At 40.8% G+C, this 133,185-nt stretch overlaps 1 protein-coding gene across 1 annotated transcript; it reads right to left on the bottom strand.

Annotated features, from left to right (window-relative positions):
- Positions 1–14,584: 14,584 nt before the first annotated feature.
- Positions 14,585–73,972, bottom strand: SNX9 (sorting nexin 9). The gene is made up of 18 exons (XM_014951118.1): positions 73,874–73,972; positions 71,449–71,523; positions 69,988–70,110; positions 56,898–57,081; positions 55,888–56,038; positions 54,043–54,127; positions 52,885–53,010; positions 52,469–52,586; positions 49,541–49,671; positions 48,070–48,173; positions 45,421–45,524; positions 33,020–33,097; positions 24,594–24,670; positions 23,170–23,259; positions 22,052–22,166; positions 19,687–19,778; positions 18,838–19,026; positions 14,585–16,503 (listed from the first exon to the last, which is right to left on the bottom strand). Exons 1-17 carry the CDS (start codon positions 73,949–73,951, stop codon positions 18,979–18,981), a joined length of 1,779 nt encoding a protein of 592 aa, XP_014806604.1. The 5' UTR covers positions 73,952–73,972; the 3' UTR covers positions 14,585–16,503; positions 18,838–18,978.
- Positions 73,973–133,185: the final 59,213 nt, after the last annotated feature.

Here is a 133,185-nt window from a genome sequence, read left to right as displayed (position 1 = left end):
AAAACTCAGATGAAGGTGGAAAACTGGGAACCTTTAGCAGTGTGTGTGACAAAGCACTGCTTCCACAGGTGACTCTGAGAGAGTCCTTTTTTAATCTGTTATGAAGAGATCTTTTCAGAGGGTTCTGGTTGCAAAACATCCACAGCATGGAAAGATGCATCTTTAAAATTGTGATGTTGAGATTAGTGAAAAGGCAGTCAATTAGTTAATTTGATTTGGTATCACGGGTCAGTCATGGTGAAGGAGTGATGAGTAAAGCCATACAATTGACAAACCTCCTTCACACAGAATGACGTCCAAAGTGAGGGTTCAGATAGGAATCTCACTTGGTATATTAGAGGGGTATGCTAAGGTTTCCCTTGCCTTCTTTTATAGCAGTCAAGATCTTTTAATCTAACCAGACTGATTATGATTTAACATATGAAAGTCCACTTTAAAGGGAAAATGTTGAAATCAACAGATCACCTTTCAGCTGACATTTGGAGTTGAGTCATCTCTTGCTCTTCAGCATTTTTCCATTTCATCCTCCTTTCTCCGTGGATTTTTTCCTTTCCTTTACTCTTCTGCCTTGCTAGTTTTATCATATCAGGTTTTTTTGCCTCTTTTCACACTCCCATCTTTGGTCCTTTGTCACTCTTTCTACACCTGAGCAGTCACAGATATTTCACATTGCTTTCTGAATGTTCCCACAGCTAAAGAGTGGGAGGTGATCTTCCGATGTCCCTGCTGCCTTCAGCTGAGAGAAGCAACAGGTTGGAGGGCTACCTCTAGAATTCTGCATCCAGAGAAAAGTGGGAGTATTTTGGAGGGTGGAATATCTCTTGTCAGCAAGTAAATGCCCCTTTGCTTTCCTTTTCTCCTTCCAACTCCTTTTCCAGTTCCTTTCTTTAGGGGATGGAGAAGGAGATCCTTCTCCCTTCCTATCAGAAGGGGAGGAATCCTTAAGATCTCGTGTTTGCTGACTGCAGAACTATGTGAAGTACAGTTCAAACAAAATTGTGGCACTGGTATGTTAGAGGGGCAGCCTCCATGGTAAAAGGATACAGCCTTCAGCTGTTTGGCTCCTGTTAACTCACCTGTGGCATATCTTGTGTTGAAGAGAATGTCCATTCTGTGTTTATACATATTTTTAAGCACAGTTCTTTGGCTATCATTAGAAATTCAGCTGCTACGTCAGCTGTAGAAATCACCTCAGTGTAACTTCCAAACACTTTTATCTTCTTCCAAGTCATTATCCAGTTTGGTTCACATTTCCAATCCCCTTCCCTCCCCAGTCTCTGAAACATGCTATGCATTATAATGACTCCTGCTCCTCACTCTTGATGGTAATGGATGTTTACCGAGTCTGAATAACTGCCTTAATGAAAAAGAGTCCTGCATGCTGATCTTAGCAGGTGGCTTGTATGTTTGTCAGGAGCCACATCAGAAGAGGAACAACAGGGGTGTTAGAAAACAGAGTTTAGGAGCACTGGGGAGGGCAGGGTGTAGGGCTGCCTGCTGTCTGTCTGTCTGTCTGGGCTGTGTGATCCCCATATCCTAGACTTTGGGGCATAGAACGGGTGAATGTTCCTGTAGCATTCCTTGCCTGTCTTGATGTGCTATTTATTGAGTGATATTTGCAGTCTGGGACTTCTGTAGAAAAACCTTTGGTGATACACAGTAGAAACAAACAAAAAATACCTGCCTGTGTCCAGTATTATGCTACTGGAAGCAATGGTAATTTTTTTTAAGCTCTGAGACTAAATATAAAAGATTACTTATGACGGCATTTCCTCGAGATTTCTGGCCACTTGCACATAGCCTCAGTGGTCACAAATTCCTCAGGAAATGTGTGTGTCATTGAAAACAGTTTGGGTTTTGCCTTTTATGAGCAGCTTTTGACTTCAATAAGTAAAGAAGAAATAAGGGGAAATACCTCAGCATAGCTTTTCCTGCACATGACATTCAAAACAATTACGAACTGATGCTCACATGCAAAACCTTTTATTGTTTTCGCATGTTCTAGTTAATATTAGAATGACTTTTGTTTAAAGCTGAATTTGCCACAGAGAAGCATTTGCAACATTTGGAGGCTAAAGTGCTCAAAATGTTGCTCTGAAAGTAGCTGTGGGGTCACCTCTTACACTCTCGGTGAAATTGAGAGAACTTTCTGTTCTGGTTGGTTACGCTTTATCTCGACTGTGTAAAGAACTTTGTGTGCAAAAGACATCTGGTACTTCGTAACAGAGACACTATGAGCTACTTTGAGTCAGGTCACAGGTTTCTCAACAAAGTCAACAGCATCCCCTTAAAAATAACTCCGAAGAGCGTGAAAAGCACAAGTGGTAAATTAGTAGGCTTTATTTGTGTGTTTAGAGTTTGACAAAGAATGTTTGACCTCACTATGAGTGTAAGAGGAGTGATGCAGAGACACCTTCTTTACTTTAGCCAGTGACAATATTTTCAACTTTCCACAACCTTTCCTGATGAGCTCCCCTTAGTCCTTGCCTCTAGGCTCTGTGAAGAGAAGGAATAAGACACTTTTAATACTAATATTTCTGTGTCAGTATTACCCAATTATTTGTAAGGGAGAGGCGTGGGTTAATAAAGCAGACATGAGCTTCCAGCACTAAAACCTATGCCTAAATTTAAGTGTATTTCTCACAGCTCCTTGCTTGGGCGAGACTTCTCCAGTGAATAACCAGTGCAGGTGCAGCTGCTAAAGGTGGTCAGACTGGAAGCCACCCAGCTTTAGGTTCAGGGTTGAGTCAGGGCCTGTCTGGCTGCAGGCTGTAGCTCCAGATTGGTAGGAGACTGGGCTGGGAATCCAAGCCCTGAACGTGCACCAGAAGTGGCTGAGAGATGCTCCGGTGAAGTGCTGACTGTTTTGTAAAGGCAATTAATGAAAAATTGCATTTGAAGTGTTGTTGGGAGGTCAGTGGAATTTCTCACCTCCTCTTCCACTTATATTTTAACTGTGAGCGTGCTAAATGAAAGGGCTCTGTAGAGAGGCAGATTGACTGCACTCACAGATACTAGCCTTTTCTTATTAAGAGACTATTTTCAGTAACAGCAGCTGTTTTAAAGCTTAACTTCCTTCATCCCAAAACTATGTGCAGATGAGCAGCATTAGCCAGACGGCGTTTATTTAGGCAGTAATAATGATCAGACAACCAGATAAAATTTTTATTCTTTCTTCCAGACTGACGTGGTTATGATTAGTTGTAGGTATTGCGCTCTCATGTTCAAAGGACGAGGAAGCCACAGAGCTTTCCACTGGTTCTTGCCTGTTTTTCTGGAACTCCTGATAGGAAAACCAAAATGCTTAATAGAATAGAAAGTTCAAATTTAAAGTGAACTGCTTAATACCTACAGAGAGAGAGATGCGGCGTGTAAGTTGGCAGTTTTTCTAAGTGAGCATATGCCTTTTCTTACCACCTGATGAATTCTGCACCCCTTGTTGAACATCAACAGTGAAAGCAGTTTCATGATTACCCCATTAAGGGATATGGTTTTGATGAGGTGAAAGAGACCTTCCTCTTGTCCATGAGTCAGCTATGAAGAAAACTCCAGAAAGAGATGATCCCAGATTGCCTGTTGTGGCATTTCCCTCATATGTAGTAACTACCATTTTCACAGACAGGGTACTGGAGGAGACTGCCTCGTGCAGCAAAATCAGTCCTAACTTAATTCTTAAATAAGAATCGAACTATTGCTGTTGATACTCCCTATTGGTAAGAATCCTTCCAATGGAGTTTTCCTGGTTGTTCAGAATCTGAGAGTCTCATTGCCTGTTGAGAGCCAGACACAACCAGGTGAATACAAGGGAGGAAAATGCAGGAATACAACAGAAAGACTGATTATGATACAGAAGATGAACCCGAAAGCTAAATAATTAAAACAAATGAAAAAAGATCTTGTATTTTTTAGACTAGCCAAGTCACCCAAAAATTAGAGAAGTTGGGGAGAAAAATGCAGTCAGTCAAGTCACAGCAGGGCTCCATATCTATCTGGATAATTTTCATGGTGCAGTACACTTTATTTCTTGAGGAAAATGTTAGTTTCTGATCCTTCTTACTATAATAAATTTCTAAATGAATTCTGATAACACAAGAATCTTTAGTTATTTTGTCCTATTAGGTAATACAGACTATGCATCAGAAAAAAAAAGGAGCATACAGAGCAGATGAGACCTATAATGAGGCATTTAAAAATGAGGAGTGGGAAGAGAGGGCAAGGAGATTGGAGTTTACATGCTCAATATGTAACTCCAATTAACATTAAGTTATTTAAAGCTTATTGAACTAGAGTCTGCCCTCAGTGTGATCAGGCATTTGAAGGAGAATATCTTCTATGGTTTTAGCATGTAAGCATTGGTGGGAGTTGTTTGAACACTCATAAGGATAGTAGACTGTGTTAACTGAATTTATTTTCAGTGCTGGCCATTTACAATTGTAGCATTTTCTAATTGCATTTTGTTAGTTAGATGAGCACATGTTCTGTGTTCACAGAAATGCATATATAAAAGTAAAGGAGACTGATATTTTAAAGTAGTCTCACATTCCAATTCTGTTTTTTATTGCACGCATGACACAAGACTAAAGCAAAACTAAAGACTTTTTTTTTTCTGAACAGAAGTGAATGTTGGGCACAACCTGTCCGTGTAAAATTTTCATATTTACTCAAGTATTTGAATTAAAAAAGGGGTAAAAAGAGTGTTCTATTTGAAAACATCACTTTAATAAAATCAAGTCATGACATCAATAGATTTTTAGAAGGAAAGTGCTTACCTTCAGAAACATGAATTCATAACAAAAGTACATCAAATCACTGCTTTCAAAAAGAAAAAAGTAACTAACTTTGGAGAAAACAATTGGCAAAAGTCTATTGCTACTCTTTGACCCTTATTTCCTCCTGTGTAGATGAATATATTATCAGCATTTTACTTTTTCATACTTTTCTTCAGAAAGATCTCATAGGTCTTTAAAACTGCATTAAACACGGCACGTGGCAGCAGTGATCTGTGCCATTAGTCTGGTGGAACCCAACATCTAACAGCCAGTACCACCACCCTACAACTCCTGAGAGAAGGGGCCTTACATCTCTGTGACAAGTAGGCTAATTTCTCCCAAATCTTAAATAATCCTGAACCCCAGTTCTCCTACGTAAGTTCCATGGGAAACATCCCCTAAGTGTAAGGTTCAGGATTTATTTGCTGCATCTTCCTTACAACACAGATTTTCTAGCTAGTGCCTTTGTCAATGGGCCACTGGTTGTATGCCAGATACTAACCCAACAGAAAAAAGCCACATATTCAGTCACCCTCTCAAAGCAACCAAAACCATCTTGAAAACATGGATTTTGCTCTTCTATTATCACACATCAACATTTTTTCCGTTTCAGTTGTTTCTAGTACAACATATGTGCTGCTTTTAAATTGGAAGTTAGGCCTCTTCCTCTCATTTCATTTTATAAACAGATGCTTTGTGGTATTGTCTCTCCTCATGCTTTAGAAAGCCCTGTCCATTAATTTTCAGATTTAGGCAGGGGTTCAGGCCTTGAGCAACCTGCTCTAGTGGGAGGTGTCCTTGCCCATGGCAGGGGGGTTGGAACTTGATGATCTTTGAGGTCCCTTCCAACCCAAACCATTCTATGATTCAGACCAAAAACCAAGGGGGGCATGAGGCAGTGTAATAACACATTCATAGGAAAGAAGGAGAACATATTCGTTTACTTGGAAAACTGAAGGTTTGGGGTATTTAAATTGGGGTGGTTTTTTTGCAAATTTTGAAAGGTCTTGTAAAAATGACATTGGGTGATAAATCCCAGGTGTTCCTCTTCTTGTCAGCAGCTTTATGACAAGGTGACTTAGACTGAATAGTTTGAAAAAGCAGTGAATGTGTACTAGTTCAGATCAGAATAGTTGATGGAGTTCCTTAGTACAACACCAGCCACGAACTGGAGAAGGGTAAAGAAAAACTAAAACAGTAAAATAGAGCAAAGCGTAGGAGGAGCCAAGCTATTTCACAGCCCCATAATTTATGTGAGTCTTTATGGTTAACACGGAGTGAATAACATATGTTTTTCTGGAAAGGAAAGGACTATAGAATGAGGTGTTCAGTTTCTCTGTCAGCACTGCTGTAAAGGGGGAGCTGACAAAATAGCACACAGAGTGTGTGAACGAGGAGAACAGACCAGAAAAGAGGAGGACTGAGGAAATACCATGGTTTGAAGTGTATTTGAACAACTGTTGTGGTATGTTACATTATTCTAAGTGCACCAATTAAATCCACAGACTATGTGTACGTACAAGTAAGCATGGGTAGGCTTTCATTCTGCTCGCTAGTCAGTATTTGTTTTTTGACAATTTGCCTGTTTATTTAGGTGTGCCGTTCTGCTTCACTGAAAACAAGATTTTGGCATGGCTTTTCCAAAAAGAATTGCCTGCACTTGTGAGACTTGTCCACTATTAACATACAAACCACGATGGGAGTTTGAGGCTGATGAAGAATGATCCATTCCAGCCCCAGGGTGGAGGTGGTTTAGATTTTACTGTCTGTAGCCCTCATGCAATCCCTGCCAGCCTGAGGCTTGGCGATGGCACACATACCAAAAAATGACTAGTCCCCATAGGTAAGTAGGGTAGTTTAGGGCTCACTGGCCCTGATGGTTATTGGAAATAGGAAAAATTTTGACACTGAAAGGGTTATCCAGCATTGGAATGGGCTGCCCAGGGAAGTGGTTGAGGCACCATCCCTGGAGGTGTTCAAAAGACAGGTTGACATGGTCCTCAAGAATATGGTTTAGTGTTTGGGTTTTTTTTTAATTGCTTATTTCTTATTTATTTTTTTGCCCGAGTTAGGTTGATGGTTGGACTAGATGATCTTTAAGATCTCTTCCAACCTACACAATGCTATGATTCTATGGAAGTTGCAGGAATTGAGTTAAAGTCATTTGCAAGCTACTACCTTTTTCTTTTTTTTTTTTCTCCAAATGTGTGTGTGGGACCCAAACGGTGGAAGGATGGGGGGGAAACCATCTTTCCCTGTAATCTGCACTCTATTCCTAGGACATTTCCTCACTTTTGGTACCCCAGTAGTACCAGTGACCTGGGCAGGCTGGTGTGGGAAGGGGTGAGCAGAGAGCACGGGCAGGCCAGAATTATCTCAGCAGTTTGGTAAAGCAGGGGTGTGGCTGGAAAAATCTGTGGATTTGGGGGGAAGCCAGCTCTTGGGGTGTGGGAATTACAGTGCCATGTAAAACTAGCTTTGGAGGGCAGGGGAAGCTGGAATAAGGGCACCAGTGCTCACATTTCCCCCCTCTGAAGCCAAAGTAACAGCCCTCCTTCTGTCACACGCCTTCACCTCATGCAATCTTTGCTGCCCTCATCACCAACTTTATTTTCTCTTCCTTATGCTCCCATTACTCTTCCTGTTCTTCATCCCTCCCCCTCCCTTCTCTCTGCTCTGTTCTCTGATGATTTTTGCCCAATTAGTCCGCTGATGGTTGGCTTCTGTTACCAGTATTGGTAACAGAGGGAGAGTCACTGCTTCCTTATCCCTGCAATGGCTTCCTGTGTCTTTTAAAAAGACGGGTGTAATGACAGCTTTCCTGTGCTCTTCTTACAGAGTACTGATCTTGAATAATATTCTCTGCATATTTTGGTAGAAGTTCAGCTGAATTCTCTCTTTACTCCTTCCAGAAATTTGAAATAGACTTTGTCTGGTCCTGGAGATTTATTGCAAACTACATGGAAGGAGCCAGAACTGGTGCAGATCTTTTTCCACATGGAAACAGTGGTGCAGAGAGATCACAGCATGCCTGAATAAAAACAGAGATGCTCTCTGAGCTTAAAAATGCCTTTTAAAAGACACAGTAAGTAAAGCTAGTGAGCTGCCACTCAGAAGGCTGCCCCGATACAGGAACAGAAGTTCTGGATGGGCCAGGATGCAATATATTGCAGAGAAACCATTTCAAAATGACTGCTTTTAAGCAACCCGCTGCCTTAAGAGACAGATCTATGCGTGCGGACTAGAATTATTACATAAAGATACATTTTTTTATGCTCATCTGCACTTGAACTGTTGCCCAGCGCTGGCTGTTTAGTTTTAAACTTAGTGGTGGCTGGAGTCCCATAGGAGAACACTAAGGTCTCCTGGGACAGATTTCTGGGGCTGTTTGCTCACTGTGCCAGAAGCCATCTACAATCACACCCTCTCTCTGCCTTCAGGGCCAGCAGGTCTCTGGTACAGCCTCTTTGGCAAGGCACCCAGCAGAACCAATATGCTTTGGAGGAGCTTAGCTGGCTCCACACAGGGGCCAGCTGAGGTGTCCCTGCATCTTCGGGTTGAGGGGGAACTGGATGGTGAGGATGCTTCTCTGCCTCATCTTTCTGTGTGCTGCAGAAGGGTTTGTCACCAGAGCTGTGTGGTGCCACACGTACACCTGGAGCCAGCCAGGGTTCAGCAGTGGCCCTGAGCTGGGTGCTGCTCCCTGGGCTCCACAGCAGCACATGGTCTCTGGGCTGTTTCTCACTGCTGAGATGGTTCCTTTGCAACCACCCAATACTACGTTTACTTGTTGGCTGGGTTTGGGTTTTTTACAATCCCCTTCAGGAAGGGCTGTTTTATTTTACTGTTAAAATATGACTTAAGTTATTTTTATTACATACTAATACTGGATAATTTCAATATAAAGCTAGCAGCTCACTCAGAGGGGAGTTGTGTCAGGCAGCCCTTACACACACAGCTTGTCTGAACTCAACTCTTGTTCTAGGAGCAGGCCCTCAATCCCCTCTGAAGCCACCACAGTCCCTCCCTGCAAGTCACCCTTTTCTCATGCTGATTTTACACCTGGTTCAAATAGATCCCAACTCCTGCAGCCATCCTGGAGACTTACTTTACAATATAGCAGTCTTTGGGTAGCAACCTCCTCTTACTGATGGCAAATTCGAGGTGGCTGGAGTCCCATAGGAGAACACTAAGCTTTCCTGGGACAGATTTCTGGGGCTGTTTACTCACTGTGGCAAATTTGGGCTAAATTTTGAAAGATTTTCATAAACACTTGCAGTGTGGCTTTGTTTGTTTGGGTTGGTTTTTTTTTTGTTATCGTTTCCTTTCTGCCAAGCATTAAGACTGTATTTATAAGCAGCAGACAGACTGGCACTAGGTTCTTATCCCAGTAAAATTTATCTATTGCCAAGTAAGCATAAACGTGCTCATAGTAGGGAAGAAGTGTTCTATACCTATCTCCTTCCCAAAGATTTTTCTTGGGAGGGGAAAAAACTGAAAAAAAAAAAAAAAGAAAGAGTCCCAGCAGTGAGTTTGGGAGGTGCCAGAAAGGTGTCACTACTTAAGGAGGGAAGACAAATGAGAAGTTTTCTTACTTATCAACTTTCCTTGCAGGCATCCCGAGTCCAGAGTGGTGCAGTCCTGGTGAGTGCAATCAGGTAGGAACCTTCTGGGGCAGCATCAAGCTGAGCAGCTCCGTCCTAGCAGCAAGCAAGGAGCCTGGTTTATATTTTTCTACTATATTGCAACAGATGCTACGTTTAACTTTTCACTTATCCTCCAGCTGTACCTATCTCCTTCCCAAAGATTTTTCTTGGAAGGGGAAAGAAAAAAAAAAAAAGAAAAAGTCCCAGCGGTGAGTTTGGGAGGTGCCAGAAAGGTGTCACTACTTAAGGAGGGAAGACAAATGAGAAGTTTTCTTACTTATCAGCTTTCCTTGCAGGCATCCCGAGTCCAGAGCGGTGCAGTCCTGGTGAGTGCAATCAGGCAGGAACCTTCTGGGGCAGCATCAAGCTGAGCAGCTCCGTCCTAGCAGCAAGCAAGGAGCCTGGTTTATATTTTTCTACTATATTGCAACAGATGCTACGTTTAACTTTTCACTTATCCTCCAGCTGTTGAGTTTTTAAACAAAATTTTTACTGAGCTTAAAAATACTAGACAGGCAGTCAGGAATTAGTCAACAATTAGAAAACTGTCCCTCATCCCTGTATGGTCCTCATTTTTGGGCACCTTTCCCTTTGGCAGTAGTTTAACTTGGTGAATCATTATATTATTGGACGCACCAAACTTGACAAGATCCTGTGTCTGGCTTGGAAAGAATTTGATTACAAAGAATAAAATAAGCATAAATAGATGCACATTGGATAAACAGTGGCACACTCTTATTTTGGGCTTCTGAAGGTCTGTGTTTCTAGCATGTCATTAGACATTAAAGTGGCAGGTTTAAGAAAAAAAAGAAAAAAAAAAGATGGAATTCTCACACAAACATTTTAAGGGGCTTTAAGAAATGCCAGTAGATATCTCAGATTGCTAGTACAGTTGTGACTGCTGGTAGTATTGTAGGGGGGTGACATCTTAGCCAAAGCCCTCCAGACAGTCATACAGAACGTCAAGAACATACTAGCGATGATGTCCTCCTGCCCTGGCAGGGGACACACAGCCTCAGAGATGCCAACAAAGTGCATACAGTGCAATCTACCTTGGGAGTGCCATAAATTTTGATGGGTCCAGAAAGATCTAGATGAGCAGACAAATACACATGGATCACATGTAGCAGAATCTTCCCTCAAAATATAAAGTAGAGAAAGAAGCATCATGAAGGGATGCATTTAATCTTTTCTTTTTGTAGGATTAAGAGATAAACTTCTGTCTAGATTTACATATATTACAAAGAGTTTATGTTTTGTTGAGCTGCATTTGAAACAGCAATATTATATGCTTATTATTTTAACATGATTATTCTTCTAAGATAATTCATAGGTCTAGAAACTGCTACCACTCCTGAATACCAAGGGCTATAGAGCACAACAGGTAGTAACCTGACTAATCAAACCAGTTATCTTGATGTAATTACAGATCTGAAAGAAGCCTGCTATTTAGCTTCTGCATTGGAAGTACCATTATGTTTAGCCTCCAGTTTCATCCACAACCATCACTTCTTTTTAACAGACTGATTTTCTTCAGATATTCTACTCTAAATGGTCACCAAAAAAAAATCTTGCCTTTCAATTTATCAGTGTCCTGTTTTCAGTCCCTTTATCCTCTCCTTTTGCACTGAAAGGACGAGAGAGAGCACCCATCATGGTCCCCATTCTGTAAACTCCAGCCTGCTGCCCCACTGTTTTTGAGTTTCCCACAGGAGACCAAATTCATTAGTCATTGAGGCACCATGTAATTGCAGCTGGGTGTGGGTGGAGGCTATAATAAACTATTTAATAGGTACTTCTTGCATCTACCAGAAACTTTACCACTGCAAACCATCAGGAGCTCTGGAGTTAGGCATGAGCTGAAGGGGCTGGGGGAGGCCCAAGGGAGGAGAAGGAAGCTGGGTAGGGGTTGGGGGTGGCAGTTTTTAATTTAGGTGAATTTCAGCATCCAACTCCTTTCTCAGAATCAGCAGTTGGGTTCCATTCTCAGCCCTCCTACCTTCTTGGCATGTGACCATTCATTTGTCCCTCAGTTTCCCTGTCAGTGAGGCACAGGGAGAACACTCCCGTGTTCTGATACAGCTGTTTGACAGCAAAAGGTAAAAATAGTTGTTTGTCCATCCCCACACTAACATATCCTGGGAGGAAGCACATGGGAAGAATATCACGTACATTCAGAGCTGGTTAATTCAATGAAACCAGTAACTGGAGATCTCACCTGGTGCTTGGCTTTCAGATTGCTCCGGTCTTTCCTAGTTCAGGCAGATGGTGGTGGTGGGCAGGAAGAGGTCTGAAGAAACCCAGTGAGACACTGAAACATCAGAAGGCACCACAACCCCTTGGCCAGACCCCTCTCCAGGCAGCTGTGCTTCACTCCCAGGGCACCAGACCTGCTTTGGTTCAGGTAACCCACAGTGATGACCTTCCTCCCCCGAGCCCAGTGCCCCCTTTACAGGCACAGCCTTTCTATCAGTCACCCCCTCAGGCAAACGGGGCTGCACAGCCCACCCGCTCCTCGCTGCCAGCATCAGGGGCAACCTGTCACTGACCCTAACAGCTTCAGCTCATCCATTCCAGCACCCATTCCAGCGTGGGGGCGTCTTCCTGAGAGATGTGTTAGGGTTGAAAGTGCGTTAAGGGCTCCAAAGCGTAGCTATTTCTGGCAGGGACCCAACAGCTAAACAAAACTCACTCGATTGCTGTCCCTTCTCTCATTGCTCCTAACCCTTGGGCAAATCATAGAATCATAGAATTGCCCAGGCTGGAAGGGACCTCCAAAGGTCATCTACTCTGACCCCCCCCGCAGTCACCAGGGAAACCCCCAACGAGAGCAGGTTGCCCAGTGCCTCGTTGAGCCTCACCTTGAATATCTCCAGGGATGGGGCCTCAACCACCTCCCTGGGCAACCTGTTCCAGTGCTCCACCACCCTCACAGTGAAGAATCACTTTCCAGGAAGCCCTGAAAAAGAATTCAAAACCCTAAAAGAGACCTTTGCCTGGTTTGTTTCCACCCCCCCCTCCAGAGTCACAGACTTTCTCTGCCTTTCTGACCTCTTCAGGCCGTGCTCCTCCACTGCCCCAGCCGAGCCTCTTCTGAGCTGGGCAACCACAAATGCTCTCTTCCGTAGCCCTCGCTCCTCCCTTCCCTTGTTGGATGGTCAATGAGCCCACCTGGCTACCAACCAACCCACCTGGCACATCAGTTTTCTCAGTTCCACACCTTTCTTTGCAGACCTGTCAGCCCACAGGGTCTGGCTCAGCAACCGTAACTAGTGAAACCACCACAAATTCCATATACACACATACACATATATCACTTATTCCCTATTCCTCACTCTTGGCGAGTGTCCTTGGGGGCAGGCTCATAATTAAGATGAAATAATTAACATACAATTCCAAAGAAACCAAACCACTGAATACTTTTTTTTTTTTTAAGTCTCCACAATCTTTCTGTATTTTCTGTAATTTTTATACTCTTTCCATTTGTCATTGTTCTGCTGGGATTTTCCATAACAGACCTTTTGGAGTTAGCAACTTAATTGCATCTTTAAAATTCTACTCTATTATATATTTTTTAGCAAACTGTCTCTTGGAATAATCATAGGATGGTTTGGGTTGGAAAGGACCTTAAAGACGACCAGTTCCAACCCCCCTGCCCCAGGGAGGGACACCTCCCACCAGACCAGGTTGCTCAGTAACAGTTCATCAATTTAGTTATTTGTTTGGGGAAAGACAGGCCAGAAGAGAAGAGATACCAGCGAAGAGTAACAATTTCAGATTTGGATCTACTAAGATTTAATTGCAACAGGAGGCAACGCAAATTCAAAGTGACCTTGTATTGATCAATGTGCGCCAAGACAAAATAAGATTATTGGCAAATATTTTTTAAAGAGTGAATAGTCTTTCAAGATGCTACATCTAAGAGGAAAACTAAGGGAAGCAGAAGTCTCCTGTTAAAAGGAAATAATAAATGTGATACACCTTCTTGCTTCTGCCCTGACAGAAGCTTTGCTGGCTGCTGATGGCTGCACCCCACGAGGCCATGGAGTACTTTTGGCCAGTCCAGGCTGGCAGAGGGTACGGTGGACGTCAAACTAAGCCACAGCACAAGAGATGCTTCTCCTTTTTTTACAAGGCTGTTAGTCTGAATCATCCTGCAGCACTCAACAAGCCTGATTTTGGCAGCAGTGAAAAGGATGTATACTATTTAATCAGTATATACGGAATAAAGCATATGTTATAGTAATGCTTTCTCAACTGCTTTGTCACAGAAAACAGAAATTGCTCAGTAATGTAAGAATTTCAGTACTTGTGCATTATAGCAGTAAAGAATACTCTAATTGCAGGAGACAGTACTCTTCCAAAAACACACCACAGGTTGCAACAACAGTGTCTGCTGCTGGAGTCTGATCCCATGCGGGATTAACTGCAGACAAGAAATACAGGTAGCATCCCCCTTTGGATAGCTACATTTTTACTGTTAAAAAATGAATCTACTATTTTACCTGTCGTGGAAATAAGCAATTAAAATACCAAGTTAAACCCAACAGCTAGGGCATGTGTTGCCTTTTCCAAAGTCACTGGGGTAATGCCAGCGTTTGGCTCGCCTTCGAAGAAAAGCATAAGCCAGGAAACAGTATTGAGGCTTTTTGATGCTCCAGAGACTCAGCTCTGACCAAGGAAATTCAGGAGGTTCTGCTCAGCTCTCACTCTAACTTGTTATTCTGGTGTTATAACTGCATCTTCACCGTGAAGATCTTCTGTTGCTCCCAACTCAACTATGCCACCGTTCACCTCTAATTTAAAATACAAATACCAAAGACAATCTGATTTTTATTCTGGGTCAACACCGCGCCGGGAATACACAGCAGCACTGTGCTCTACTACTTATTTGCAGTCAGGAGGGTTCCATCAGCCAGGAGCTGGACTGACCTGAATAAAGAAAGCTCACAACATACAGCGTAGCCCTCGCCGGTTCGCAGTCGCTGCCGTAGCCTCCCGCTGCGACGCCTGCTTTACGGGGGACACGTGGATGCTCTCTCCTTCCTCAGCTGGCTGGTGTCTGCACACTGATGAAAAGCTAGGAGGAGGATTTGCCCCACACTGCATCACCCTGTTTAAAAAGCAACGTGGTGATTTCAAAGAAAAAAATAAAATAAAATAGCCTGGTGGATATACATAAATATTTATTATCAGTTTAACTTCATTTTACTAGAAGTCTTTAAACAGTTTGTCTTTTTTTTTTTTTTTTTGCCAAATGTTGCATCTCTGACACAGTTGCTACTGTCATAGCTTCCCTGCACTGGGAATGCACAGCTTACACTGGGATTCCAAAACAATCTATTCACCAGAAAGACCCTTCACAACTTCAGTGCATACGGAGCTATTTAAAGATTGGTAAAAAGAACACCCTCTCCCCCCCCTTCCCCCTCCCAAATTAAGAGGCTGTTACAAAGAGATTTCATTACCAAAAAGTGAATATACAAATGCTAAAAAAAAAAAATAATAATAAAATGCTGGCTTGAAAAAGTGATTTCAGAATTTACTGTACACATTGTAACAATTTATTATATAAGCTGCTTCTACATGCAAGCAGATCTTACATTTGGTGTAAAACATTTATACACATTCTTTACAATTTGTACATATTTAAATGGCTGTATCAAACAACACTGCGCTAGGGAATTTTGGAAGCAAACAACTAAAATTGGGAGGAGAAAAAGACAAGGTTTTTATAAAATGTGAACAAAACCCGTGACACTGAGAAGCATCTAGGCTTAGGCTTAGTCTGGTTTGGTTTGGTTTCGGGTTATTCAGGCAGACCCAGATTTTCCTTCTAGCACACAAAAGTAACACCAACGCAGAACAGAATAAGGCAACGATTCAACCAGCAGACTGTACCCGTCACTCAGAATGGCTTATTGGTAAAATGCCTTTTAAAAAATTGTTACTTTTTTGCCAAAATGTTTATTTTCTAGGCACGTTTTAGCGAAAACCGCATTTTGGCTTTCCTGCTTGCTTATGGCATGAAATGAATTACTGTAGCTGGTGCCCACTGCGAACAGGGGTGGTGGTAGATGTTTTGTTCTGAAAAGTCCTGGCCTCAAACGATCTTTCAGTATGAAAGAAGCCACGGGGCCACTTGATAAGAGGTGATGATCAAAGCATAGACTTTGTGTGATAATTAATGATGATATTCAGTACTTTTGCCACCTTTTAGTTTGCATGAGAAGGTAACAAAAAGGAAACCCGAGCCAAGAGCATACCGTGCTACTGCACAAAGACCTGAGCTGAGTTGGAATTTGGGGACTTGTACTAGTTTGGGTTAGACATGGCAGTGTCCCCTCTGCTGAAACACCTACACCTCTCAGAGGGGTGAAAGGGAAGCTGCCCCAGTGGGGCACTGAGGACACCAGTGCCTTATGGCAAGAACATCCTGGGGGAGGGTGTCAAAGTGCCGCTACGGAAAACTGTTTTTCACACCTTCCTGAATGGCTCTTTTCCTTGTTTGTCTTTTTTATACAGTGCATAGCGAGAAAGAAAGAGCCTGACACAAGCTCTGAGGTGTTGCACCACAAGTACAAGATTTACTTAGAAGGGAAAAAAAATAAAATAAAAATAAAAAAAAAGAAAGGGAAGAGCGAATGATATTTGCTCGAAGTCAGAATGGGAGCAGAACGCCGTGGCTGCGTACGGGAGGCAAAACTTTAGAACAAAGTGTTCATTCAGGAGATTATCATGAACAGTCCCAGAAACAGACAGGAATAGAATTCCTCCTGGCTACTGAATGGCAAGAGCTGAATTGAATACAATGAGTATTAAAGTCTCAAGCTTGTCTGCTTTCCCACTTAAAAAAAAGATACGAATTTGTAACGCTGATGTTGATTAAGGGTTTTTTGGAAGAACATCTGACAGATGCAAGTTTGCATAAAGTCCATGGCAACACAACAGTCTGATAATTTACATCCCTATAACTGACAGCATTATCTAGCTGTTTTTATTTAAATAATGATAGAAATGGGAGAGCATTCAAGATAAGAGAACCTTATCTTACGATTTAGGCTGGCAGAGTAAAATTTTAAATAATTCTTTTTTTTTTTTTTTTCTACAACTGATTTTTGTTGTTGGGTATTTTTGGCTGGCGAAGGCTAACAAGTTTTTATTGGCATTGCCCCCAGATGAGAAAAGCACTTGGGAGTTGTTCTTTATTGCTGGCTGCTACTTCTTCTCTACATCACCGGGAAGCGGCTGAGTGCCTGCCTCAGCTTCTGTGCAATCTGAAACAAAGAAACAGAGCATATTAAATACACAGCCACTTCACACCACGCAGAAATAAGGTGGCAGGCTAAGAAATTAAACAAATTTTTCCCTCATTTTCTGAAAAGCTGCATTTTTTACTGCAGATTTTGTGTACGTAGGACTCTCAAAGCACTCCGTTATAAAGACTTTTCTTCTTGTATATACTTTTTCCCCCTTGTTCATTTTGTGCTTTTATATAGTTTTATACCTCAGGCTTTAAAATCACAGAAGCTTCCCTTCGTCCTCCCATCCTATGGGAGGGAAGTTTTGTTCAAATTGTTTATTGTTGTATTCAGTGCAGCAGGTCTTTATACCTCAGGCTTTAAAATCACAGAAGCTTCCCTTCGTCCTCCCATCCTATGGGAGGGAAGTTTTGTTCAAATTGTTTATTGTTGTATTCAGTGCAGCAGGTCTTACTGCACATCACAGAACTGAAATTCTTCACAACCTTAGTACAGGCATTGAAAAAAATATAAATAAATCAAGCTGTCACAATAACGCTTCTCAACACTGCTTTTTAGGCTGAATATGAGTCATATACATAGGGATATTATCTACAGGAATTAGTACTGGCATTGAAAAAAAAATATAAATCAAGCTGTCACAATAACGCTTCTCAACACTGCTTTTTAGGCTGAACATGAGTCATGTACATAGGAATATTATCTACAGGAAAAATATTATTTTAACTCATTCCTTGTTCTATTATTTTTTTGAAAAATATTATTTTAACTCATTCCTTGTTCTTTTATTATTTTTTTTATATGTGCAATTCTTCAAATATCTGCTCTCTGGGAGGGGCTCGGATAAAAAGAGGATTAAGTATTGTGAGTATTTTTTTTTTAAAAAGTAGCAGCCCAGTATGTGCCAGGAAAATGGCCCTGAAATCCTACACTTACCGTTTCATAGAACTGTGCCTGCTGCTCCAGATACAGACGAATGACACTGTTGTAGTCATAAATCCGGTTACTGTGGAAGTGATTCATCTCAGCTGCAATTAGAGCCAGGAGGCAAATTATTTAAGAGAAGCTTTCGTAATTAGGAATTAGGTTTCACTCCGTTGAGATGAGCTGGTGTGCAGCACACACGGTGTCCAGCCCTGCCAGCAGAGTTCATCTTCTCACGCTTCCCCAAATCTGCTCGACTTACGATGGAACCATTAGTGAAACTGGGAAAGAGTCAATTATTCTCTGCTAAAATACAGACACATCCCAGATAAAGTCAGGTTCTTGTTACAATACTCAGGTGTATGAAGATTTGATAGAGGATCCAAGCAGGATTTTCTCCTGCTGAGGTAACTGCTCTTTCCTGAAGTGTTTCCAACTGAAATTGGCCATTGGGACATTGGACATTGAGATTTCCAAGGGTATAGATAACAAGTTGTAAGCCACAGCTACAAATATTTAGCTCACAAAAAAAGGTACAGCCAGGAGTGTTTGACCCATTCTTGACTGAGGCTGTTTCAGTAGGATCTGCTGCTGTCAGATGGGGTTCACCTTTCTGAAAGGGGCAAGAGGGTCTTTGCTCAACTTTAAACTAGACTTGAGGGCAAGTAGCGTAGCCCTGCTGAGAAGAACTTGGGGATATTGGTGGATGAAAAGCCAGACATAAGCCAATAATGTGTGCTGACAGCCCAGAAAGCCAACCACATCTTGGGCTACATCACAAGTGTGGCCAGCAGGGCAAGGGAGGTGATTCTACCCCTCTACTCCACTCCCATGAGACCTCTCCTAGAGTACCGTGACTAGATTTGGAGTCCTCAGCTCATGAAGGACATGGACCTGTTGGAGCGGGTCCAGAGGAGGGCCACAAAGATGATCAGAGGGCTGGAGCACCTCTGCTATGAGGACAGGCTGAGAGAGTTAGGGTTGTTCAGCCTGGAGAAGAGAAGGCTCTGGGGAGACCTCACTGCAGCCTTCCAGTACTTAAAGGGGGCCTCCAAGAGAGATGGGGACAAAGTTTTGGTCAGGGCCTGTTGCAATAGCACAAGGGGGAATGACTTTAAACTAAATGGGGAAAGATTTAGACTAGACACAAGGAAGAAACATACAATGAGGGTGGTAAAACACGGGAACAGGTTGCCCAGAGAGGTGGCAGATGCCCCATCCCTGGAGACATTCAACTTTTTTTTTTTTTTTTTCTACAACTGATTTTTGTTGTTGGGTATTTTTGGCTGGCGAAGGCTAACAAGTTTTTATTGGCATTGCCCCCAGATGAGAAAAGCACTTGGGAGTTGTTCTTTATTGCTGGCTGCTACTTCTTCTCTACATCACCGGGAAGCGGCTGAGTGCCTGCCTCAGCTTCTGTGCAATCTGAAACAAAGAAACAGAGCATATTAAATACACAGCCACTTCACACCACGCAGAAATAAGGTGGCAGGCTAAGAAATTAAACAAATTTTTCCCTCATTTTCTGAAAAGCTGCATTTTTTACTGCAGATTTTGTGTACGTAGGACTCTCAAAGCACTCCGTTATAAAGACTTTTCTTCTTGTATATACTTTTTCCCCCTTGTTCATTTTGTGCTTTTATATAGTTTTATACCTCAGGCTTTAAAATCACAGAAGCTTCCCTTCGTCCTCCCATCCTATGGGAGGGAAGTTTTGTTCAAATTGTTTATTGTTGTATTCAGTGCAGCAGGTCTTACTGCACATCACAGAACTGAAATTCTTCACAACCTTAGTACAGGCATTGAAAAAAATATAAATAAATCAAGCTGTCACAATAACGCTTCTCAACACTGCTTTTTAGGCTGAATATGAGTCATATACATAGGGATATTATCTACAGGAAAAATATTATTTTAACTCATTCCTTGTTCTTTTATTATTTTTTTTATATGTGCAATTCTTCAAATATCTGCTCTCTGGGAGGGGCTCGGATAAAAAGAGGATTAAGTATTGTGAGTATTTTTTTTTTAAAAAGTAGCAGCCCAGTATGTGCCAGGAAAATGGCCCTGAAATCCTACACTTACCGTTTCATAGAACTGTGCCTGCTGCTCCAGATACAGACGAATGACACTGTTGTAGTCATAAATCCGGTTACTGTGGAAGTGATTCATCTCAGCTGCAATTAGAGCCAGGAGGCAAATTATTTAAGAGAAGCTTTCGTAATTAGGAATTAGGTTTCACTCCGTTGAGATGAGCTGGTGTGCAGCACACACGGTGTCCAGCCCTGCCAGCAGAGTTCATCTTCTCACGCTTCCCCAAATCTGCTCGACTTACGATGGAACCATTAGTGAAACTGGGAAAGAGTCAATTATTCTCTGCTAAAATACAGACACATCCCAGATAAAGTCAGGTTCTTGTTACAATACTCAGGTGTATGAAGATTTGATAGAGGATCCAAGCAGGATTTTCTCCTGCTGAGGTAACTGCTCTTTCCTGAAGTGTTTCCAACTGAAATTGGCCATTGGGACATTGGACATTGAGATTTCCAAGGGTATAGATAACAAGTTGTAAGCCACAGCTACAAATATTTAGCTCACAAAAAAAGGTACAGCCAGGAGTGTTTGACCCATTCTTGACTGAGGCTGTTTCAGTAGGATCTGCTGCTGTCAGATGGGGTTCACCTTTCTGAAAGGGGCAAGAGGGTCTTTGCTCAACTTTAAACTAGACTTGAGGGCAAGTAGCGTAGCCCTGCTGAGAAGAACTTGGGGATATTGGTGGATGAAAAGCCAGACATAAGCCAATAATGTGTGCTGACAGCCCAGAAAGCCAACCACATCTTGGGCTACATCACAAGTGTGGCCAGCAGGGCAAGGGAGGTGATTCTACCCCTCTACTCCACTCCCATGAGACCTCTCCTAGAGTACCGTGACTAGATTTGGAGTCCTCAGCTCATGAAGGACATGGACCTGTTGGAGCGGGTCCAGAGGAGGGCCACAAAGATGATCAGAGGGCTGGAGCACCTCTGCTATGAGGACAGGCTGAGAGAGTTAGGGTTGTTCAGCCTGGAGAAGAGAAGGCTCTGGGGAGACCTCACTGCAGCCTTCCAGTACTTAAAGGGGGCCTCCAAGAGAGATGGGGACAAAGTTTTGGTCAGGGCCTGTTGCAATAGCACAAGGGGGAATGACTTTAAACTAAATGGGGAAAGATTTAGACTAGACACAAGGAAGAAACATACAATGAGGGTGGTAAAACACGGGAACAGGTTGCCCAGAGAGGTGGCAGATGCCCCATCCCTGGAGACATTCAACATCAGGTTGGATGGGGCTCTGAGCAACCTGATCTTATTGAAGATGTTCCTGCTCATTGCAGAGGAAGTTGGATTAGGTGACCTTTAAGGGTTCCTTCCAACCCAAAATATTCTGTGATTCTATGAACCTGAGAAACAGCATTACTGAATCCATAACACCTTTCAACACTTTCCACATCTTTTGTCAGAACACAGCTTACAGCCAAAATAAAGAGATAAATATAATCGAGACACCAACAGAGGGTCAGAACACAGCTTACAGCCAAAATAAAGAGTTAAATATAACTGAGATACCAATAGAGGGGAAAAAAAATATTCTAGCTTGTAAAAGTTATTGCAGAGATCTCTTCTGTGGTTACCACTTATACAGCACAGTCCTCTTGCATCATTGTGACCAGAAGGTGGGTGCACGTGCACGTTTTCTTTGTTTTTAAAATCAACTTTGTTTGCTGGTCTTTCCTGGAAACTACTGAGTGCTCTTGGCTTTAAATCAGCTGAAAAAGGTGCAACTCCCTCAGCAATGAGCAGCCCCAGTGAAGTCAGTAACAGGCTGCACGTCAGGGCTTGTTATCCTGCAGGACTGAGCCCTGAACTCCTCACACTTCCCCATTTTTTCAAGTGCAGGCTACTACAAGTCCTATTCACAACACTCCTAACCTAAAGGGGAAGAGTTCATTCAAAGAACATCCAGGAAATAAAATCTTATCCACAACAACATTAAATCTCAAGTGGATCACGTCTGACTAAACCGTGAGTCAGAAAAACACTTCTACATGTGCCAAACTGCTTCCTGCACCAGGGGCCAGGCTTTTTGTTCGAGACATTGTCATTTCAAAATGAAAGAATCATTCTGGGGTGGTTGGGTTTTGTTTGGATTTTTTTGGGTAGGTTTGTTTTTGGTTTTTTTTGCTTTTAAACTGCATTTCTGAAACACGTATCTTTTGCAATAGCTCAATTTGAAACAAAACAATAGGCAAAATAACTGCAATTTTAGGAAAATCTAAGCAGGTCACAAAAAACATAAAGCCCTATGCTCTTATTGTCATTTCTGGTAGAACAAAGATTCTCTTTTGAAATTTGTTACTTAAGAGATGTCCTTCAGAGGTCTACAACTCTGTCATTTAGCCCAGAATTTGGTTTACCTTGTAGTGCATAAGCCATGGTGCTCACACGTTTCACCATGTTCTGTTTGTCTTGCGGCGTTATTTTACTGGTTGCAACTAATTTATCACTTTCCTTCACTCTTTCTATTGCTCCCTGTAGAAACCAAAAGCAGAAAGATCAGAAGATTAGATTAAAAGAGCAGTTCAACTTTAAAGGTCTTTATAGTCATCTAAAATGCTACTGGCCACATTTTAAGCTTGCAGGCTATATACATACACACACACACAATGATGAATTCTGCTTTCCCACATTTTCACCCAAAGCTTGGTATTTCACTCTTTGCTTTCAGGATTCCTAACAGCTTGCAAAAAGTGACTTCAAACACAGGCATTCCTAGAACACAGTCACCAGTAAAGGCAGTAATACACAGGATATACACAGAAAGGACAAAAGGACCAAGTTTCAAAATACAGCCAACCAACACAATAAACATCCCAAACCCTCTAACTATCAAATCCCTGTAGAACCTTATTTGCACATTATACAAGATGAGACAAACATAAACTATCTTTCAAGAGACTAAAACTCATTGTAATTTATAACTTTCGATTCAGGAAAATCCTTGTGTCACAAACAAGCAGCATAAAAAGAAATGCCTCCCCCTTCACAATGTATTTGTGCCAAACAACATTGAAGAAAATCTATTTACACATCTCTTGGCAGTAGGCTTATGTTTCAAGCCTTAAAAAACATTTCTTCTCTTTTTATGGCATTTTTCCCCATGGTATAACGTGGGATGAGGGACCGTAAGTGTCCTGAATTAAAAAACCCACAAATCTGATATGCTCTTATCTTCACTGCTCTCAGAAGTATGTTCTTCTTTTACACATTTAACACTTCAAGTGGTAAAAAAAAACCTACTTGTGTACTTGTTTAATACTTCAAAATTTTTAGTTTCCTGAAATATGTTACAGCAGGTACATGAGCATAAGGAAAACTCTAGGACCAAAAAAAAAAAGCTAAAAAACTAAACACAATGGCTAAAATTATTGTTTTATTATTTGACAGCTTTCATATTACAGAGAACAAGGCAGTTGTTCTCCACTTTTGTTGCTGTAGATCTTCCAACCCTGGGAAGGAAAGGCCCCTCACATACCTTATGAGCTGCAATGATGTCAGGGAAGCAACCAAGAAATCCCTTATATTCGTGATTTGTTTCCATCAAAAAGTGAAGATCTTTCTTCGGCTAATAAAGAAAGTGTAGGCATTAGTAAGAATATTTGTGGCATATTAACATCACAGAAAAGAAACTATGATGCCAAAAAAGTTTGAGGAAAATAAAGAGAAGGAAAGAATAGAAAAAACCCAACCCAAAATCTTGTTTGTGGCAAACTTTTCATATTTAAAAAGGTCCTTATTAAAATACAAGCTCCTTGGAGTAAGGCACTGAGCACCAGTGAGCAGATGCCTGTTCTTTGTTTAACTCAACGCCAGCTTATGAAGTGAAGGGTTTTGCCTCAATTTTTCACTGAAGAGGCATTGCCAGTCCTAGCAATAGCACTATTAAGCCACAACCTTATTACATACCCAGATATGTACAATCACAGGGGCATCTCCTTAGTCACTGACTTGGAAAGCTGTTTTAATAACTTCCAGACTCAACCTTGAGATAAAGTCTCCAAAATGCAGATCCTCTTGAAGTTTAATATACTAAACATCACTTAATGACTTGAATGCTGGCACCAATCAGGATTTATTTAAGCTAGATTGTTGCTGAACCATGAAAATGCACATAGAAACAATCTAATACAGCAAGATTGGGATCCTGTAGATGTTTGGGGAATGCAGGGAGAAGGCAGAAAACCCTGTCCTTGATTAAATCTCATTCTTTGGTATCAGTAATAAAGACAGGTCACTGACATCAGAAAACAAACACATTTAAAGAGGAAGTAATCATTTTAGAGTTGAGGTTGTTCAGCCTGGAGAAGAGAAGGCTGCGGGGAGACCTTATAGCAGGCTTCCAGTACCTGAAGGGGCTACAGGAGAGATGGGGAGGGACTTTCTATCAGGAAACGTAGTGATAGGATGAGGCGTAAGGATTTTAAACTGAAAGAGGGGAGATTTAGATTAGATACCAGAAAGAAATTCTTTCCTGTGAGGGTGGTGAGACACTGGAAGAGGTTGCCCAGAGAAGCTGTGGCTGCCCCATCCCTGGAGGGGTTCAAGGCCAGGCTGGATGGGGCTTGGAGCAACCTGGTCTGGTGGGAGGTGTCCCTGCCCAGGGCAGGGGGGTTGGAACTCAATGATCTTTAAGGTCCCTTCCAACTCGAACCATTCTATGATTTTATGGTTTCTGATCCAAGAGAAATACCATCCTATCACATCCCTCTAAGCTCTAACCTGCAGACAGTAGAAAAGAAAATGAAAAGGCATTTAAAAAATAAGTATTAATAGTAATTTCATTTAACTGGTCTGCAGCACTAGCAGTTATGTTTTAACAGAAAAGAAGAAAAACCAGAAGTGATCCAAATAGGTGATATGTTTGTACAAGCTACATCAATGCATTTGTAATACTCCTACCTGATCTGCTACAAGGGTGGCGATTTCTTCATAGGTTTTTCCTGCCTCTGTTATTGCTCCGTTGAGATCAGACTCTCCTAAAAGTAAACAGCGGCATTCAAATTACAGTAAGTCGATTACAATATAAAATAGCTTGTTTTACAATAATAAATGCCTACTCATCATTTCATAACCAGCAGTAATAAAGACATTCGAAAAATATTTTAATTTTTATACCATTCATTAGAGTATAAAAACTCTGAAGACCCTGTAGAAAGTTAATGTTAAATGGACCACATAAACACTGTGCTACCATAGTACTAGCACTATTCACTTCCACATTTCATCATTATATGTAGTTTAATCACATAGGTAATGTAATTACCTACCCCCCATGGGGCAACAGGAAGCCTACCAGAATGGGAAGGGCAAATGAGGAGGGTGACACTAGAAGATGGACTAAAAGCAGAAGAGACAGCTGCCGTTGTGATTTTTAACATACTATTTTCATACCTGATAAGCAGTAAATTCTCCATGATGCCCTATGTGATGCAGTGATGCAAGCCCTAAGCTCTCCAACAGTCCTGGACTGAAATTGTTTGAAGGTCAGAGAAACAGAAGAAGACCCAACTAACTTATTTCTTTGCCAACAAGATTCCTGAGCCTTTAGGGAACTCTTGGAGAGTATTTTCAAGCTCTGTAAGAATATCTGCTTTTGAGAGCGACTCTCTAACATTCATTATCATAAGAAATACATCAAAAGGCTGCACAAACTACACTTAAAAATAGAGACACCACCACAAATGCTAAGCTAGACACCACCACAAGTGCTCATAACACTGTACTACTAACAGGACATAGCTACGCAGGACAGAGATGGAATCAAGCCTTACATTCTTGGGATTTTCATGCCACTTCACCTTCCCAAAACACCACAGGTTTTTTCCATCCTTGTTAGCTTGTCCAAAGCACATAGTCAACAGTATGAAAAGCAAATTGAGGTAGAGAAAGGGGAAGGTATAATTTACAGGTATTCAATATTAGTTTAAGAAAGAATGATTTTTCTCATTCTTTCAGACATATTTGGTGGCCACTAGTCTTTTATGAACATTTTGGTTTTATTCTGCAGACATTAATCAGTGACATAATTGAAAATTACCAAACATGGATTTCATTAGTGATTAAAGTAACTTATTTTACTACAACATATGGACTAACCTATGCTAGAAATTTATTAAATAGGATTCCTTCATTTTAGCACATCCTAAAGGAATGTTCCTTTGGTTTTATCAATCAATTCTTACTTTCCAAATTAAAGTAACTTATTTTACTACAACATATGGACTAACCTATGCTAGAAATTTATTAAATAGGATTCCTTCATTTTAGCACATCCTAAAGGAAACAAGGTAATGACTGAATGTTCCTTCGGTTCTATCAATCGATTCTTGCTTTCTATTAGATTGATTTCATAAAGCCAAAAGCTATGAGGGAAGGCTACTGATCCTAAGAACTAGCGAGTCCAGCAACACAAACATTGCTAAAGAAATAGTTATTTTTCTCCTATTTGAACCTGTCTTGATAAAATAAAATTAACAATATGAAACCCCATTGAGAGATCCAAGAGGTACATAATTCAGAAGATATCTTCACATTATTGTAAAACAGAAAAGGTTCAGGGAGATCAATTTCATTATTTCAGGCAGAATTAAATAATTTCATTATTATTTCAGAATTCACCACGTCTGCTCAGAAGTAGCCTTGAAATAACTGCTGCTTTGGCAACTGAGTCTTAGATTTTGGGATAAAACATGGTGTTGCTTTAGAGTCAGAAGCCAGGTTGGTCTAGATGTCACTGCTCATTTCATAATGCCATAAGAGACAATGACTGTTCCTATCTAGGCAAAAAGAAAAGGAAGACTATGTATACTTGAGTAGAAAGAGAAAGTCCTCCCCTACTGTGCAGAACTCAAAGGATCTTCACAGATTGGAGCTTCAAAGAATCTAGACAAACCCTCCCAATACTGACCCTCTTTCATTTGGGGCAGCAGGGCAGAAAGCCAACTTGTAGAAGGCAAAGGGTGCATTAAGAGTTTCTACTCCTAGCAGAGGCATTCACACTCCTCCAGAAGTAGGGCTGAGGGACAGTATATTCAACAGTTGTTCCAGACAGTGGATCCAGACAACAGGCAGGCACGCAAGTGGTAGAAGAATATCTGCAGTTCCTCACGCTGCATCCTTTTCTTCCACAATCTCTTTTTCAGGTAGCACCAGGGCAGCCTTAAAGAGTCAGATTTCATCTCTCATCTGCTGCACCCTCCAAGTTCTAATACAGGTTATCAGCAGTGTCAGGCCATTGGTCACTCCCTATCTTGTCAGAGATACCACACACAACCCACAGGCTCACCCATCAAAGTAACCTGAATTCCAGCAGCAGATAGTTCCCCATCACTGTTGTCAGCACAGGTTTTGGTCAGAGTTTTGTTACTTGGGCAGGGACAAGTTTCTATCTAATGGACCACATAAACACTGTGCTACCATAGTACTAGCACTATTCACTTCCACATTTCATCATTATATGTAGTTTAATCACATAGGTAATGTAATTACCTACCCCCCATGGGGCAACAGGAAGCCTACCAGAATGGGAAGGGCAAATGAGGAGGGTGACACTAGAAGATGGACTAAAAGCAGAAGAGACAGCTGCCGTTGTGATTTTTAACATATTATTTTCATACCTGATAAGCAGTAAATTCTCCATGATGCCCTATGGATCAGTGATGCAAGCCCTAAGCTCTCCAACAGTCCTGGACTGAAATTGTTTGAAGGTCAGAGAAACAGAAGGAGACCCAACTAACTTATTTCTTTGCCAACAAGATTCCTGAGCCTTTAGGGAATTCTTGGAGAGTATTTTCAAGCTCTGTAAGAATATCTGCTTTTGAGAGCGACTCTCTAACATTCATTATCATAAGAAATACATCAAAAGGCTGCACAAACTACACTTAAAAATAGAGACACCACCACAAATGCTAAGCTAGACACCACCACAAGTGCTCATAACACTGTACTACTAACAGGACATAGCTACGCAGGACAGAGATGGAATCAAGCCTTACATTCTTGGGATTTTCATGCCACTTCACCTTCCCAAAACACCACAGGTTTTTTCCATCCTTGTTAGCTTGTCCAAAGCACATAGTCAACAGTATGAAAAGCAAATTGAGGTAGAGAAAGGGGAAGGTATAATTTACAGGTATTCAATATTAGTTTAAGAAAGAATGATTTTTCTCATTCTTTCAGACATATTTGGTGGCCACTAGTCTTTTATGAACATTTTGGTTTTATTCTGCAGACATTAATCAGTGACATAATTGAAAATTACCAAACATGGATTTCATTAGTGATTAAAGTAACTTATTTTACTACAACATATGGACTAACCTATGCTAGAAATTTATTAAATAGGATTCCTTCATTTTAGCACATCCTAAAGGAATGTTCCTTTGGTTTTATCAATCAATTCTTACTTTCCATTAGATTGATTTCATAAAGCCAAAAGCTATGAGGGAAGGCTACTGATCCTAAGAACTAGCGAGTCCAGCAACACAAACATTGCTAAAGAAATAGTTATTTTTCTCCTATTTGAACCTGTCTTGATAAAATAAAATTAACAATATGAAACCCCATTGAGAGATCCAAGAGGTACATAATTCAGAAGATATCTTCACATTATTGTAAAACAGAAAAGGTTCAGGGAGATCAATTTCATTATTTCAGGCAGAATTAAATAATTTCATTATTATTTCAGAATTCACCACGTCTGCTCAGAAGTAGCCTTGAAATAACTGCTGCTTTGGCAACTGAGTCTTAGATTTTGGGATAAAACATGGTGTTGCTTTAGAGTCAGAAGCCAGGTTGGTCTAGATGTCGCTGCTCATTTCATAATGCCGTAAGAGACAATGACCGTTCCTATTTAGGCAAAAAGAAAAGGAAGACTATGTATACTTGAGTAGAAAGAGAAAGTCCTCCCCTACTGTGCAGAACTCAAAGGACCTTCACAGATTGGAGCTTCAAAGAATCTAGACAAACCCTCCCAATACTGACCCTCTTTCATTTGGGGCAGCAGGGCAGAAAGCCAACTTGTAGAAGGCAAAGGGTGCATTAAGAGTTTCTACTCCTAGCAGAGGCATTCACACTCCTCCAGAAGTAGGGCTGAGGGACAGTATATTCAACAGTTGTTCCAGACACTGGATCCAGACAACAGGCAGGCACGCAAGTGGTAGAAGAATATCTGCAGTTCCTCACGCTGCATCCTTTTCTTCCACAATCTCTTTTTCAGGTAGCACCAGGGCAGCCTTAAAGAGTCAGATTTCATCTCTCATCTGCTGCACCCTCCAAGTTCTAATACAGGTTATCAGCAGTGTCATGCCATTGGTCACTCCCTATCTTGTCAGAGATACCACACACAACCCACAGGCTCACCCATCAAAGTAACCTGAATTCCAGCAGCAGATAGTTCCCCATCACTGTTGTCAGCACAGGTTTTGGTCAGAGTTTTGTTACTTGGGCAGGGACAAGTTTCTATCTAACATTCGCAGCTTCTGAACTGATATGAAACCAGGAATGGGCTGCTTAACTCAAGCTGTGAAGGCTGAGCTGGGTCTCGCTCCCCATCACTGTTGTCAGCACAGGTTTTGGTCAGAGTTTTGTTACTTGGGCAGGGACAAGTTTCTATCTAACATTCGCAGCTTCTGAACTGATATGAAACTGGGAATGGGCTGCTTAACTTAAGCTGTGAAGGCTGAGCTGGGTCCCAGTGCAAGGATACACCAGGATGTCAGGGGTTCTTTAATCAGTGGAAAAGCAAAAAAGCCCCACATGCTGCTGACAATAAAATCAGGGCAGGGTGCATTACATGTGTCCCCCCGAGAAACAGAGAGTGCTGAAAAGCATTGACTAAAGGTAGTTGTAAAAAGACCAGTTCAAATGGCAAGTAATATTCTACAGATATTTTAACCCAACCATGAGAAGAAACTTCATCGATTTACAGGCCTGCATGCTGTCACAGGGAGATGAAGGAAGATGTAAAACTATGAGGAGCCTTTTGGAGATGTTTAGCAGTGCATCTCTTAGCAGCTTAACTGCTTGCCAAATGCCAGCAATTATCACCTCAGAGGAAACACACTGGGCATATTGAGAGAACTAATATTCTGTAAGGCTTGATTAGGAAAGCAGATTTTTATATTTTTTTTGGTCAAGAAGTGTTTTTATTTTCTTTTCTTTCAAAGCATGTTTTAACAGAATCCAGGAGTAGGAAAAAGATCAAGTTTGATGTACTAGGGAACTACCTGTAGCAAGATTTTTCTTGACAAGTACATCCTCAGACCGATAATGTTCATCCCACCAGCAGCTGGGGAAGGCAAGATGTGCCTGGTGCTAGCTGGCAGGACAGGGAAACTTGCGTGTAACTGCCTAACAAAATTTCTGAGGGGTGATGTAGAATTAGGAGATCTTACTACAGTTAAATGGCATACCACAGCCATTCACATTTGCTTAATATAGGAGAAAGACTCGCCCAGATTTGGCGCCGCAAAAGAGCAGCCATGCTATTTAAGGCTGCGTTAACCTAAGAGCATCGTGTGATGCAATAGGATAGGCAACACAGTGCCAGGCTGCAAGATGCTTCCAGGCATATTCTGGAACTGCCCAATATGCATTTTTGGACCAGGATCATACTTTCAAAGCATGTGTTCTTAAAACTGATCGGACAGTCCATAGGCCCATGGCCAAGTTAAATGAGAACCTCTCAGTGCGTCCTTAATAATTCTAAAGGTACCCTTGCCCTCTGCAAATACTGGGGAAAGATTCCTCATATGCATTATGGCTGGGCTGCTAATTGATAAGGCTCATTCTGCAGCATAAGAAAGAGCTTCAGTGAGACATGTATCTTGCCTGGTGCAACCTTAAACCTTTTAGGCTGGGAATCAGGAGAGAAGGCAGTAGACATTCACCACACGTAATACAGCTCTGCAGAGGAAGCAGGCAGCACTGATGAAAGTGGCAAGGACAGCAGATACATCCCGTCCTAATTGGGCAAGTGAACCCACTAACAGTGTGTTCAGTATGTCAGAAGTCAGCTACCAGCAGCTGGAAACGCTCATGTCATCAAATTGTCATGTTCATGTCAGCCATTGCAATCTTCAGTGGCCTATATGCTTTAACTTCCAGAACTCAAGTATTTTAAAAAAAGAAAAAATTAAAAAAGAAAAAGAGGATGAGGAGATTCAGCTCCTAACAGAAACTGAACTGAGTGCCTTTAAGTATGGCTGAAGGAGCCATTCCTCTTCACTGATGGTACAGTTTGCTAAAGAAATAGTTATTTTTCTCCTATTTGAACCTGTCTTGATAAAATAAAATTAACAATATGAAACCCCATTGAGAGATCCAAGAGGTACATAATTCAGAAGATATCTTCACATTATTGTAAAACAGAAAAGGTTCAGGGAGATCAATTTCATTATTTCAGGTAGAATTAAATAATTTCATTATTATTTCAGAATTCACCACGTCTGCTCAGAAGTAGCCTTGAAATAACTGCTGCTTTGGCAACTGAGTCTTAGATTTTGGGATAAAACATGGTGTTGCTTTAAGATGATCTCTGGAGGTCCCTTCCAACCCCACGTGATTCTGTGTGCGTGACACAGAAAAATCATAATCCATACTCAGCCTCGATAGTACTTCTTCATTGGAAGGAATAAGTTAAGTGCCTTCTTTTAAATACTGAGATCAGGAAAGCCACCTCCTATCAGTTTAAATCCAGGTGCTCCCATCTCTTGCATAGAGTCTGCTTAATCCACAGACCTGCACCTGAGCAGCAACCATGAAGTGAAATCATACATGAGCAGCAGGCAGGAAAGAGCGAGGGCAGCAACAACAAAGATATTTCAAGTGGACTGCACTTACTCTCTCTGCTGGGGAACTCAAATTAAAAAGCAAAGAATCCCATATATCAATTCTGAAAAAACACACTGGTGTAGCAGTTATTAAGAAGAGCAAAATATATGGAACCAGGACAAAGGTGTCTGTGGGAAGGGCATTTTCCTCAGCAAGATACTAGGGTGCAACTGGACAAACAACAAAGAGAAACCTTCTTGCCTTCTCCCAAGCATCATGGGACCTATTTTTTCATACCATTCAAAGATGCTGGAAAACAAATTGAAGCTTTCCTTCGTAAAAAGAATGTGTTACAGTTCAAGCAATTTTCAGTCCTTTCCCAAGAACTCTTGCCACAGATTGTACCTGGCTAGGATTTACAGTTTTCTAACCAACGCTAAGAGTACATGACTATGCAAATCCCCATGTTGGTTCTCACATGCAAAAGTAACATTTTAGGTAATATGCTACGCTCCAATTCTAACTACACAGTCATCCCATTGAAGGACAGGACAAAGATGAGAACAAGGTACAGGGAGTATGCCTATTTCCAAAGTTTCCAGCAGCAGAGAATCTGAAGTGGTTGCATTTTAATATATGGTTTATGGAGCAAAAAGCTGTAAGAGTACAAAGGAAGAGATCGATGAGCAGAGTAAGCACTGGTCAACTAAAATTCCTAAGATGGAAAGGTTTCGGGAAGCCTCTGTGCTATAATGTTTAAGGTTTTAGAACAGAGCAATTTTGCTATTAAGTCTAGGGAAAAAAAAAAACCACAACAGAATAAAAAAAGAAAAAAGATAAATTTGACAAGATAACCCCAGAGAAAAATGGACTCCATTAGCTCCCTCTGGGATACAAGAAAATATTTTCCAGTTATATGGAAAACATCAGCAGAACTTAATATATCAAAGCAGGATTTTAAGTTTGGCCTAAAGACTATATTTTAGGAGAACTTTGAGCAATTGTTGCCCTCCTTTTACCTCCCACAACTTTCATACCCAACACGACAGGGTCTATTTTTAGGGCTCCTGAAGGAAAAGGAAAGGTGAAGGACAAGAAAAGGCTACAGCAGCCAACATAAAGGTATACAAAAATCTTGCAATAAGTTTTCCACCCCCATGTCGACTTGTATCACGAAATAAGTCACACAATTCCATGACAGATATTTTCAAGGCTGCATCTTCTCCCCTTTCTTTTGATATCACCAAAAAATGGTACAGCATGTTTTGTCGGTCGGGTCAGTGACCAGATTATATACTGATGAGATCAAGCTTAACTCCACCACCCCCCAGCCCATCTCATGATTACACACTGAGACAAAACAAGATTGCAGACTAGAATATAAAAACCCCATAATACACACAGGGAAACAAGCTTTTAAAATTTTTTCCAGAATCATGTTTGACATCTGAAGTTCAAAAAGGAAAACATGAAGATCTTTGTCAAAAAAATATATCATGATGTAATTAAATTATCTTTTGTTAAGTAAAGTACAAATAAAGCTATAGAAGTACCTTGGTATCCACTAGTGCTGAAGACCAGTGCCAGGCTCTGCAACGCTTTTCCTATCTTCTGGTATTCCTTGGGTAGTGCTGCAAGGGGAGAAAGGATGGGGAAAGGAGGGAAACGGAAGCAAAAACTGGGCTTAGTGAGACTAAATCTGCAGCATTTCCAAAACTTGACAGAAGCAGATGTCAAAACCTACTAGGTTTTACATTTACATTTCCTCTAGTGAAGCATTTACAATCACATTTTTACCCCCTCCCCTGCTACAGACGTTCCAAAACTGGATAAAGCAATTGCAATCTGGATTCTTGAAGGCACAAACAGTTGGGGAAAACAGTGTGTGACTGCTATATTAAAGAAAAAAGAAAAAAAGTCTCACTGCACTCCTAGCTCAGTCCTATGTATACAGGAAGAATTTTTTTCCTCCCCCTCACGAGCAGACTTTGGGGTAGGGTGGGGGCAGAAGCACTGCAGTGATACACAGAATAAATCTCATTAATATTTTAAGAGGGGTTTATTAAACAGATGTATAATACCTAAACTCCCCTCAAAGCATGGATTTTGTATTTAAAGGCTCCAGAAAACAAGATTATCTAGGGATAAAAATTGATGCAAGTATCAGAATAATAAAATTGGTTTTTATAATCCATTGAAACTATCTATTGAAAACTTATGCATAAATTGCTTCCTCACAATGAAGTCGATAAGCTGTGATTTATGAGTGCATTCATTATTAACACTCTGAATACCACCACGCCAGAGGCCTAAAAAGCAATCTGAAAAGCAATAGCAATTTTTTATAAGTTACTTATTCTAGCAGGAAAAAAAAAAACAAGTAGATGTGCTTTTTGTTGTCAACAATTTGTATTCAGAGGGCACACTATCAAGGTAAATAGAAGTTTTTTAGTTGCACCAGCACCCTACACAATCAGATTTCTGAAGAGGAACCACTTTGTGTGGTAAAAAAAAACCCACACAAAACACCACAAAAAACAGAAGCCCCCCAGACCGCATAATTCTACTGATTATCTTTGATCAAGTTCTTGCCCAGAAGTTAGATTATTTGGGACAACTGGTATTTCTTATTCAACAGGTACCATTCAGAGTACTAGACTTCTGTTACCAGCCATTAACTTGTTACTGAATCCCCAATGGAAACTTCAATGAAGAACGTTTGGTTTCTTTTCACTTGCATTTTAAAGAGTTTCTGCTGTCGGTCATTTTAAATATCATAGAACAGAACACCCATGTAACCACTGCTCAGGAAGCGCCCAAAATACTTCTGACTAAGAGCTGGGACTAAAGCTGACAGAGAACTTAAAACCTAAGAGACTACTGAAATTCTTCAGTTTTTTTATGTCCTGATTTACCAGTCTCCTTTTTCTATTCAGTATGAAAGTCTGGAAAGTTAAGTTTTCAATGCAATCACATCTGCCTTACTGTGTTTATGTTAACTACTTAATAGAATCATAGAATTGCCCAGGCCGGAAGGGACCTCCAAAGGTCATCTACTCCGACCTCCCCACAGTCAGCAGGGACACCCCCAACTAGACCAGGTTGCCCAGGGCCTCATCGAGCCTCACCTTGAATATCTCCAGGGATGGGGCCTCAACCACCTCCCTGGGCAACCTGTTCCAGTGCTCCACCACCCTCACAGTAAAGAACTGTCTCCTAATCTCCAGTCTAAATCTGTTCCCCTCCAGCTTAAAGCCATTGCCCCTCGTCCTGTCACTGCAGGCCTTTGTAAACAGGCTCTCCCCAGCCTTCCTGTAGGCCCCCTTCAGGTACTGGAAGGCTTCTCTAAGGTCTCCCCGGAGCCTCCTCTTCTCCAGGCTGAACAACCCCAACTCCCTCAGCCTGTCCTCGTAGCAGAGGTGCTCCAACCCCCTGATCATCCTTGTGGCCCTCCTCTAGACCTGCTCCATCAGGTCCGTATCTTTCCTATACTGAGGGCTCCAGACCTGCACACAATACTCCAGGTGAGGTCTCACCAGAGCAGAGTAAAGCTTTATGTATTAGAAGTCATTTCATATCTAAAGCTCTAGTGTCATAAGTTTAGGGAGGTTTTAGCAGTGAGCAAAATACTGAATTCCTGCTGTAAGCACAAGTCACAGCCAGGCCTTAAATATGGTGGTTTTGATCACTGCTTCTGTAACTGCAAAGCAACACTATTTTTCTAGGCTCATTTGAAAGACCTTATTCCTTCCCCTGCCTTCTGCTTCCCCCTCAGTATCACTTCCTAGTGAAGCAAGATCTCTACAATGTTGGATCTGTGTCCTGTGTTAGACTATTATTGCTCAGCAGGAGGGTCAATGATGGGTAGAAGAAAACCCTCTTATTCAAAGTGGAGAAACATGAATTAAAGTTCACATCCTACAGCTACCAAGGTCCAATGTAACCGTTACCAGAAGAGACTGGGCTTCTGTACTTCCCATTCCCTCCAGTCAGCTGCAGTGTTAGGTTAGAAAGCAGCAATAAAGTAACTCAGAAGATATACTTACTCCCAAGTCTGGGGATAATGTGTTTATTGGGGGGATTTAAAAAAAAAAAAAAAAGAAGAAAAAAAAAAAAGGAAAGGAAAAAAATGGAGGTGATTTGAGGAGATTTATGTGATAGGTCTTTGGTTGCCAGACACTACAGCCTGCCCTGAGTGTTTCTTATTATGATCCTCAGCTGTAGTACCTGCTTCCTTTCAATAGCTGCCTTGTGGTGGCCACAAACACTGAACACTGCTGTGGACTAGGAAATTAGAGCCCAGGCAGAGTCATAGGGACTTGGTGTGAAGTTCTGCAACCCTAAATATCTGTGGGAAGGAAGAGACAAGATAGGAGAAAAAAAGAATTGGGCTAAAGATTAAGTCAGAATCAAGTTGTTTTTTTTCTTTTTTAAACTCATTTCATCTTTAAATCACTCCTCCTGGCATGCAAGAATCCTAAATAAGGGGTTAATAAAATGCAATCATTTATGATTTCATCAAATAGACAGGTCTACTTCGCCCACATCACTAAAATGTAGATAAATGACAAACATATGAGAACAGGTCCAACAAGGTCTTTAGATGGATTACTAGAAGTATTCAGCTTTTAATATTTTTAAACCTATGGGCAGGGACCAGATATTTCTGTTATGAGAGAAAGAAAAAAGAACACACACACAAAAAAATACCCCACAAACAAAAATTTTGCACAGTTTATGCTCTCAGACACCGAGAGCAGCCAGAGCGCCATACAATCCTCATGATAATTTAAGATTTCCTTTAGTTTTAAGATATGCCTGGAATTATAAACAACAAAAACAACAACAAAAAAACCCACCCCAGTACAGACACCAGAGAAAAGCAGCACAGAAATGACTGCTGAATTCAGAAAGGACACTTACGCCCCGTACACCTCTTCCAGTGCTCGTGTCCCACTGTCAGCAGCTCTCTAACTCCATCATCCATTGCTTTGGTGAACCTACCCACTGCATCGCATTTCTGTTCTCTGTGGCATTTGGAAAAAGCAAAAACAAAAAGCAGTTTAAACAGATGCATTACGCTAATTTTAAACACAATACTGAAATGTTTAGTAGCATCAACTAGGTCTTCAAAAAAAAAAGTAAATCAGAGAAATAAATGAATTCCTTGAAATCTCTGTCATTTCACTGAACTTCCTGCTTTAGATACAAGCATTTTTCATTCTGTTTTTCTCTCCCTGTTAAACACATGGTACTGGACTATCATTCTTACTACAGTTAGTTACCTTCAAAATAAAAGTTAAATACCCTCCCCAGTGAGATCAAATAATAACAGAACAGCAAAATCAGATTTGAGGAAAATGCATCCCTAGAGCACCTAAAACAAATAGACCCTCCCCAGTGAGATCAGATAATAACAGAACAGCAAAATCGGATTTGAGGAAAATGCATCCCTTGAGCACCTAAAACAAATAGAAGGACCCCACATTGACAGGAAATCAGACAGAGTAAGAGAAATAGCAAAATTCATACAACAATGAAAAAATAAAAATAAAATAATTCTTCCAGATATTTTAATAAGAGCCTAAAACAGGTGAATAAAAATTAATATACCAGTTCTTCTAGGGAAATAAATCTATGTGTAACTTTATATTATATTGATAATACCATTGTGTTCAGTTGTGCTATGGAGAGGAAAAAAATAAATCAGTGATGCTCAGAAGTGAATTCTGCATCAGTATGTGCCTTTTTACCCCTCTGTAAGCATGTCTGCACATTATATTGATAATACCATTGTGTTCAGTTGTGCTATGGAGAGGAAAAAAATAAATCAGTGATGCTCAGAAGTGAATTCTGCATCTGCATGCAGCTATCAAAGCCTTCCATTAACATAGCCTGCATACACAGCAATGCTCTCTGAATTCCACAAAAGAAAACTAGACATATGAATTGAAAATTAGAAAAACTGCATCAGATCTTACAAATGCTCTCAGCCAAAGCCTGTATGAGAAAGCTCTTACAGAAAGGCAACTCGAGGGGACTCCCCAGAGCCAGGGCAGCAGCTCCAGCTGTGGACCAACCACAGACTCCCACATCCCCACCGGAACCTTCCTCAGCTGGAAATCCTACCTGAAGAGTTACTTGCACAGAACCACAACCTGGACTTTCCACGAGGCCCTTGTTTTACTCCAGTTTTCCCAATAGCAAAGCATACTTTTAATTTTCTGTACTTCATACTTTACAGTACGAAGATCACAGAAAAAATTCACGAACCAGAACAGGATTATCATCCTTTGATCAAAACCAGGATCACACAGAACTGCCAAAAGTACTGGCAAAATTGTTTCACTAAAGAGCATTTTTTCACTGAAGAACCTAAGAACTACTGAACAAGGTTGTTTGTCTACTTACAGGAGTGATGGCTTTCCAGACTATTTTCATACACACTTTTAACAGCACCCTGAGATGTTCACAGGCACCAGAACATGGTCGGGATATCTGAGCTGTTACAGACAGCCCTGCAATGCTTGGAGATATGTCCCCAGAATCACCTCAGGCTGCCAGCCCCACCCCAGGAGCCAATACTGGGGAGCGTTCCCCCAGGCTGCGAAGAACCTAAGAACTACTGAACAAGGTTGTTTGTCTACTTACAGGAGTGATGGCTTTCCAGACTATTTTCATACACACTTTTAACAGCACCCTGAGATGTTCCCAGGCACCAGAACATGGTGTGGATCTCTGAGCTGTTACAGCCAGCCCTGCAATGCTTGGAGGTATGTCCCCAGAATCACCTCAGGCTGCCAGCCCCAGCCCAGGAGCCAATACTGGGGAGCATTCCCCCAAGATGTTTTCCTGCCCTCACCCTGTTTGAGGACAAACCGCATTTTTTCACTGAAGAACCTAAGAACTACTGAACAAGGTTGTCTGTCTACTTACAGGAGTGATGGCTTTCAAGACTATTTTCATACATGCTTTTAACAGCACCCTGAGATGTTCCCAGGCACCAGAACATGGTGTGGATCTCTGAGCTGTTACAGCCAGCCCTGCAATGCTTGGAGGTATGTCCCCAGAATCACCTCAGGCTGCCAGCCCCACCCCAGGAGCCAATACTGGGGAGCGTTCCCCCAGGCTGCTTTCCTGCCCTCACCCTGTTTGAGGACAAACCACATGCTGGTTGTTCCCTGCCAGGGTTCTGTATATTGTACAGACTCACTCTCTCCTGCACCCTGGGTACAAAATCCTCCCTCTGGTTCACCCTTTCAGCTTTTATACCACTGGGATATATTTAAAACACATCCTTTAAGAAAAGCAGTCAAGTTTGAAATCCTCATGTTCGAAGTGGAAGTGACCTAAAAATGTCCATCTTTTTTACTAGTACACAACTGCTACCACACAGCTATTACATACATCTTAATATGCACTGCATCACTTGGATAAAGCCTATGCTGGGATATATTTCCAGGTGTAGGTACACTACTACTGTGCTACTATGAACACTTCTATTTAGTTTATCCAGTTTCAGACACAAAAACATTATCCAAATTTCTGTGTTCTACAACAGCAAGCAAAGCCTGTCATGCACACCTATGTATCCTGTAAGAAAAATGTTTAAGTCTAGAGGACTGAAATAAAGGTTGCAGAGTAAATCCAGTCTTTCACTTTATGAAACCCAAGGGTCTACCACCAAAAGGACTACACAAAAAAAATTGTATGTATATATAACATATACATATATAAGATAAATATATGCATTTGCACTTCCAGAAAGATACACCAAAAATGTAGTAACCAAACCAAAATTTGATAATTTATGTCACTTTATACTTTTAACATCTTTCCATGGATGCCAGATATTGGAATCACACTGTGTGTGCATTATATACAAGTATCTTGCAGAAATGCTGTTTTCCTCGATGGTCCACCTACAGGAACCTAAGCTATTTTTAAGCCTAGCACACTTTGGAACTGTTCACAATTGAAGGATTAAAGATCAAAATTTACTTCCACAGCAATATAAAACATAACTCCGCAGGAACTGCCAGTACTCTATCTCATCAACTGGTTCTGCATAAATCTTTTTAGGATCAGTATTCAGCCACTGACGTGAGAGACACCACATGGAGTTCCACCAAGTTTTGGAGGAGCTGATATGAAAATCTCTTATTCAAACAATTTTTCAGCTCTGCCCTGATGAATACCCCTTCAAATCCATGAATATATGTGCATGCTTAATATTCTAGTTTTATATTAGCTCAGTAGCTGTTGTATATTCAGATGCATAATGTCCATGCAAAATGAAGCCACCTTACATTTCTACCATGTCCAAGTCAGGAGCTTCTGGTTCCATTGTAGAAAAGATCAGAACTCCTACAGTTTCATCTTTTTCTGCCTTCCGCTTTCCAGTTTTCCACTCCTTGAGAAAAGGGAAAAAAAAGTTTGAAGTTTAACCACCACTGTTCATGCATCTTTAAGGGCACGTATTTAAGTGGTGCATGAAATATTTAAGAGAACAGTTAGCCAATAGACCACACATTAAAACCTTTTAGCTGAAAGTTTCAGTGGGGCCAAGGTTTCTTAAAGTTTCCCCCCATCCTCCTTGTGCACTTTATTTTCTAGATTCTGGGGTAAACAGACCCTTCTTGTTTATTACTGAAATACAGTGTAAGAGCAATTATATTCAGCTGTCTCTGCACATGTGATAGTGCTGATACCAGAAGCTACTCAAGAAGATCATGAGACTGTTACGCAATTGCCATACTGAGTTTAGTAGGAACAGATAAAAAAGTTAAAAATTCTACATGTATTGCAACATCTGTTCTGTTTCTACCAGTCCATAGGTTAGATACTAAGAACTGCTGCCCAGCTAGCACAATTCTATGTTTCTCCACTGGCTATCCAAATACCACCCCCCTAGGACTGCTGCTTACTATGTTATCAAGCCTCTACTTACAGGATCCCAGAGTAATTCTGGTTGGAAGTGATCTCAGGAGGTTTGTAGTCCAACCTCCTACTCATAAAGGGTCAGCTGTGACCTTAGTTACTGAGGGCTTTATCCAATCTGGTCTTAAAAACCTCCAAGGTTCATTTACTTTTTCAAAGTCTGTGTGTATTTACCAGTATGACTGTTTAGAGGAGAAAGCAGCAGAGCTTTCCTGTTTATTTCCTCATCGGTAGTTATCCAAATTAGTAACAGAGCTGGAGCTCAGTCATAAAGAATTATTTACTGAAGGTGAAGATACTAAAACCTATTTAAAACCTATTTAAAAAGGGGGGTGGGTGGGAACAAAAAAAAGGGCTACATCAGGTAAGACTGCAGCATAACGCTATTACAACCCATTTCAGACAAAATTTTGGTTTTGAGGGAAGGGGGGTTGTTTTTAAATGTAATACAGGATCAGACACATCCTAGACCTGCTACAAAATGGCTCCTGATAGCAAAGCAGCACCAGAGGACCACAGTAATTAGCAATTCCAACAGAGACAGATCAGAGCAACAGCCGAAACAATCGTTATATATGTTGCTCTGCTGCTGGAGAACAACAAACTGCCCTTAAAAGTCTGGGAAGAAAGCTACTCTAAAGAGCCCACCCCTGTTGGAACAGCACATCGCATTTCACACAAGCAACTTTATGCCTCATTTTGATCAATCAGCTGAGTTCGTTAGTAAACCCAGCAGCTTTCGGGCTCCTCACGACTGCCCACAGGGGGGCAGACAAACGAGGAGGCTACAAAGCTGAGCAATTTCTCAGCCTCAGTCTGCCTGTGAACTTTATTTCCTACCTTCTCATCTCGGAAATTGAGAAACTGCTGGAAAACTTCACTTTCTGAGACAACAGGATGGCGACACATCCTCGTCATCCAAGCCTGCAGTCTCTCCATCCGCATTTTGATAAATTCTTCTTCAAAGCGACCTGTTATACATTGAACATTAATTGTTACAGTTCCACTCTAATACCCTCAGCTTTTCATTCTTCTTTTTGATTAAAATAGAATCTGTAATTCAGCTGGTGAGTTATTAACCTTTTAATGACTCAGAACTTACAAAGAGGAAACATTATGCTGATATATCAGAACTACCTTAATTACAGTATATTGGTTACTGACCAAGAGTACTCCTTTTAAAACACAGTCAGGAAATATTAAAAAAACATAATACCTACCCATCATTCAAATAATTTTTTTTGGGGAAAAAAAAAGGATTAATAAACTTTCAGATGGAAAAATTAAGTATTCATATGACCCAAGAGAGAAGTTAAGCACAAACTTGGAATGAGGACATTTTTCTGATACAGTCTTGTATCAATGTAAGGCTCAAAAATGCTGGAGAAAAAGGAACTACTTAAGTTCCAAGTTGTCATGTCCTAGCTAACAAAGCATTTGAAACTGAACTGCTCAGATACAAATAGCAGATTTTAAAAAAGCAGTACCTCCCATAAATATATTTCTATATAGGTAAATGAATGTGTTGGGGAAAAAAAACCTCAAAAAATCTCAATAAATCATATGTATAAAAGTAGTTAGAATACACACAAGACTGATTTTTTTGGTAGTCAAAGAGATTTTAACACAACCTATTTAAACAACGGATTTTTATCATCTATTTTTTAAACCAGTAGTGCATCATCACTGTATTTACAAGAATCTTTTAGTTTTACCACAAACTGTGTGTCCTTGAGAGAATCTTTTCCAATTAAAAAAAATGCATGACATCAGACTTATCAAGGGTACAGTGAATAGGCTGCATTTCAAAGGAACGAGAGGTTCCTCCAGCACCCAACTCTTCTGATTTCCATAGCAGCGCAGATGACAAACCTTGAATGCATGTAGTCTTTCAATATAGTTCTACTGTATAGTTACTATGGCAGCAGCTCCACCAAGTTGATGGGGGTTTTTTGGTAGGTTGTGTTTTTTTTTTTAACTGCAAATATGGAATATAAATATATGGAATATTCAAATACCTGCAAGACTAGCAGGTAAAGAACACAACCAGTGATAAATGAAAATGAAGTTTGGGTATGGGTACACTTCCTGTAAATTAATCAGCTAGGAAGTAAATAATCAACTACTATAGAACAGACAATATATAACTTGCAGTAATACCTTGTTCCACCCTTAATCTATACTGAAATCTCTGCAGCATTCCTGTCATCACAAGGAATGCAAGGAAACAGGAACAGTAACATTTGGAAGTTATGTACTAGTCATCAGGCACATCATCACCAGCAAATCATGATCCTAAGCAAAGTCAGTCTATTTGTAAAGAGTCTTGTTTTTCCAAAAATCAGCAGTTTTTCAGAGTTTCCCATAACGTTTCAAAAAAGAAACTTGTTTTTTGGGTTTTGGTTTCCTTTTTTTCCCCTCCTTTTTTCATGAGACAAGTTATCCTCTCCCACAGACTCCAGAAGACTGAAATCCACAGCCAAGCTTTAACTGTGATGCCAAACATACAGTTACAATAAAATCTAGAGACCCCATCAGGTCTTGTGGTTTCCTTTTAGTCCACACGCACACATTTAAGCAAAAAATACTGGTGAATTCTAAACATGGCATTAAGGGGATGGGAGGGAAGGAAGTCGCTTCCTCACTTTTCAGTTTCCTCGGCATTTATCCCAGCACCTGCATCAATGCTCAGCTTTCTTCAAACCCAGCAGAGCTGCTGCGTTTTCACTGATGCCCACAGCCACATAGTTGGCAACATGCCAGCTTCTCTAGGTTTGGTTTTGGCTGGTTGTCTTAAAAGCTGTATAAAAATCTTACCAGAAGACACACAAGTGGAAATAGGCAAAAGCAATGCATTTTCCTCCCATACAGGTGTCTTAATTCTTTTCATCACATGCACTCTTTGTAGAAAGGAAGCCAGAGATTACTGAAAATGCACAGGCATTGCTGTATTCCATTACAATGACTGAACTCATGAACATTTAAAGGGTCCAATCCCCCTTTTCTTGAAGTCAGAACAAAAGACTACCATAAGCTTCAGAGTCTGGTCAAGCTGAGCTGACATCAAACCAGCGCAGAAAGCTACACAAGTGAAAGATGCCTTCTAAATCAAGTGTGAAATCAAGCAACAGGAGAAACAGCTGCAACATTTTATTTGTGAGCAAAAAATCCCAGTTTGTCAAGGGATGCTCCCTTTCCTCCAGGAGCTTTGAAGCAAAGCTCCTACAACATAACACATTTATAACCAAATACAAAAGCAAAAAAACCAACCATCACCTCTCCATAGACACAACCCCCCCCTCAAAACCCATTTCTCCAGACAATCAAAAAACATGGAACATAAGTAGTTATCTCTTCTCTCCAGTAATTAATACTCTCTTCTGTAGTAACTAGGGTGGATTTTTTTGTTTGGTTTTAATTACTTAATTATTTTTTTAAATCACTTGACTAGATAAGTAAATGTGAGTTCTGAAATGATGCTTAGTACTGATATTTTAGTATTGACAGGCCATGACAACTCATTATAAGTTTTGAATGGTGAAAGGCTGGGGTTTGGGTTGGTTTTTTTTTGATACCTTTTCAAAACTAGCGGGAAAAGCAAACCAGCAAGAAATAACTGAATTGTAAAAAAAGTGATCTCCTTATTTCCCATCCCATGAATTCACAACTGGGAATAGTTACCTGTTACTTGCTTGTCTGGAAGAGATGGGATTGGAATGGCTAATCCAAATTTAACCAGGAGACGCTCATACAACCAGTCAAAGTGCTTGTATCTGTGGTTGACAGACCGATTAGTGTTCTGTAAGAAAAATACAGCTCTGAATTTTGACAGGCATCTACAGACAGGGACATGAAACAAGTGTGACCAGAACAGTAACTATGCAGAATGCAAATAAAACTTATAATTTAGAGCCTAGAATCTGTAATTACAGAAGAACCTGAAATGGTAGAACAAAGTAACTCCTTGGAGAAAAAAAAAGTGTGACAACTACCACTTACTCTTCCAACCCTGTTACCAAGTCACACAAACTGTGTTATTTATATGTACAAATGACCCATATTTGCGAGAGAGAAGATCCTGTTCCAGGTACACTTACAGTGCAGGTCAGCTGATATTCAATGTAGCTCTTGAGACCATACATTTTAGAACCTTTTTTGGGATCTGCCACCACACAGTCAAATGTAGAGGTAGGATAAACCCACATCGGGCCATAATCACCAATCTGTAAGAAAATGCAAATATTATCTTTAAATACATCATGTTGTACCAGCTGCACCTGCCCTGAGTGTTTCTTATTATGATCCTCAGCTGTAGTACCTGCTTCCTTTCAATAGCTGCCTTGTGGTGGCCACAAACACTGAACACTGCTGTGGACTAGGAAATTAGAGCCCAGGCAGAGTCATAGGGACTTGGTGTGAAGTTCTGCAACCCTAAATATCTGTGGGAAGGAAGAGACAAGATAGGAGAAAAAAAGAATTGGGCTAAAGATTAAGTCAGAATCAAGTTGTTTTTTTTCTTTTTTAAACTCATTTCATCTTTAAATCACTCCTCCTGGCATGCAAGAATCCTAAATAAGGGGTTAATAAAATGCAATCATTTATGATTTCATCAAATAGACAGGTCTACTTCGCCCACATCACTAAAATGTAGATAAATGACAAACATATGAGAACAGGTCCAACAAGGTCTTTAGATGGATTACTAGAAGTATTCAGCTTTTAATATTTTTAAACCTATGGGCAGGGACCAGATATTTCTGTTATGAGAGAAAGAAAAAAGAACACACACACAAAAAAATACCCCACAAACAAAAATTTTGCACAATTTATGCTCTCAGACACTGAGAGCAGCCAGAGCGCCATACAATCCTCATGATAATTTAGGATTTCCTTTAGTTTTAAGATATGCCTGGAATTATAAACAACAAAAACAACAACAAAAAAACCCACCCCAGTACAGACACCAGAGAAAAGCAGCACAGAAATGACTGCTGAATTCAGAAAGGACACTTACGCCCCGTACACCTCTTCCAGTGCTCGTGTCCCACTGTCAGCAGCTCTCTAACTCCATCATCCATTGCTTTGGTGAACCTACCCACTGCATCGCATTTCTGTTCTCTGTGGCATTTGGAAAAAGCAAAAACAAAAAGCAGTTTAAACAGATGCATTACACTAATTTTAAACACAATACTGAAATGTTTAGTAGCATCAACTAAGTCTTAAAAAAAAAAATAAATCAGAGAAATAAATGAATTCCTTGAAATCTCTGTCATTTCACTGAACTTCCTGCTTTAGATACAAGCATTTTTCATTCTGTTTTTCTCTCCCTGTTAAACACATGGTACTGGACTATCATTCTTACTACAGTTAGTTACCTTCAAAATAAAAGTTAAATACCCTCCCCAGTGAGATCAGATAATAACAGAACAGCAAAATCGGATTTGAGGAAAATGCATCCCTTGAGCACCTAAAACAAATAGAAGGACCCCACATTGACAGGAAATCAGACAGAGTAAGAGAAATAGCAAAATTCATACAACAATGAAAAAATAAAAATAAAATAATTCTTCCAGATATTTTAATAAGAGCCTAAAACAGGTGAATAAAAATTAATATACCAGTTCTTCTAGGGAAATAAATCTATGTGTAACTTTATATTATATTGATAATACCATTGTGTTCAGTTGTGCTATGGAGAGGAAAAAAATAAATCAGTGATGCTCAGAAGTGAATTCTGCATCTGCATGCAGCTATCAAAGCCTTCCATTAACATAGCCTGCATACACAGCAATGCTCTCTGAACTCCACAAAAGAAAACTAGACATATATTGAATAATTCTCATTGAAAATTAGAAAAACTGCATCAGATCTTACAAATGCTCTCAGCCAAAGCCTGTATGAGAAAGCTCTTACAGAAAGGCAACTCGAGGGGACTCCCCAGAGCCAGGGCAGCAGCTCCAGCTGTGGACCAACCACAGACTCCCACATCCCCACCGGAACCTTCCTCAGCTGGAAATCCTACCTGAAGAGTTACTTGCACAGAACCACAACCTGGACTTTCCACGAGGCCCTTGTTTTACTCCAGTTTTCCCAATAGCAAAACATCCTTTTAATTTTCTGTACTTCATACTTTACGATATGAAGATCACAGAAAAAATTCACAAGCCAGAACAGGATTATCATCCTTTGATCAAAACCAGGATGACACAGAACTGCCAAAAGTACTGGCAAAATTGTTTCACTAAAGAGCATTTTTTCACTGAAGAACCTAAGAACTACTGAACAAGGTTGTCTGTCTACTTACAGGAGTGATGGCTTTCAAGACTATTTTCATACATGCTTTTAACAGCACCCTGAGATGTTCCCAGGCACCAGAACATGGTGTGGATCTCTGAGCTGTTACAGCCAGCCCTGCAATGCTTGGAGATATGTCCCCAGAATCACCTCAGGCTGCCAGCCCCACCCCAGGAGCCAATACTGGGGAGCGTTCCCCCAGGCTGCTTTCCTGCCCTCACCCTGTTTGAGGACAAACCACATGCTGGTTGTTCCCTGCCAGGGTTCTCTCACTCTCTCCTGCACCTTGGGTACAAAATCCTCCCTCTGGTTCACCCTTTCAGCTTTTATACCACTGGGATATATTTAAAACACATCCCTTAAGAAAAGCAGTCAAGTTTGAAATCCTCATGTTCGAAGTGGAAGTGACCTAAAAATGTCCATCTTTTTTACTAGTACACAACTGCTACCACACAGCTATTACATACATCTTAATATGCACTGCATCACTTGGATAAAGCCTATGCTGGGATATATTTCCAGGTGTAGGTACACTACTACTGTGCTACTATGAACACTTCTATTTAGTTTATCCAGTTTCAGACACAAAAACATTATCCAAATTTCTGTGTTCTACAACAGCAAGCAAAGCCTGTCATGCACACCTATGTATCCTGTAAGAAAAATGTTTAAGTCTAGAGGACTGAAATAAAGGTTGCAGAGTAAATCCAGTCTTTCACTTTATGAAACCCAAGGGTCTACCACCAAAAGGACTACACAAAAAAAATTGTATGTATATATAACATATACATATCTAAAATAAATATATGCATTTGCACTTCCAGAAAGATACACCAAAAATGTAGTAACCAAACCAAAATTTGATAATTTATGTCACTTTATACTTTTAACATCTTTCCATGGATGCCAGATATTGGAATCACACTGTGTGTGCATTATATACAAGTATCTTGCAGAAATGCTGTTTTCCTCGATGGTCCACCTACAGGAACCTAAGCTATTTTTAAGCCTAGCACACTTTGGAACTGTTCACAATTGAAGGATTAAAGATCAAAATTTACTTCCACAGCAATATAAAACATAACTCCGCAGGAACTGTCAGTACTCTATCTCATCAACTGGTTCTGCATAAATCTTTTTAGGATCAGTATTCAGCCACTGACGTGAGAGACACCACATGGAGTTCCACCAAGTTTTGGAGGAGCTGATATGAAAATCTCTTATTCAAACAATTTTTCAGCTCTGCCCTGATGAATACCCCTTCAAATCCATGAATATATGTGCATGCTTAATATTCTAGTTTTATATTAGCTCAGTAGCTGTTGTATATTCAGATGCATAATGTCCATGCAAAATGAAGCCACCTTACATTTCTACCATGTCCAAGTCAGGAGCTTCTGGTTCCATTGTAGAAAAGATCAGAACTCCTACAGTTTCATCTTTTTCTGCCTTCCGCTTTCCAGTTTTCCACTCCTTGAGAAAAGGGAAAAAAAAGTTTGAAGTTTAACCACCACTGTTCATGCACCTTTAAGGGCACGTATTTAAGTGGTGCATGAAATATTTAAGAGAACAGTTAGCCAATAGACCACACATTAAAACCTTTTAGCTGAAAGTTTCAGTGGGGCCAAGGTTTCTTAAAGTTTCCCCCCGTCCTCCTTGTGCACTTTATTTTCTAGATTCTGGGGTAAACAGACCCTTCTTGTTTATTACTGAAATACAGTGTAAGAGCAATTATATTCAGCTGTCTCTGCACATGTGATAGTGCTGATACCAGAAGCTACTCAAGAAGATCATGAGACTGTTACGCAATTGCCATACTGAGTTTAGTAGGAACAGATAAAAAAGTTAAAAATTCTACATGTATTGCAACATCTGTTCTGTTTCTACCAGTCCATAGGTTAGATACTAAGAACTGCTGCCCAGCTAGCACAATTCTATGTTTCTCCACTGGCTATCCAAATACCACCCCCCTAGGACTGCTGCTTACTATGTTATCAAGCCTCTACTTACAGGATCCCAGAGTAATTCTGGTTGGAAGTGATCTCAGGAGGTTTGTAGTCCAACCTCCTACTCATAAAGGGTCAGCTGTGACCTTAGTTACTGAGGGCTTTATCCAATCTGGTCTTAAAAACCTCCAAGGTTCATTTACTTTTTCAAAGTCTGTGTGTATTTACCAGTATGACTGTTTAGAGGAGAAAGCAGCAGAGCTTTCCTGTTTATTTCCTCATCGGTAGTTATCCAAATTAGTAACAGAGCTGGAGCTCAGTCATAAAGAATTATTTACTGAAGGTGAAGATACTAAAACCTATTTAAAACCTATTTAAAAAGGGGGGTGGGTGGGAACAAAAAAAAGGGCTACATCAGGTAAGACTGCAGCATAACGCTATTACAACCCATTTCAGACAAAATTTTGGTTTTGAGGGAAGGGGGGTTGTTTTTAAATGTAATACAGGATCAGACACATCCTAGACCTGCTACAAAATGGCTCCTGATAGCAAAGCAGCACCAGAGGACCACAGTAATTAGCAATTCCAACAGAGACAGATCAGAGCAACAGCCGAAACAATCGTTATATATGTTGCTCTGCTGCTGGAGAACAACAAACTGCCCTTAAAAGTCTGGGAAGAAAGCTACTCTAAAGAGCCCACCCCTGTTGGAACAGCACATCGCATTTCACACAAGCAACTTTATGCCTCATTTTGATCAATCAGCTGAGTTCGTTAGTAAACCCAGCAGCTTTCGGGCTCCTCACGACTGCCCACAGGGGGGCAGACAAACGAGGAGGCTACAAAGCTGAGCAATTTCTCAGCCTCAGTCTGCCTGTGAACTTTATTTCCTACCTTCTCATCTCGGAAATTGAGAAACTGCTGGAAAACCTCACTTTCTGAGACAACAGGATGGCGACACATCCTCGTCATCCAAGCCTGCAGTCTCTCCATCCGCATTTTGATAAATTCTTCTTCAAAGCGACCTGTTATACATTGAACATTAATTGTTACAGTTCCACTCTAATACCCTCAGCTTTTCATTCTTCTTTTTGATTAAAATAGAATCTGTAATTCAGCTGGTGAGTTATTAACCTTTTAATGACTCAGAACTTACAAAGAGGAAACATTATGCTGATATATCAGAACTACCTTAATTACAGTATATTGGTTACTGACCAAGAGTACTCCTTTTAAAACACAGTCAGGAAATATTAAAAAAACATAATACCTACCCATCATTCAAATAATTTTTTTTGGGGAAAAAAAAAGGATTAATAAACTTTCAGATGGAAAAATTAAGTATTCATATGACCCAAGAGAGAAGCTAAGCACAAACTTGGAATGAGGACATTTTTCTGATACAGTCTTGTATCAATGTAAGGCTCAAAAATGCTGGAGAAAAAGGAACTACTTAAGTTCCAAGTTGTCATGTCCTAGCTAACAAAGCATTTGAAACTGAACTGCTCAGATACAAATAGCAGATTTTAAAAAAGCAGTACCTCCCATAAATATATTTCTATATAGGTAAATGAATGTGTTGGGGAAAAAAAACCTCATAGCAGATTTTAAAAAAGCAGTACCTCCCACAAATATATTTCTATAAATGAATGTGTTGGGAAAAAAAAAACTCAAAAAAAATCTCAATAAATCATATGTATAAAAGTAGTTAGAATACATAGAAGACTAACTGATTTTTTGGTAGTTTAGAGATTTTAACACAACCTATTTAAACAAGTAACAGATTTTTATTATTTATTTTTTAAACCAGTAGTGCATCATCTCTGTGTCTTCACAAGAATCTTTTAGTTTCATCACAGACTGTGTGTCCTTGAGAGAATCTTTTCCAATTAAAAAAAAATGCATGACATCAGACTTATAAAGGCTACAGTGAATAGGCTGCATTTCAAAGGAACGAGAGGTTCCTCCAGCACCCAACTCCTCTGATTTCCATAGCAGCGCAGATGACAAACCTTGAATGCATGTAGTCTTTCAATATAGTTCTACGGTATAGTTACTATGGCAGCAGCTCCACCAAGTTGATGGGGGTTTTTTGGTAGGTTGTGTTTTTTTTTTTAACTGCAAATATGGAATATAAATATATGGAATATTCAAATACCTGCAAGACTAGCAGGTAAAGAACACAACCAGTGATAAATGAAAATGAAGTTTGGGTATGGGTACACTTCCTGTAAATTAATTAGCTAGGAAGTAAATAATCAACTACTATGGAACAGACAATATATAACTTGCAGTAATACCTTGTTCCACCCTTAATCTATACTGAAATCTCTGCAGCATTCCTGTCATCACAAGGAATGCAAGGAAACAGGAACAGTAACATTTGGAAGTTACGTACTAGTCATCAGGCACATCATCACCAGCAAATCATGATCCTAAGCAAAGTCAGTCTATTTGTAAAGAGTCTTGTTTTTCCAAAAATCAGCAGTTTTTCAGAGTTTCCCATGATGTTTCAAAAAAGAGAGGGGCTTGTTTTTCGAGTTTTGGTTTCTTTTTTTTTTTTTTCTCCTCCTTTTTTCATGAGACAAGTTATCCTCTCCCACAGACTCCAGAAATCCACAGCCAAGCTTTAACTGTGATGCCAAACATACAGTTACAATAAAAATCTAGAGACCCCATCAGGTCTCGTGGTTTCCTTTCAGTCCACACGCACACGTTTAAGCAAAAAAATACTGGTGAATTCTAAACATGGCATTAAGGGGATGGGAGGGAAGGAAGTCGCTTCCTCACTTTTCAGTTTCCTCGGCATTTATCCCAGCACCTGCATCAATGCTCAGCTTTCTTCAAACCCAGCAGAGCTGCTGCGTTTTCACTGATGCCCACAGCCACATAGTTGGCAACGTGCCAGCTTCTCTAGGTTTGGTTTTGGCTGGTTGTCTTAAAAGCTGTATAAAAATCTTACCAGAAGACACACAAGTGGAAATAGGCAAAAGTAATGCATTTTCCTCCTATACAGGTGTCTAATTCTTTTCTTCACGTGCACTCTTTGTAGAAAGGAAGCCAGAGATTATTGAAAATGCACAGGCATTGCCGTATTCCATTGAAATGACCGAACTCATGAACATTTAAAGGGTCCAATCCCCCTTTTCTTGAAGTCAGAACAAAAGACTACCATAAGCTTCAGAGTCTGGTCAAGCTGAGCTGACATCAAACCAGCGCAGAAAGCTACACAAGTGAAAGATGCCTTCTAAATCAAGTGTGAAATCAAGCAACAGGAGAAACAGCTGCAACATTTTATTTGTGAGCAAAAAATCCCAGTTTGTCAAGGGATGCTCCCCTTCCTCCAGGAGCTTTGAAGCAAGGCTCCTACAACATAACACATTTATAACCGAATACAAAAGCGAAAAAAACAACCATCACCTCTACATACACACAAACACCCCCCTCAAAACCCATTTCTCCAGACAATCAAAAAATATGGAACATAAGTAGTTATCTCTTCTCTTCAGTAATTAATATTCTCTTCTGTAGTAACTAGGGTGGATTTTTTTTGTTTGGTTTTAATTACTATTTTTTTAAAATCACTTGACTAGATAAGTAAATGTGAGTTCTGAAATGATGCTTAGTACTGATATTTTAGTATTGACAGGCCATGACAACTCATTATAAGTTTTGAATGGTGAAAGGTTGGGGTCTGTGGTTTTTTTTTTTGATACCTTTTCAAAACTAGCAGGAAAAGCAAACCAGCAAGAAATAACTGAATTGTAAAAAAAGTGATCTCCGTATTTCCCATCCCATGAATTCACAACTGGGAATAGTTACCTGTTACTTGCTTGTCTGGAAGAGATGGGATTGGAATGGCTAATCCAAATTTAACCAGGAGACGCTCATACAACCAGTCAAAGTGCTTGTATCTGTGGTTGACAGACCGATTAGTGTTCTGTAAGAAAAATACAGCTCTGAATTTTGACAGGCATCTACAGACAGGGACATGAAACAAGTGTGACCAGAACAGTAACTATGCAGAATGCAAATAAAACTTATAATTTAGAGCCTTGAATCTGTAATTACAAAAGAACCTGAAATGGTAGAACAAAGTAACTCCTTGGAGAAAAAAAAAGTGTGACAACTACCACTTACTCTTCCAACCCTGTTACCAAGTCACACAAACTGTGTTATTTATATGTACAAATGACCCATATTTGCGAGAGAGAAGATCCTGTTCCAGGTACACTTACAGTGCAGGTCAGCTGATATTCAATGTAGCTCTTGAGACCGTACATTTTAGAACCTTTTTTGGGATCTGCCACCACACAGTCAAATGTAGAGGTAGGATAAACCCACATCGGGCCATAATCACCAATCTGTAAGAAAATGCAAATATTATCTTTAAATACATCATGTTGTACCAGCTGCAAACAAGGAGACAAATACTTTCTTTCTTCACTTGAAAGTTTCCATTGATTTCAGTGAGCGCTTGACAGGAAATAGAGGGGTTTCTCACAACCAGAGATGATTGACCACAGTTGTGTTTATCTTATTCTGTACATTACACTTTTTCCCAAAGAGCAAAGGAGTGGGATTACTACTTCAATCACATTTCACTAGAACATCATATATCTAAAAGAGCTTGTTTTTTAGATTTACTACTTCAATCACATTTCACTAGAACATTATACATCTATCTACTAGAGCTTGTTTTTTAGACCAGAAGATGACCTGACCATCACAACTGAATATTGCAAACCTTTATGAATGTAGCTCCTATGTATTAGATAATCACTAGCAAATTTAATGCATTTGCTCTGCCTCCCAATCCTCAAAAGGCTTATTTTCATGCTCACAAGTAATGCAGATCCAGTGTGAAAAAAAACCAACACATCAGCTCACTTAAAAGAAAGGAGTTAAGACTTGACCCTGAAAAATTTCTCAACAATATATGACTCTGAAATGTAGTCTACCACAACTTTAAAACTGGGTATCATTTCACTATTTTATTATGACAGTTCCATTTCTAATTATATGTTCAGCATCAGTTTATTCTGACCCAAATAAATATAGCAACCTTGAGGCCAAAAATTAAGTTGGGGAAAAAGGAAGGGTGCTCTGAAATGTAGTCTACCACAACTTTAAAACTGGGTATCATTTCACTATTTTATTATGACAGTTCCATTTCTAATTATATGTTCAGCATCAGTTTATTCTGACCCAAATAAATATAGCAACCTTGAGGCCAAAAATTAAGTTGGGGAAAAAGGAAGGGTGGGGAGTATTAAAAAAACAAAACCAAAAAACCCCAAACCAACCACAAAAAAAAAAACCAAAACAAAAAACTCCAACCCCAAAACAAACCACACCACCCCCCCACAAAAAGTACACTCACATCCCCAACTTACAATTATGGGAATTTTCTCTTTGGGTTTTGCTAGCTGCTTTGCCAACAGATACTGTTCCATCCCAGGTTTTGCAAATCCAGGAAATCTAACAATAAAACAAAGCAGTAAGTTTATTCCATACTTTTCTTCCTTCAACATATGCAGAATTACCTGCCACTGTAGAAAACAAAGCCCTAGTATTTCACAAGTATAGAAAAGAATTTATGTGCATTACTTAAACAATACACACACACACTCCCATCCTGCCCTTTCAGACTAGAGAATCTTTATGTGCATTACTTAAACAATACACACACCCCCATCCTGCCCTTTCAGACTACGAGAATTCAATCAGTTGAAAGAATGACAGACTGCAGATTTATCAAGTGCTTCTAAACACTAGTTACGTTAAATAATTTATCCGCCAATTAGAAAGAAAACCACATAAAAATCACTGTAATGTCCTTAAGGTCTGTGTAAAAAGTGTTACAAAAAGCAAGTGGTGGTTCACTTTTTAATTAGGAAGATACTTAGCCCTTCAAGTACTGCCAACCTACTGCCTCTTGCAGAAACACAGGTAGGACTTACTTCACAGACAAATAACTCTCTTAAATAAGGTATGTTTATGGTGATTATACTAAAAGGGTTGGCAACAAGTAGATGCCAAGATGATGTAAAGGTACAGTTGCAAAACTGGACAAAGCCTCCACTGATGAACAAAATCACCTGCCTCTGCATGACTGGTTGTTAATTTTGGTTACCTACCACAGAGATTACCACACAGTAACTTCTCAGAGTAACAGTAGTTTTAGAATAAACAAACAGTAAGTTGTAACATGAGATAATGCCAGTATCAATCAGTTGAAAGAATGACAGACTGCAGATTTATCAAGTGCTTCTAAACACTAGTTACATTAAATAATTTATCCGCCAATTAGAAAGAAAACCACATAAAAATCACTGTAATATCCTTAAGGTCTGTGTAAAAAGTCTTACAAAAAGCAAGTGGTGGTTCACTTTTTAATTAGGAGGATACTTAGCCCTTCAAGTACTGCCAACCTACTGCCTCCTTGCAGAAACACAGGTAGGACTTACTTCACAGACAAATAACTCTCTTAAATAAGGTATGTTTATGGTGGTTATACTAAATGGGTTGGCAACAAGTAGATGCCAAGATGACGCAAAGGTACAGTTGCAAAACTGGACAAAGCCTCCACTGATGAACAAAATCAACTGCCTCTGCATGACTGGTTGTTAATTTTGGTTACCTACCACAGAGATTACCACACAGTAACTTCTCAGAGTAACAGTAGTTTTAGAATAAACAAACAGTAAGTTGTAACATGAGATAATGCCAGTATAACCCTGGCAAAGCCTCATGCTATTGCAAGATTTTTATCTTAAAAATAATCAAGCTTTCTGTGGCTCAAGAACCAACCCAGGTGATGCACAGACACAGGTGAGCAACTCAAATTGCTCACAAACTCTGGGGCAGCATGTCCAATCAGTCTTGCTGTATGGACAAGTCATCCATCACCTTTCATTTTCACTAAGCACACAGTGCTAGAGACAGTTAAATTCTAAAGACCAGTAGGTCAAGAAGTTCAGACCTTGAAAAACTGTCATTTGCCTGCACAACACCTCAAAAAATTGTACAGCTTTGTCATCTATTTTCTGGCTCTCATGGATCTGTGTTTTCTGATCACGCAAGGAGAATGCTGAGCTACAAACCATTTCCACTTTTACCCCAAAACTGTAATATTTACATTGCATATTTCAAGAAGGTTGAATGGTCACACATTTACACATCTTGAAAAATTCCAATTCTCTTCAATATATACACATTTGCCCCGCATTTTCCATTACTTGTTAAGTGGTAACTTCATAGCAGCTGCACGAGAATTTCCACGCTGGACCCCCCCAGCCTCTGATGCCTCAGTCTCCTTGTAACCCAGGTAAGACGGTGAAGCTGATTTTGGGTCATCCCAGTCATCGTCCCAGTCATCGTCATCAGCAGCTGATGAAGTACAGGAGGGAGCAAGGGGACAGGGAAAGGAGAAAGTTAAATATTTTCTCTTTAAAAGCAGCAGCAGCTACCTCAGCACTCATACACAATAATCAACAAGGTAGAGCTAAGTTCAGCCTTCTGTTTTATGATTCCTCCTCAATTAGCACCATTCCCACCAAATACAACCTGCAAAACACTATATTAGAAATCCATTGAGGGAGAGGGGAAAAAAAAAAAAAAGAAAAAAGAAAAAAAAAGGAAAATAAAAGAAAATAAAAAAGAAAAAAAATGAGAGATGCTGGTGTAGGAAGATGAATTCAATACTGCTCCATATCCATAGACTCCACATTAGCACTCCCCAGTTAAAAGTTCTCCTCTTAATTTAGGCCTTTACTACAAAAGTATAGAGAAGCCTTCTGAAAGGCTAGCCACTTCCTAAAATTAAGGATTTAAGAGACTACATCTTCACAGGCCTGAGGGCACAAAATCAAGGTTGTTTAAGTTGTAGTTATGCAAGCTGAACGACATGCCTGAGAATAGATCAGGTATGCACAAGACTTTGGCTCGCCAGATTTCCATACAAATTTGAGGTATCTGTTATGGTGGATCTGATCTAGTGGGGTTTTTAATTTTATTTTTAAAAACACTATTATTTTAGGGTCCAATTTACCTACATAGCAATGTGCTTTGTTTTTTTTTTTTAAATAAGTTATTATTTTAGGGTCCAATTTACCTACATAGCAATGTGCTTTGGTTTGTTTTTTTTTTTAAGTCAGTCACGTTCTATAATCATGAAAGATTAAAGACTTTTTACCTCTACTGTCCACCTACTCTAACGTATTAAAAAATAAGAGCATTATTAGCACACCTGGTCCTTGATATGCCTGTGGATGACCGAACGCCCCTGCTGTCTCCCAGTTATTTGAAGCACTGTTCCTCTGGCCGGCTGCACTTTCCGCTTTCGTCGCCCAGCTGTCACCAGCGTTTCCATTATCCCAGTTCCCAGACTTCCCAACGTTCCAGCTGGACCAAGGGTCACTGGCATTGTTTGCCTACATGGTGTAAAGACAGAAGTAAAGAAGAAATGAGTAATGGCCGTGTACTTTCATCCTGAAGTCTTTGATCTTGTCTTGATCGGCTGTGAGTTTGCATTCAGCGCTGCGCTTGTTCCATTTAGGAGCAGCTGCCAAATCCTACATTCCCAGCTACATGGCTCTGAAATGCAGCGAGCACCTGGAAGAACTGCTCAGCTTTCCAGCAATGTGACACCAATACATACTAATAAGAATGTTACATCTCCTCAGGGAAATTAAACTATTTGTTCCAACAGCGTTAGGAAGCACTCCTACCCATGATAATTATTTTACACCAACACCAGAAGTATGGTGCCTGTGAACTATTAATTACATAAAGCCATGGACTAATTAGAACGTTTAAAACAGGAACTCAAAAGCCAAGGATTAGTTTTTTTTCCAAATGTTTATTTTGTCAAACTCAGATTAATGGCCTTACTAAAAGCAAATCATAAATTGCCCACCCACACCATCACTGTTGGTGTGATGGTTGGGAAGTCAGGGCCAGCAACTCGCTCGGCTTCCCTGTGAGATCTTAATTAATTCATGTCGAAGACGAGGGAAGGAAACAAACAGCTGCCAGGGAACAGTCTGGCATTTCCCTGTAGACCTACTCTCTCAGCATAAGCTTCTGGTGAAGGTAATCACACATACCCTTCTGCTGATGCTGCTGTGGAGGTGGAAACCTCAGCGAGAGAGCAGAGCAGACATGTCTCTAACTACTGCATCAATTTGTCAAATCAAATCTGTCAGTAAGTTGGATTAATAGCTTAGCATCCTGCTCAGCTCCTCGATTTTAACACTAGACTTTGAAAAAGCATTGATTAGTTAAGTGCAGTCTCCTCCAGACACTAGCTAACAAAGAAAAAAAAACCAAAACCACACAAATCAAAATCCACACTCCCAAAGTGTAGGAGGAAGAACAAGGGGAAGGAAAGCAAACAAAGCCTTGTCTTGTTCAGCAGAGGGAGAAATGGAGTTTTGCAAAACCAAGTCTCAAAACCTACAGAAGCCAGGGCATTATTTTTATCACGAGGCAGCATATCAAAGATGGTACGCCTAATATAAATTAATTGCTATTAGACTATAACATTTACATAAATCTTAGAACATTTACCAGTACCAAAAATTCAATAAAACTCCCACTAAAAGCTAAATTGTTCTCTTCAAAAATGTTGAATATGTTTGTTTCTTACACAAAATACACAAAACCAGGTACAGTTACTCCACACTCCATTTTTCTTCACTAAAATTTTCTTCTCCCATTTCAGCTCTGAGATACTACTTGGGGATGAGAGCTCTTGCTTTAGTTCAGGTTAGGGGGAAATCACCATTCAGAAGACACACTAGAGTCAGCAGGTCTCTAGGAACTGATGGCATGAGAGAGATTATGTGGGCTGCATCTATATTGATAGTTTGGGGGATTTGTTTTTGAGGATGAAACTGATGCAACAACACTACTCCCTAAGGGAGTGGTATCATTGAGGTCTACCTAATTCTTGGATAGCTGATACACAGTGCTACTCCCAGCAATTACAAAGAGGTTGGCTGGTAACTTACGAAGTATCAGCCTGCTTTTCCTATGATGGTCACCCGATATGAGTTTATGGAAAGAGGAAAAACCCATACACACCATCAGAGCTTATCATCTTTGCTAAAGGAAAAAAAAAACCCATACACTGGGGCCCAACCACACGGGAAAGCGTGCCTGCTCCTAACATAACTTAGAACACCTAGAAAAGAATAGTTTGCATATTTATTTGCATATACTTCTGCAATATATGTTGTGCTGATCACTAGCAAACGAAAGCCCAGAAGTGGGATGATTGCCAAAGACTGAGTAAAGTTTTCCTCTTCTCTGTAGTTCATGTGAAATCTGGTACATGAGTGGGTGGCAAAGAAACCTTAAAATCTGCTGCAAAACAAGAGGGAGACAATAATATTAGCACTAAAAACATTACTGAAGAATGACTGTCAAGAGCAACCATCACCAAACTTGCAGACAGGTACCGATATATACTAAATGCTCCACAGCAAGGGGTAATGGGTTACTTAAACTGCACTCTCAGATGGTTTATCTTTATGTACCTACATGGAAGCACTATTCAAATCAGAAAATTTTACTTCTAAAGTGACCAAGAAAGTTCTGGGGTAAGCTTTGCCCCTACGCGTATTTCCCCCAGACTAAAACTGGGGTGGGATATGCTATTCCCACTCAGCTTCCTTCACCCAAAGGGTCCACATTTCTTTCCGAGGCACTGGGAAGAGGGTAAGAGATCAGTTAGGAATGAGTGTGTGTGTATATAGATACATACACACACCCACACACATCTCAAAGAGCATTTACAGGTCTCCTGTCACCTTTTTTCAAATGTTTGCCTACATACACATACACCGTGGACATTTATAAGTAGTAGCCAAATATCAGTAACAGTGGAGAAGGTCTCAGGAATCAGGTCTGCCATCATCAAAGTCCCACACACTGTGAAGGGCCAAGTAAAGACACAGCATTGATTAAAAGGGCAATCTCAGCTGCAGTCAGCAGTTCTGTGGATCTCAGCACCTGACCAATTCCATAGGAGAAGCCATTCGTGTGGCTTAGCTCTGGTTGAATAAACCATAATTAAGACAGCAAGTATTTTGTAAGCGATTAAATTATATGTTCCCACACCTTTACTTTTCCATAACTGAAACTGATAATCCTCTGATCTCTCTTTAGTCACCACAAAAAAGATGAAGAGTCCTTGCAAGAAGCTGTTATTTAGTCAATATAGCTCAATACAGCACACCTACCATCCAAGTATACAAGCAAATCTCAAATGCAAACACATAGATATTAATGCCACACCATGCATAATTAAGAAACTAATCAACCTTCAAATGAAACATTGCATCTCTTGGCTCCTCAAGATAACATCAAACAAGTACAATGAGATTAAATTCAAGAATAAACTCTTTAAAGGCAGCCAGTTTTCCCTTTTGTAGACTATTACAGAGTTGCTTGCTCCTACTTTTCTAGGAGAAAAACCACCACAAAAAGCTTTTTTGGGGAACAGACAGAGGGAACACATTACTAAATATTTTAAGAGCCTTCCATTAAGGGCAGATTCAAACCCACTATAGAAACAGATCATTACTGGTGGGGGCCTGGGGGAGGGGGCAAGAAGTCTAATATTTTTTTAAAGAACTAATTATAGTTGAACAAGAAAAAATTCCACCACAGGAAAATCCTCAACTTGGGGGTGGAATATCAGTATCTTCATCAAATGAATCATTAATTAAACAGGAAGAAGTGACATCTTTGTTATTTTCTGGATAATCTAAAGTTATACACAGTAAAGCTAAGTCACGGAGGCAGCTCTCTGCACTATCTAAAAAATCTTTTCTTGACCTCTTGGCCAACTAAATTGTTTCTGGCAGACTCCTTCCTCACATTAATGGATGCTCCTGATGGATGAATAGATCCATTCTATGCCTGAGGGACAAAAGCCAAACAAAACATGATGTTCAGATGCTAAAACTAAGTTGAGTACCTATAAAAATCTAGGTAACTGTGCCATCAAAAATTATAACTGCCAATCATAACAAATAGATCTTGAAGTCTACCCTGAGAGGTAGAAGCCATGCTGAAACAGTGACTATAGAAAGTAAGCCTGATCTTTGTTTAGTTTAAGGAAGATGAGGCTGAGGGGAGACCTCATCACTCTCTACAACTACTTGAAAGGACACTGTAGAGAGGTTGGTGCTGGTCTCTTCTCACAGGTAATTAGTGCTAGAACAAGAGGAAATGGATTCAAACTGCAACAGGGTAGGTTTAGACTAGACCTGAGGAAGAAATTCTTCACAGAAAGAGTGGTCAGACACTGGAACAGGCTGCCCAGGGAGGTGGTTGAGTCACCATCCTTGGATGAGTTTAAGAGTCATTTAGATGTGGTGTTGGGAGATATGGTGTAGGGGAGAAGTTTGTAGAGTAGGGTAGATAGTTGGACTCGATGATCCCAAGGGTCTTTTCAAACCTAGATGATTCTATGATCAGATCAAGGGAAGTCCAGGACAGCCAACGCTGCAATGAGAAGCGTTACACTCCTGAAGAGGGGCTGAAGAGAGACAGAAGAATGGCAGAAAATACAAGAGTCATGGTGGCTCAGCTGAATAGCTCACAGGACTGAACATACCTCTCCAGTTTTATAGCTGCCTTAGTTACCTGCATGGAGACAATGCCTTAGACATACTCAGACATTACAAACTCTGAATAGATACATTAAAAAAAAAAAAGTGAATATAGACAGTCACCCTAAAAATCAAGCTTTTTTCCTCCAGGAAGAAATATGAAGGACTAAAAGCCTACTCTGCAGCAATCACAGAACTGCCTTCACTGTGCTGTATTTACCATAGAGCAAGCGTGCACGTGAGCAGACACCGAAGCAGCTGCCATGCCCGTGATATTCTACGCCCAAGCTTTCTTCCTGGTAAATCATTACCTTAGCATTGTGGACCTGGGCACTTCTTTCACTCCTGAAGGGCAGCCCTCTTTTCTATTGTACAATTTAACTATGTATTCTCCTTAAAGAAATCCTCCAGGAAAAGCAAGAGTGGAGATGGGCTAGAGTTTAAGGGATAACCAGCCTTAGAGACACACATACTAGAATGTTCCTGTAGACAAATACATGAAAGCAACAGTAGAGAGGACCCTCAGAAGCAGCTGACACGAAGCAGTAACAATGCCAAGGAAACCATTTGTTCCCCAGTTGCTCCTGTCACCTCACTTAAGTGAATATAGACAGTCACCCTAAAAATCAAGCTTTTTTCCTCCAGGAAGAAATATGAAGGACTAAAAGCCTACTCTGCAGCAATCACAGAACTGCCTTCACTGCGCTGTATTTACCATAGAGCAAGCGTGCACGTGAGCAGACACCGAAGCAGCTGCCATGCCCGTGATATTCTACGCCCAAGCTTTCTTCCTGGTAAATCATTACCTTAGCATTGTGGACCTGGGCACTTCTTTCACTCCTGAAGGGCAGCCCTCTTTTCTATTGTACAATTTAACCATATATTCTCCTTAAAGAAATCCTCCAGGAAAAGCAAGAGTGGAGATGGGCTAGAGTTTAAGGGATAACCAGCCTTAGAGACACACATACTAGAATGTTCCTGTAGACAAATACATGAAAGCAACAGTAGAGTGGACCCTCAGAAGCAGCTGACACGAAGGCAGTAACAATGCTGTCCAAGGAAACCATTTGTTCCCCAGCTGCTCCTGTCACCTCACTTCCTTCCACAGGAAACCATCATTCAGCACCTCCACTCCCAGTCCCACTGCCGCCTTCAGAAAGTAGTCCCTGCAAAGAAGCCTGCTCGCAAACCACATACAGCCAAGGCACACCCATTGGACACTCCTAGTTTTCATAGAATAGACCAGAATCATAGAATAGTTTGGGTTGGAGGGGACCTTTACAGGTCACCTAGTCCCACCTCCCCTGCAATAAGCAGGAACATCGTCAACTAGATCAGGTTGCTCAGAGACCTGTCCACCCTGACCTTGAATATCTCCAGGGATGGGGCATCTGCCACCTTTCTGAGCAACCTGTTCCCACATGTTAACACCCTCACTGTAAAAAATTTCTTCCTTATATCTAGTATAAATTTTCCCTCTTCTTAAGCTGTTACGACAGGCCTATCACGACAGGCCCTGCTAAAATGTTTGTCTCCATCTTTCCTTTAGGCCCCCTTTAAGTACTGAATAGGTCACAATAAGGTCTCCCTGAAGCCTTCTCTTGTTTCCTTATATCTAGTCTAAATCTTCCCTCTTATTAAGCTGTTACAACAGGCCTATCACAACAGGCCCTGCTAAAACGTTTGTCTCCATCTGTCCTTTAGGCCCCCTTTAAGTACTGAATAGGTCACAATAAGGTCTCCCTGAAGCCTTCTCTTGTTCGGGCTGAACAACCCCAACTCTCTCAGCCTGTCCTCATAGAAGAGGTGCTCCAGCCCTCTGATTGTTTTTGTGGCCCACCTCTGGACCTGCTCCAACAGGTCCATGTCCTTCCTGCATTGAGGACTCCAGAGCTGGACACAGTACGCCAGGTAGGGTCTCAGGAGAGCAGAATAGAGGGGCAGAATCACCTCTCTTGACCTGCTGGTCATGCTTCTTTTGATGCAGCCTAGGATGTGGTTGGCTTTCTGGGCTGCCAGTGCACAGTGTTAGCTCATGTCTGGCTTTTCACCCACCAGTATACCCAAGTCCTTCTTAGCAGGGGGAAAAACCCAACACCAGTGGAAGAACTGAGTTACTACCATGAAGAGCAGAGCAGTTAGTTTTTTTGTTGTTTTCCCACTTCCAATTCCATATCCTTACCTGTGAAGTTATTCATAGCCAGAGTAGACTACAGACTGTATGGCTTCTGCACAGTGCAGGCCCAAGATTTCCAGGATTTGACTCCTGATTCAGCTCCAAAAAAAGCCACATTTGAAATACTGAATGGTCTTTTAGAAAGATACATAATTTAGACTTAAGCAAAAAATTCTCAGCGATGGGACAAGGGGAGAGAGAAAACCTAATCTGTTGTCACCCTCACTGCTTAAAGGAAATGATTTATTTTTTTAAATTAAAGTTTCCATAGTTCTAACTTTCAGACACTAAAAATCCTATATACATTTACTCAATGGAGCTCTCTCAGGTATCTGGGTTTTGTTACCCACACCTGCACATAAAAATGGCAATCAAGTCACCTCTTTATATTCTTGTCTTCTCTTGAGCTGATTTCAATCCCTAATGGTTTCTTCTTGAAACACAGATGAGAAATTTCAGACAGTTTTCCAAGTAGCAGTCACAGCAATGCCAGAAACAGAAGAAAGACTCCCTGTTCCTCTCTGATGTTCCCTAGACATCCCAGGATCAGGCTAAACAGATTAAACAAGGCTTTATCCTTCCTTTTTGGGAAAAGCACTCTGTATTTTTGTTTGGGAACAGAGGACAGGAGCTTCCCTTGTCACCTTTTTTTGGAGGAGGACTTGAAGATTATTACTGGCTATGGCTTTTCAGCTTACCATTGTCAGTGACAAAAGCCAACAATTCCACCTTAAAATAAGAAGTGGTCAATGAACAATTAACAAAAATAAATTAGATCAAAAAGGAAACTCTTTACTGCAGTAAGTCTCCTGCTGTGGTGGAGGGGATTGTGCAACGCATGCCACTGCAAGTGTGCAAGCAAGCAGAAACACTCATAGGAGGGCTGATAAGATTGTCGTCATTAGCAAGCTAAAATATTCTTTATATAGTCCATGCCAAACTACAAGGCCACGAGGCTACCTCAGGAAACAAGAAGTCAATACAAAACTACAAGAAAAAGAATATGCAAACATTGCAAACTGTGGACAATGACTATTTCAGTAGTCGGATTTTGCCGGAGGGTACGAGTACAGACAAGAGGTGAGGAGCTATCAAAGTACTGCAGTTTAACAACTTGCTGCCTGAGCCTTTGCATTCCACAAAAGAAAAGCTCCAGATAGCTCCGTAATCGGAATTGGTACAATCACTGTCACGTGTTGGACAGTTTGGTTTTGGGTTGTTGTTTTTTTTTTTTAATATGTGAACAGGATTCATCTCAAAGCAAGCAAGCCACTTTTTCCAGTACTGTATGGGAGTCACTGCCTGTACTTTGGTTAAACAAGAATTAGTCACAAATTCCTGTTACAGGTCTGAATGCAATATTGCGACTGGGATCGGGGGGAAAAAAAGAGTTGCTTTCAAATGACGCATGGCAATGGAGAATGTTATAGTGTCATTATCTGTAACAGGAACTAAAAGTTACTAATCATGAAAGCCAAGTTAGCATAAAAACGCTCCAGGTTGGGTTTGGGTTTTTAGTGTTTTGTTTTTCATTTCTGAACAGTTCTAAACCACCAGTTTTGCTTGTACTTCTTTTTAGATGTCTTTTGCGCTATGCTCTTCTAGACATTATTTACACACACACAGAGGCAACTTCACACTTAATCTCACAAACGTATACATTTATGCAGAGTTAAGATTTATTAGTCAAGGAAGCAATAATTTCCAAAATCCATAAACAATTGTAATTGTAACTTCCATAGTGAAGCCACCTCCATATTTTCTAAGGTAACTTAGCATACTGGTTTAACAAGACAAACTGGACTCAGCCAAACATGAATGAGTCACATTTCCCATGACAATACTTCTACTTCACTGCACACACAGCAACTCAGAGAATGGAAACACTGTCACAGGAATGCAATAACATGCATGTCAAAATTTCCACGTAAGTACAATAGTGCACTCTTATTACTGTATTTGTTTTCTTGAATATTTGCATTTATTGATGCTCAGCAGTTTAGGGGGGAAAGGGCAGTTATGGTGTGCAAATTTAACCATGACAATTTCCCTTTCCAGCACTGAGCTGCAAAGAGTAGAAAAGACGGGAAGTAAAGCTCTGGGAATAACTACTTTAGTGTTCACCTTATGCACGTTCAACAACTTATGTCTACACAAAAGGTAACCCAAGAGGCACCTCAGCTCCTGCACGCTAATCTAGGTGTTTTCACTACTATTTATTCATCCTGCCTATACCAGAGTCCCACAGTTTTCTGAAGGGTAAAGGGTTTTCTACACCTGAGACAGTCCATTTATTCTCATCGTTCAACAACTGTGTAGCAACTTCTCTTTCTTCCACTGGGAAAGGAACTATCCCAAGTGACTTCACACTTACCACTGGATAAAACAATACACACAGGAGAGGTTTCTGTCAGTTGCTCCCTGTACTTACTCACGGGGTCTTGCTGCTCTGCCCACAACATAACTGAAGACACGAAACATACGGATTCACTAAGGTCACACTGGAATTAACTGACAGATCTGGAATTCACAGAAATCTGAATTCTCAGGATAGTTATTTAATCCAGAACTAAGAAGAGCTGTAGAGTCATCTTCATACAGAAGCAGGCTCGGCAGTGATTAGAGAATCAGTGTCAAGAAAAGGGAACAAACTCCTCTACAAACGCAACTTATGGTTAACTACAGGAACTATTTTTATATGTTAAATTCTGTGAAGCCACATCTACAGCTCCTACGTCAACATAACTGGTGATCCACTTCCACCCTGAAACAGGCAGGCAGTACCCCACTTTAATTTCATTTATACATTTTTATTACTAGTTTTCTATTCTCCAGAGGGGGGGGAAAAAAAAAAAAAAAGGCTAGACTTCACGCACTAAAAGGGAAGAAAAAACATACAGACTAAAATATATGATATATTGAAATTTATAGCATTTCTATCCCACGTTTCAACATGCTTTTTACACAGGCTGTAAATAGCTGGACTACATTATGGCTAATTGTACATGTATTTTGTTTACAGATCACTAATGAAACTACTGCACAGATAAAGTTTTAGCTTCTTAATAAGGAGAACTAGTTCGGGCCAGTATAATTATACTTTAGATGAAATCTAAAAACCTCAGACAAACCCTATTGTTAAAACAGAAAGCTGATATTTGTTCACAGCTTTTAAAACATTTTAAGTTAGAGAAATGAAAAACCACCACAAGTTGTGGTTTAGAATGGAGAGAGAGACCCTTGCTGTTAAAACAGCAGTTTCTGAACCTGGAACACACACAAAATAAATGCAAGTACATCTGTGACTTGAGACCAAAAAACCCCCAAACCCAGTTGGAGGAGACTACTCAGAATTAATTTTATATTAATGCTTGTATTTCCATACATGCTTTAACTATGAAGACTTCAAATGCCACCAAGCTAACAACCTCTTGGTCAAACTCAATGAGAAACACTATTTAAAACTGTGAAGCAGGATATCCGTTGTTGCTACAGCCCCTGGAAGCAACTCATCAGAAATGAGAAATTTTGTGTGCAGTGTATTTCAAGATGTTTATTTGGTTTTACCTGCCATAATTTATATTAATTTCAGGGCCATTATTGCCAGTGTCGTTCTAATACCCAAAGAGTTTACTGGTAACTTAATTTAATATATGTATATATATATGGAAAAGAGAAAAACATATAGTAAACAGAAAAAGCAAGCGCTGATATACTTAACTCTACCGGTTGTTCCAAATGACAGCCTAAAATTAGCAACCTGCATTGCTTCTCAGAGGAACAGTGGATTGACAGAGAAGAAAGGTTTCTCATTCCCTGTGTTTCCTCTGACCAAGGGCTACAACATTAAAACAGCACGAGACCCACACAAAAGCTACGCAACAGCCTCCATCTTCAGCAACTAAGGGTTACTTAAATTGTATTTTGTTTAATAATTTTTTTTTTAAGGCTTTTCTGACATTAAGCCACAAATATCACGTGCAGAATGTAACATTGAATTCTCCTATCTGCTTTTCTATTTCTGACTGTAAAAACAGCTGCCTTGAGTCATTTTTTCCCCTTGTTTATGTTTAATTAACTTCATTGCTTCCTGATCGCTTTCATCTCCCCAATATCTTCTACAGGTAGCTCTTTAAAAGAGCAGCTACAAGCTTTACTGAGGCAGCTGTTGCTGAGACACTACTGATGAACAAGCTGGGGAAAGAGTGAGCTGCCCAAGGGTCATGTGGAATTCTCTTCTCCTTAGGAAGTGCCTCTGTGCCCCTTTTCTTCTGTCACTTTACATCTGTGGCAAACCCAGGTAAGGTACAACACCAAAGTGCTGATCATTGTCTCTTTCTCAGTGGAGAAAAGCAAGTAAAAGCAGCTGCTTCTAATTATTGTTTATGAACTACTTTTCAGGAGATTATTTACTGAAGAACGACAATAAAACCTTCTTAGAAAAGGACAGACAGGGAGCAGGGCAGTGTTTGAGCTGATGATGTTTTCTTAACACAAAAAAAGATATGGATTCCAGAGCAGGAAACCAAAAGCCTCTTGTTTTCCTGGAGAGCAAGAAGGGATGGGTGTAGATAGAGGGAAGAAGTAAGTTTTATTTTGAGAGAGAGATATGTATGCATAGAAACTGATCTGAGAAAACCGTAATGATTTAGGGTTCTGTATTACATGCAGCAATGCTACTTGAGAAAAGCAGTCATCCCCCCAGACCTAGTAGGGCATATGAAGATGTGCCAGCAAAAATATAATGTATAAAGCTAAAAAAATAAATTTGTTGGAATTTTTTAAAGGCCTGTCAGAAGTGTGTTGCCATTTGAGATACATTTCTAAACTGACAGGCTAACAAGTTCAGAACTCTAAAAATAAAACAGAAAAAAAAAAAGTTATACAGTTTGCATTCAAATGTAACTGGTTGTACTGGCTTTGGTTGGGATTGAGTTGATTTTCTTCAATACTTTGAAGCATTGGTATAGTGCTATGTTTTGGATTTGTGATCAGTATTGATAACAGACATGTTTTAGTTATGGCTGAGCAGCACCTACACCTACCCTTCAAGGCCTTCTCTGCTTCTCACCCCACCAGCAAGCAGGCTGGGGCTGCACAAGAAGTTGGGAGGTGACACAGCTGGGAGAACTGATCCCAACTGACCAAAGGGTTATTCCATATCATACGATATATGCTCAGTATATAAAGCTGGGGGAAGAAGGAATGGGGGGACATTTAGAGTGATGGCATTTCATCTTCCCAATTAAACCGTTAGATGTGATGGAGCCCTGCTTTCCTAGAGATGTCTGAACACCTGCCTGCTGATGGGAAGTAGTGAATGAATTCCTTGGTTTGCTTTGCTTGTGTGCACAGCTTTTGCTCTACCTATTAAAGTGTCTTTAGCCCAACCCACGAGTCTCTACACTTTTACCCTTCTGATTCTCTCCCTATCCTGCTGGTGGTGGAGTGAGCAAGCAGCTGTGTGGGGCTTAGCTGCCATAACACTATGGTTAAATGTTCTCTTAAAAAAGGTAGCCAAAAAAACCACCCCACACTCACACATTTCAACTGAGCCAGATCTATCATTTTTAGTAAGGGTTGGTACTGAAAGACTATACAACAACCTGTTTTTTTTACTTACTGTTAAAAGAATGGAAGGAATTCTAAGAATTAAAACCTCTTTTAACTTACTGAAGGGGGGGTGGAATGTTGTGTCATTACATGTATGTTAAAAGTGTCTTAATGTTCACAGAAAGTAATTTCTTCAATACAATAGTAGTAAGAGAAATCCCAAAACATCTTGAAGTGCTTTTGTAAAGTCTTCTTGTAATAAACTTGTACCCCCCCCATGTTACTATAAAGTATAATAGATGACATAAAATATCAGTATTTAGGAAAGCTACTATTTCTTATTCAGTCCACCAGACTACATCTATGAATATTTTAGTTCTCACTACTGTGCCACCTCCAGCATTAATTCTTTTTACATCGACCCGTGACTGGACTTTTTATTAGTTCTCACTACTGTGCCACCTCCAGCATCAATTCTTTTTACATCAACCCATGACTGGACTTTTTATTTTTTTGCTCTCCATAGCCTGAACACTCAAGTTTCATTTAAGACGAAGTGCTTTGTATATTAACCTAGTCACTCATGAAGGCACTTGAAGAGTAAATCAATTGCTTGCAACTGTGAATCTGAACACTGTTCAATCCGAAGTGCTTGAGCAAACTCATGTTATCGTAACCAAATGCAGAGTAATACATCTAGGAAGAAGGGTCATACCCACAAAACAGAAGATCACACTCTTATAAGCAGTGACTCTAAAAGAGAATCCAGCATGCAGGGGATGAACAGTGTTCAGACTGTTAGAACACAGTATCTGAACAGTCACACATATCATTAATATTCAACAAAACTGTTCCCTAATGAAAACACAATTCCTTTTATTATTATTGAAGGTTCACAAATACAGTACAGCATAACTGAAGAGTGCAAGCACTTATGTCAACAAAACTTGCCATGCCCACTGTGCCTGAAAAGCCATGAGACATACCTGATTACTGCTTTTTGCAGCAGAGTTGGTCTGAGCTGTACTTGAAGAAAGGGAATCAAAAAAGGCTTGGTCAGCTAATGAGTTACCGCAGCTAATTCCATCTTTTGCACCTTCGGTTATGATCTGGAATGGAAAGAGTTGCAAAGGATTTTTTATGCTTCCAATAATCAAATTATGCTGTTTATCATATATAATCATCCTAACATTCATGCCACTTGACTTTAAGATGGTTGCACATACCCTTTTTGAATTCAAATTCAATCGAACCTTTTATAAGAAACTGATGTGATAATCTGGAGAATTTACTTCCACAACAGAAGGAATTTGGTTTGCATTATAACAGTGTAACAAGTAAGACTGTTGTGGCAGTGGACACCTATCTATAAATTCCCCAAGGATTAACAAGGTTGTTAACATTACTGCTTGGAGACTGGGAATTCAATACTCAGAGTATCAGTTTGGGACAGCAAGTTTGGAGAGCCAAAAGCTACTAGACCATGAGCAAGCCAACTGAAGACAGGGGAAAAAAAAGCTCACATGAGCCAGCATCAAATGTGCTCCCCTGTTTTTTTATACTTTATTTAATAAACACAGCACTGGTGAAGGAAGGGAGGCACATGCCTTAAGAGGAAGGTGCAAAAATTACACCCAGAATCCTCACCTAACTGGCAACCTGCAAACGTCCTAGACCCTCCAGGAGTGAACTGGATTCTAGTCTTTGCATTGAGACCCCCATTCTATCCCCACCCCCATACCACCAGTCTTTAAGCAAAGAGCAGATCGACACACACTGAAGAGACAGCAAAACCCCTCAGGAAGAAGAAAAGTGAGCAGTCCCTGGATTTGGGATCCCATATCCTGAGCCCCAGAAATGGGGTTCCATTCCAGAGATTTGTGAGCTTGTGGCAAATCAGCCACAGACACCTGTGTAAACTTGCATTACTCATTTCACATCTGTATCTTCAGACAAGAAAACAAAACAATTACTGGATCACAAGACCCTCAAAACCAGGAGCAGACTCAAAATAGCTCATGTTCTGCAGATCACCAGCATTTATTATAGATAAGAGCTTGTGGCAAATCAGCCACAGACACCTGTGTAAACTTGCATTACTCATTTCACATCTGTATCTTCAGACAAGAAAACAAAACAATTACTGGATCACAAGACCCTCAAAACCAGGAGCAGACTCAAAATAGCTCACGTTCTGCACATCACCAGCATTTACTATAGATAACCTCCTGTTGCGTTTCTTTGGAAACCACTAAGAAGCAGGGTAGCTTTGGATGGTGTGTTTGCACTGGTCTCCAAAAGCAGCTACAGTTGCTACAATAATGTTATATATTCCAGGCTTTAACATTGGAAGTTTTATGTGTGAGCACTGCAGCTTGATCAGCAAACCAGAAGATGACTTTTTCAGTAGTTCTGCTTTCTCAGTGCAGAGCAGCGTAGTCACTTACCTCAACGTAATCTGTTGGAACAAGTCCCCTCTCACCTTGGCTGTTTTTTCCTTCTAACCAGCCTCCACCGACATCCTAAAAGAAGTAATAATGTAGAAATAGTTTTGCTAGATAAGTCCCACAGCGTGCTTTAAACAGCTCAGGAGGAAGCACTGTCTTGCTGTCAAATGCAACATTCGAAATACAGTTATGACTAAGACCACGAACAAACTTGTTGAAATCTGCTGAAGCAGCAGATACTAATTTAAACAGAACAGGCTGTGCTTGTTTCACACAGCTATTGTGGACTTTAGATTTAACAAGTGTGAGGTGGAAAGAGGTTGACTTTCAGCCCTTGTGATCATTTATGAAATGATAGTCAATTGTCTGGACAAAGACTGCATCAAAAACACAGCTCCTAATATGCCAATTCCAAAGTGCTAATTTTAATCAACACATTATAAAGAAACAAGACTCAAGGAATTAAGATATTGGTAATATCTGTACAATTTCTGCTTTGCATACTGAAGGTGCAGAAGTTTGTGGTGAGTGGGAAGTATAACAAAAATATTAGGGATAATCTAAGATTAAGAGAGGCGCATGCCATGCATGATCTGGGGACACTTTCTAGTTTACATTTTATTTCAGAGGTAGGTCTCACGCTATTATTTTGGAAAGAACTAACACAGTTTAACTCTGATGTCAGTGGGACATCCTGTTATTGTTTGGGGATTTTTCAAAGATACACTCTACATACACTAAGAAACCTTTGCAGTTAAGCAAAGTCAATTCCAGGACATTATCTGGAAGAAGCCAGTTTTGTTTTAAATCAAGCTGTTCTTTGAACACAGTTACATGTCAAGCTATCTCACAGCTGAAATTTGGAACCACATATGCTAGACAGCAATTACTGAATTTCAGGTTTTCTTAATTTGCCTTTTAATGGATTTGTTTATTGAAAATTTTGTTCTTTCACTTGGAAAGTTTACGTCATTCTGGACATAGTAAGGAGAAGTCTGCTTATGTATTCAAGATTTTAAACAATCAGTTATTGAAATAACAAACATTCATTTGCTTTTTCTTATATTCTTAAAAGCTTACTCTCAAGAACACAGAAACAACTAGACATCTCAGGTTATAGATTCAACTAGTTTGGCTAATCTGCAAGAGCTATAACATCTTGAGCCAGAAGTCACATTTGCACCACTGCACTTAAGAGCAATCATCAATGGACTTTCATGACTTACACTATTGATGTCTAAACTTACGTCGAAAAAGATTGAGAACCTTTGTGGCAATCCATTCCACAGTTTAATCGTGGACAGCATAAAATAAAGATTTACTTGGTTTTAAATATACTGCCTTAAGACACAGATACCTTGCTCAGCAGGAACTAGCTTAGAAGTGGTAAGGTATTTATTTAGTCCTACTTCTGTTAAACAGCATTAAACTCCTGAACTCCTTTAAAACGTCACCTCTGCCACAGCATCACATAATATCCAAGAGGATGCTGGCTCTATTAAATACCTGCTTCAAATATTTAAGATCAGTGGAACTAGTAATTATCAGGATTACACATGACTTGGCTCTTCAAAGGATCAATTTATTCTGCAGAACCCACGTTTCCTACACAACCAGATACATAAAACCTGGCATCAAGATCAGGCAGTTTTAGTCTGCATGTGTTTTAAAAGGAAAGTCTGTTCACTCAGCCAAATCACTACACAAAAATCAAAAGCAGAATCAACTAACAATTACCTTGTTACCACGCGTAAGAATTATAAAGGACAATAAAAGCACACTCAAAATCAAGTTGTCGACACAAATCAAAGGTCAATGTACACAAAATTAAATGTATTACGAACTCCCTGATAGCACTACCGTAGTATTTTCTCTACTCCTTCCCTGTACCTTGTCCATATTGCTTTAATTATGAAAGGACACACAATTTAGTAACAAATTTTGTCACACGTTCTTTGAACAAACTTGGAATGCTGAAGTCATTGAGTAAGAAATGCAAAACTGAGAAGGGAGCTGGCATGTCAGACTTAAATGCAAGTGGCAAGCACCCGAATGATTACATACTCACAGAATGTGGAACATCAGGCACACAAAATAAGATAATGAATTCAGATGTAAAGGGTATCGCCATCATTAGCTCCTTCCTCTGCCTTGTCACTTAGCTCTGTTTACAGGGGAACAAAGCTGAGCAAATTCCTAAGTGTGCAGGCACAACCCGAGAGGGCCCCTGTCCTCCAAAGCTGCTCATCACATTTATTTCCACAAAGCTATTAGAAAAATTCTTTGGACATAGTTTATTCCCTAATTCTTCAAGGGAGGGTAGCCAGGGCTCTCAGGTGTCACCTAGCATCTTTTTTTCTTCCATCAGCTAGAAGTAGGTCAGGAAAAGTACACTGAAGCCTTGATTCCATCTCAGTTTTCTTACCGGGTTGGTAATTACGATGATCTCTCCTTCGCTGACTGTCAGCTCATTGTTTCCAGGCTCAGCAGCAAAATCATACATAACACGGGCCTGTATGTGAAAAAGAATATAGCAGTGAGCCTTCCAGCTTATTTAGAACATTTCATGAAGGTCATATCAGCACAACTTACTGTTAAGTAGCAGAAATAGTAAGTGGGGTAAGGCTGAACGTACAAAGAAAAGAGCAGCCCAGCATGTGGGAAGCTAACATCTCCTAAATTTGAACTCCAAACAGAACACTAATGCAAACTTTAAGAGATGAAAATCTCCTGTAGAGCTTGTTAAAGATGATCATTATTTTCCAGGAGGATTCACAGTTTAAGATTGGCTGTTCTCTGCCATGACCAGAACTATCTGTACCAACTTTTTCCAGGGGAAGAAGGAAAGGCTTCTAACTTTAGCAAACAATCCAATTAATATATTTTTTTTTCTACAAGACATATTCCAACTCCAATTCGGGTAAAGGGCACTGTTTCATTGAGCAAACAATTCAGAAGAAGAAAAACAACTAATTGCAGATGTAAATAACCACTGGTGCACATACAAAGTAATATGTAAAATTATGTTTCGAGGCTCTTTGTACACAGGATGAACTATGCAAATGCCCAAACAAACAGTGAAAATAGGCCTGTTACATATTGGCATGAGGGGGGAAGCAAAACTAAAACCAACCTAATTTTTAAGTGCTTAGACACACAAAGGCTTTGCTGTGTACTGACTCTGCTGCTACACTACATAAAGAAATGTTATGTTTGAAACGCTGACAAAGTTGTGTAACAATTAAGGAACACTTCTGCTTCTTTATACAAATAATTGTGACATGGCCTAAGATTATATTCCCAAACATCTTTTCATTGTCTTCTACTAAATTCCTTTCTGATCTCAAAGTAGAGAAAGCTCTCAGGAATTACAAACTGATGAAATGGATGCAGGGAGAAGCCACATGTATTCTCCTCTTGACTCAAAGGAAGATCTAGAACCAACTTTTTAGCTTTCTAAAGCACTTTTTCAAGTGGCACATTAGATAAACTTTCAACCTGACCACAACAAAACCTTTGTCTAAGCTTCTTGTCCCCTGAAAGAAAACTCACACTACTAGAACTTATGCTTAAGACACAGATACCTTGCTCAGCAGGAACTAGCTTAGAAGTGGTAAGGTATTTATTTAGTCCTACTTCTGTTAAACAGCATTAAACTCCTGAACTCCTTTAAAACGTCACCTCTGCCACAGCATCACATAATATCCAAGAGGATGCTGGCTCTATTAAATACCTGCTTCAAATATTTAAGATCAGTGGAACTAGTAATTATCAGGATTACACATGACTTGGCTCTTCAAAGGATCAATTTATTCTGCAGAACCCACGTTTCCTACACAACCAGATACATAAAACCTGGCATCAAGATCAGGCAGTTTTAGTCTGCATGTGTTTTAAAAGGAAAGTCTGTTCACTCAGCCAAATCACTACACAAAAATCAAAAGCAGAATCAACTAACAATTACCTTGTTACCACGCGTAAGAATTATAAAGGACAATAAAAGCACACTCAAAATCAAGTTGTCGACACAAATCAAAGGTCAATGTACACAAAATTAAATGTATTACGAACTCCCTGATAGCACTACCGTAGTATTTTCTCTACTCCTTCCCTGTACCTTGTCCATATTGCTTTAATTATGAAAGGACACACAATTTAGTAACAAATTTTGTCACACGTTCTTTGAACAAACTTGGAATGCTGAAGTCATTGAGTAAGAAATGCAAAACTGAGAAGGGAGCTGGCATGTCAGACTTAAATGCAAGTGGCAAGCACCCGAATGATTACATACTCACAGAATGTGGAACATCAGGCACACAAAATAAGATAATGAATTCAGATGTAAAGGGTATCGCCATCATTAGCTCCTTCCTCTGCCTTGTCACTTAGCTCTGTTTACAGGGGAACAAAGCTGAGCAAATTCCTAAGTGTGCAGGCACAACCCGAGAGGGCCCCTGTCCTCCAAAGCTGCTCATCACATTTATTTCCACAAAGCTATTAGAAAAATTCTTTGGACATAGTTTATTCCCTAATTCTTCAAGGGAGGGTAGCCAGGGCTCTCAGGTGTCACCTAGCATCTTTTTTTCTTCCATCAGCTAGAAGTAGGTCAGGAAAAGTACACTGAAGCCTTGATTCCATCTCAGTTTTCTTACCGGGTTGGTAATTACGATGATCTCTCCTTCGCTGACTGTCAGCTCATTGTTTCCAGGCTCAGCAGCAAAATCATACATAACACGGGCCTGTATGTGAAAAAGAATACAGCAGTGAGCCTTCCAGCTTATTTAGAACATTTCATGAAGGTCATATCAGCACAACTTACTGTTAAGTAGCAGAAATAGTAAGTGGGGTAAGGCTGAACGTACAAAGAAAAGAGCAGCCCAGCATGTGGGAAGCTAACATCTCCTAAATTTGAACTCCAAACAGAACACTAATGCAAACTTTAAGAGATGAAAATCTCCTGTAGAGCTTGTTAAAGATGATCATTATTTTCCAGGAGGATTCACAGTTTAAGATTGGCTGTTCTCTGCCATGACCAGAACTATCTGTACCAACTTTTTCCAGGGGAAGAAGGAAAGGCTTCTAACTTTAGCAAACAATCCAATTAATATATTTTTTTTTCTACAAGACATATTCCAACTCCAATTCGGGTAAAGGGCACTGTTTCATTGAGCAAACAATTCAGAAGAAGAAAAACAACTAATTGCAGATGTAAATAACCACTGGTGCACATACAAAGTAATATGTAAAATTATGTTTCGAGGCTCTTTGTACACAGGATGAACTATGCAAATGCCCAAACAAACAGTGAAAATAGGCCTGTTACATATTGGCATGAGGGGGGAAGCAAAACTAAAACCAACCTAATTTTTAAGTGCTTAGACACACAAAGGCTTTGCTGTGTACTGACTCTGCTGCTACACTACATAAAGAAATGTTATGTTTGAAACGCTGACAAAGTTGTGTAACAATTAAGGAACACTTCTGCTTCTTTATACAAATAATTGTGACATGGCCTAAGATTATATTCCCAAACATCTTTTCATTGTCTTCTACTAAATTCCTTTCTGATCTCAAAGTAGAGAAAGCTCTCAGGAATTACAAACTGATGAAATGGATGCAGGGAGAAGCCACATGTATTCTCCTCTTGACTCAAAGGAAGATCTAGAACCAACTTTTTAGCTTTCTAAAGCACTTTTTCAAGTGGCACATTAGATAAACTTTCAACCTGACCACAACAAAACCTTTGTCTAAGCTTCTTGTCCCCTGAAAGAAAACTCACACTACTAGAACTTATGGAAGTCTTACTATTTACACCTCAACTCTTTACCTTAGCCAAGCGCCCCCCAAAAAACTAATACCTTACTTTATCTGACAGAATTGTGACATGGCCTAAGATTATATTCCCAAACATCTTTTCATTGTCTTCTACTAAATTCCTTTCTGATCTCAAAGTAGAGAAAGCTCTCAGGAATTACAAACCGATGAAATGGATGCAGAGAGAAGCCACACGTATTCTCCTCTTGACTCAAAGGAAGATCTAGAACCAACTTTTTAGCTTTCTAAAGCACTTTTTCAAGTGGCACATTAGATAAACTTTCAACCTGACCACAACAAAACCTTTGTCTAAGCTTCTTGTCCCCTGAAAGAAAACTCACACTACTAGAACTTATGGAAGTCTTACTATTTACACCTCAACTCTTTACCTTAGCCAAGCACCCTCAAAAAAACTAATACCTTACTTTATCTGATTGATGCCAATGCTAAAGTGCCAGCAAAAGGAAAAGCTAGACAACAGGTCAGGCTATGGTCTCATCTTCACCATTAAGACATATGCTTTAGTTACCTCAGCTCATACAGAAGTGGGCTTTGTTCCTGCAGGTTAAACAGCAAATCCAAGAAAACAAAATTTATCTTTGTGTTACTAATAAGGTCAGGCACTGTATACAGCAATGAAGTCCTTGTACTTAGAGGTCAAGGGGCAGGCTAAGCTTCTTGTCCCCTGAAAGAAAACTCATCACACTACTAGAACTTATAGAAGTCTTACTATTTACACCTCAACTCTTTACCTTAGCCAAGCGCCCCCCAAAAAACTAATACCTTACTTTATCTGACTGATGCCAATGCTAAAGTGCCAGCAAAAGGAAAAGCTAGACAACAGGTCAGGCTATGGTCTCATCTTCACCATTAAGACATATGCTTTAGTTACCTCAGCTCATACAGAAGTGGGCTTTGTTCCTACAGGTTAAACAGCAAATCCAAGAAAACAAAGTTTATCTTTGTGTTACTAATAAGGTCAGGCACTGTATACAGCAATGAAGTCCTTGTACTTAGAGGTCAAGGGGCAGGAAAAAAAAAAACAACCACCAAACAAAAAAGCCCTAACTGTTTCTGCAATAAAGATGACAATAAAGTCACAATTTCTGTTGAAAGGAAGTTATGTGATAGGAAAGAAAAACACCAGAAGACAGACATTCGCCAACAAGCCTTGCCTGTCTCAAAATTGCAGCTTGTTATGATCCACACCTAGACATACCTTCTTCCTACATAAAACTGGAGAAAAACACAGCTTCCCTCCCCCACATTTTAATTTCATGAGTATCATGTGGAAATACTTTGGGCTGGTCAGGAGATACTTTGCTTCAGCATAAATAAAAACAGAACCAAGAAAAAAAAGCATATGTTGTAGTTCAGCTGACAAAACTAATCCTCAACCATGTGCACAACAAATCAAACACTTTGTCTTCTCCACTAGAGAAGCACATTGCAGAAAACCATGCGCCCCAAAGCACTCTGAATGCTTCCTTGCATGAAAACTCCTCCCTGAGAACCGAGGCTTTCAGCACTTCCAGATTATGCCGTGCAAAACCAAGATGAAGAGAAGAAAACTGTTTCCAATAATAACACTGCCTGCCTGCCTTCCAGCAGAAAGCCAAGCCTCCATGCAAATATAAGCTGCCTTACATTCCTTGAAAAGCACATTCGAAGAGAAGCAGCATACCTTTTGAAATTAAAGAACATTTTAATTAGGGGTGTGTAATCATCCCCCTCCAGGCCTCTCCCCTCAGCAGTATTAGATGAAGGTGTTGAACGTGTCCTTTTGACAGCAGGTTACCAATACCTACCCAGTTCCTGCAAGTCAATTTAACACTGCTCAGATGTGTGGCACCTGAACCGTGGGGAAAGCACCTTTCTTAACCAGGGAGCCTTCTAAACCTTCTTTAAGTAGTACACCATAGTATTAAGTTCTTGCTTTTATTCACAGGAATGATGGGAGTTCACCAGCACAAGGGTGGATTTTACCAGCCTTTAGGAAAACTGGCAAAACATCCCACAGCAATGACCAAACTGGAAACGTAAGACATATTTGTGTAGAATGAGACAATAGATGCAAAGACTAGGTTCCCCAGATGTAGCCAGGAAATAAAGTTACTCGGAAAAATCTGGAAGTATTCAGCTTGTAGGAAGGGAAAGACCAAGAGAGATACATTGAGATTAATAAAGTCATTGTGCCAAAAGTCTGTCTATCCACCTGCTCTGGGTGCCTGTTTCAGAAGTTGTGGAAAAAGTGGGAAAGAGGGGAAAAAATTAAATAATATCACAAATTTACTCAATATTTGCTTTACTGCAGGTTAAGAAATTGAAAATAAATTTAAAAATAGTCACATTACTGCAGAAATGGATTATTACAGAGCATTAAGCACTTGATGTACAACTGTAACCTGACCTATATATTGATGTTTCAAATCCATTGCCCAGAATCTCTTGCTGGTACTCCCCGTTTCACTTGCATTTCTGGGCTCATTTGCCTAGTTTGGGAATGAAGTCTCTAAGAGCTCCTGGCAAGTAAGCTTTAATGCTGCCCTCCCACTATTGAGATTTAAATGGAAAAAATAGTGTATACTCAACCAATTCCACAGGAAGTGAAACTAAGTGATTAAATGTTTTCCCTCAATTTAATAAGTGCATTGTTAACAATGGAAAACCCTCCAGCCTTTCCTTAGGCAGAGGCATCAGCCCCAGCCCTATTTAAATTTTTGAGGATGAATTCCAAACATACTATAAAAACAAGAAAGTGGTTTGGTTTTGCAATAAACTTTTTCCTACTTACTGGCCACAAATATTGCATCCAAGAAGCAGTTATGGCTTAGAGTTACACCTTTGCCACTATGCAAAACAGCTGATGGGCACTGAGAGAAGAGAGCACTTAGCAAGAAAAGGATTTTAGCTCCTGGGCACTGCACTACATGCATCAAATATTAGGTCTAAGCTTACAGACATTTTGAATATTTATAAAATGGGAGTCACTGAATTTGTCACTGACAAATGCCAAAAATCACAGAAGGAACATCACAAAAACAAAACACAGGTTTAAAACAAACAAACAAAAAACACGCCAAAACAAAACCAACACAAGACTTGTTACAGTAACTGTTGTGCTTCATATTTACTTCTGATTATATGACCAGTTTTCAGCCCCTTACCACAAAAAAAGACATTGAGGTGCTGGAGCGGGTCCAGAGAAGGGCAATGGAGCTGGCAAGGGGTCTGGAGAATAAGTCTTATGAGGAGAGGCTGAGGGAGCTGGGGTTATTCAGCCTGGAGAAGAGGAGGCTGAGGGGAGACCTTATCGCTCTGTACAACTACCTGAAAGGAGGGTGTAGAGAGGTGGGGGTCGCTCTCTTCTCCCAAGTTACAGGTGACAGGACAAGAGGAAATGGCCTCAAGTTGCACCAGGGGAGGTTCAGATTGGATATTAGGAAAAATTTTTACTCTGAAAGGGTTATTTAGCATTGGAATGGGCTGCCCAGGGAGGTGGTTGAGGTATTGAAAAGATGGGTAGACATAGTGCTTAGAGACATAGTTTAGTGACGGTTTTTATCAGAGTTAGGTTGATGGTTGGACTAGATGACCTTTAAAGGTCCCTTCCAATCCAGGCAATTCTATGATTCTAAAAGGTTCAAACAATCCAAGAACTACAGGAACTTCAGAGATTCAAACATTTTGTTAGTGGAATAAAAGTCGTTGCTTAATTTACAGAATACTGCAAATACACAAAAAAAGCAAGAATTGTTAATCTATTAGCTATAAGAAAATCAGTTTCTTTTACTGGCTGCGTGTTATTTCTCCCCTCTCCCCCAAGATACAACTGGTTCTGGATTCTGAAATTGTTTTGTCAGATCCTTTGATTAAAAGGACCAATAACCCAAAAAATTTTAGACAGGTTTCACTGACCATTTATTGTACTGCAGACCTACTGCGTCCCTTTGCTTGGGTGGCAGCAGAGCTTCCCCACCTCCACTGGGAGTCTGTAACCGGTGTATATTGCAGTTTCTCTGGAATGAGAGGGAGGCAGCAGTTTTCTCTACAACCTAAGGACAGGGGAAACCAGTCCTCCTTATTAAAGGAAAATGAGTTTATCAGCAGGATGGGTATAGTAATTTAGGTTGCAATAAGGAGAAGGAAATAGGAAGTAAAGCAGTTATTCTCAGTGTTGCATCAGCATTCTTTGGAGCTGGTTCTAGTTATCCATTTGGACTGAGCTTTCCCAATTTATGGATTTACTGACTTATTATAGTGTGAAGCCTCTCAACTTCTAGAAATTATGAGCACTGCAATCAACTACTACTACTATTTTTTTTAGAATTATACTAGTCATTGTGCCTAAGCATATTAAAACATAAAAGATTCCTCACACTGAAAAGCAGTACCTAGATTAGCAAAACTATTGTCCCTCTGCAGACCTAGAGCAGATTTAGCTTTTCTCCATTAGTTATTTCTGTCTGACTTGAGTACCACCTCCCAAAATGTTAAAAACCAAGAAGAAAAAAAAAAAACACAAGTATTTGCCAACATATTTCTGCAAAGAGACTTAAGACTATGCAACTAGACCTATGAGCGTGTGAAGACTCTTAGCATAAATTAAATGAGAAGGAAGCTGGCTGGCAGAAGTTATTAAAATAAAATTCCAGTGAAGAATTCCAATAAAATTCCTTTATCACTACATTAAGTTGCTAGAAGCGTGTCCAAGATCTCCACAGACAATCTGATGGACTGGTTCTTCTGTATTTCCCCCAGAACCTTGAAAGAGGTGGTAAAGCAACAGAAGCACCTATTTCTCATAAGAATCTTTCTGCCTTTTCTAAGATGTTTCACTCAAGAGATAATATGCTCAGATGGAACAGTAATATAGACCCAATCCTGATGACCCTGATGTGGGCAGGCACACACTTGCCTGCATTACAGTTCGGCTGTAGCAGGCCACATCTTTCATGGAGAAACAGGACTTCTAGCCATGAGCATTCAGGCTACCAGCACAAAGTGATCACATCAGCTTTTACAATAGCTTCCCTGTCTAAGTCTCTGTTGATAAGAATGATTAATGACCCACACAAACAAAAACCAGTAATCACTCTAAGTTCACACTTCTGAGGCACAATGTCATTGTAATGCTGGATTTCCTGATGCGAACCGCTGCATTACAATGAAAGTACACTTTAGTGCACTAAAATCAGAGCAGCCACTCAAAAACTGGACACACCGTTGAACACACTTTCCCTAAGGACAGAACTTCACTGCATTAGAAAGAGCTCTTGTGTTACGCCATATATTCATCTGTTTCAGCCATGTGTTAAGAGTTTAGGAAACTTGTACCACAACTACTTCTCTTGGACAGCTGGCAGTGGCAGATAATACAAAGGAAATACCCATAAAAGGTTCAGAGCATGAAATTCCCATAATAAATGCACGCCCTCCTTTCAGCAGTTCAATACTTCAGCCATCCAGCAGCGCTCTTCTCAAGGGACAGGGGTTCACAGGTTTAATTTGCTTGGTGCCACTGTCTCAGAAAGACAACTGCTGTATCACACCAGTAAGGATGACAACACTTCCAACTTTGCCTCCAGTTTCCTGCCATACTGTTGGCGGCTGCAGTGCCTACATTCATGGGAAGTGGATCAAATTCTACACTTCTGGTTTCAAAAGTAAAGGGGGCAAATCTTTTCAAAGAAATCAGCACCTCACTACAAAAACCAAAACCATAATTTAGGAAGTCTGGTAAAATGCATTTAAAAAAAAAAAAAAAGCTAATCTTCAGCATCAGCATATTTTTTTTTTTTGAGCTAGGATTGTTCTTCACAAGTCAAGTCCTTAAATTTTAAACGGCCTTGACAGTGAGCTGATTTGAACCTTTCTTCTGGGACAGCAGTTTAAACTTTTAGCTGGAATGAACAACAAAGGGCTTTCAGTAACCTCAAATAACTCCAGTAACGTTTTGTTTTGAATAAACTTCACAAAGGTTCGCTACAAAAACTGCATCAGTCAGTACAAATATTCTTCAGTAGGTCTAGTGAGCACAAGCCTTTGAAACCAGCTGCCTGTGAAACACTGATAAGCAATATGTTGATCACACCTGGAAGAACAGCACAGGACAGTAAAATGCATTTCTGTCTTCTTTGACTTTCTTTTATTCATTCTCTAGTGCAAGTTTTTTAGATGTTTGGGGTTTTTCCTTTGGTTGTATTTTTGGGGTTTGTTTTTTGGTTGGTTTTTTTTTTCAGAATTGCTTTCCCACCAACATTGTTTTTAGAAACAAAATATTAAACCCAAAGGGCAGTTCTAAGACGACAAAACAGAAATAGCATACCTGGGATACAGGACTGAAAAACTGAGGAAGCAGCAAGAAACTAATAAAGACAAAAACCGAGCTGCATGTGCTTGTTTTGGCTGGGATAGAGTTGATTTTCCTCACTGTGGGACTATGTTTTGGACTTGTGACCACAACAGTGTTGATAATAGGGAGATGTTTTCATTATTGCAGAGCAGTGCTTATACAGAGTCAAGGCTTTGCTGCTCCTCACACTACCCCACCAGTGAGTAGGCTGGGGGTGCACAAGAAGTTGGGAGGGGACACATCCAGGACAGGTGACCCCAACTGACCAAAGGGCAATTCCATGCCATATGACATCATGCTCAGCATATAAACCTGGGGGAAGGAGGAGGAAGAGGGGAGACATTTGGAGTTACAGCATCTGTCTTCCCAAACAACCATTATGTGTTATCCATTATGTGTTATGGAGCCCTGCTTTCCTGGAGATGGCTGAACACCTGCCTGCCCAGGGCAAGCAGTGAATGAACTTCCTCGCCTGCCCATGGCAAGCAGTGAATGAATTCCCTCTTTTGATTTGCTTGTGTGTGTGGCTTTTGTTCTACCTATTAAACTGTCTTTATCTCAACCCACGAGTTTTCTCACTTTTCTGATTCTCTCCCCCATCCCAGCCAAGGGGACTAAATGCATGGTGTTGAGTTGCCAGCTGAGGTTAAACCACAACAGTCATTTTTGGCACCCAGTGCGGGGCTCAAAGGGTCCAAGGTAACGACAGATTTGATTGGAATATGCTAAATCAATTTTATAGCTGTTATTGGTGTTTAGCTATTAGACAAGCTTCCATGCTTGCCATGGGGCTTGCTTGTCTCACTGTATAGTAGAGTCTAGTGCTCATCAGTGGCTGCTTTTTGCTTTTGCTACTTATCATCTTACTCTACTATGCCTGGGAACATTTTGATAACAGCAATGGCCATGTGTCTGGGCTGGCAGGTGGCCATGGCATCGCTGCTCTTTCTGTGCTGCTGTACTGGACAAGCTGGAACTCCAGTCGAAGGGACTGTGACCTGTGGATGAGCCCACACAGAAGCAGGACACCCCACAGCATCTGTGGCCATAGATGAGTCCACGCCAGAGCGGGTATCTCTCAAAGCATAAGTGGCCATGGATATGTCTGTGCATTAGCAGGTATACCTCTCAAGGGATTGTGGCCCAAGGATAAGTTCACACTTGGAGAAGATACACCTTGAAGCATCTGAAGGGATTGTGGCCCAAGGATAAGTTCACACTTGGAGAAGATACACCTTGAAGCATCAGCAGCTGTGCATGAGGCCACGTTGGAGCACCTCAAAGCGTGTGGCCATAGATAAGCCCATGACAGAGCAGGTTCACCCTGGAGGGACTACAACCATGGGTAAACCATGTTGGAGCAAGGTCACTCCTGAAAGGACCATGGCTGTGGGTAAGGCCATGCTGAAGTAGGTGTATCTCTGAAGCCATTATGGCCCATGGATAAAGCCTTGCTGGAACCAGCTGCACCTCAAGCCACTGTGGCTGTGGGTAAGTCTATGCCACAGCACATATTCCCCTTTTACTCTTCTGATTCTCTCCCCCATCCCAGCCACGGGGAGTGAGGAAATGGCTGTGAGATGCTTAGTTGCCAGCTGGGGTTAAACCATAACTGCAAATAAATCAGTTCAGAAATAGGCAATATCTTTTGATTACATCCGAAAGAACGGTTCAAAATGAAGCATTTAATCTACGAAGTGGCAATACTCTGCAAACAAAAAGCAATTAACTTGAGATGATTTTTCCATTTTCTGTTCTGTACTGTTTGATCCTTCACAACAATTTGCCCTGTGATTACTGTCTAATATTGTTTTTGAGGTAGTCTACTGCTTAGAACAAGTGCAAGACATCTGACTTGTTATCAGCTGAAGAGTCAGCACTGAACCCCTAGCTGTCCTCATTGCGTCAGAGAAGCTACAGGACGTAGAGTAGGTGAGGCTCTTCATGACAGTTTAACCACTGTTTCATTTCACCATTCATAAACCATGTTTTCCATCACTGCATCTTCGAAAAAACTCCCAGCAAGCCAAAACACAAAACTAAGTCCCCCTCTTGATATTATTAAGGGTACTGCGAGAAGTTTAAAAAGCAACTGGTGTTCAGAGAGCTCAGAAAAACAGGAAGAAAAGTGTTTCAGAAAAATAGGCAGGAGGCCTCCACCTCTTTCCTACTTCAGAGCACCGAGGACACCACCTTTTCTCCAACGGTGGCTATCGTTTAGACTGATTTAACCTTTACCCCACCCTTTATCCTGAAATCCAAGCTCACAAAAAGCCATTAAGTACTCCCAAGACTGAAGAGATTTTCACTGCAGCAGCTGCAACATCTGGGGCTATGATTTGACCAAAAAAGAAGCACCTCTTCATTTTAGCCCCTCTCTAAAAACTGTATCAGACCCGGAGGCTAAGTATGTATTTGGAGAGTCTATGCAGAAATATCAAGTGCCTCTTCAAGTGCCTGTGCCTCTCAGCCTGGAAAGGCAGCTACCTTCTGTCTTGCCTACAATCAAGACTTTAAACACATTCCTCTCACTGGCGCTCCTAAGAGACAAGAAGCAAACAAAAAAACTGAAGATGGAAGCCTAAGAGGACACTAGGGACACTCTTTCCTCAGACAGACTCCTACAGAAGCCTTACCTGAGGAATTCAAGAGATCATACATTATTCTAGAAACTGCCAGTTAAAGTGATAAAGATTCAGTACAAAGGAGAAAAAGATCCAATGCTTATCTTTTTAACTAATACATAGGAAATGAAGAAACTATATATTGCTTGTATAGTGCTAGGCATCACTTCTTGTTGTTGAGCACATACACATCTGCCTAGAAAAAAACCCAACTTACTAGCCTGAAGAAATGGAACTGTCCATTCACACTGGTTTTATACCACCATTTTATTAAACAATTAGTAAAAAATTAAAATTCACTTGTTTAATAAAAACCTCCTGTTACTATAAAATGTCTTTTTGAACGCGACTGGTTTTTCCTTTCTGTGATATAAATTAAAATTCACTTGTTTAATAAAAACCTGTTAGTATAAAATTTCTTTTTGAATGCAATTGGTTTTTCCTTTCTGCAATAACAGAATTAAAACAAACTCATCCATAAAGTGAAACTAAGTTCAGTCAAGAACTCCATGTCTGGACAAAGAGAGGTCACAGTAGTCAGATATTATTACTCCAGGTTCTCTGACCAGATCTAACTGCTGAATCCCCGCATTATTCTACAAATTCACACTAAAAATTTGTCTCTTGACCTGCTGGTGCACTTTATCCTGAGCAATTTTTCAACCCTAAAATAAGTTCAATAGCTTGTAGGTATTCATTTGAAGTCAACACTACTGACTATAAGCACATTAGAAGCAAACGAAATACAGATAAAAAGCTAAGTAACAAAGACTTGCATCATTTCTTCCTGCTAATAAAACATACTTGCAGACAGGAGACACAGAACAGGGAGCTCCTCATCAGCCTCAGAAGCTGTGTGTGCCTACAATACTTCAGGCAGGTATTTAATTAAGTATTCACACTGGATTAAAAGGCCTATCTCATATTGCAAGAAAATGGGTAACAAAGCATGAGTAGTTTCCAAAATGCACAAAACACAAAGTTTGAAGGATTTATAGGGTAGGGGATGGTAATGAAATACTCAATTACTACCAAACCCCATCCCTGGAGGGGTTCAAGGCCAGGCTGGATGGAGCCTTGAGCAACCTGGTCTGGTGGGAGGTGTCCCTGCCCATGGCAGGGGCTTGGAACTCGATGATTTTTGAGGTCCCTTCCAACCCAAACCATTCTATGATTCTAAACATACCTGTGGCTTAAACCACTGGTGCTTTTAGAATTAGAATAAAGGTTAGAAAATTGTTATAAGACTAAGACCTCTTGAAAGTGTTAGAATGTTACAGATGTTAAAATGTTAAGGTAAAACATATTGTAGCTTCTTTCCATGCAGTTACAAGTCAGGTGGATCGATAATCAATGCCTCAGAGCATGAAAAAAGCAAAGAGAAACTGCAATATTTTCCAGGTTTAGCAGAGGGCTTCAGAATTTTAAAGTCTGTGCATTATCTATAAGCAGCTCAGTAGTTTTAAAAAGCAACATTCAAATTCTGGTACTTTCAAAAGAACCATCGCGCACTATTAAAAGAGGTGCTTGGTTACTTTTTGTGGCGTTCACAAAGACTTTTTATGAGGCACTGTTGAACCAAGTAACAGATTCCCCATGCGCCCAAGCAGCACAGAAGCAAGGGGAATTCAGTTGCAGAAATACGTGCAAGACACCCATGTGATTTAGAGATGTTTCCGAATACTGACTCAGATAGTCCTGTGAATCACATCTGAGCTTTCAGTTGGGTGAAGCACCTGAGGTCTTTTTCATGCTTAAAACATTACCTATAAACCAGTTATCAGTTAGTAACAATGCCCTGCACAGCTTTTAACAATGAATGAGGAGCACAAATGATATCAGAAGACCTTATTCTACTTACTACACTGCTCCAAGCACCCAGAGTTTCGGGATACCAACCTATTCCAGGTCTCCAACAGACTGGGTGCTAAACAATTTAAAATCTGAGAAGATTAATTCCAGTTACACCAGGACATACAACTGAAGGAAGTACAGCAGGTTCCAGGTCTCCAACAGACTGGGTGCTAAACAATTTAAAATTCGAGAAGATTAATTCCAGTTACACCAGAACATACAACCGAATGAAGTACAGCAGGGCTTTGTATTTATGGATGTCAGGCAGGATGCATTTATCCCAAGGGTGATCAAAATCTCTGCCTAGGTTAATCATTAGTGTGTCTCTGAAATCAAACTGCAACACTTGCAACTGTTTGGTGAACCAATATTTAACTGTGCCTTTCAGAAGTCTGCTGTGCAGTGCCCCCTGAAACTTTAGGGTGCTCAGTGTTGTACCCTCAAAATCCTGTCCCCAAAGAACAAAGCTGGTAAGAGGAGTTTCCAGAAAAAACCTTCAGCGTTCACCAGAAAAATTGCAGCATTGTGACCTGCTCATTAAGACAGTTTGTAGTCACACAACAGTGCTGCCTCTATGAGAGCGGAGATGAGAAAAAACAGTAATTATCCCAATAATTGGAGAGGCACAAAGGTTCGGTAAGGTTATCTAATGAACTTCAAGCCTTTTCAGACTCACCACAGGATTACAGGTTGTACACTTCAATGTACCAGATCTTCTAGTCCTTTTTAGAAACACTACGTCATGAAAGCCCAATACTTGAACCATTTCTATGTTTACTTTTATTATATGAAATGAAGAAACTATTATACCAACAGAAATGTATTACCATTTTATCAGATGAAGTGAAGGAAGTACAGCAGGGCTTTGTATTTATGGATGTCAGGCAGGATGCATTTATCCCAAGGGTGATCAAAATCTCTGCCTAGGTTAATCATTAGTGCATCTCCGAAATCAAACTGCAACATTTGGAATTGTTTGGTGAACCAATATTTAACTGTGCCTTTCAGAAGTCTGCTGTGCAGTGCCCCCTGAAACTTTAGGGTGCTCAGCGTTGTGCCCTCACAGTCCTGTCCCCAAAGAACAAAGCTGTAAGAGGAGTTTCCAGAAAAAAGCTTCAGCATTCACCAGAAAAATTGCAGCATTGTGACCTGCTCATTAAGACAGTTTGTAGTCACACAACAGTGCTGCCTCTATGAGAGCGGAGATTAGAAAAAAACAGTAATTATCCCAATAATTGGAGAGGCACAAAGGTTCGGTAAGGTTATCTAATGAACTTCAAGCCTTTTCAGACTCACCACAGGATTACAGGTTGTACACTTCAATGTACCAGATCTTCTAGTCCTTTTTAGAAACACTACGTCATGAAAGCCCAATACTTGAACCATTTCTATGTTTACTTTTATTATATGAAATGAAGAAACTATTATACCAACAGAAATGTATTACCATTTTATCAGATGAAGCTCCTTTACTCTAGAAATGGACAAAGTTCATTTTTTATGGGTTCTAATGTACCCAAGCCTACAGCTATTTTAGGCTTTTCTGTTGACAGTGTAGAGAAGTACAAGACCCTGTAAAGTTACAAACTGGGCATGTTAAACAGCAGCCCAAATAAACAAAGCTCGGTCATTAGACCAGGCCAGAGAACACCCAGCACTTGAACTGGACATTATTCACCTACAACTTAACATTACGTGTACACCAGCAGTATTGCCCTATCCCACTTTAAGTCAAAAAAAAAAGAAAAAAGAAAAAAAAAAGGAAAAGAACGTCTAGACAGAAGCATTAAAAAAAAACAAACCCAAAACAACCAGAGAAAGATAATGAATGACAGAGCTGAATTAGGCCACAAAGTATTTGAAGTTTCTCCTTCACAAATCTCCATCTTCCACTACCTATGAACTGATTTAAATTGGACACCACACAAACTTTTCTTGTACCAGCAACCTTTATAGTGACAGAAAGCACTAAAGAAGTTAGAAACGAAAGCTTAAACTGCTGCTTCGTTACAAATTACTAGAAAATCTGGCAGCTTGACAGAATGTGACAGAGCTGTTGATATGAAAATTACAATTCAATAACAATATACAAACTTCCAAGAATATGGTCTAGTTATTTCCAGCAAGGAAGATGCTTAATTTTGTATTCTATAAGCAACCGTTTTCAGAAGACAAATACAGGGCTATTAAGGGAAGAAATTACAGTACTGAAAGAACTGTGCTATAACTACATAAGCACTAATTACATTATATTATCATATGTTGTTGCAATATTCAATTACTGAATTAAATCTTAGGCCCCCAAAAAAGAATTAACGTGGTGAAGGAAATGAAACATTTAAGCTTCATTCTCAAATCTGATGAAGTTGCAGGACAAAATGAAGCTCCAAAAAATGAAGCTCCAAAATGAAGCTTCATCAGTCATGGACTTACTGCTGCAGCAAGATGAATTGTATAGGCTCTCCGGGGAACCCTAGGATTTAAACCAGAACCAGCAGGAACAATAAATGTAATAACCTTATATCAATTGTCTATCTTTTAGAAACTGCCCATATAATCACAGCAATGAAAAAAATTCCTCATACAGAAAACAGAACCAATTTAAGGCTATCCTAAGAGAATTTTTGTAGTTGAAAATTAGCCATTTTGTTGTATCAGACAGAAAAACAAACACTTGAATTCAACTAGAATTGAGAGGACAACTTATTTTTGCTTTGAACATTGAGAACTGCAGTCTCAGAAGGCTGGGAAAAGCAAAGCAAGTCCAAAACCTACTGTGTATAAACAGAGATACCATATGAATACACAAAATAAAAGCACAACAGTTCTCTTGCCAAGGAGGAGCAGATGGCAACTCAGAGCAGAAGTCAGTAACACAACGATAAGTCATAAGAAAACATCCGTCAACGAGTTGTACTTCAGTCCAACTTTTGCAAAAAGGGAGGGGATGGAATGATTTCACCTGGGCAAGTCCCCCTTGCAGAAACCCCAGGTCAGGCATGGCTGCCCATGCCCAGAAGCAGCTGTTTTGCTTGGACTCCCAAGGGATGTCCCTCAAGTGGCACTGCCCACCTTCCTACCACCTCCTCCTCCTTCCAGCCACCTATTTTGCACATTGGAAACCCCTGCTGTACAGTGGTTTCCTTTAAGGGGCAGGGCCCAGGGGAAGAGCTGCCCTAAAATACGGCAGGAAATTAAGAGGTCCAACTTTTGCAAAAAGGGAGGGGATGGAATGATTTCACCTGGGCAAGTCCCCCTTGCAGAAACCCCAGGTCAGGCATGGCTGCCCATGCCCAGAAGCAGCTGTTTTGCTTGGACTCCCAAGGGATGTCCCTCAAGTGGCACTGCCCACCTTCCTACCACCTCCTCCTCCTTCCAGCCACCTATTTTGCACATTGGAAACCCCTGCTGTACAGTGGTTTCCTTTAAGGGGCAGGGCCCAGGGGAAGAGCTGCCCTAAAATACAGCAGGAAATTAAGAGTTTTGAACCAAAAAAAAAAAAAAAACTGTTCACACACACAGAGTCACCAGGTTTGACTTTACTACAAGCACACACCCTCCTATTAGCAGTGCCCAGGATGGCTCACGTGTCCTTCATACCATGCCATGTCCTCAATGTCCCCTCCCAACTACACAACAGCTGGACCAGCCTGCGTAAAGGCAGCTCCCTACAAGAAGAGTTGTCCCTCATGTCCTTCTCCTCGTACTATAGCTCTCACAGAGGACTATCTATCAAAGTTAAATAATTCTGGTCTTAATTGGCTTTTTCAGTTTGCCTTTTTTTTTTTTGGACAGAGGTTGCTTACTCACACGAAGCTCAAAGAGAAAGACTGCTTTGGAAAAAAAGGATAAGGCTCAGAGCTTAGATTTTCCACTAAACAACATGCATATATTTTTTTTCTCTTCACTAGCATTTAAATGTCGCTTATTGGACTATCACAAGACTGCCTTGTTTTTTGAACTTTGTGTTACTTGGGAAGCTCTTTTCCAGCCATAAATCGCTGCGAAAGCAGGAATACAACTAAAGAAAGGAAAAGCACAAGCACTGATTTTTGCCCCCTCAGAAAAGTTTAAAGTGAATTTGAATGACGCTGTAATTGTGAAACATACTTTGAAACAGAAGAGGTTTAGCTCTGAATGCTGAACACTGCCAATACCTACCTACTTTAAATAATTCCACATACCTAAACGTTGATCTGTCCTACTGCAGGGCTGGTTGAATCAAATCACCCCCACCATTTTACAGTCTCTATTACCTGCTTTTGTAGCGTTTTGCAAGAATGCTTCCAACACCACCAGTGTTGCAACTGCTTGTAAATTTAATACAGGAGGGAATCCGTGTATTTAAAACAGCCAAGTTCTCATATCATTTTCCCTTTGTAATCTCTGTAAACTCTGAAATCTGCCAGAGGTCCTAATCAAATAAGGAGGTTTTTATAAACAGAAGAACGTGGATCTTCAGTATTTCAGGAGTTTTCTCGAGACCTGAAAAGTCAGAGGTTCTAAAAGAGGAAGACAGTTCAGAGGAAAACCTTGAAAGACTGGAGTAAAATAAACTCTTTTACAAAGCCACAGTTAACTCTAAAGACTTCTTGCTGAAATAATACTGATATATGGAGAAACTCTACCAGAGTGAAAATCTGAATTGCTGACTCCATAAAGCTGATAAAGCTTACGACATCTGATACCAGACTTCCTTCTCTTCAGCTACTGTAATCGTGTTTTTAAATGATGACCTCTGGTAATGAGTCTCTGATGACTCAATGCCCAGGTGCTTAAAATAACTTTGAAAAACTGAGTCAGAGGAACCATTGCCCAAGCATAACATCATATAGAATCTCTCCAGCTTCCCGGCACAGAAACTGGCTGGCAAACAAGAAGCCTTGCACTAGTAGTTGCCACAGCGTAACATAAAACACCTATCACTGGACTTCCAGAAGATCATAAGATCAGACAGATAGACTAAAGAACAGAAAACCTGTATTTTAATAAAATGAAACTGTATCAGTTCTCGTGTTCATCAGAACATCTCACTCCACCAACAGGTAATCTCTGGTAAATTTGCTTTACCATTTTCACTTTTTCTAGTCATCTCGTTGCCCCTTTAAAAAAAAAAAAAAGCGACAAACCACCAAACCAAAATAATGCACAAAGTCCCAGGAAATATTTTCACATCCACTTAATTGTAGCTTAAAAAAAACCAAAAACAAAACAACTTTTCATATGATTAAGACCATAAAATCAAAATTATTACTTCACCTAATTAGTTTTGTTCTACGACATCCTACATATCTAAATCAGCTGTGAGCTCATTCTGTGTATTACATCCTGCTTGGCTGAATCTAAGTAGTGTAATGGATTATGAAGTGATCTGCATCGTAAAAGTTCATCCCAACTCGCAGATGAATTAAGATTTATTAACTGAATATTCCCTTCAGATGTGATTTCCTAGGAAAGTTTGCTACCAAAGTTATGACAATACTGAAAACAGACTTGCAGAAGGCACTTTGGGTGTTTTGGAGGGTTTAGCACAGAGAGATGCTTCACTTCCCAGCTGCAAATCAGAACAAAGAATTGCTTCTGCCTGACTCATAATGCAAACAAACAAACAGCTTCGTGACGGTACAAATGAAAATGTGAGACTTCTTTGGGGAAGCCTTATACTAGTAAAGCAATAGAGAATCAACAAGAAAGATGAAAGGAAGGATACACACTCGAGAAAAGTAATCCTTACTCAAAGTCTAATAGCTTGTTATTTTTTTCTATATGAAATTTTCATATATAAATTATGGTCTTCCCTCACAGGAACCATGTTAAATGTAACTATACCTGGTTAGTGACATTCACAAGAAATAATCCAACATGATTAGATGGACAGAAAAAGCCTTGAACAACATTTCCATGTTTTAGAAGAAGGTATAGCTTAGCAATACTTCTAAGAACAGAACAGTCAGTCTAAATTTTCATCTGAAGGGACTTCTTCCCACAATAAAGGGCCTACTTTCTACCTACAAATAGAACCAGATAAATGAGTTCCTAAAGCAGACAAACCATTGAACAATCAAAAATATAATGGTGGGGTACAGGTGCCCCTAAGGTTACAAAAAAAAATTTGTTGCTATTGACACTAAGAAGGGCCTAAACTCAAAGTTTATCAATATCTGCCTTGTGAAATACCTAGTTTGTGAAAGTAATGTCACCAACTTCAACAGTGTTACTCCTATAAATTAGAGTTTATTGGCTTCTAGTTCCAACTTCAACTTTTAAATTAAAATCCTCACCACACATAAGCAGGACGGGTTCCAAAAGAACATCAGCATGCATGTAACCCATCAACTTCACTCAATATTATCACTTGCTCCTGAAATTAGGACTTCACAAATGGCAAAATATCAGCCTTTAAAAGAAAAGGCCTTGCCTACATTTTAAAATAATAAATAACTCTAAAATCAGACTGAGGTAGGGAGGAAATTATTTAAAAGCCAGCATATCACTTCCTGACATTTCTAGCTCTCCCCGTTCAATCAAACTCAAAAACAAAAGAAAGGGCACAAGTAAAGGTGGGACATGGCAAACTCCCACGGGGAAAGAAGAGGAAAGGCCAAAAAAGTCAAGGAGGAATAAATAGCAGAATGAGAATCTCATCTGCAGCTTTTGCAAGCAACTATCACAGAAACACCTTTACAATATTGAACTTACTTCGTAACAGACTTCTGAATTTTTTTAAAGTTTTATTCTTTTAGGCTCAGGCACTTTTTGCATTCTTTTGTAACCCACAGTGAAAAACAAGAAAGCTCAACTCTCTGAAGGAAGCATCCAAAATAAAGTATCTATCTTAATACATTGGTTCTTAAACGTGGATATGAAATTGCCTACTTCTGAAGTCGGGTTCAGTTAAATTACTGTAAAACTTTGGAAGCTAGCGTCTCCTAAACAATCCTTTTGGGTTTTGTTTTATTTTGTTTTGATTTGTTTTTTCCACTTGCTTCAGTTTTCAGAGCATGTGACCTTGAGCAAGCATGTAGGGAATCATAAAATCCACTGCCAAGTTACAGTAAGGATCCAGCCAACCAAAGAACTGCCAGCAGAAGTCTCAGATCCTCCATTTCCCATTTGTATTTCCACCCTTCACCATGAAAGTCTCTCCCTCCCCACTTTGCCACCCCACACAACCTCTGCCATCAGCTCTGAGCAAACCACCAGCTACTATACATTCCCAGAACTGGGGAAAACAACCCAGTTCTGTTCAGTTCTTTTTTTGCTATTTCAGCAACTTACAGGCCTGACAAGTGTTGGAGTCAGCTTCTGGGACACACAGACAGGAAGGAGAAATAGCAATGGTGACCGCTAGCTCAGCTCAGGGCATCAGACAGAGCCTCCACAGCCTTTGGAGCACTTAGGACCCACAGCCACCCCAGACCCATTTCACCACAGACTCCTTACCAGTCAACAAATGTGCTAGCAAAGCATCAGCGAAGACCTTTTTGCATGAAAACAGTAGTGATTTCCCTGAAAAGCTTTTATTATTTCAGTAAGAAATCCAGCGAGTTTGAATGGTACAGGGAAGAGCCGGCAGATTCCACGACTCTAGATCTTGTCTTCATATTGGGAAGCCCTAGGAACTTAATTAATGTGGTTTATCAAAGTGGGAAAGCAAGAAAATTGGCCAGGTTTTACAAGCTAGCTGTGGAAGAAATCCCTATTTCCCCCTCCACCCCGCAGGAAACTTAGCATTTTGATACAAGCGTTTGTAAATCTCACAGACAAATGGATAAAACTGGAAACAGAAGCTGGGCAAACTTAGATTCAAAATAAAGAGGCATCAACAGCAGGAGAGTTGATGGTAAAAAAAAAAACCAAAAAAAAACCAAAAACAGGCAGACAGACTGGCTTATCCATTACGGAAAGCGGTCAAATCAAGACCGAATTTCCCCCCGGCCCTCCTTGGACAGTATATTCTAGTTTAAACAGGAATTAACTCAGGAAGCAGTAACAGCCTGTGCAGCACAGGCCAGGCCTGCCTGTCAGCTTCCCCTACCACCTATACTGGGTTTGACACCATCAAAGTTTGAGAAATTCACACTCCAGATGACTAATTATAGTTTAGTTTTCTTAATGTCTTCACATACAATACAAACACACTTCGCATCTTTCTTTTAAAAACAGGCTATTTTGGAAGGAGCACAAGCAGAAGGTGAGAAGTTTGTTTATAATTTAAAAAACAAAATTTACTTTCCAAGCGAAATGCAGACTGGCTAATTAGCTGAGCTCTTAAAAACTGTTTTTTGAGCCAGTTACTCCCTTAGACTGTTAAAAAAAAAATCTATCCTTTACTATAGTTGACATTTGCACAAGCTTAACAAATTAAAATCCAGAACAGGGCATTTTGCAGAGAGGGACATACCTCCTGGGTAAAGCCCACAGAAAAAATAAGGTTCTCTTCAGTACCACTCTCAATTACCAGCATATAAAAATAATAACAATAAAATCTTTACTGATTCACTTCCCAATTTCACTTCCCAATTTTAACCCTCAAGTTAAAGCAAATTACCATAACTTGCCGTGTGTAGAATGAAAAAACTTGCACCACCTGATTTCAAGCCAGTCCTGGTTAGGAAGTTAGAAATTACAGAGCCTTCAGTCTGAGGCCATAACGTCAAAAAATTATTTCAAGAAAAGCAAAATGAAAGTTTCCAAACTTACAAATAGCATGGCTTCATGTGTTCAGCACAGAATGCAGGATCCCGTGAGGATACTGCATATCAATGGGAGGAAGCAGTAAACTGTTCTAGTACAGAATCTGCTTAATGTACTGTGTGTTGTGCAGTATATGCCTACACAGAAGCAATTTTCTTTTTCTTGCTACCTACAATAGTTAAGGTTGATTACATATTATTCATACTCACATCCCACAAATCAGTGGAAACCACCAATATTAAAATGGAGCCCACCAACAATATTCTAAACCCTCAACAGAACATAAATTTCACTATATTGGTATTTCTTAAACCATCTAAGTGGTCTTGAAGCCTAAACCCAACTTCTCTGTGCTCCTGAGAAAGTTTACTATAACGTAAGTCACCAACAACTTACATGGTTACAGAGGCAGCTACTTATACATTATTCCATTATACTTATATATAATATACATAATTTGACACATTCAAGACGCAGAATTTCTCCCGTACTGAGAAGCACGACACAAACAGTGGACTGTCTGAGAACTGCCTCAGCAAAAGGAAGTTTTCAAGCTGCTGGCCAAGTTTATGGAATCAGGTGACTCAAAGTATTAGTTCAAATACCAAAAAGCCTTCTGCGCTATTTAGACAACTTGCAGATGACATTTAGGGGTGGACATTAACCCACACCTACACAAGCGGAGATGCTTTCATCGACCATTATAGTAAATAAATATTGTTAAATTAGAAAGAGACGGGTTTCAGATAGGATGGGCTAATTTCGACTGCTGCATTAATAGCGGGTACTGTTGAAGAACTGAAAAAAATAAATAAATTTCACTTCCTGCTTTTTTCTTTTTTATTTTTCTTGGTAAAAAATCAGAGCCTGCTGTTACCAGGTCCCACACTACAGACCCGGGGCTCCCACTGCCCACCCACCCCCTGGATGCCGACCAAGGGGGGTCCGCACCAGCCGCCCCGGGGGTGGCGGGACGATTTGGGGGAGAGAGGGGTGTCCCCGTCCCCAGCCTACCGGGACACCCTGTCCCGTCCCGTCCCGGGGCAGGGCCCGCCGCCGGCCGAGGCCTTTCCCCGCCACCGCGCTCTCCCGGCCAGGGCACGGGGGGAAGCGGGGCAGGGGCGCCCGGGCTGCGGGAGAAGCAGCAGCTCTGGGCGGCATTTCCCCCCTCCAGCCGCCGGGCAGTGGAAATAAAGCCAAAAACAACTTTATCCTGCCCCGGAGTCGGGGCTGCCCCGCCGAACCCCCTCACGCCGCTCGGAGGGGCCGGCGACGAGGCCCGAGCGCGGCGCGGCGGGAGCGGGCGGCCCCCTCCTCCTTCCCTCCCGCGGCCGGCGGCGAGGGCCGCGGCTGCTCGGTCGGTGCGTCCGGCCCGCCCGCCGCCGCTGGGCCGCGCAGGCGGCTCCTCCTCAGCCTTCCCCCCCCCTCCCCAAGTCGCCACCGCCGCCGCCTGGGGGCCGTAGGGCGGCTCAGCAGCGAGCCCCGGCGCTGGGCAGGCGGGGGCTGATGTAGCCGCAACGGCGGTGCTCCCCCCTCACACACACCCCCCACACCCACCGCACGCCCCCCGCCCCGGTCGCCCTTTCTCCCGGTACGGCACGGCACCCGGGGGCGGTGGCGGGGCTGTTTGTCCCCAGCCTCTCCCTCAGGGCCGGAGGGAGGGACCGGCGGGGAGCCCCGGAGGAGCCAGCAGCCGGTCAGTCCCCCGGGGGTTGGGCCGTGCCGCCGGGTTTGGACCGGCCACCTCCCCCCTCCCGGTGATTTCAGCGGCTTCGCTTCCTAAAGTCAGCCTTTGGCCTCGGAATTGGCGTGCCTGGAGCGTGGGCCGCCCCGGGGAAAGACGCCGTCTGCCCCTCGGTTGCTTTTGAACCGAAATTTCGGAGCAAGGAGAGCGCTTTTCTCTCGGCCGGGCTCCCTGCGCGGCTCTTGGTGGGATGTGCGACCTCCGCTTTCAACCAGGCCTGGGGGTACCACAGCTATCAACGGCAGCAGAAGATGGCATCCAGGAGCTGGTGGGGGTCGGCACCGTCCCTCTGCAACCATCTCCTAAAAAACCCAACTGGGACCCCCACTTGCTTTCCAGTCCGCAGATGGGATGGGAGGCAGGAACAAAGGGAATGGGAAAATCTAGTGGCAGTCATCACGCACCGCCCGAAAAGCACAACTTTTCGTCTGTATATATATAGCAGTTGGCCTAGGAATTGGGAGAGGCTTCCTTTCTCTTGAAGGAAATACATGGTGTAAATGTCAGGATGACCATGGAGAATCTAAGAGGCAGGTGGGCTGTTGGGAAGCCGCGTAACTCTTCACATCTGCATTTTCTTCTCCGTAGAAATTACAAGCTTTCTCTTCTGCTGTTGGTATAGTTTCTCGGTGAGACAGCTTTACTAAAAGAGAAAAATGTGTTCACAGGTGTTTTAAGTTGGAAAAAAAATGTCCAAGTAGGACCAGTGAAATAGTTTCTATGGAGGGTGAGGATGAGGAATTAAGAGGACGCTGGCTGTTCAGTCGCCAACACTTTTTGAATGATTGAACTGATGGACTTGAGAAGTTTTCAAGCTCCTTCACTGCAATTTTAAACTTTTTCAGAATTCGATTAAATACAAAAAATCCGACTTTTTATTCCTTATAACAGCAGTATCTGAAGTGAAACCTTTGTGTCTGGCCCACAAATGACCCTTCATGATACCACCTTTAAGTTGAGATATTGTATTAAGGCTCAGTTTGCCATATGCTCCCTCCCAGACTGCTATTTCACCCGCTGAAGTAGCAAAACCCTCTGAAGCCGGCTTCCTCTCTGTACTAAAAGACTCTATTCTTCCACCTTCTTGCTAACAATCTTTCCAACATTGTACGTTTTCATCTGGTCGTCTAGTGAGGATCTTCTAAAAAAGGATAAAGGTGTGAAATCAAGAGACCCGGCGTTGTCTTGTTTAAGGATCCCCAACTGGGACGTGAAGCACCCTCTGTCCCCTCGCCAGATGCTGCGTTTTGCTCTGTGATTTATAATAAACCTGTGGCTTGTGCATAAGCTGGAGTCTGTGTCATTCTTTACCTGCGGTCGGAGCGGCTGCCAGGAAAGCTTAGGCTACAGCTGCTAACCCGTCTGCTTTAACGGAGCGCTGCTTGCCATCTGGGGAACCAAGAACAAAGTCATGATTTATTCAGCCTCTCTATACGCTTCAAATCTCCAGTTTGCAGTTTTCCACTGCGAGGTACTCCTAAAAATAAATCTTCCTTGACAAGTTTGAGGGATGAAGGAAACATTAACAATTCTTTCAGGGTGAGAGAATGTTCTGGGAAAAATAATTTTTGATGGGATCTTTCCAACACTATTTGCAATTAATGGCTATTATTTCCTGCCTTAAAAATAAGACATTCTTAGGAATCCCTTTGGATTACAAATAAACACATCTTTTCTTAGCTGCAAGCTTTATTATCGCTTAACACAAAGGGGCAAATACCAACAAATTGCTAATGAAATCACCTAAATTTTCCAAATCTTTCGAAATTAGTTGATTTTCTGCTATGAAGCTGAGCCCTAGTTCATTAAGACTAGATGTTTGCTTAGCACTAGCCATATAAGAAACCTTCAGCGGGGTTGTTTACATACTTTTAACATTTGGTAGGTTGGGAAGTCGAGTGCTCTGCGTGGAGCTTATCAGCTTTCAAACACAGTCAGCTCATTATTCATTAAGCCCCAATGTATGCTGTAATAGTTAAATATCTCCACCTCAGAAAAAAAAAATCAATAACAGAAGAAAATCCCTTACCCAGCTCATAAGTGACTTTTTTCTTTTTAATGTCGACTCTACAGATTTCTACTAAGTATGTATTTTTGCAGTAAACTTGTCTGCAGTAGTTCCCAGGAACACCTCCTGCAGCAGAGTTCAGTGAGAAGCGATCTGTTGCAGAGAGCCTCATCAAATGAAAAGCTCCTGCCAACAGCGATATGCAAATTTTTTAATTAAAGATGGACTCTGAGAAAGGACACGGAGAACATTTGCCGAATACTGTTCTCTGCTGGGCAAGGCCTGCCAGTAGCTTCAAGATCATGAGAAGTCCGTGACCTTGTACATTCTGACTTATGCAAGCTTGGTAGGGAATGATAAGGAAAAAAAATAAGGTTATTCAGATAACCTTCAAGCTGAAAACCATCTGGAGAAGGAACTATGGTTTGTGTTTCTAAGCTACTGGCCTCAGGAGCTCCTTGAGGTGGTGCACCTTGAATTTCTCCCTGCTAGCAGGCTGTGCCCTTAGGTGATGAACGGGGGTGACTGAGGCATTTAACCACAGCTGGGGAGGAACTTGGAGGAATAATTATTATCTTCAGCAGCAACAACTTTGCAAACGGAGCAGCCTGTCAAATACATGTATTTCTGAAGTCTTTGCAGGAGGCATACTGAGAGTATATTGTCCTTGGTCTTTATTTTTGAAGGTGTTCTATAAAGTAAGAAGTTATTTTTATTTTTTTTTTGCTTGGTTGAGTGGCTATCAACGTGGTGTGTACGATAACATCAGTTCTACGCTACATGCTTTTAGCTCAAGATTTCTAACTACATTAATCAGGGAAACCTAACAATGACTAGGGACTGATTGCAAAAGCATTTCAAACTTTTCTTATTCCTTTTAATGATGTTTACCTTAATTACCTGATAAGAAGAGGTAGAGATTTCACATTTCCAAAACCTTAAAATGGATGTTTAAGCAATGAGTCAGTTTATGAAACAAAAGTAATAGTACTGTATTCTTCAGAAGTCACATCCATGCAGCTTCACCCACCTCTGCCCAAGAGGTTCTTTGGGTGTCGTTGTGTTTCCTCTCAGCTGACCAGCGTTTCTGTTTCAGAGTTGGGTTAACACCATTTCTTTGGTGCTTCTGAGAAGTTTGCAAGAGAGCGATACAGAGAAAATATTGCTTCCTCCTATCTTCCCTTTCCTCTCCTCCCCCAAAACTGGACAGAAAATGATAGGAGCTGCCACATCCATGAGACCTAATGTTATCTGCACAGAGCAACAGGGGAGCAGCTGCTGAATCCCATTTGTGCATTGCTCTGTATGTTGTGGCATCATTTGCAAATCCTATCTGAAAAAAATGAATTTAATTAAACATGTTCTGAGAAAAAAATAAGATTATTTTCCTTTCTTGTCTATTGGGAGTTGTGAAAGGTCATGAACTCTTGAATCATATGGTATTTGCACCAAAGCACCATAGCCTCTTGTTTATCCAGAGCTTTATGTGGCAGTTGTTTAAAATGGTGCTCAAGAGATTATAGACACCATTTTCAATCTTATTCTGCAGCTGGTGCTGGGAGATCACTATCAAAACAGTAAGTCAGCCAATCTTGAAATACTATAGGATGTTAGGTCAAGACTTCCCTAGTTCATAAAAGCTGCTTTAGAAAATTGCACCCAAATTCCTCTGAGATTTTCAGTCTTAGAATTTGTCTCTGAATAAGCACTTCTGAGAAAAAATGTGATTCGTGCATTTGCTTTTGACTTAAAGGTTTTGTCTCCTTAGAGATGGTAAACAAACGCCAGTATTATCTGAACTCTAGCATACTACGTGGGCCCTTTTCAAGATAAGTTCTGATTTGACATAGTTACATTTTAAATAAATATATAAGATTGGTTTTGTGTTGTTTATGAATATGCTGCTTTCTTTACACTGGGGAAAAGTTCAATGCTCTGCCATGCTAAATTCTGTGCTCTGAGGGTGGGGGTTTTTATAATGCATCTTTGTGAAGCCACTGGTTTTAAGTCTTGGTGGACTCCCTTCTCTTTAAAATCCCATAAAAACAACTGCTGAGCATTGAAGATCTGCAAAAGCTACACAGAAAAGAAGTGTGGGTGTTCCAGTGACAAAGCGTTGTTGCAATATGCTTTTGGACAGTGACAGTTTTCTCAGAGCACTTTTTTCTTTTTTTTTTTTGTTTGTGAAGCTGATTGCAAAGGTCCTGTGTTGGTGTAAATTTGATCATCTCCCTCAAGGGAGAGGGGATTGTGCAAATCTTTATGGCTTGAGCTCCACGACTCCAACAGTTAGGAAGTGGCTTGGTTGTGATGACCTGTTCTTTCTTTAGGTAATAGTGTGTGAAAAAATGTTTTCCCTTTTCTCCTTTACGTGTAACAAATCTTTTGATGAATCCTGTTATTCTTTTTCTCCCTTTATAGCAGAATAATCCATGATAGATGTATGGGTTGGGGTTTTTTTAGCAGTACAAGCTTTGAAAGAAATGGGACAACAAATACTTTCCTGTGTAAGGAATAAAAGAGATTTCCTGAAACACCTAACACTAATATAATTCTTACTTCTTGCATTCCCTTCTGGCCTGTACACTGGTTGATAGTAGAGCATAAATGCTTCTATCTGACCTACATGTGCATGCATATGTATCATGAATCTTAGTTGGTTTGTATTTGAATTTTTTGTTCATACTTAATACTCATTTGGGTTTCAATGCAGTGACTGCTGAGGTCAATAGGTTTTGAAGTCAGCTTTCCTGAAAAATAGAATGCAGCTTAGTGAAAAGAATGTTTTAAAAAGTGTAACTCATTCCATTTTGCTGTTTGCTAGCTTTAGCAAAAGTGATATACCATTAACACTATTGATTCTTACTGTTACTGACCCATTCCATCCGGAGTGCTGACTGCCTGTGGCTTATTTCCATTTTTCCCTGGCACGGTGGTTGGGCTCTACCAGCTGCTGTATGCTGCCATCCCAGGGGACTGCGGTCTCCACAAGCAAAGCAACACAAGAGGAGTGTGTTCTGCTATGTACTTCCATTAGCTGTACAGGTACATCTACGATGAGGTCCCGTCAACATTAAGAAGCCAAGGATTGCACCCAAATGGTCTTCCGACACGCAGATCACTAATCATACTAAAGATGGAATTAATTATTCTTTGCAGTCACGTCTAGGTGATGGTCTGGTTATTCACCGCCACTGAGTAACTGATTGAGGTGAAAGCTACAGAAGGCTGCAGGGCTAACCTGAGAGATTTGAGCCCTCTTGTTCTGGTCTCCAAGCTTCTATGGAGGGGAGTGGTGGCACTCCATCAGTCTGCCAGCATAGCACCAGGCTGCACTTTTTGAAGACAGCTTAATGAAAGTAGGAGCCAATCCATGGGCACTTGGTACATACTTCATTGACATCCAAATTAGCAGCACGGCCAGTATGGAACTGTCGTAAGGTACACTTTGCTCTGCATTGTGATAGTGATCATGCAAAGCTGGTTTCTCCCTGGTTTAATGCTTGCTCTGTGGTACTCCAGCAAACAGCATTCACTCACACTTTTTTCCCCATGACACAGAGAGATGTTTTGGACTAATGTGATTCTGAGTTTTCAATCTGTTTGTGTTTTTCCAGTTCTAACAGATTTATTACTTTCCTTTTTTGGTTTTTTTTTTGATTTTTCACCATGGAAATTTGGGGGATTTCAGGGTCTCTAGCTAACTGAATTTCCATACACAAGAAATTCAGTCATTTATGAAAAGAAATTCAGGCATTTATGTGGTGAGATCACCAAAAGGCTAAACCAGGCCTTAGTGTTCTTTGCCACTTATATCCTCTTTTGAGGCACTGTTTCCTGTAGAAATAACTGACAATGAAATGGCTTCATAGAAAGAAGCTACTGATCAGCAGCCCCCCAGCATTCACAAGCCCATCTTTAATGAATGCACATCACGGTAACAAAAACTAGTCCAAAACAAATGTGAAGCAATATTAATTTCCAGGAATTATTGTTCATCTGCATTTTCTCTCTTAGGGTTAAGGTATCCTGTAGCTAGAGGAAGAGTTATGAAGCCTCTTTCCAGTGCACATATATTTCTCTCTTCTGTCAGGCCATGTTAGATCTCCAGTGCATCAACTGTCTTCTAGCCCAGACAAGCCCAAAAGGGGATAAAGAAAAGGGAGGAAGTAAAAGCTGTCATGAATTTCATTATACAATCACTAGATGTATTCCTTCTATATAGTTTTTCTTGTCTTGAGGAAGGAGCTTGGAATCTTGAGGTCCCTTTTTACATTACTTTTTGTGATTTGTTCTTGCACATTATAGCCAATAAGGCCTATGTTATCCTAGTAAAGAGAAAATAATATACAACAGAAGAAAAAGCAAAGCCTGTGACTAGATGATGGGTTACAAAAGAGGCTTTGTAGGCTGCATACCTTGCATTGCTGCTGAGGAAATTATGTGACTGTGGGCAGGTCAGAAAATTTCAAGAATCTATGAAATTGTTTAAAATCACTGCCTCAGATTAGGGCTTGCAAAAAAAAGCATTTCTCTTGGGTTGCGGGGCACAGAACCATTCCTTAGCAGGAATATTAAATGCTTCCAAGATACCTTATAGGAATAGGCAACCAAATCTTTTTGAAAATCCACTATAAGTAATAAGACCAATTTGTCTACTCAAGCAATTAATTTATTACCAGTGGTAAAATAAAAATGACTTAGGGACTTAAGTGCTTCCTATCTTTCTGCATGTAAGTATTAAGATGTCAAACTAGCTGACAGTTCTTTTCTTCAAATTACCAGCCCTAGAGGTAGGTCTGGTTACCCTGGAAAGGCAGATGTCTAAAAACCTACAAATATTTCCTGGAAATCTGACCCTTACATTGAGCTTAAAGAGAGTAGACAGAGCCAAGTAAATTCTGCAGCTCCCTTTTCCACAGTACAAACTTTCTTGTTTTTCTGGTAGTGGGTAAAATTTGAAGTTTGCTTTGTTGAGGAGCACTAAATACATTCTGTAAATTGAGACTTCCCCTTTAAATTTACAGAATATTCTTGTCCAAACTGTTTGAACTGGAGTGGGACATAACAGATGCAGCACTCAGTCATGTGCTCTGCTTGTGGTTAGCCACACAAAGCCAATTTTTTTGGATGCTAAGCTCTACTCTTTTTTTTATTATTATTATTTTTAAGAAGAAAGACTGAACACAGCTGCTCTTGACATCAAAAACAGTCACTGAAGAAATAAAAAAGGACTATGCTATCCAACTAACAGCTGACATTTAGAGTCAATCACAGTGAGTTTACCTAAGAAATGCTGAGGACAAAACAGGACCAGCTGTACCACAAAGTACCTGCTCTCATTTGCTTGAACTGCATTTGGGCATTTTTTCAGCATATCACATAATTCAGTTTTTTTCTAGCACTGTGTTTTACCAAAAAGGTGTTCTTTGTCAGGAGCTTGCTGGCATTTGCCTGTCTTTGCTACATCCAAGGTTTTTACAAAAGTAAAATACTGCTGCTACAGAAAATGTCACAGAAGCGTTAAATTGAAAGGATACCTCATTAAAGTTATGATAACAAATGGAAAAGGAAATGTGACTGGAATAAAATGTGACTGGCATTCAAAAAAAAACAACTGACCAAAACCCTTAAGCATTGCAATGAGCCACAAAAACTACTAATATTTCTAATTTTATTTTGTGAATATTCAATTTCCAAGATTTGTTTTCCACCATAAGCATCCACCCTTTTTTCCCTCATGGTTCCAACAGATCTTTTGGAGCAATATGACTGCAGTTTCTACCTGCCTGCACCCCTTCCAATTCTCAATTTATCACTTCGCTTCATTTATTTGTCTGTGTTTTTACCAAGGCGTTTGGGGGGCTTCAGGCTGAAGGAATTTGTCTGTTAATTTATTTCCCAGGTAGCACCAGAAGGTTTCCCCATCATGTTACTCCAGTAATAGGATTGGTTGCAAATGTGATCGTTACTGTGCATGATTTTTCTCCCTCCAAGCATCCTGATTGATTTTTCCAGAATGTGAACTTAATTCTGGATATCCTACCAGAAATATTTCTAAGTCCCCTGAACATCTGTGCTGGCAGCTGCCTTCTCGCTCCTTGTGGGTGAGATTCTCCCTGCTGTCCTGACTGCCTCACCGTGCCCTGCTGCTGCCCAGGGGTGGGCGGCTGGGCTGTAAGGTATATAGGTAAGGTATAGGGCTATACCCTGCCTTTATAGCTTTATCATGGTATGGTGGCAGTCCTTGGCCATCCTAATTACGATCATGCCCCTCTGTATGAAGGACAAAGGGGAGTTAAGACAGTGATGGTGCCTCTGTACTGGGCACTGGTGAGGCCTCACCTCGAGTAGTGTGTTCAGTTCAGGGCCCCTCACTGCAGGAAGGACATTGAAGTGCTGGAGGGTGTCCAGAGGAGAGCCACCAAGCTGGTGAGGGGTCTAGAGGACAAGGCATGGGAGGAGAAGCTGAGGGAACTGGGCATGTTTAGGTTGGAGAAGTGGACGCTGAGGGGAGACCTCATTGCCCTCTACAACTGCCTGAAAGGAGGCAGTGGAGAGGTGGGTGTTCACTTCTCCCAAGTGAACAATGACAGGACCAGAGGAAATGGTCTAAAGTTGTGGCAGGGGGGAGTTAGATTAAATATTAGGAAGAATTACTTTACTGAGAGGGTGGTCAGGCCCTGGAACAGCCTGCCCAGGGAGGTGGTGGAGTTGCCATCCCTGGAGGTATTTAAGAAACGTGTAGATGTGGCTCTTCAGGGCATGCTCTAGTGCCTGAGATTGCTGGGTTTGTGTCTGTCTGTGGCTTGTTTGTCTGTGGTGGTTTTTGTGGGTGTTTTTGTTTGGGTTTTTTTTTGTGGTTGGGCTCGATGATCTGAAAGGTCCCTTCCAACCATGAGGATTCTGCGATTCTGTGACTGTGCCCCCTCTGAACATTTTGCCTACCTTTCCAAAAGCCAGCGCATCCGTCGTGCTTCCTAACCGGCTCCTGCTTTGGAGCAAGTCCAAAGCTTTAATTCCACATCAGACCCAGCGTTTTCTTCTCCCTTGAATGTTCATGACAGTAAAATTGAAGATAGGAATTTCCTAGGGCTTTTTCAAGCCCACAATGTCTCTGCAGAGAGACAAGCCCTTGGCACCGCAGACCACACCGAGCCAGTGAGGCAGCTGCAACACAGAACAGAAAGCAGGGCCTTCCCTCATCCTGGCCTTTACCGTGGGTTTCCAACCTGCCGAGCTGTTTTCCCCAGCACACAGAAACCCACCTGTGATTTCATGCTCCAGGCCACTTCTTCCCCTGCTCTTCCACCTCTTCACCGCTCCCCAGCAGCCCCCAACCGAACCCCGCTGAGCTTCAGCTTTGACCCCAGCTGGCCACAACCATTTGTTCTTTTTTTTTTTTCCCTCAGGCTACAGCTGTTCAGAAGATTCCTTGCACAAAAGCAGTTATAATCACAGACTTCTCCTCAAGGACAGATGATTTAGAGATTTAAACCCTCCAGCCTCTCAGTCGCGTGATGTGGAAGAGGATGGAGAAAAGGCAGAGAGGAACTTCTGGAAAAAGGTAGTTGACGTGCAGCTAAAGGTCTCCCCTCAGCCTCCTCTTCTCCAGGCTGAATAACCCCAGCTCCCTCAGATTTATGGATTGATAGATACAGGAACAAAGTGTGGATATGAAAAAACATGATTTAGGGTTTCTCAAGACCAAGACTGACACCGGACTTTAATTGGCGAAGTGAATATGTGTCCTACAAAATGTCCTAGGCTAGAAAATGGAAATACAATACATATTAGCAGCTCTGATTCCATAATAATTCAGAATTGCTATTTGAACTGCTGTACATTTATTTTCAAACACATATAGTGCAGTAGATAACAGTGTACTTGCCAAAGCTTATGCAAAAAGCTGGAAAATTATTTTGTAAAGATATCTTCCTTTGTAATAAATTACAAAGGAATAAATTAGTATTAAATTAAAAAGGAATACATTTGTATTAAATTACAAAGGAATACATTTGTATTAAATTACAAAGGAATGCTAATTGTCACATTTTGATTACAAAGCTTGACTTGAATCAACTAACACATGAAATAACTTAAAATAGCTTTTCAGTCATTTCTTTGGTGAATTGAGATGTGAGACCTGCATAATTGAGTAGGAAATTTTTGAAAAGTTGATGCATAATTTGTTTTAACTAAGACAAGTTTCGCAAATTTGCAGAGCCAGTTTTTAAATATGCTGTATTTTTATTTTATTTGGAGAAGATTAAAAATACTGACAACAAATTCTGCTAAATGAACAATGATGTCTCTGACATTGACATGGTATTTTTGTAAGAAAATGTCTCTGCTTATCAGATTTTGAAAACTTCTGAGTTTCAAATACCTTGTAAACCAAGGAATCATCCCTAACACTCTTTCAGAATACATTATTAGCTGAAATCTCTGAATTTGTGAGTATTGCTGCTGGATTAACAGTTTCAAAAGCTATTCCACCAACAGAAGCAGAGAGGAAAAGTTAACATGCAATTATTCAGCTATAGGGGAGAGCAATATACTAGAGTAATAAAGGAAATTGTAATATTTCAGATACTGAAAGAAACAGGTTAATAATAATGTTTGGTGACAGAAGGATAAGTCACAGCCAAACGGGAAAGGAGGAAAATTTTGATAGTTTACTATAAAACTTGGCATTTTGACTTTGTTAACCAATGTGCTTATACTCCCATAGCATAGCGTTTCCTTTTACATATGTTTGAAAGCAGGACAGGATGGGGGTTGAAGTCTCAGGAGATAGGAAGAAAGGCTGTATAACACCAATTTTAAACGGAGGAAAAAAGGGGAAGCAGCTAATTATAGCCTTTTCAGTAGGAGGAAGCCACTTGGAAGAGCCCTGGCCCTTTGGGAGAGACTGGGAAGCTAGGTAGCTGTCAGGATGGCTTTACAGCCGAGTGGTCCCAGCAGACAAAGAGCATCTGTCTAGGCAAGGAAAGGAGGTCACATTTAAAAGCAAGCTAGCTAGGGTAGAGACAAAGACTGATCCTAATCTCTTAGCTATGTTAAACCTGTTTTAAGTAGCATTTACCATTGGTTTGTTTGGGGGTGTGGGTGTTAAGAACATGTTAGCCCACATCTTTTTAAACATGACCTGTTTTCCTGATCTGGGCAGAGACAAAACAGATTTTGTTTTTTTCTTTCAAAAGGAAACAAACAAACAAACAAACAAACGCACAAAACCCCTATCAGGCAAACTGGTAATTTATGTGGGAAACAGATGTGTTCTGAATGGCTTTCAGTCAAGCTTTTTAGTAATGTATTTCACTGAAGATTAATTAAAGATTAGATCTTTAAAAACATGGTCAGGATGCTCGATCTGAGGGAGAAGTTCTGCAGGAGCCAGGCAGGAGCACAGCTCAGAGACAATAATTGGGCCTTGACCCAGAATATTTCACATCTGAGAGGAAGTCTCCTCTTTGGGGCTCTGGAGGGAGCTTTACTGGGGCTACCGAACATCACAGCAGAGGACAGGGAGCCAAATATCTTTATACTGGCAGTCCACTACCCTTCTGCAGTACCTTTCTTCTCAGCTGCTGAGGTATTTTGGCTTACATCACTCAGTAAGGAAATTAAATAATACCATTTCCTACTGGTTAACCCAAGTGCAGAGAAGTTCTGCACAAGATTTTGTAACCTTTGCTCAGGTTGGTGGTGGCTCACTGCCATGCCTTACCCATAGCAGTCAGTGAGACTGCTCATGTGTTTTAATTGCTCATCAACATGAGTAAGGATGATACTACCCAGCCCAAATGCCTGGTACGCAAGGTTATACAGGAAGCATGTGGAAGAACTGACAGTAATCTCCTGATTCCAGCACCTCTACTGACCAAATAGGTGAAAGTTCAATAGTATTAAAATATCTGGTTATCTACTGCAGCAAAATCTAATTGCAAGAGATAATACATGGATAAAAAGACTAGGAAAAAGGGACCCATGGACAAACATCATCCACAATTGTAGACCCCACGCAGGGAATCAACATTTGTTCCGCAAAGTTCTCTCTGTGATGTTAGTGGTTTTATTTGGTAAAGGAGCTGGTCCCACAAACCATTCTGTGCTACCCAATAGTCAAAGCAAGACTTTTTGGTGCAGATGTCAATGGAATGGAGGACTGCCTGGACTTAATGAGTTGAAACACAGGTGGATGGAGTCTACCTCTCAATAAAAGTTCTTGGTTCTGACCTAGGAAAGACCAGGTCTACGAAGTAAACATAGCCTAACGCACGGTATGAATCATGTAATATTTTATGATAATATTGGATTGATACATTTCCCAAACAAAACGTTTCTGTGGGACTCCATATTCCCAGAGACTGCAGAACTTTTAAGTGGGAGAAAAGTATTATAAAAGCAACCATATTCAAATTCAAAGTGCTAATAGATTGAGAGTGGTTTAGCCAAGGAGTTGTAGCTGCCTCACAAAGTGCCCTGTGTCAGCTCCACCCTTCGAGCCACTTCTTTTGACTTGTGGCAGACAACTCATCCCCACAAAAGATGATGCTCCCCGACTAGATCTGCTCCTTTCTTGCCACTGAAAGTGCTAGAGCAGGTGCTGGCGTGGGAGGCAGCAGCTTTTTATCCAGGGTCATCTCCAAGAGGGAGCATTACAGGAGGGCACAGTCAGCACACTGCACGCTGGTTCCCATTTTCTCTGTTCTCAAGTGCAAAGGTTGTTTCTAAGTTTACGGTAATGATTTCTTGAGGAGGCTTTTAAAACTCAGGTGCATTTTTGTTCTATGCAAGACCTAAACAAAGCAGTATTGCTTGTGAGATAAATGCTAATTGTTCATTAGAAAAACTTTCTGCCAAGTTCCAAGCCCTTTTGGCTTTGCCTGAGCTGATGGAACACGTACATTCAGATTTATAAAAGCAGAGAGAATTGTTGACTACAGGAAATTTCTTTTTTCACTTAAAAAGCAGTTCAAGACAAAACAAAAGTTCATACATTCTCTCAAACTTCAGGAAATTATAAACTGCCTTTTTTTTTTTCTTCTCTCACTTTTCAGCTTTCCATGATTTCAAAAATAGAGCTGAAATACTAAATTAATATTTATGGAGACTTTAGGGCCTGGTGAACAAAGGAGTTCTTGAATTAACTCCATTCAGCAGTACACCGGGACTGACACTGCTCAAATACTTTAAAACCACACTCTGCTCAAGACTACACTCTTCATGTTGATTCTTAAAACTAGACATTATGTGGTCCTTTTTGTAGCCAGATTTATCCTGACACTGGGAACCCTCACATAGTTTGAGTCTCAAAAAAGCCTGATTCACATAGAGAAGTTACACTCACTGTGTAGTTTTACAACCAGAAACAGGCTAATGCATGTAAATGGTACATTTTTCTTGGGCACAAGAAGAAAATTCTAGAAGGCCTTCATAAGGTGGAGGATAATGTACTATCTAATCCTAATATTTCATTATTAAAAAAAATTATCATGCTCCTGACACACACCCATTTTCTGATCATGGACAAGCTTTGGATCAAGCCTTATGTGAGCCACAAGTGAGAACTGCTGTTGGGCAGACAGATTAACCTTTTATCATTGATGGGAACACGTCTCAGTGGAATGAGCATATTGTCACTGCCTGCCAACAGGCAGAGCTGTCTTTTTTATAAAATTTAAATTGATTGCCCTTTATAACCATTAGTTTTGCAGAAGGCTGCAGAGTTAGGTTGTTGCTGTCCGTGGACTCTTTCCTACATGGCAGTCTGGGAGGTATAAAGGGATAAGTTCAATATTTTCTGAGTGGGAGTGAGTAGGAGCAGTGGTTTGCCAAGTTTTAATGCAGTTTCCCTTCATTGCCCTCTCCCCAAGTCCTCTCTTGGGGGAGATCTGGCATGCCCCACCAACAGCAGTTCTGCACAGACAATAGAAACTTTTGTGAGCAACGAGGTCATGGAAACTTGTGAGAGCCAAACCTTCATGTATAGCACCAAAGCCTACAAGTCGCTGGCCACCACTACAATTACAGTGATGCCTGTATGCCTCTTCTCCCTTGTTTATGTAGGGACAGCTAGTTGTTGCTTGATATGCTAGCTTGTCTCTATTCCTCTGCTTTTATTTTTGAAGGTACTTACAGTATTACAAGATTATCTATTTACAGATTATCACAGAGAGCTATTGTATAAGTATAAACAGCTACCCATACTTTGGTCAAAAATTCATATTCACTTTAAAAACTCTGGAGCACATTGAGGTTTCTTAGGCATTTTGTTCAGATATGACAGCTTTAAGAGGGATGCACCATTCTGTGGTCACAGAAAGATGACTGAATCCATCCTTAATGTAACTGCATTAATTTTGATGGTGCTACCACAAAGTTACATTTGATCACAAGTCTTCAAAAACAAAAAACGGAATGTCTTGCCATGTAGGCTTCAGAATGGCAAAGAAGGGAAAAAACCCTCACAGTTTTTGTCCTATCAGTGCTGCCTTTACAACTTTGTTTCACTGCTGTTTGAATTACTTTTCTATTCAAGGTAGCATATATAATTATCAATTGTTGAGTTAGATGCTAACAGCACCTAGCTGGTCTCAGACATGTAATACAGCTGCGCTCTTAAGTATTGACAAACTGTAATTTAATCCTAACCTTACAATTAAACCCTATCTGTGTGCTCTGTGTGACTGACCCACTGCCTTTCTGCTTTAGAAAAGGCCCTGATCTGTGCCAGAGAGCTTGTTGTTGAGGTCACTTCCACTCCGGCCGACATCATCCCCATCACCTGGCTCACACCCAGAAAAACACTCCGTGATTCATCGCTGCAGCCTGGAAAGGCTGAATTACCCACTCAGGGATTCCTAAGTCATGAGTTCGTTGCTGTTTCATCACGTGCTTTGCCCTGGATTGCAGGCAACTTCCTTTTCCCAACTCCTCTAACTCTGATGGGCCAGCAGTCATTTAATTGACTCTCTACTAGTCATGATTTATATATCCTCCCCAGATATGGGTGCATCACGCATGTGTGTGTGTGTGTGTTTTAATGGCTTGTTGGCCAAATTTCTTCACGGAACGAATCACACGGTTTTGCCAAACTTTTCCACCATTGTCAGCCAATAGCGTCTGTTTGCGCTATTCAGATGTGATAGCCACAAATGAGGACAGTCTAATTAGAAAGTCAGGAGAAGCCTGAAAAACGCAGTGAAAGATCATGTCTCTGAGAGGTGATATATACTGGAGCAATGCAAATGTAGAGGACTGGTGTCCCTATGGGTTTCTAGTGCTGATCCTCATCTGCAAAACATTGGCTATCCCCTAGTTTTGCTCTAAGATCCTCGTACTCCCATCCCTACGGAGAGACCTGCTGAAGAAAACAGCCCAACAAACATGAGTCAAAACAGAACTGACTCCATTTAAATTGCCTATGTGGAATATCTGATTACTTTTTCCAATGTAGTATAGACTCTCCAAATACACTCAAAGTTACATTTTCAAATAAGCTCAGCTTATAATTAGACATTAAATGAAAAAGTTTTCAAAAGGATTGTGCACTGGGTGCACAGAAATCTTACAGAAGGTAGCCCTTGATAGCTGCTATGATGCCTGCCACAAGTACTTCAGAGGAAACAGCAATTATTATACACAACAGGATTTTATATCATTTAGATTATAATTAGATTTACATCAGGAGGAATAGATTTAACACAGCTTCTTGGGCAAGAGTCAACATCTTTTTTTTCCCCCAGAATTCTACAGCAACTATCAAAGTTGTACCCAGTGGAGGCAGTGAGAACATAAACACCACAACCTTACGATCTCTTAACAAGTCTTAAATTTCACCCTAATGACCTACATACCTTCAATTAACCTTCACCGTTGTATCTGTATGCATCCGTTTCAGGCTGGTTTTATGCATAATTACAAACTAATTTTCAAAAAGACTTTCAGAAGAGCTTCACAATTGCCTTTGCATATTTAAGTATCTCAGAATCACCCTGAGTAGCAAATTACATAATTAGATTCAAACAGGAGAAAATTTCAGGATGTTTGATGATTATTTTTTTTTTTTTTCACAAGCCAGTGAAGGAAATTCAGTGTCAGACACATCCTGAGAAGATGGATGGTATCCTGCAATTAAGAGGCCTCTATTCTACAAAAAAAAGGCGTTTCCCTTTCCTACCTTCTCCATTCACCAGAACAGTATTGCTTACTTGGGGAAAAAGAAAGAATGGAGAGATGGGGTTATTTTTTGAACAATATCATGCTAAACTTAGGTTAATCTCCTTGTCTGCCTTAGGGTGATATGCCAGAGGGATCAGGAACTAACTGTTATCACCACATTGTTACAGAGATGGCAAAACATACTGTGGAGACAGATGGATTCAGTCTGAGGCAACCTTTTTGTTTGTTTTTTTTTTCTTTGCCATCCTCTGAAACAGCTGAGGACGTTCCCTTACAGTGTGTGTCACGGACCATCTCAGCCTTTCCCCAAAATGAATTGGGCCACTCTACTGAAGTAGCTCCTCTTGTTTCTTTAGGAGATCTTTGAAAGAGCAATCCTCTTTGCTAGTGCTTCTAACATAAATTATTAAAAAACACACTCACAGGCATTAACATGCAACATTTCATACAGCTTTGATTAGCTGCACTCCGCTGCTCACTGGAGACTGAATTTGCTGAAAACTAGTTCCTAAATCCAAATTTGTATCTTGCCACAGTGCATCACAACTAGAAGGGGTATCAGCCTCCTTGCACACTATGCAGAATACCCTGTCAGGCCACCTGCCCAAAACTCTGTAGATCAGAGTAGTTTATGCAGCCCAGCACCCTCAAAATGGGCTATTAATATTTCACTTTGTGTTATTTGTGGAAGAAGGGCCATACCTTTTCTGAAATAATTCTTGCTATAACTGTCACCACTCACTGTATCCGCTAGTTTGGCTGTAATTGCTAAATTCATCTTTAGAAGCAGATGATGTTGATTATTGATATGTCAAGTAATTGAGACATACACCTTAAGAATTAGATTCCTTTTTCAGCTGAAGAGCCGAACATGTTTTTTGTTTGACAGATGGAACAAAAATATTTAAGATACCAGAATAATGGTATCCTAAGAAGAATGGTATCCTACATACTGGAAGAATTTTCAGCTCTTTCCAAAATTGTATGCCCATGCTGATGCTGAGGAGAATTTCCTTGAATTAAGGTACACCAGTGACCACATTCTGTCTTTGAAATGACATAATATTCCTCGTCTTGACTTTTTCTCTTCTACCTGCATTCTCAGATTTCCTCAGCTTTTATACTGTTATGCATTTAAAAAGTTTTGGAGAGCCATTTTCCTGTGATTAGGCAGAGTGCAGATTATAGTGAAAACACTACAGAGACACCTATGCAATGTCTGAAAGAAATCAGTTGCACAGAAGGCCAGCTGGAAAGAAGCTGCTGAGTTACGGGAAAACCAGCTGTATTTGACCTTGAGGTGGATGGACAAGAATTTCCATCTTGGATGCAAGGAAACAAAAGTCATTTTGGATAGAAGTTACAGCCTATATTGTCTGAACACTGGAGTCCATTGGAATAGGTACTGAAAGTATCAGGTATCAGTATATCAGATAATAGATACTGACACATTTAAATACATCCTAAGAAAAATGATAACTCTTTTCTGGGTTTGCTTAATCAAAATGTTTCATATTTTATTTGGTTTAGATGTCCGGCAATTGGATGTTTTTAATCAGATGCACGCAGCTGGATCTGACTTGTTTCAGATCAACATTTTCCGTTTGCCTCACATCATTAGTCACTTTTGGGAAAGACCAGCTTGCTGGGACTTCAGACCATTTGTTCCAGGGTCGTCTTTTACTGACATTGGGTCTGTTTAGACAGAGGCTTTTTGACACAAATATTGCGTAAGGGGTAAATATAGCACGACACCCTCCGTGACTGTCAGCTCAGTGACAGAAATGGATGCTTCTTCTAAACAAAGCCAGGAAACAGCCAAAAGTATCTTGCAAGGAAAAGGCAGGAGGGCAAAGTAACCTTTTAGTCACCTCATATCGTCAGGGCCAAGAATACAGGCAACCTGGCTTTATTTAATTCAAGTGTCATACTGTCCTCTGAAAAGTTCACTAGATTTAAATAAGTCATACATTAAAAATATAAAACAATCCTTTTTTTTAAATTTTATCTGACACTGTAAGAAAATGATTTCCAATATTGCCATTCACCTCATTTTAAGGTCTATTGCTCTTTCCATGAGCAACTCCCTGACTGAGAGGATGGATTTCAGCTGCACAAGCTCCAATCTGGCCTGAAATCTGGCATCAAACCATCTGGATCCCTAACACTAATAATATTGATCAAAAGTATGCAACGCTTTCAGAAGAGCTGTTTTCATCTACCGAGTTAACACCACAACATTTTCCTCTCCTCACAAGGGGCAGCCAAGGAGAGTGCTCAGAACTCGGAAGCAAAGTGGGTCTCGGTGTCTCCTGAGTTCCCCTGTTCCTCAGACCTCTCCAAATTATGGAGGTTGGAGGAGTGCCACAGCGTGCTCCCCCCCTGCCAGCCTTCTGCAGGTGCACACAAATCCTCCCTTTCTCTCCCCAGGTTACAAACCCTCCGGTGGTCCCAGGAAGGCTGTCACGGCAGGGCACTGTAAGCCCAAGGTGGTCCTCCGTCCTTTCCTCCCCAGCCCTGCCAGCTTTGGGGGGGTCACGCTCCTCCGTGCAGCACAAAGCAGCCGCAGTGCAGGAGAGGGTCTGGCTCTGCAATTAATGGCAGGAGCACACACTGAGCTCCTCAGAGCACCAGTCACAGACAGACGGGGTTGTGTTCGCTCGCACACAAGCGAGCATTTATTCGGTCCTCTGCAGACTGTCTCTCTGGCGGGCGCCCGCCTCTCAGCTTCCCGTCTCCTCCAGCAGGAGAGAAAACACAGGAGCAGAAGCCAAGGACTCCCGAGTTTCAGTCTGACTGCTGGTATTGACTCATTGTTTGGCCTTACTTAGTCATTTAACCTCTCCGCTTTCAGTTCCCTCACTGGAAAAGGACAAAGAAGATGGATGCGACTGGGCGAGACTGGTCTACCCAGGAGAAAAACCGGTGGGGTTGCTCTGGAGAGCAGAGGCAGCTCTCTCCCAAGGTCCTCAACGGAGACAGAGCAAAGTCCAAGGGACGGAGTTGGACTGTGACCTGCAGTATACCACTAATCTTTAACTTCTGAAAACGATTTTCCTGAGCTCCATTAGAGCACCTCCGAGTAGCTGGTATAATGTAGACAGCAAACTATTCTCTCTCTCCCCATTGTTACAAAGGAAATCATGGCTTAACTCTGCTTATCAACAGTGTGATCCCTCCAGTTTCGGAGTGGGTGGTTGGTTTCCACCTTCCCCTTGGAAAGAGAAGGTCACAGAAAAGGCTGCAGGTAGGACTAATAGGCCAAACTTGGAGCACTGAGAGGCATTTGAAGTAAGGGGAACTGCTCTGCCTCAGAAAATACCTGAGTATTTTGCTAACAAGAGAGAGACCTTGTTGATAACCCACCATCACACCAACAAACCTACTGCATGAGAGACAAGAAGTAGTGCTGCCCGAATGGCCAAACCAATAAAGAATGAAGATTTGGGCCAGTGCATTGTGGCATGAAGAATTTCCTCATAGAAAAATTTCACAGTAAAATTTATTTTCTGTGACCTTTGCTAAGGCTTCTTCACTGCTACATGTCTCCCACACATTACCTTACCAGCAGTATATAACATCATGCTTTTATTATTAACAACAATGAAGATTCAGGTTTTTTGTGGGTTTTTTTAGTTTCTAGATTTTTATATACTAATATGGTGGCATTTCTTCCTCAGCCATAAAAAAACATGGCTCGAGGTTGCCATTTATCATTTGGCTGCAGAAGCTGAAGCTTAGAACAGCAACCCAATGGCTTCTGACAAAAGCATGAAAGCTGCCAACACAAGAACCTGCCAACACAGGCACTTGCCAATATTAACAGATAGAAGAGATGGGAAAATATTTCAAAGCACTAGTGAAGAAGCTGAAATGCTCTTTAACTGAGGGGTGTCTTTCTACATCAGTTCAGCTGGGATGAAGGTGGAAGAGGGAGCTACGCAGGTCTGGTCACTTGAATAAGAGCTTGAACACCTGCCAGGGCACCAGCCGTCCGGCTGCTTTATAATTCCTATTGCTCTTGCAGGGACACAGCAAGGAATCATCCAGCAAGGCTGGAAATCAGAACATGGGCACCTGTGTCCCCCCAACACCCCACCCTCATGAGGCATCGTCTGTAGGCAGGTGAGGGAAGAAGTACAGCTGGGGTGGGCCAGGAACAGAAGACTTCCTTTTTCATCCCTAAAAGAAGTCAAGCAGAGGCGAGAAGAAGAAACTCGATCCAGTAAATTAGTCAATCCAGTTGGCCTCAGAAGGCATACTTCAACTCCCTGCTCCATCATGGCCTTAGTTAGATGTTTCACAGCAAGTCCACAAATGAATTTAAGCACCAGCCACAGCCACCTATTTCTGTGCCTGCACTCCTCCCAAAATCACCAAAGCAGGTAGAAGGTGCCTGCCATCTTTGCAGAGCTGGTCTTTACTGCACTGGCAGAGAAGCTAAGGCAGAAGTCCATCTTCAAGATTTGAAGGGACGTGGTGGAGGATCCCAACCACACTTAGTGTGTGGGGCCACAGACAGACTGAGCACGGGTAAGATGAAGTGTGTTACCAACCAGTCTGCCAGTGCATATCCTGGGCCAGTTGCAAGAACTAGTGGCAAACAGTTCAGATGTGACAGTGACAGGTTCTCTACCAGCACCTCAGACAAAAGTAACATCCCCACCCTGATGGCTAAATATCCCAAGGCAGCTAGCAGGCTCCAGAAATGGGAGAAAGCTCCTGCACAGAAGCATCGAGTCCTCTACTAGGTCTTGCAAAGTCCCAGGTTTTGCCACCCCTTGGGGAAGTTACTCCTGTAAGTCAGTTTGTGCCCCAGCGAGGGACTGTGGTGCAGTCTGCTGGCAGAGGTTTTGTCCCTCAACTTCCCCCAGGCCTCTTTTTGCAGAAGGAATGATCTAGTCTTAGGTAACATTTCAAGTCTCACGTTTTAGAGAAGAAAAGCCAAAGCATGCTGATTAAAAACCTGATTAAAAGATATCTCAATGACTAATATGTCACATGGAGGGAGAGAACTCACTGCCTGTTTCAGAAGTAAGGGTTTGGGCAAGCTGTTCTTCACGGAGGCTATACTGCACTGAAGGGATTTAATTAATGCTATGTCTGCAGTAATGGGTTATGTGCATTAAATCCTATGAATTTTACATGACAAATCATACTATATACTGCCCCATAAATTCATATACTCATCTCAAACACATGGATAATTATGTGAAAAAACCCTGCAATCTGGAATGTGAATGTTGTCCAGCCTCATGCGGAAGGACATTCTGCTTCACAGTGGGTTTCCAATCTGTTAGAGCTCAGGTTGGCTCTGAAGCAGCAGTTGCTTAATAGAGTTTAACATTTGGGAAGGCAGTAATTGCACATGGTCAGGATGAAGCAGGAGAGGACAGCAAAAAGTGTTGCAGGGAGAAAACTGAAAGTCCAGGCTCAAAGGTAAAGTAAGAATGGGATATACTATGATCCTGTCTCGTTAATCTAAGGTTCTCTGTTGCAAGGACACCCTGAAGAGAGGAGAGACAACATACACCAACCACACCTTGGGAAGAATATATAATGTGATCAAACCCTTTTTAGCATCTGCAGCTTGTCACCTAGATAAGGTGAAAGCCAAAAGACGTTCACCACTAGATAAGCAAGCATGGTTTTCTATACTCTTTTATAAGAACCTATCAGGAGTTTGGGACAATTACTAAAAGATGAGTGACACCTCAGGCACGCCTTACTGACCATGGCAAAATGATAAAGTCACAAATCAGTCTTGGTAAAAGTTTTTTCAGAGCACAGGGGTTTTTTGGGTGCTTTGCTTAGGGAACATCTCCTGTAGAGATGCTTGATTGGGCCTCAAGTTACCTAACTAGGGCAAAAAGGGTTGTATGGCACCATTGGTGCGGTACACGACCAATAACTTCTGCTGAGAATACATTGCATTGGGAGCACTCATTTCTGCTTTTATTCACCAAGAAAATTACTCGTTCAAACAAAGCTACCTGGTTCCTTGGACTAGTGATGGAGTTATTCCAGCTGGAAATCCGTGCAGCAGGCAGCAGAATGTACCTCTTTTTGTTAAAAAGCGCTATACAAAAAAAAAAAAAAAGGGGACAGACCCAAAGAAAGGAGATCTATCTTTGCCTTCTCAGAACTGCTCTGAGAAATCAACACCACAAGCAACCACAAAGCAGCCAAACCCTTCTCATCCTGGTCTCTCGCTGCCCTGGGAGGGAAGCCGGAGCATTTCTCCCAGAACCTGCTGTGCCCAGTCTCGGTGGCCAACCTTTCCTGTGCTTCTCATCAGAAGGTCTTATTTCACTAAAAGAAAGGACGAGGGGAGAAGGAAAAGCGTGGGCATAATTAAAGCTCCCTGGAATACAAATAAAAAAAAAAAAAAAAAAAGAGATGACAAGCACCATGCACAGCAGATCTGAAAATGCTGACATTTAGACAACCTATCTTTGCCTTCTCAGAACTGCTCTGAGAAATCAACACCACAAGCAACCACAAAGCAGCCAAACCCTTCTCATCCTGGTCTCTCGCTGCCCTGGGAGGGAAGCCGGAGCATTTCTCCCAGAACCTGCTGTGACCAGTCTCGGTGGCCAACCTTTCCTGTGCTTCTCATCAGAAGGTCTTATTTCACTAAAAGAAAGGACGAGGGGAACCACACCTTGGGAGGCATAATTAAAGCTCCCTGGAATACAACTGCATCCGCTGGAACCCCTGTGGGTTTACAGAAGAGGACCCTAAGAGTAAATTACACATCAGAGGGTGAGCACAGGGCTTGGGGGACAGATACCGGCTTCTGCCACCTCTGCACAAATATTAGGGGGCCAGAAGCCAAAATGACACACGCAGCATTTGTAGACCCCAATTAACACTGCAGCTTTTCTGTGCAGACACTGTGAAAGTGTCATGTAAGAGGTCATTTGTCCACATTATGGTGAGAGACGCTCTATGGAGAGCTTAAGGTATGTTCCTCACCCTCAGCTGAAGAAAGCTATGTACGTTTAACCACACACTTTGATGGTTAAAGCTCCACAGTTCCTTGTACTGCCAGGCAGCCACACAAAAGGTTTTGTACCCCCAGTTCACCTCTGAAGACCAGGTAGCCTAAAAGGAATTTTTATGAGGTTTACCTGGGGGCAAATCTCCAAAACAGAGATTGATGCCAGAAACTTGTTTTTCTAAGTCACGTAACTGGTTGCAATTGCAGGAGAAAGGTGTTTCTGGAGACAGCCCAGGGAGTCCTGAGCTTTGCTTCTGGAAGGGGAAGAGCTGAGGAACCTGTATGTGATCTGTAAGGACTGCTGCTCTCAAGAACTGCCCCCACATGTGTCTCTATAAGTAAGGAAATTACAGTAAGCATAAATTCAGTGATGAACTAGAACCATGAACAACCCTTGGACAAGCAATGCACCTATTTGCTTTGCCATCAGAAGGCAAGGGGGAGAAGGGGGGAGGAGGAGAAAAAAAAAAAGATTTAATATGGAGATAAAAAGTGAGGAACTAAAAAAGTTTAAAAAAAAATTTGAGGAGGCAATGTGCATCGAATAATTAGGGAAACCCACTACCACATGTATCACAAATGCCAAGATCTCAGTAGAAAGCACTGGAAATTTCTAGGGAAACACAAAGACACTCTGTGCTTTTAAAAAACAAAACAAAACAAAAACAAAACCAAAAACTGAACACCATCATCCTGGATGTTATGAAATGGCTAAAAAATCATCAGACTTCATATCTCAGGCCTGGACTTCCTGGAAGAGATTATTTCCCTACTGCTCATGGCAGGATATCACGCATCTTCCTTCTGGCCATTGCAAACAAATGTGACTGGACTAAACAGATCAATGACCTGATAATTGCTCTATGTTGTATTTGTAATTAAGCCTAAAGAAGAGGCAAAGTTTAAATTTGTAACATAGTTCTATTTCTGAAACTTGCACTGACTTCCTATTTTGTTAATTGTACAAAGACATCTCAAGCTAATTAAAAGTATCCTGATAAATAAGGAAATAAAGAAATTAACCAGTTCCAGAAAGCTTTTAATGTGAAATCAGCCTTGATTGAATTAGTCTAAATGATTTATTAAGATACTACAGCTGCCACCCCTCCTGCTCTCAGGGAATTAAATCAAAAGAAACAAATATTTAAATTAACTTTCTTTTGAACAGATTTGATCTACTACTTGATTTTTAGGGAAGAAAACCATGCTATTCATCAAAACTTTTCTACATAACAGTTTTTTCCTTTTACACTAGTGCTACTGAAAGAAAGAGATAAAATCTAATTTTTCCTGAAGTTTGCTGCGATGGACTTAATTTTGAAAAGTTCTTTGCTGTTTTCTTGCCTTTTCAGTAGGAAAGAAATTATTAATATTTATTTTAGTAAGCTAATTTGCATAGAGGAAATCCTTCAAAATGGAATGAAATTCACTGACCTGTTGGCATCTTTTCTTGCTCATTTGGACATCAGGAGAGCAGTTGGAAGCCAAGCAGCTGCAGCTGGTCCTCATTCCCCTGTGGCATATAATCACTACCATCGGTTGACTGAAGTCACAACCCCTCCTCTCTCTGCAATCTATTTTCTTATCAAAATAACCCAATCAATCAAAAAGAGAAAAAAAAAAGAGCTACATCCTGGAAAATCGGCAGTCAGTTTTCAATGTCATTTAATGATGGACTGAAAATAACATACATCTTCCCTTCAAAGGTTATAATTTCAGCCAACATGAAGATACCTCAATCATCTTGAAAGGTGGGTTGAAAGGACAGAAGATGACGTGCAGAAATAAGACCCTGTTAAGGATATAGACCTATGAACCATGCAGAAACGCAGATCACAAAATATTGGTTTGCACGCTCTTAGGAGCTCATAACGAGGATCTAGAAGGCTAATAACAAGGATAGCTACACCACGGGTACATGTTCAGCTCTGGATAACCATGAAGTTGTGGGAGGAGTGACAGTTATTGGCACTTAGAAAACTTGCTCTCCGTGCTGGGCTGGTTAGACCTAGACTCCAAGGGAAGGAAGCTGGAAGGACATTTGTCTTCCCTTTCCTATTTCACATCCGCTAAGGACAGTCCTAGCGATAGGACCATCCCATCTTATCACTGCTCCTCAACTCTCTCAGCACACGAGTTTGCCAGACATTAGTGAATACAGTTGATCTATGCCAACGATGAGATACACTGAGTCAGGCCACAGCCCAAATATGAGAAGTCAGAATTATCTCCTCTTCTCTTCCAACTCTATGTGTTTTAAAAGTGACTGGCCTGGATTCCGGCTCCCACAGCCAGTGCTGTGAACTACTGGCAGCACTGAAAGGCTCTAAAGCTAACAACATCACAAGGTCACCTCACTGGAGAGCAAACCTCCAGCGGCACCACAACTCTGTAAGCATCTGCACTGCATTCCTCTTAGATGAGGAGGCCTGGATCCTTGCACTCTGCCAGCTCTTCTCTTCTCCCCTGGATTCCTGAAGATAGTACCAGCTAAGCCTGAGCTGCAGCACTTTCTGGAGCACCAACCTGCTACTCACAGAACAGCAGAGCACTGAGTTTGAAGTCTCTTTTGTACGATCTCCCCCAGAGCTGTACCATCTGGCCTATGGTCATATCGTAGGATCCATCTCTTTTGCACTGTGCTAGAAGCATAAAAATGTTTTAGGATCTGGAAGGTGGCAGCATTATGCCTCAGAAAAGTGCTTCCCTGATGCTTTGGAGAGGCAGCTGGGGGAGAACAGATGTGATTTAGCGTTTCAGCATCTCGGCATGTTTGAACCCCTGTGCAACTCTCAGCAATCTGACGGACAGATTTATAATGAAGCCAACAGAGCTGCACCGAGATCATCTGAACCTGGACTGCAATCTGTCCCTCCCCAGAGATTCTGGAAAAGCAGGAATAGGCTTCAGCTCAGTAGGAAAATCATCTGGCTTGGCAGCTGCCTACACCAAAGGCTCTGGAGAAACATTGCCTGGAAAAGTCTGGCAGAGCCAGAGGTTCTCAGTTCTGTTTCTAGACCATGAAAATGACTACTCTCCCTTCTGCTAGTGCCTGACACCATCTTTGTGACAAAGACAGCCATTTGTTTTATACCAATGTAATAAATAATAAATTAAAATTTGGGCTGCTTTTAAGTCCAGTGCAGCAGCAACAGCAGCAGCAAACAAGAACAGCTCAGGTTTTTTTATGGACTACCAACATGAAGTTCAAAAATTACAGGTAGTCTGAGAAATAGAATTTGGAGTCCATTAGAAGCAGCAAACAAGAACAGCTCAGGTTTTTTTATGGACTACCAACATGAAGTTCAAAAATTACAGGTAGTCTAAGAAATAGAATTTGGAGACCATTAGACCTTATTCTCTTGATATTTTAGCTATCATTAGATCCCAGCATAGCATCTAATATACGGCCCAAGTTATCACAAACTCTCTTTCAGCAGTGCACCATAGGAAATGCATTCCACTTAAGAAATATAATGCCACTTTGCATTAACAAAGTAAATATCAATTTAAGTGCAACGTTGTCACATTTCCTCCCCTTATGGGATGGCAGAAGAATAAAGCAAGCATCCCAGAACGGAGGCAGTTTAATGCCTGATGGTAATTCAGGTAGTCACAGCAGCAATTTTCCTCTCTTTGTTGCCTGTAACCTGCCATGACTATTAATGTCACAACACATGTTTATCTACACACAAATATAGTTATTACAATGTGTGTAGGTATGTGTGTACATATGCATATACTAAATATATATGGTAGATATCTGCATGAAAACTACTTGATCCATGTCAATTCTATAATGCAGTGTATGCTTAAACCACATCGCAGTACAACATATATTATTCCATCAATCTGGAGCACCTGGGGACTGCAGAACATGATAAACCTGAACCCCAGAATTCTCAAATTCAGAATCACTGGCCTGTGTTTTCGTTGCAGTAAGTTTAACTAAACACAACTCTTCTTTGGGGGGGAAGGGAAGGAGCAAGAAAAGCCACATTCTACATACGAGGAAACAGAAGATTAAGCAAAAATGCTGCTCTGCCTGGGAACCGCATCTTTGTGTTGTAACACAACATTAGTTTCCAAAATGAAGCTAACCAGTTTGCAGAACATTTGGTACAGTAAACACGGCGACAATAAACAACTTGCTTGAGATCACACAGCAAGTCAGGGATCCAGCTTCCTGACTGCGTCCTACCACTTAGTCACTAAGGGTAGATCTGCACGGCACACTTACTCCAGATGACTGGCTCTACTGACTGAACACCAAGATTAATTAGCCTATGATTACTGTGCAGACGTGCCTTAAATGGTTCTTACAAACCCCCCTCAGTACTACTGCCTTGTATTCAGAACAGGGCTTTCACCTCTTTCCAATTACAACAAGAAACACAACCTAAAAGATCATAAGGTTTCAGTGTTTGCGAAGCATTAAATTTCCATAGCAATGGCTATTATAATTTTTCTTTTGTTTCCTACTTTTTTTTTTTAATTTTTATTCCCTGTGTAATCCATAGCTTCAGCCAAGTGGCCAGTTCAGAGCTCTGGTCTTTCCAGGTCAATGACATTTTTACAGGATTTCTGAGGACTTTTACCTCTGCTCGCTGAGACACCAATCTTTTCAGAACCACTTTTCTGCCAAGCACTGAGCTCAACCAGAGCCCGACTTGCACTCCAGGCTCTACTTGTCTTTCACACTCATCTCCTCCTCTGCAACTATCTGCTTTTACCCCATCAAGCCATTTGTGAGTAATAATTGAAATTACTGTGGAAAAGACTGAACTGTTGGGAATGCAGTTGCCTGTTTAGGACAGAAAGTACATGTACCCAAAGTTTCTTGCCTACACACCTTTCATCTGCTCCCAAGAGCTCTCTTTCAAATCCTTTAAGGACCCTTACAGCACTGGATGAACCACAGTATATGGCACATAATACCTGCCAGAGATAAGTTCTCTTCTGGTCAGAAAGCATGAGTAACACTGCTTAATTCAAGTTCTTTGATAAATAAGTAAATGGAGTAATAAATCTCTCACAGAAATGGATTGCATTTCCAGGACAGGAGGGGAGGGAGCTAAGGAGCCCTGACCTGGATGATTTGTTTCATGCTCAGAGGGAGAATGACCACTGCTGGGATAGCTGAGCCCCGGGACACTGCACACCAGTACTTACTGGAGCAATACTGGGGAGCACTGGAGTTACCCACTACTGTGAAGGATGCCTGAACATTTTAAACCCACAAATGCTTCATAACTAGTAGGTGGCTTGAAATTCCATATTATGTTGCATTTGGTTAGGTATTTGCTGTTGTTGTGCTTTTATCTGGGGTGAAAGCACGGGAAGTGCTGCTTTTAAGGTCCCTTCCATGGGGCTATCAGGGGCCAGCTGCTGAAGGGTAACCTCTGTTTACACAGTGTGCTGAGCAAGCAGAACTCACACCTAGAAGTGAAGCAAACTCCATATATCCAAACAGTTCCAGCACAAGACGTCCTAAAGCACAAAACTGCGTACAAATAACCTCCTTATCTAGACTTAAAACAGGTATTTGTTCATCCCCGAAGAAATATAAGACATGTTCCTCCTTTGCTCCCTTCCTTTCCTTTTCCTCCCCCATCAGCCTGACAACAGACATACATTTCCAAATGAGATGAAGACGTGACATTCATGGTAAACACAGAATGAGCTACTCAACGGGTGGTCAGACCATCACAAAAATACCTCACAGAAGTATCCCTTTACCAGAGCACAAAAACGACCAGGACCACATAAGACCATCCAGCTTTGCAGCCTTTCTGAGAGCACTTCAGCAGGGAGTATCCAACAGAGACGTACCAAAGCAATGCCTCTTCTGTCACTCTGCAGTGTTGCCTAACGTAAGACTTATATGATCATCGCCAACAGAATCCCATGAGCATCTGGAAAATGAAGTCCTCCACACCTTCCATAGCAAGGACCAGGTATCTCTGTTGTAATGAAACTTTATCACAACTGCTTGATGAAAACAAGATTTCTTTCCAAAGAATCATGCCAGCTGTCTTATGAATCGTGGACAAGCTGGTAAGTAGACTGTCAAGGCATCCATTGAAACTAAGGAATTCAAAATTTCCATCACCTTCCCTATGCTGTCAAGTAATACAGTAGGATCTAACTGCTTGCTCGGCTTTTCTTCACCTCTATTGCATTTTAGAAATGTTGGAAATCAAATTCAGTAAGACGTTCTGAATCTTCTGTAAGATGGTCCATTTAAGACCTTCCCAAGCAGAATTAACAAAGCCTGGCAAACCTTCCTAAACAAGTACTTAAAATTACTGCTTTTTCAAGAATGGTCCCAAGTGCCTGAAGGAAAACGTGAAGAACATGGCTCACACAAGTGGAGTTGGCTGGGTAGCAGTTCTCCAGTGAAGGATTTAGGGTTCAGAGTTTCACAATGGGCTTCCCACAGGCCATGTACCTCAGAGGATGCTGCTGGCCTGGTCGTCAAGGGCCAGGAGAAGGGGCTCAAGGGTGGCCAGAGAGCTGGAGTGCCACCAGAGAGAACCAGCCCGTGTTAGTCCAAGGAGGAGAATACAGCTGGTCAGTGCTGAGAAAAGCACAGTCTGCCCAACATGTCCCAGACAACCACGACAGGGGCAATGGGAGTGAGTTACCTTGGGGGATATTTAATTTAAACACTAAGAGAATGTGTCTAATGGTGAGGCTACTGAAGGAACAGAAGGAGCCTGGAGAGGTTGTGAAGTCTCCCTTGTTACACACAATATTAGCAAAAATTGTTCAGGTGCTACAGAGATGGGTATTTGTATGTGTTGGGACACAAGGATGGGTTTGATGCTTTCAAGGTCCCTTCCAGCAATACTTTGTAGTGACTATTTCCTGAATTGAATCTGGGGTTTAATGCTTTCAACATCTATTTTTCCTTTTGTTTTCTGTGAAATGTAATTTACTGCAGTACTAATACCAGTTTAATGACTTTACTGGGCCACTCGCCTCTAATTTAGTTTCCTCACAGTGAAAACAGGGGTGCGGAACAAAAAAACCACCCTTACAAAATATATTTCCCTTCTCTGTAGAGCTAAATTCTCCCTTCCCAGAGCCTAGGACATGTGCTAAATTAGAATAAATGGCCCCAGTTTTGAGACTGGGAGGCTTCAAGCAGAAAAACCTGGCTCATTTTCCAAAAGACACAAAGCCTTCTCACTTTCTTAGAAATTATAAAAGACAAAAGAAAACTCCAAATCCCAGAATTTACTGAGGGCAACGTTACAACAGCAAACGAGAGGATAGCAAAATGTAATCTGTTTACTAGCTCACACATACATTTAACTCTCGTCACTGCAGAGCACTGATTCTATGGTTTAAGAACTGAACTTGGCATCGATGTAAACCTATTTACTTAAGTGTTCTTGTAAAACATTAACCTGAGGCAGTAGTGACTCAAAGCTTGGCAGGTCCAGCAATACAGAGGTCGTATGAAAAGGGATATTTTTTTCCTAATTGTTAATCTTATCTAAATCTTAATTGATCAAACCCCTGATGACAACATTTTCTAGAATACCATGTGTGCCAGCTTCCAACACCTGCTACACACGATGGGTAAGACTATCAATTGCTTGGCCAATTTTGCAGGGTTACAGGTGGGAAGGGAAAGATTTTCAGAAGACCTTGACTGCAGACAAAATTTTATCTCTTGGAAGCGGGGTCCTTTTCTTTCCCTCACAGGAATGATTACAAAACTCTATCCTCTTCACTAAAGAGCTGCTATATCAAAACCATTTTGCTAATTTTGCGGGTCTTTTTTCAGGGTGGGTTTTTTCCCCCTCCAGAACATGAATTCTTCAATTATTGCAATTTTGTAAAACATGTTCTTATAAATGTAACGCTTGCCAATACAGGACACTATTTTCCAAAAGGATGCTGCTCTGAGAGGAATTATAGTCCTTTTGCAATGTCCAACTGCTGTAAAAATACTTCATTATGTAGAATTATCTTCTACATAACTGTCTATTGCAAATCCTGAAAAAAACAATTCTTTTTCTTTGATTGATAAATATATTAGTTCCCAGTGAAACTCCCATTTCAAGAACAAGGTCTTCACAACATAAAGACATAGAGACGACCATTACACACAAGTGTCGTGGATCCACTTCACAGTGTTTTTTCATCAGTTTAAATACTGAAGTAGAAACTTCCCATACAGTTGCAAGTGAGGACAATTATTGCCTGGAAACTTTCCTCTTGAAGGTGACAGTGGCTGTGAATTATACTTCAGGAAATAAACATTTACTGAAACAAATGGAAGAGCGTGCATCTTAAGATGGTTTGATAAACAGCACATTTGTTTACAGCACTGATATCTGCTGCAGATACGTATTTTCACAGGAAAGGAACCGCGAAATTTTCTGTAGGACTGAACCCAACTGCACTAAAATAAGCAGTTATTCTGAAAGAAAAACCAGCAAACAACATTGATTTTTATAATCCACTAAATTTTAAATGCTCCAGTGTAACAGTACAATTACACAGGGTTGTTACTGTTCCCACTGCCTTCTAGACCTGGGTGCATAATCCTACATCCCTGACATTATTGAACATGGAATGATGAACACTGAACATTGATGTAAGAAAAAAGAAATTTCCAAACAACAGATTTGTTCTAATACTGGGTTTTCCTTTTGTATATGCCCGTTCACTCAACGATGAACACTGAACATTGATGTAAGAAAAAATAAATTTCCAAGCAACAGATTTGTCCTAATACTGGGTGAATCACGTTTCCTTTTGTATATGCCCGTTCACTCAAGTGTTAAGTATTTTCTGAATTATAGAAGACATAACCTAGCTTCATCCCTTCTGGAAAGACAGGTACTAAATCATTTATAGGTTGAGTCGTCCACCAAGCCACTTACACAAAGTAATCTGCTATCCTGAAGCTTTCAGCAGACTTTCAAATGAGCTGAAGGAATTACTTTAAATAAAACTCAGAAACACTGGGGAGCTGCAGAAGTACATTGAAAGAAGCTCTATTCTAAGGCATATTTTCTTGGAACAGGAAAACAAAGTCAGGTATTAGCATTAGATGTATGTGGCTGAAAGTCCACGCTATTGTGGACTTGCATGTAAACAAAATCAAAGTATAAAGTAAAATTGTATGGACTGTTTAGAAGGGTTTCCTAAAGAAAAATAGACGTAGGCAATCATCCTGAGCTTGTGTGTGTGCATCCTCCTAATGGCCTTGAAGCTACCAGAGAACGATGACAACAGACCATTGTATAGTTGGGTGGAGGTGGGGGTTCAGTTGACGTGCTGAGGGTAGAGCTGCCCTTCCGAGAGCCCAAGGGAGGCTGGAGGACCAACAGGATCCCTGCCAAGCTCAGCAAGGACCAAGGCAGAGCCCAGCAGCCAGACCACAATAACCCCCTACAGCAATACGGGGAGGGGCATCACAAGGCTGCAGGAGATGGTCATGCTGCTGTGGCAAGAGAATCTCAGAAAATATAAGTCAGGCAGGAAACCTGACAGCCCAAGACCTTCAAGTGAAGAGGAGGTGGCAATATATATTCTTCCATCACCTATCTCAGACGCAAAATTGGTGTGTTTCCAATTTAGGAAGTGATTACAAACACTGACCAGAAGAGTGGTGGCAAGTAACGTTAAGTGCAAGTAAGAAAGGTAAATGTGGCCAGAAAAAATGACTACTTAAAAAGCCCAGAAATGTTGAGCAGGTCTTTTCCCACGTGAACTGAATGAAGCTTTGTTTGTTTGTTTTTTGAAACATATTTCATTGACAAAACCAATGCAATTTTGTTATTCCCCTATTCTTTGAAACGTGTGCAACTGTGGGGAAAACTTCTTTTTTTCAGTTCCATCACCAGAAAAGGTTAAAATTTATCTGCTCATTTGATCATAAACATGCTATGTCTTTGCTATACCTGTGAATTCCTATGTTCACTGAGGAAACTAATAAAAAACCTATACAAGCAGGGAAAAAAAGCATCTAAAGTCCTGTCTCAGACATGACATTTGAGGCACAATGGAAGGCTACAAGATCTCACTATCTTTCAACTTAAGAACTGAACATCTGAAACTCTGTTTATAGTTGATCCCCCGTCTGGAGAGGTGCCATTAGAAATCAAGAGGAACACTGCTAAACGTTCCTTTAGAAGAAACTTCCTAGTAGAACATGGTCCTCACAACAAAAATCAGAAAAACAAAGCAAGTCAGCGCAACATCCAGGACCAGTCACTGCCACCTAGAAGAAGAAACTGCAGGAGAAATTGTAGATGTAAGTATTTATGCAACTTAAGTGATAGAAAAGAAACCTGAAAACATTTTCTGCTCCGTGTTTGGGGCAGAACTTAAGAAAAAGATTTACCATTGAACATAATGAAGGAAACCACTGCCTAAATCTGTGAGAACAGACAGAAAAAAAAAACCTCATACATGCACCGTGATACTGTCCCAGGTCAGCACCTGGCTCTGTGGAGTCAGCAGAGCACCTTGGCAAGACATCAAACCTGGATATTTGTTTTATTGTTGAGTTGGGTTATACCTTATCTGATATAATAGACACAGAATGCTGAAAAACTGTGTTTAAAAATAATCAAGCAGACTTTCCACACTCAAAAATAGTACCCAGTTCTTTTAATCTCTTATCTTGTTCAGAAACTATGGCTCATTGAATTACAAAAGTCTACACATGTCAAGAATAATACTGCACCAACACAGTATTTGCCATTTATGTGCCCTTGAAAAGGTAAAACCAAACCAAATAAAAGTCCTTAAATTAAGTGGGGCTGTCTGCACTGGGGCAGAGATTTTGTCCTCTGAGCTGTATTTTTCTGTTGGAAATTCTATGTATTATCCCTAGCAGCACTCTGAAGACAAAAAATATCCAAAATTCTGGTTTTACACCCAGCCACGCATACGGTTATATTTCTAAATTACTTGCAAATTGTAAGATTTATCTTAATAACTAATCATTTTACACCGCATGTTAGTACTCAAACATATCAAACTGCATAATTATAACCAGAGAGAATGATTTGTAAAGCTCTTTTTTGTTTTTGTTTTTTTTGAGCGCTACTGTCCTTTAAACCCTATAGATTCTGTAGAAGGAGACAGCGAGCGAGAACCAGTATCTGGCTCGTACTTACCAGTCCACTTCAGGGCAATGGTCAGACCCAGTTGCCATCAGCAGGAACCATGGAGAGGCTGGGGCCAGGAATGGAGAACCTGTGGGCTACTGTGGGGGCGGGCTCACGTGTCCTGTGGGCTACCAAACCACAGAGCAGGGAAACAAAAAGTCATTACTCTCAGGTACGGTTGGGTCTCCCAGTGGGGAAAGGGAGAAAATAGCTTTTGGGATGAAATACAAGCCCTTTCTTTTTTCTTTTCTTTTTTTCTTCTTTTTTTTTTTTCTTCTTTTTTTTTTTTCTTCTTTTTTTTTTTTCT

This window comes from Calidris pugnax, unplaced genomic scaffold (genome assembly GCF_001431845.1).
Source record: "Calidris pugnax isolate Ruff unplaced genomic scaffold, ASM143184v1 scaffold24, whole genome shotgun sequence".
NCBI lineage: Eukaryota > Metazoa > Chordata > Aves > Charadriiformes > Scolopacidae > Calidris > Calidris pugnax.
This window is presented reverse-complemented; position numbering and strand designations above follow the sequence as displayed.

Bases quoted from the DNA above. Each gene is read 5' to 3' on its own strand.
- SNX9 (XM_014951118.1), bottom strand. From the start codon at position 73,951: ATGTATGATTTTGCTGCTGAGCCTGGAAACAATGAGCTGACAGTCAGC. The intron at 49,672-52,468 runs GTAACTATTCCC...AATGTATAACAG, and splicing joins TCCAGACAAGCAAGTAACAG to GTCGCTTTGAAGAAGAATTT. The intron at 22,167-23,169 runs GTATGTGAGGGG...TGGTTTCTACAG, and splicing joins ACATCATTGCAGCTCATAAG to GGAGCAATAGAAAGAGTGAA.